General features: G+C 55.8%; 1 protein-coding gene across 1 annotated transcript; it reads left to right on the top strand.

Moving 5' to 3' along the window:
* The first annotated feature begins 81,272 nt into the window (after positions 1 to 81,272).
* On the top strand, positions 81,273 to 139,590 carry LOC115316895 (sodium/iodide cotransporter). Its single transcript, XM_042291452.1, has 11 exons — positions 81,273 to 81,298; positions 81,465 to 81,789; positions 92,184 to 92,249; positions 92,340 to 92,391; positions 120,828 to 120,895; positions 122,793 to 122,950; positions 126,530 to 126,670; positions 129,305 to 129,434; positions 134,869 to 134,957; positions 135,169 to 135,278; positions 139,526 to 139,590. Exons 1-11 carry the CDS (start codon positions 81,273 to 81,275, stop codon positions 139,588 to 139,590), a joined length of 1,230 nt encoding a protein of 409 aa, XP_042147386.1.
* The last annotated feature ends 4,589 nt before the right edge of the window (positions 139,591 to 144,179 follow it).

The following is a 144,179-nucleotide window of genomic DNA, read 5'->3' as shown; positions in this document are numbered from 1 at the left end:
GCATCGACAACCGGGCGCCCAGCTCACACCGTTCGCAGTGTTGAGACTCCCGGCGTGTCTGCTCGTGTATCGACAACCGGGCGGCCAGCTCACAACACTTTCCGTCATGAGACTCCCGGCGTGTCCGCGTTCGCATCGACAACCGGGCGCCCAGCTCACACCGTTCGGGGTCTTGAGACTCCCGGCGTGTCTGCTCGTGCATCGACAACCGGGCGGCCAGCTCACAACACTTTCCGTCATGAGACTCCCGGCGTGTCCGCGTTCGCATCGACAACCGGGCGCCCAGCTCTAACCGTTCGCGGTCTTGAGACTCCCAGCGTGTCTGCTCGTGCATCGACAACCGGGCGGCCAGCTCACAACACTTTCCGTCATGAGACTCCCGGCGTGTCCGCGTTCGCACTGACAACCGGGCGCCCAGTTCACACCGTTCGCGGTCTTGAGACTCCCGGCGTGTCTGCTCGTGCATCGACAACCGGGCGCCCAGCTCACAACACTTTCCGTCATGAGACTCCCGGCGTGTCCGCGTTCGCATCGACAACCGGGCGCCCAGCTCACACCGTTCGCAGTGTTGAGACTCCCGGCGTGTCTGCTCGTGTATCGACAACCGGGCGGCCAGCTCACAACACTTTCCGTCATGAGACTCCCGGCGTGTCCGCGTTCGCATCGACAACCGGGCGCCCAGCTCACACCGTTCGGGGTCTTGAGACTCCCGGCGTGTCTGCTCGTGCATCGACAACCGGGCGCCCAGCTCACAACACTTTCCGTCATGAGACTCCCGGCGTGTCCGCGTTCGCATCGACAACCGGGCGCCCAGCTCACAACACTTTCCGTCATGAGACTCCCGGCGTGTCCGCGTTCGCATCGACAACCGGGCGCCCAGCTCACACCGTTCGCGGTCTTGAGACTCCCAGCGTGTCTGCTCGTGCATCGACAACCGGGCGCCCAGCTCACAACACTTTCCGTCATGAGACTCCCGGCGTGTACGCGTTCGCATCGACAACCGGGCGCCCAGCTCACACCGTTCGCGGTCTTGAGACTCCCGGCGTGTCTGCTCGTGGATCGACAACCGGGCGCCCAGCTCACAACACTTTCCGTCATGAGACTCCCGGCGTGTCCGCGTTCGCATCGACAACCGGGCGCCCAGCTCACACCGTTTGCGGTCTTGAGACTCCCGGCGTGTCTGCTCGTGGATCGACAACCGGGCGCCCAGCTCACAACACTTTCCGTCATGAGACTCCCGGCGTGTCCGCGTTCGCATCGACAACCGGGCGCCCAGCTCACAACACTTTCCGTCATGAGACTCCCGGCGTGTCCGCGTTCGCATCGACAACCGGGCGCCCAGCTCACAACACTTTCCGTCATGAGACTCCCGGCGTGTCCGCGTTCGCATCGACAACCGGGCGCCCAGCTCACACCGTTCGCGGTCTTGAGACTCCCGGCGTGTCTGCTCGTGCATCGACAACCGGGCGGTCAGCTCACAACACTTTCCGTCATGAGACTCCCGGCGTGTCCGCGTTCGCATCGACAACCGGGTGGCCAGCTCACAACACTTTCCGTCATGAGACTCCCGGCGTGTCCGCGTTCGCATCGACAACCGGGCGCCCAGCTCACACCGTTCGCGGTCTTGAGACTCCCGGCGTGTCTGCTCGTGCATCGACAACCGGGCGCCCAGCTCACAACACTTTGCGTCATGAGACTCCCGGCGTGTCCGCGTTCGCATCGACAACCGGGCGCCCAGCTCACACCGGTCGCGGTCTTGAGACTCCCGGCGTGTCTGCTCGTGGATCGACAACCGGGCGCCCAACTCACAACACTTTCCGTCATGAGACTCCCGGCGTGTCCGCATTCGCATCGACAACCGGGCGCCCAGCTCACACCGTTCGCGGTCTTGAGACTCCCGGCGTGTCTGCTCGTGCATCGACAACCGGGCGGTCAGCTCACAACACTTTCCGTCATGAGACTCCCGGCGTGTCCGCGTTCGCATCGACAACCGGGTGGCCAGCTCACAACACTTTCCGTCATGAGACTCCCGGCGTGTCCGCGTTCGCATCGACAACCGGGCGCCCAGCTCACACCGTTCGCGGTCTTGAGACTCCCGGCGTGTCTGCTCGTGCATCGACAACCGGGCGCCCAGCTCACAACACTTTCCGTCATGAGACTCCCGGCGTGTCCGCGTTCGCATCGACAACCGGGCGCCCAGCTCACACCGGTCGCGGTCTTGAGACTCCCGGCGTGTCTGCTCGTGGATCGACAACCGGGCGGTCAGCTCACAACACTTTCCGTCATGAGACTCCCGGCGTGTCCGCGTTCGCATCGACAACCGGGCGCCCAACTCACAACACTTTCCGTCATGAGACTCCCGGCGTGTCCGCGTTCGCATCGACAACCGGGCGCCCAGCTCACACCGTTCGCGGTCTTGAGACTCCCGGCGTGTCTGCTCGTGCATCGACAACCGGGCGGTCATCTCACAACACTTTCCGTCATGAGACTCCCGGCGTGTCCGCGTTCGCATCGACAACCGGGTGGCCAGCTCACAACACTTTCCGTCATGAGACTCCCGGCGTGTCCGCGTTCGCATCGACAACCGGGCGCCCAGCTCACACCGTTCGCGGTCTTGAGACTCCCGGCGTGTCTGCTCGTGCATCGACAACCGGGCGCCCAGCTCACAACACTTTCCGTCATGAGACTCCCGGCGTGTCCGCGTTCGCATCGACAACCGGGCGCCCAGCTCACACCGGTCGCGGTCTTGAGACTCCCGGCGTGTCTGCTCGTGGATCGACAACCGGGCGCCCAACTCACAACACTTTCCGTCATGAGACTCCCGGCGTGTCCGCGTTCGCATCGACAACCGGGCGCCCAGCTCACACCGTTCGCGGTCTTGAGACTCCCGGCGTGTCTGCTCGTGCATCGACAACCGGGCGGTCAGCTCACAACACTTTCCGTCATGAGACTCCCGGCGTGTCCGCGTTCGCATCGACAACCGGGTGGCCAGCTCACAACACTTTCCGTCATGAGACTCCCGGCGTGTCCGCGTTCGCATCGACAACCGGGCGCCCAGCTCACACCGTTCGCGGTCTTGAGACTCCCGGCGTGTCTGCTCGTGCATCGACAACCGGGCGCCCAGCTCACAACACTTTCCGTCATGAGACTCCCGGCGTGTCCGCGTTCGCATCGACAACCGGGCGCCCAGCTCACACCGGTCGCGGTCTTGAGACTCCCGGCGTGTCTGCTCGTGGATCGACAACCGGGCGCCCAACTCACAACACTTTCCGTCATGAGACTCCCGGCGTGTCGGCGTTCGCATCGACAACCGGGCGCCCAGCTCACACCGTTCGCGGTCTTGAGACTCCCGGCGTGTCTGCTCGTGGATCGACAACCGGGCGCCCAGCTCACAACACTTTCCTTCATGAGACTCCCGGCGTGTCCGCGTTCGGATTGACAACCGGGCGCCCAGCTCACACCGTTCGCGGTCTTGAGACTCCCGGCGTGTCTGCTCGTGCATCGACAACCGGGCGCCCAGCTCACAACACTTTCCGTCATGAGACTCCCGGCGTGTCCGCGTTCGCATCGACAACCGGGCGCCCAGCTCACACCGTTCGCGGTCTTGAGACTCCCGGCGTGTCTGCTCGTGCATCGACAACCGGGCGCCCAGCTCACAACACTTTCCGTCATGAGACTCCCGGCGTGTCCGCGTTCGCATCGACAACCGGGCGCCCAGCTCACACCGTTCGCGGTCTTGAGACTCCCGGCGTGTCTGCTCGTGCATCGACAACCGGGCGCCCAGCTCACAACACTTTCCGTCATGAGACTCCCGGCGTGTCCGCGTTCGCATCGACAACCGGGCGGGCAGCTCACACCGGTCGCGGTCTTGAGACTCCCGGCGTGTCTGCTCGTGCATCGACAACCGGGCGCCCAGCTCACAACACTTTCCGTCATGAGACTCCCGGCGTGTCCGCGTTCGCATCGACAACCGGGCGCCCAGCTCACACCGTTCGCGGTCTTGAGACTCCCGGCGTGTCTGCTCGTGCATCGACAACCGGGTGCCCAACTCACAACACTTTCCGTCATGAGACTCCCGGCGTGTCCGCGTTCGCATCGACAACCGGGCGCCCAGCTCACACCGGTCGCGGTCTTGAGACTCCCGGCGTGTCCGCTCGTGGATAGACAACCGGGCGCCCAGCTCACAACACTTTCCGTCATGAGACTCCCGGCGTGTCCGCGTTCGCATCGACAACCGGGCGCCCAGCTCACACCGTTCGCGGTCTTGAGACTCCCGGCGTGTCTGCTCGTGGATCGACAACCGGGCGCCCAGCTCACAACACTTTCCGTCATGAGACTCCCGGCGTGTCCGCGTTCGGATTGACAACCGGGCGCCCAGCTCACACCGTTCGCGGTCTTGAGACTCCCGGCGTGTCTGCTCGTGCATCGACAACCGGGCGGCCAGCTCACAACACTTTCCGTCATGAGACTCCCGGCGTGTCCGCGTTCGCATCGACAACCGGGCGCCCAGCTCACACCGTTCGCGGTCTTGAGACTCCCGGCGTGTCTGCTCGTGCATCGACAACCGGGCGCCCAGCTCACAACACTTTCCGTCATGAGACTCCCGGCGTGTCCGCGTTCGCATCGACAACCGGGCGCCCAGCTCACACCGTTCGCGGTCTTGAGACTCCCGGCGTGTCTGCTCGTGCATCGACAACCGGGCGCCCAGCTCACAACACTTTCCGTCATGAGACTCCCGGCGTGTCCGCGTTCGCATCGACAACCGGGCGCCCAGCTCACACCGTTCGCGGTCTTGAGACTCCCGGCGTGTCTGCTCGTGCATCGACAACCGGGCGCCCAGCTCACAACACTTTCCGTCATGAGGCTCTTGGCGTGTCCGCGTTCGCATCGACAACCGGGCGCCCAGCTCACACCGTTCGCGATCTTGAGACTACCGGCGTGTCTGCTCGTGGATCGACAACCGGGCGCCCAGCTCACAACACTTTCCGTCATGAGACTCCCGGCGTGTCCGCGTTCGCATCGACAACCGGGCGGGCAGCTCACAACACTTTCCGTCATGAGACTCCCGGCGTGTCCGCGTTCGCATCGACAACCGGGCGCCCAGCTCACAACACTTTCCGTCATGAGACTCCCGGCGTGTCCGCGTTCGCATCGACAACCGGGCGCCCAGCTCACACCGTTCGCGGTCTTGAGACTCCCGGCGTGTCTGCTCGTGCATCGACAACCGGGCGGTCAGCTCACAACACTTTCCGTCATGAGACTGCCGGCGTGTCCGCGTTCGCATCGACAACCGGGCGGCCAGCTCACAACACTTTCCGTCATGAGACTCCCGGCGTGTCCGCGTTCGCATCGACAACCGGGCGCCCAGCTCACACCGTTCGCGGTCTTGAGACTCCCGGCGTGTCTGCTCGTGCATCGACAACCGGGCGCCCAGCTCACAACACTTTCCGTCATGAGACTCCCGGCGTGTCCGCGTTCGGATCGACAACCGGGCGCCCAGCTCACAACACTTTCCGTCATGAGACTCCCGGCGTGTCCGCGTTCGCATCGACAACCGGGCGCCCAGCTCACACCGTTCGCGGTCTTGAGACTCCCGGCGTGTCTGCTCGTGCATCGACAACCGGGCGCCCAACTCACAACACTTTCCGTCATGAGACTCCCGGCGTGTCCGCGTTCGCATCGACAACCGGGCGCCCAGCTCACACCGGTCGCGGTCTTGAGACTCCCGGCGTGTCCGCTCGTGGATCGACAACCGGGCGCCCAGCTCACAACACTTTCCGTCATGAGACTCCCGGCGTGTCCGCGTTCGCATCGACAACCGGGCGCCCAGCTCACACCGTTCGCGGTCTTGAGACTCCCGGCGTGTCTGCTCGTGGATCGACAACCGGGCGCCCAGCTCACAACACTTTCCGTCATGAGACTCCCGGCGTGTCCGCGTTCGGATTGACAACCGGGCGCCCAGCTCACACCGTTCGCGGTCTTGAGACTCCCGGCGTGTCTGCTCGTGCATCGACAACCGGGCGGCCAGCTCACAACACTTTCCGTCATGAGACTCCCGGCGTGTCCGCGTTCGCATCGACAACCGGGCGCCCAGCTCACACCGTTCGCGGTCTTGAGACTCCCGGCGTGTCTGCTCGTGCATCGACAACCGGGCGCCCAGCTCACAACACTTTCCGTCATGAGACTCCCGGCGTGTCCGCGTTCGCATCGACAACCGGGCGCCCAGCTCACACCGTTCGCGGTCTTGAGACTCCCGGCGTGTCTGCTCGTGCATCGACAACCGGGCGCCCAGCTCACAACACTTTCCGTCATGAGACTCCCGGCGTGTCCGCGTTCGCATCGACAACCGGGCGCCCAGCTCACACCGTTCGCGGTCTTGAGACTCCCGGCGTGTCTGCTCGTGCATCGACAACCGGGCGCCCAGCTCACAACACTTTCCGTCATGAGGCTCTTGGCGTGTCCGCGTTCGCATCGACAACCGGGCGCCCAGCTCACACCGTTCGCGATCTTGAGACTACCGGCGTGTCTGCTCGTGGATCGACAACCGGGCGCCCAGCTCACAACACTTTCCGTCATGAGACTCCCGGCGTGTCCGCGTTCGCATCGACAACCGGGCGGGCAGCTCACAACACTTTCCGTCATGAGACTCCCGGCGTGTCCGCGTTCGCATCGACAACCGGGCGCCCAGCTCACAACACTTTCCGTCATGAGACTCCCGGCGTGTCCGCGTTCGCATCGACAACCGGGCGCCCAGCTCACACCGTTCGCGGTCTTGAGACTCCCGGCGTGTCTGCTCGTGCATCGACAACCGGGCGGTCAGCTCACAACACTTTCCGTCATGAGACTGCCGGCGTGTCCGCGTTCGCATCGACAACCGGGCGGCCAGCTCACAACACTTTCCGTCATGAGACTCCCGGCGTGTCCGCGTTCGCATCGACAACCGGGCGCCCAGCTCACACCGTTCGCGGTCTTGAGACTCCCGGCGTGTCTGCTCGTGCATCGACAACCGGGCGCCCAGCTCACAACACTTTCCGTCATGAGACTCCCGGCGTGTCCGCGTTCGGATCGACAACCGGGCGCCCAGCTCACAACACTTTCCGTCATGAGACTCCCGGCGTGTCCGCGTTCGCATCGACAACCGGGCGCCCAGCTCACACCGTTCGCGGTCTTGAGACTCCCGGCGTGTCTGCTCGTGCATCGACAACCGGGCGGCCAGCTCACAACACTTTCCGTCATGAGACTCCCGGCGTGTCCGCGTTCGCATCGACAACCGGGTGCCCAGCTCACACCGTTCGCGGTCTTGAGACTCCCGGCGTGTCTGCTCGTTCATCGACAACCGGGCGGCCAGCTCACAACACTTTCCGTCATGAGACTCCCGGCGTGTCCGCGTTCGCATCGACAACCGGGTGCCCAGATCACAACACTTTCCGTCATGAGACTCCCGGCGTGTCCGCGTTCGCATCGACAACCGGTCGCCCAGCTCACACCGTTCGCGGTCTTGAGACTCCCGGCGTGTCTGCTCGTGCATCGACAACCGGGCGGCCAGCTCACAACACTTTCCGTCATGAGACTCCCGGCGTGTCCGCGTTCGCATCGACAACCGGGCGCCCAGCTCACACCGTTCGCGGTCTTGAGACTCCCGGCGTGTCTGGTCATGCATCGACAACCGGGCGGCCAGCTCACAACACTTTCCGTCATGAGACTCCCGGCGTGTCCGCGTTCGCATCGACAACCGGGCGCCCAGCTCACACCGTTCCCGGTCTTGAGACTCCCGGCGTGTCTGCTCATGCATCGACAACCGGGCGCCCAGCTCACAACACTTTCCGTCATGAGACTCCCGGCGTGTCCGCGTTCGCATCGACAACCGGGCGCCCAGCTCTAACCGTTCGCGGTCTTGAGACTCCCGGCTTGTCTGCTCGTGCATCGACAACCGGGCGGCCAGCTCACAACACTTTCCGTCATGAGACTCCCGGCGTGTCCGCGTTCGCATCGACAACCGGGCGCCCAGCTCACACCGTTCGCGGTCTTGAGACTCCCGGCGTGTCTGCTCGTGCATCGACAACCGGGCGGACAGCTCACAACACTTTCCGTCATGAGACTCCCGGCGTGTCCGCGTTCGCTTCGACAACCGGGCGGCCAGCTCACAACACTTTCCGTCATGAGAGTCCCGGCGTGTCCGCGTTCGCATCGACAACCGGGCGCCCAGCTCACACCGTTCGCGGTCTTGAGACTCCCGGCGTGTCTGCTCGTGCATCGACAACCGGGCGGTCAGCTCACAACACTTTCCGTCATGAGACTCCCGGCGTGTCCGCGTTCGCATCGACAACCGGGCGGCCAGCTCACAACACTTTCCGTCATGAGAGTCCCGGCGTGTCCGCGTTCGCATCGACAACCGGGCGCCCAGCTCACACCGTTCGCGGTCTTGAGACTCCCGGCGTGTCTGCTCGTGCATCGACAACCGGGCGCCCAGCTCACAACACTTTCCGTCATGAGACTCCCGGCGTGTCCGCGTTCGCATCGACAACCGGGCGCCCAGCTCACACCGTTCGCGGTCTTGAGACTCCCGGCGTGTCTGCTCGTGGATCGACAACCGGGCGGCCAGCTCACAACACTTTCCGTCATGAGACTCCCGGCGTGTCCGCGTTCGGATCGACAACCGGGCGCCCAGCTCACAACACTTTCCGTCATGAGACTCCCGGCGTGTCCGCGTTCGCATCGACAACCGGGCGCCCAGCTCACACCGTTCGCGGTCTTGAGACTCCCGGCGTGTCTGCTCGTGGATCGACAACCGGGCGGCCAGCTCACAACACTTTCCGTCATGAGACTCCCGGCGTGTCCGCGTTCGCATCGACAACCGGGTGCCCAGATCACAACACTTTCCGTCATGAGACTCCCGGCGTGTCCGCGTTCGCATCGACAACCGGTCGCCCAGCTCACACCGTTCGCGGTCTTGAGACTCCCGGCGTGTCTGCTCGTGCATCGACAACCGGGCGGCCAGCTCACAACACTTTCCGTCATGAGACTCCCGGCGTGTCCGCGTTCGCATCGACAACCGGGCGCCCAGCTCACACCGTTCGCGGTCTTGAGACTCCCGGCGTGTCTGGTCATGCATCGACAACCGGGCGGCCAGCTCACAACACTTTCCGTCATGAGACTCCCGGCGTGTCCGCGTTCGCATCGACAACCGGGCGCCCAGCTCACACCGTTCCCGGTCTTGAGACTCCCGGCGTGTCTGCTCGTGCATCGACAACCGGGCGCCCAGCTCACAACACTTTCCGTCATGAGACTCCCGGCGTGTCCGCGTTCGCATCGACAACCGGGCGCCCAGCTCTAACCGTTCGCGGTCTTGAGACTCCCGGCTTGTCTGCTCGTGCATCGACAACCGGGCGGCCAGCTCACAACACTTTCCGTCATGAGACTCCCGGCGTGTCCACGTTCGCATCGACAACCGGGCGCCCAGCTCACACCGTTCGCGGTCTTGAGACTCCCGGCGTGTCTGCTCGTGCATCGACAACCGGGCGCCCACCTCACAACACTTTCCGTCATGAGACTCCCGGCGTGTCCACGTTCGCATCGACAACCGGGCGCCCAGCTCACACCGTTCGCGGTCTTGAGACTCCCGGCGTGTCTGCTCGTGCATCGACAACCGGGCGCCCAGCTCACAACACTTTCCGTCATGAGACTCCCGGCGTGTCCGCGTTCGCATCGACAACCGGTCGCCCAGCTCACAACACTTTCCGTCATGAGACTCCCGGCGTGTCCGCGTTCGCTTCGACAACCGGGCGGCCAGCTCACAACACTTTCCGTCATGAGAGTCCCGGCGTGTCCGCGTTCGCATCGACAACCGGGCGCCCAGCTCACACCGTTCGCGGTCTTGAGACTCCCGGCGTGTCTGCTCGTGCATCGACAACAGGGCGGTCAGCTCACAACACTTTCCGTCATGAGACTCCCGGCGTGTCCGCGTTCGCATCGACAACCGGGCGGCCAGCTCACAACACTTTCCGTCATGAGAGTCCCGGCGTGTCCGCGTTCGCATCGACAACCGGGCGCCCAGCTCACACCGTTCGCGGTCTTGAGACTCCCGGCGTGTCTGCTCGTGCATCGACAACCGGGCGCCCAGCTCACAACACTTTCCGTCATGAGACTCCCGGCGTGTCCGCGTTCGCATCGACAACCGGGCGCCCAGCTCACACCGTTCGCGGTCTTGAGACTCCCGGCGTGTCTGCTCGTGGATCGACAACCGGGCGGCCAGCTCACAACACTTTCCGTCATGAGACTCCCGGCGTGTCCGCGTTCGGATCGACAACCGGGCGCCCAGCTCACAACACTTTCCGTCATGAGACTCCCGGCGTGTCCGCGTTCGCATCGACAACCGGGCGCCCAGCTCACACCGTTCGCGGTCTTGAGACTCCCGGCGTGTCTGCTCGTGGATCGACAACCGGGCGGCCAGCTCACAACACTTTCCGTCATGAGACTCCCGGCGTGTCCGCGTTCGCATCGACAACCGGGTGCCCAGATCACAACACTTTCCGTCATGAGACTCCCGGCGTGTCCGCGTTCGCATCGACAACCGGTCGCCCAGCTCACACCGTTCGCGGTCTTGAGACTCCCGGCGTGTCTGCTCGTGCATCGACAACCGGGCGGCCAGCTCACAACACTTTCCGTCATGAGACTCCCGGCGTGTCCGCGTTCGCATCGACAACCGGGCGCCCAGCTCACACCGTTCGCGGTCTTGAGACTCCCGGCGTGTCTGGTCATGCATCGACAACCGGGCGGCCAGCTCACAACACTTTCCGTCATGAGACTCCCGGCGTGTCCGCGTTCGCATCGACAACCGGGCGCCCAGCTCACACCGTTCCCGGTCTTGAGACTCCCGGCGTGTCTGCTCATGCATCGACAACCGGGCGCCCAGCTCACAACACTTTCCGTCATGAGACTCCCGGCGTGTCCGCGTTCGCATCGACAACCGGGCGCCCAGCTCTAACCGTTCGCGGTCTTGAGACTCCCGGCTTGTCTGCTCGTGCATCGACAACCGGGCGGCCTGCTCACAACACTTTCCGTCATGAGACTCCCGGCGTGTCCGCGTTCGCATCGACAACCGGGCGCCCAGCTCACACCGTTCGCGGTCTTGAGACTCCCGGCGTGTCTGCTCGTGCATCGACAACCGGGCGGACAGCTCACAACACTTTCCGTCATGAGACTCCCGGCGTGTCCGCGTTCGCTTCGACAACCGGGCGGCCAGCTCACAACACTTTCCGTCATGAGAGTCCCGGCGTGTCCGCGTTCGCATCGACAACCGGGCGCCCAGCTCACACCGTTCGCGGTCTTGAGACTCCCGGCGTGTCTGCTCGTGCATCGACAACCGGGCGGTCAGCTCACAACACTTTCCGTCATGAGACTCCCGGCGTGTCCGCGTTCGCATCGACAACCGGGCGGCCAGCTCACAACACTTTCCGTCATGAGAGTCCCGGCGTGTCCGCGTTCGCATCGACAACCGGGCGCCCAGCTCACACCGTTCGCGGTCTTGAGACTCCCGGCGTGTCTGCTCGTGCATCGACAACCGGGCGCCCAGCTCACAACACTTTCCGTCATGAGACTCCCGGCGTGTCCACGTTCGCATCGACAACCGGGCGCCCAGCTCACACCGTTCGCGGTCTTGAGACTCCCGGCGTGTCTGCTCGTGCATCGACAACCGGGCGCCCACCTCAAAACACTTTCCGTCATGAGACTCCCGGCGTGTCCACGTTCGCATCGACAACCGGGCGCCCAGCTCACACCGTTCGCGGTCTTGAGACTCCCGGCGTGTCTGCTCGTGCATCGACAACCGGGCGCCCAGCTCACAACACTTTCCGTCATGAGACTCCCGGCGTGTCCGCGTTCGCATCGACAACCGGTCGCCCAGCTCACAACACTTTCCGTCATGAGACTCCCGGCGTGTCCGCGTTCGCATCGACAACCGGGCGGGCAGCTCACACCGTTCGCGGTCTTGAGACTCCCGGCGTGTCTGCTCGTGCATCGACAACCGGGCGCCCAGCTAACAACACTTTCCGTCATGAGACTCCCGGCGTGTCCACGTTCGCATCGACAACCGGGCGTCCAGCTCACACCGTTCGCGGTCTTGAGACTCCCGGCGTGTCTGCTCGTGCATCGACAACCGGGCGCCCAGCTCACAACACTTTCCGTCATGAGACTCCCGGCGTGTCCGCGTTCGCATCGACAACCGGGCGGGCAGCTCACAACACTTTCCGTCATGAGACTCCCGGCGTGTCCGCGTTCGCATCGACAACCGGGCGCCCAGCTCACAACACTTTCCGTCATGAGACTCCCGGCGTGTCCGCGTTCGCATCGACAACCGGGCGGCCAGCTCACAACACTTTCCGTCAGGAGACTCCCGGCGTGTCTGCATTCGCATCGACAACCGGGCGCCCAGCTCACACCGTTCGCGGTCTTGAGACTCCCGGCGTGTCTGCTCGTGCATCGACAACCGGGCGCCAAGCTCACAACACTTTCCGTCATGAGACTCCCGGCGTGTCCGCGTTCGCATCGACAACCGGGCGCCCAGCTCACACCACTTTCCGTCATGAGACTCCCGGCGTGTCCGCGTTCGCATCGACAACCGGGCGCCCAGCTCACAACACTTTCCGTCATGAGACTCCCGGCGTGTCCGCGTTCGCATCGACAACCGGGCGCCCAGCTCACACCGTTCGCGGTCTTGAGACTCCCGGCGTGTCTGCTCGTGCATCGACAACCGGGCGGCCAGCTCACAACACTTTCCGTCATGAGAGTCCCGGCGTGTCTGCATTCGCATCGACAACCGGGCGCCCAGCTCACACCGTTCGCGGTCTTGAGACTCCCGGCGTGTCTGCTCGTGCATCGACAGCCGGGCGCCCAGCTCACAACACTTTCCGTCATGAGACTCCCGGCGTGTCCGCGTTCGCATCGACAACCGGGCGCCCAGCTCACAACACTTTCCGTCATGAGACTCCCGGCGTGTCCGCGTTCGCATCGACAACCAGGCGCCCAGCTCACACCGTTCGCGGTCTTGAGACTCCCGGCGTGTCTGCTCGTGCATCGACAACCGGGCGGCCAGCTCACAACACTTTCCGTCATGAGACTCGCGGCGTGTCCGCGTTCGCATCGACAACCGGGCGGGCAGCTCACAACACTTTCCGTCATGGGACTCCCGGCGTGTCCGCGTTCGCATCGACAACCGGGCGCCCAGCTCACAACACTTTCCGTCATGAGACTCCCGGCGTGTCCGCGTTCGCATCGACAACCGGGCGCCCAGCTCACAATACTTTCCGTCATGAGACTCCCGGCGTGTCCGCGTTCGCATCGACAACCGGGCGCCCAGCTCACACCGTTCGCGGTCTTGAGACTCCCGGCGTGTCTGCTCGTGCATCGACAACCGGGCGCCCAGCTCACAACACTTTCCGTCATGAGACTCGCGGCGTGTCCGCGTTCGCATCGACAACCGGGCGCCCAGCTCACAACACTTTCCGTCATGGGACTCCCGGCGTGTCCGCGTTCGCATCGACAACCGGGCGCCCAGCTCACAACACTTTCCGTCATGGGACTCCCGGCGTGTCCGCGTTCGCATCGACAACCGGGCGCCCAGCTCACAATACTTTCCGTCATGAGACTCCCGGCGTGTCCGCGTTCGCATCGACAACCGGGCGCCCAGCTCACACCGTTCGCGGTCTTGAGACTCCCGGCGTGTCTGCTCGTGCATCAACAACCGGGCGGCCAGCTCACAACACTTTCCGTCATGAGACTCGCGGCGTGTCCGCGTTCGCATCGACAACCGGGCGGGCAGCTCACAACACTTTCCGTCATGGGACTCCCGGCGTGTCCGCGTTCGCATCGACAACCGGGCGCCCAGCTCACAACACTTTCCGTCATGAGACTCCCGGCGTGTCCGCGTTCGCATCGACAACCGGGCGCCCAGCTCACACCGTTCGCGGTCTTGAGACTCCCGGCGTGTCTGCTCATGCATCGACAACCGGGCGGCCAGCTCACAACACTTTCCGTCATGAGACTCCCGGCGTGTCCGCGTTCGCATCGACAACCGGGCGCCCAGCTCACACCGTTCGCGGTTTTGAGACTCCCGGCGTGTCTGCTCATGCATCGACAACCGGGCGGCCAGCTCACAACACTTTCCGTCATGAGACTCCCGGCGTGTCCGCGTTCGCATCGACAACCGGGCGCCCAGCTCTAACCGTTCGCGGTCTTGAGACTCCCGGCGTGTCTGCTCGTGCATCGACAACCGGGCGGCCAGCTCACAACACTTTCCGTCATGAGACTCCCGGCGTGTCCGCGTTCGCATCGACAACCGGGCGCCCAGCTCTAACCGTTCGCGGTCTTGAGACTCCCGGCGTGTCTGCTCATGCATCGACAACCGGGCGGCCAGCTCACAACACTTTCCGTCATGAGACTCCCGGCGTGTCCGCGTTCGCATCGACAACCGGGCGCCCAGCTCACACCGTTCGCGGTCTTGAGACTCCCGGCGTGTCTGCTCGTGCATCGACAACCGGGCGGCCAGCTCACAACACTTTCCGTCATGAGACTCCCGGCGTGTCCGCGTTCGCATCGACAACCGGGCGCCCAGCTCTAACCGTTCGCGGTCTTGAGACTCCCGGCGTGTCTGCTCATGCATCGACAACCGGGCGGCCAGCTCACAACACTTTCCGTCATGAGACTCCCGGCGTGTCCGCGTTCGCATCGACAACCGGGCGCCCAGCTCTAACCGTTCGCGGTCTTGAGACTCCCGGCGTGTCTGCTCGTGCATCGACAACCGGGCGGCCAGCTCACAACACTTTCCGTCATGAGACTCCCGGCGTGTCCGCGTTCGCATCGACAACCGGGCGCCCAGCTCACACCGTTCGCGGTCTTGAGACTCCCGGCGTGTCTGCTCGTGCATCGACAACCGGGCGCCCAGCTCACAACACTTTCCGTCATGAGACTCCCGGCGTGTCCGCGTTCGCATCGACAACCGGGCGCCCAGCTCACACCGGTCGCGGTCTTGAGACTCCCGGCGTGTCTGCTCGTGGATCGACAACCGGGCGGTCAGCTCACAACACTTTCCGTCATGAGACTCCCGGCGTGTCCGCGTTCGCATCGACAACCGGGCGCCCAACTCACAACACTTTCCGTCATGAGACTCCCGGCGTGTCCGCGTTCGCATCGACAACCGGGCGCCCAGCTCACACCGTTCGCGGTCTTGAGACTCCCGGCGTGTCTGCTCGTGCATCGACAACCGGGCGGTCAGCTCACAACACTTTCCGTCATGAGACTCCCGGCGTGTCCGCGTTCGCATCGACAACCGGGTGGCCAGCTCACAACACTTTCCGTCATGAGACTCCCGGCGTGTCCGCGTTCGCATCGACAACCGGGCGCCCAGCTCACACCGTTCGCGGTCTTGAGACTCCCGGCGTGTCTGCTCGTGCATCGACAACCGGGCGCCCAGCTCACAACACTTTCCGTCATGAGACTCCCGGCGTGTCCGCGTTCGCATCGACAACCGGGCGACCAGCTCACACCGGTCGCGGTCTTGAGACTCCCGGCGTGTCTGCTCGTGGATCGACAACCGGGCGGTCAGCTCACAACACTTTCCGTCATGAGACTCCCGGCGTGTCCGCGTTCGCATCGACAACCGGGCGCCCAACTCACAACACTTTCCGTCATGAGACTCCCGGCGTGTCCGCGTTCGCATCGACAACCGGGCGCCCAGCTCACACCGTTCGCGGTCTTGAGACTCCCGGCGTGTCTGCTCGTGCATCGACAACCGGGCGGTCAGCTCACAACACTTTCCGTCATGAGACTCCCGGCGTGTCCGCGTTCGCATCGACAACCGGGTGGCCAGCTCACAACACTTTCCGTCATGAGACTCCCGGCGTGTCCGCGTTCGCATCGACAACCGGGCGCCCAGCTCACACCGTTCGCGGTCTTGAGACTCCCGGCGTGTCTGCTCGTGCATCGACAACCGGGCGCCCAGCTCACAACACTTTCCGTCATGAGACTCCCGGCGTGTCCGCGTTCGCATCGACAACCGGGCGCCCAGCTCACACCGGTCGCGGTCTTGAGACTCCCGGCGTGTCTGCTCGTGGATCGACAACCGGGCGCCCAACTCACAACACTTTCCGTCATGAGACTCCCGGCGTGTCCGCGTTCGCATCGACAACCGGGCGCCCAGCTCACACCGTTCGCGGTCTTGAGACTCCCGGCGTGTCTGCTCGTGGATCGACAACCGGGCGCCCAGCTCACAACACTTTCCGTCATGAGACTCCCGGCGTGTCCGCGTTCGGATTGACAACCGGGCGCCCAGCTCACACCGTTCGCGGTCTTGAGACTCCCGGCGTGTCTGCTCGTGCATCGACAACCGGGCGCCCAGCTCACAACACTTTCCGTCATGAGACTCCCGGCGTGTCCGCGTTCGCATCGACAACCGGGCGCCCAGCTCACACCGTTCGCGGTCTTGAGACTCCCGGCGTGTCTGCTCGTGCATCGACAACCGGGCGCCCAGCTCACAACACTTTCCGTCATGAGACTCCCGGCGTGTCCGCGTTCGCATCGACAACCGGGCGCCCAGCTCACACCGTTCGCGGTCTTGAGACTCCCGGCGTGTCTGCTCGTGCATCGACAACCGGGCGCCCAGCTCACAACACTTTCCGTCATGAGACTCCCGGCGTGTCCGCGTTCGCATCGACAACCGGGCGGGCAGCTCACACCGGTCGCGGTCTTGAGACTCCCGGCGTGTCTGCTCGTGCATCGACAACCGGGCGCCCAGCTCACAACACTTTCCGTCATGAGACTCCCGGCGTGTCCGCGTTCGCATCGACAACCGGGCGCCCAGCTCACACCGTTCGCGGTCTTGAGACTCCCGGCGTGTCTGCTCGTGCATCGACAACCGGGTGCCCAACTCACAACACTTTCCGTCATGAGACTCCCGGCGTGTCCGCGTTCGCATCGACAACCGGGCGCCCAGCTCACACCGGTCGCGGTCTTGAGACTCCCGGCGTGTCCGCTCGTAGATAGACAACCGGGCGCCCAGCTCACAACACTTTCCGTCATGAGACTCCCGGCGTGTCCGCGTTCGCATCGACAACCGGGCGCCCAGCTCACACCGTTCGCGGTCTTGAGACTCCCGGCGTGTCTGCTCGTGGATCGACAACCGGGCGCCCAGCTCACAACACTTTCCGTCATGAGACTCCCGGCGTGTCCGCGTTCGGATTGACAACCGGGCGCCCAGCTCACACCGTTCGCGGTCTTGAGACTCCCGGCGTGTCTGCTCGTGCATCGACAACCGGGCGGCCAGCTCACAACACTTTCCGTCATGAGACTCCCGGCGTGTCCGCGTTCGCATCGACAACCGGGCGCCCAGCTCACACCGTTCGCGGTCTTGAGACTCCCGGCGTGTCTGCTCGTGCATCGACAACCGGGCGCCCAGCTCACAACACTTTCCGTCATGAGACTCCCGGCGTGTCCGCGTTCGCATCGACAACCGGGCGCCCAGCTCACACCGTTCGCGGTCTTGAGACTCCCGGCGTGTCTGCTCGTGCATCGACAACCGGGCGCCCAGCTCACAACACTTTCCGTCATGAGACTCCCGGCGTGTCCGCGTTCGCATCGACAACCGGGCGCCCAGCTCACACCGTTCGCGGTCTTGAGACCCCCGGCGTGTCTGCTCGTGCATCGACAACCGGGCGCCCAGCTCACAACACTTTCCGTCATGAGGCTCTTGGCGTGTCCGCGTTCGCATCGACAACCGGGCGCCCAGCTCACACCGTTCGCGATCTTGAGACTACCGGCGTGTCTGCTCGTGGATCGACAACCGGGCGCCCAGCTCACAACACTTTCCGTCATGAGACTCCCGGCGTGTCCGCGTTCGCATCGACAACCGGGCGGGCAGCTCACAACACTTTCCGTCATGAGACTCCCGGCGTGTCCGCGTTCGCATCGACAACCGGGCGCCCAGCTCACAACACTTTCCGTCATGAGACTCCCGGCGTGTCCGCGTTCGCATCGACAACCGGGCGCCCAGCTCACACCGTTCGCGGTCTTGAGACTCCCGGCGTGTCTGCTCGTGCATCGACAACCGGGCGGTCAGCTCACAACACTTTCCGTCATGAGACTGCCGGCGTGTCCGCGTTCGCATCGACAACCGGGCGGCCAGCTCACAACACTTTCCGTCATGAGACTCCCGGCGTGTCCGCGTTCGCATCGACAACCGGGCGCCCAGCTCACACCGTTCGCGGTCTTGAGACTCCCGGCGTGTCTGCTCGTGCATCGACAACCGGGCGCCCAGCTCACAACACTTTCCGTCATGAGACTCCCGGCGTGTCCGCGTTCGGATCGACAACCGGGCGCCCAGCTCACAACACTTTCCGTCATGAGACTCCCGGCGTGTCCGCGTTCGCATCGACAACCGGGCGCCCAGCTCACACCGTTCGCGGTCTTGAGACTCCCGGCGTGTCTGCTCGTGCATCGACAACCGGGCGCCCAACTCACAACACTTTCCGTCATGAGACTCCCGGCGTGTCCGCGTTCGCATCGACAACCGGGCGCCCAGCTCACACCGGTCGCGGTCTTGAGACTCCCGGCGTGTCCGCTCGTGGATCGACAACCGGGCGCCCAGCTCACAACACTTTCCGTCATGAGACTCCCGGCGTGTCCGCGTTCGCATCGACAACCGGGCGCCCAGCTCACACCGTTCGCGGTCTTGAGACTCCCGGCGTGTCTGCTCGTGGATCGACAACCGGGCGCCCAGCTCACAACACTTTCCGTCATGAGACTCCCGGCGTGTCCGCGTTCGGATTGACAACCGGGCGCCCAGCTCACACCGTTCGCGGTCTTGAGACTCCCGGCGTGTCTGCTCGTGCATCGACAACCGGGCGGCCAGCTCACAACACTTTCCGTCATGAGACTCCCGGCGTGTCCGCGTTCGCATCGACAACCGGGCGCCCAGCTCACACCGTTCGCGGTCTTGAGACTCCCGGCGTGTCTGCTCGTGCATCGACAACCGGGCGCCCAGCTCACAACACTTTCCGTCATGAGACTCCCGGCGTGTCCGCGTTCGCATCGACAACCGGGCGCCCAGCTCACACCGTTCGCGGTCTTGAGACTCCCGGCGTGTCTGCTCGTGCATCGACAACCGGGCGCCCAGCTCACAACACTTTCCGTCATGAGACTCCCGGCGTGTCCGCGTTCGCATCGACAACCGGGCGCCCAGCTCACACCGTTCGCGGTCTTGAGACTCCCGGCGTGTCTGCTCGTGCATCGACAACCGGGCGCCCAGCTCACAACACTTTCCGTCATGAGGCTCTTGGCGTGTCCGCGTTCGCATCGACAACCGGGCGCCCAGCTCACACCGTTCGCGATCTTGAGACTACCGGCGTGTCTGCTCGTGGATCGACAACCGGGCGCCCAGCTCACAACACTTTCCGTCATGAGACTCCCGGCGTGTCCGCGTTCGCATCGACAACCGGGCGGGCAGCTCACAACACTTTCCGTCATGAGACTCCCGGCGTGTCCGCGTTCGCATCGACAACCGGGCGCCCAGCTCACAACACTTTCCGTCATGAGACTCCCGGCGTGTCCGCGTTCGCATCGACAACCGGGCGCCCAGCTCACACCGTTCGCGGTCTTGAGACTCCCGGCGTGTCTGCTCGTGCATCGACAACCGGGCGGTCAGCTCACAACACTTTCCGTCATGAGACTGCCGGCGTGTCCGCGTTCGCATCGACAACCGGGCGGCCAGCTCACAACACTTTCCGTCATGAGACTCCCGGCGTGTCCGCGTTCGCATCGACAACCGGGCGCCCAGCTCACACCGTTCGCGGTCTTGAGACTCCCGGCGTGTCTGCTCGTGCATCGACAACCGGGCGCCCAGCTCACACCGTTCGCGGTCTTGAGACTCCCGGCGTGTCTGCTCGTGCATCGACAACCGGGTGGCCAGCTCACAACACTTTCCGTCATGAGACTCCCGGCGTCTCTGCATTCGCATCGACAACCGGGCGCCCAGCTGACACCGTTCGCGGTCTTGAGACTCCCGGCGTGTCTGCTCGTGCATCGACAACCGGGCGCCCAGCTCACAACACTTTCCGTCATGAGACTCCCGGCGTGTCCGCGTTCGCATCGACAACCGGGCGCCCAGCTCACAACACTTTCCGTCATGAGACTCCCGGCGTGTCTGCATTCGCATCGAGAACCGGGCGCCCAGCTCACACCGTTCGCGGTCTTGAGACTCCCGGCGTGTCTGCTCGTGCATCGACAACCGGGCGGCCATCTCATAACACTTTCCGTCATGAGACTCCCGGCGTGTCCGCGTTCGCATCGATAACCGGGCGGGCAGCTCACAACACTTTCCGTCATGAGACTCCCGGCGTGTCCGCGTTCGCATCGACAACCGGGCGCCCAGCTCACAACACTTTCCGTCATGAGACTCCCGGCGTGTCCGAGTTCGCATCGACAACCGGGCGCCCAGCTCACACCGTTCGCGGTCTTGAGACTCCCGGCGTGTCTGCTCGTGCATCGACAACCGGGCGGCCAGCTCACAACACTTTCCGTCATGAGACTCCCGGCGTGTCTGCATTCGCATCGACAACCGGGCGCCCAGCTCACACCGTTCGCGGTCTTGAGACTCCCGGCGTGTCTGCTCGTGCATCGACAGCCGGGCGCCCAGCTCACAACACTTTCCGTCATGAGACTCCCGGCGTGTCCGCGTTCGCATCGACAACCGGGCGCCCAGCTCACACCGTTCGCGGTCTTGAGACTCCCGGCGTGTCTGCTCGTGGATCGACAACCGGGCGCCCAGCTCACAACACTTTCCGTCATGAGACTCCCGGCGTGTCCGCGTTCGGATTGACAACCGGGCGCCCAGCTCACACCGTTCGCGGTCTTGAGACTCCCGGCGTGTCTGCTCGTGCATCGACAACCGGGCGGCCAGCTCACAACACTTTCCGTCATGAGACTCCCGGCGTGTCCGCGTTCGCATCGACAACCGGGCGCCCAGCTCACACCGTTCGCGGTCTTGAGACTCCCGGCGTGTCTGCTCGTGCATCGACAACCGGGCGCCCAGCTCACAACACTTTCCGTCATGAGACTCCCGGCGTGTCCGCGTTCGCATCGACAACCGGGCGCCCAGCTCACACCGTTCGCGGTCTTGAGACTCCCGGCGTGTCTGCTCGTGCATCGACAACCGGGCGCCCAGCTCACAACACTTTCCGTCATGAGACTCCCGGCGTGTCCGCGTTCGCATCGACAACCGGGCGCCCAGCTCACACCGTTCGCGGTCTTGAGACCCCCGGCGTGTCTGCTCGTGCATCGACAACCGGGCGCCCAGCTCACAACACTTTCCGTCATGAGGCTCTTGGCGTGTCCGCGTTCGCATCGACAACCGGGCGCCCAGCTCACACCGTTCGCGATCTTGAGACTACCGGCGTGTCTGCTCGTGGATCGACAACCGGGCGCCCAGCTCACAACACTTTCCGTCATGAGACTCCCGGCGTGTCCGCGTTCGCATCGACAACCGGGCGGGCAGCTCACAACACTTTCCGTCATGAGACTCCCGGCGTGTCCGCGTTCGCATCGACAACCGGGCGCCCAGCTCACAACACTTTCCGTCATGAGACTCCCGGCGTGTCCGCGTTCGCATCGACAACCGGGCGCCCAGCTCACACCGTTCGCGGTCTTGAGACTCCCGGCGTGTCTGCTCGTGCATCGACAACCGGGCGGTCAGCTCACAACACTTTCCGTCATGAGACTGCCGGCGTGTCCGCGTTCGCATCGACAACCGGGCGGCCAGCTCACAACACTTTCCGTCATGAGACTCCCGGCGTGTCCGCGTTCGCATCGACAACCGGGCGCCCAGCTCACACCGTTCGCGGTCTTGAGACTCCCGGCGTGTCTGCTCGTGCATCGACAACCGGGCGCCCAGCTCACAACACTTTCCGTCATGAGACTCCCGGCGTGTCCGCGTTCGGATCGACAACCGGGCGCCCAGCTCACAACACTTTCCGTCATGAGACTCCCGGCGTGTCCGCGTTCGCATCGACAACCGGGCGCCCAGCTCACACCGTTCGCGGTCTTGAGACTCCCGGCGTGTCTGCTCGTGCATCGACAACCGGGCGCCCAACTCACAACACTTTCCGTCATGAGACTCCCGGCGTGTCCGCGTTCGCATCGACAACCGGGCGCCCAGCTCACACCGGTCGCGGTCTTGAGACTCCCGGCGTGTCCGCTCGTGGATCGACAACCGGGCGCCCAGCTCACAACACTTTCCGTCATGAGACTCCCGGCGTGTCCGCGTTCGCATCGACAACCGGGCGCCCAGCTCACACCGTTCGCGGTCTTGAGACTCCCGGCGTGTCTGCTCGTGGATCGACAACCGGGCGCCCAGCTCACAACACTTTCCGTCATGAGACTCCCGGCGTGTCCGCGTTCGGATTGACAACCGGGCGCCCAGCTCACACCGTTCGCGGTCTTGAGACTCCCGGCGTGTCTGCTCGTGCATCGACAACCGGGCGGCCAGCTCACAACACTTTCCGTCATGAGACTCCCGGCGTGTCCGCGTTCGCATCGACAACCGGGCGCCCAGCTCACACCGTTCGCGGTCTTGAGACTCCCGGCGTGTCTGCTCGTGCATCGACAACCGGGCGCCCAGCTCACAACACTTTCCGTCATGAGACTCCCGGCGTGTCCGCGTTCGCATCGACAACCGGGCGCCCAGCTCACACCGTTCGCGGTCTTGAGACTCCCGGCGTGTCTGCTCGTGCATCGACAACCGGGCGCCCAGCTCACAACACTTTCCGTCATGAGACTCCCGGCGTGTCCGCGTTCGCATCGACAACCGGGCGCCCAGCTCACACCGTTCGCGGTCTTGAGACTCCCGGCGTGTCTGCTCGTGCATCGACAACCGGGCGCCCAGCTCACAACACTTTCCGTCATGAGGCTCTTGGCGTGTCCGCGTTCGCATCGACAACCGGGCGCCCAGCTCACACCGTTCGCGATCTTGAGACTACCGGCGTGTCTGCTCGTGGATCGACAACCGGGCGCCCAGCTCACAACACTTTCCGTCATGAGACTCCCGGCGTGTCCGCGTTCGCATCGACAACCGGGCGGGCAGCTCACAACACTTTCCGTCATGAGACTCCCGGCGTGTCCGCGTTCGCATCGACAACCGGGCGCCCAGCTCACAACACTTTCCGTCATGAGACTCCCGGCGTGTCCGCGTTCGCATCGACAACCGGGCGCCCAGCTCACACCGTTCGCGGTCTTGAGACTCCCGGCGTGTCTGCTCGTGCATCGACAACCGGGCGGTCAGCTCACAACACTTTCCGTCATGAGACTGCCGGCGTGTCCGCGTTCGCATCGACAACCGGGCGGCCAGCTCACAACACTTTCCGTCATGAGACTCCCGGCGTGTCCGCGTTCGCATCGACAACCGGGCGCCCAGCTCACACCGTTCGCGGTCTTGAGACTCCCGGCGTGTCTGCTCGTGCATCGACAACCGGGCGCCCAGCTCACACCGTTCGCGGTCTTGAGACTCCCGGCGTGTCTGCTCGTGCATCGACAACCGGGTGGCCAGCTCACAACACTTTCCGTCATGAGACTCCCGGCGTCTCTGCATTCGCATCGACAACCGGGCGCCCAGCTGACACCGTTCGCGGTCTTGAGACTCCCGGCGTGTCTGCTCGTGCATCGACAACCGGGCGCCCAGCTCACAACACTTTCCGTCATGAGACTCCCGGCGTGTCCGCGTTCGCATCGACAACCGGGCGCCCAGCTCACAACACTTTCCGTCATGAGACTCCCGGCGTGTCTGCATTCGCATCGAGAACCGGGCGCCCAGCTCACACCGTTCGCGGTCTTGAGACTCCCGGCGTGTCTGCTCGTGCATCGACAACCGGGCGGCCATCTCATAACACTTTCCGTCATGAGACTCCCGGCGTGTCCGCGTTCGCATCGATAACCGGGCGGGCAGCTCACAACACTTTCCGTCATGAGACTCCCGGCGTGTCCGCGTTCGCATCGACAACCGGGCGCCCAGCTCACAACACTTTCCGTCATGAGACTCCCGGCGTGTCCGAGTTCGCATCGACAACCGGGCGCCCAGCTCACACCGTTCGCGGTCTTGAGACTCCCGGCGTGTCTGCTCGTGCATCGACAACCGGGCGGCCAGCTCACAACACTTTCCGTCATGAGACTCCCGGCGTGTCTGCATTCGCATCGACAACCGGGCGCCCAGCTCACACCGTTCGCGGTCTTGAGACTCCCGGCGTGTCTGCTCGTGCATCGACAGCCGGGCGCCCAGCTCACAACACTTTCCGTCATGAGACTCCCGGCGTGTCCGAGTTCGCATCGACAACCGGGCGCCCAGCTCACACCGTTCGCGGTCTTGAGACTCCCGGCGTGTCTGCTCGTGCATCGACAACCGGGCGGCCAGCTCACAACACTTTCCGTCATGAGAGTCCCGGCGTGTCTGCATTCGCATCGACAACCGGGCGCCCAGCTCACACCCTTCGCGGTCTTGAGACTCCCGGCGTGTCTGCTCGTGCATCGACAGCCGGGCGCCCAGCTCACAACACTTTCCGTCATGAGACTCCCGGCGTGTCCGCGTTCGCATCGACAACCGGGCGGGCAGCTCACAACACTTTCCGTCATGAGACTCCCGGCGTGTCCGCATTCGCATCGACAACCGGGCGCCCAGCTCACAACACTTTCCGTCATGAGACTCCCGGCGTGTCCGCGTTCGCATCGACAACCAGGCGCCCAGCTCACACCGTTCGCGGTCTTGAGACTCCCGGCGTGTCTGCTCATGCATCGACAACCGGGCGGCCAGCTCACAACACTTTCCGTCATGAGACTCCCGGCGTGTCCGCGTTCGCATCGACAACCGGGCGCCCAGCTCACACCGCTCGCGGTGTTGAGACTCCCGGCGTGTCTGCTCATGCATCGACAACCGGGCGGCCAGCTCACAACACTTTCCGTCATGAGACTCCCGGCGTGTCCGCGTTCGCATCGACAACCGGGCGCCCAGCTCTAACCGTTCGCGGTCTTGAGACTCCCGACGTGTCTGCTCGTGCATCGACAACCGGGCGGCCAGCTCACAACACTTTCCGTCATGAGACTCCCGGCGTGTCCGCGTTCGCATCGACAACCGGGCGCCCAGCTCTAACCGTTCGCGGTCTTGAGACTCCCGGCGTGTCTGCTCATGCATCGACAACCGGGCGGCTAGCTCACAACACTTTCCGTCATGAGACTCCCGGCGTGTCCGCGTTCGCATCGACAACCGGGCGCCCAGCTCACACCGTTCGGGGTCTTGAGACTCCCGGCGTGTCTGCTCGTGCATCGACAACCGGGCGCCCAGCTCACAACACTTTCCGTCATGAGACTCCCGGCGTGTCCGCGTTCGCATCGACAACCGGGCGCCCAGCTCACAACACTTTCCGTCATGAGACTCCCGGCGTGTCCGCGTTCGCATCGACAACCGGGCGCCCAGCTCACACCGTTCGCGGTCTTGAGACTCCCAGCGTGTCTGCTCGTGCATCGACAACCGGGCGCCCAGCTCACAACACTTTCCGTCATGAGACTCCCGGCGTGTCCGCGTTCGCATCGACAACCGGGCGCCCAGCTCACACCGTTCGCGGTCTTGAGACTCCCGGCGTGTCTGCTCGTGGATCGACAACCGGGCGCCCAGCTCACAACACTTTCCGTCATGAGACTCCCGGCGTGTCCGCGTTCGCATCGACAACCGGGCGCCCAGCTCACACCGTTTGCGGTCTTGAGACTCCCGGCGTGTCTGCTCGTGGATCGACAACCGGGCGCCCAGCTCACAACACTTTCCGTCATGAGACTCCCGGCGTGTCCGCGTTCGCATCGACAACCGGGCGCCCAGCTCACAACACTTTCCGTCATGAGACTCCCGGCGTGTCCGCGTTCGCATCGACAACCGGGCGCCCAGCTCACACTTTCCGTCATGAGACTCCCGGCGTGTCCGCGTTCGCATCGACAACCGGGCGCCCAGCTCACACCGTTCGCGGTCTTGAGACTCCCGGCGTGTCTGCTCGTGCATCGACAACCGGGCGGTCAGCTCACAACACTTTCCGTCATGAGACTCCCGGCGTGTCCGCGTTCGCATCGACAACCGGGTGGCCAGCTCACAACACTTTCCGTCATGAGACTCCCGGCGTGTCCGCGTTCGCATCGACAACCGGGCGCCCAGCTCACACCGTTCGCGGTCTTGAGACTCCCGGCGTGTCTGCTCGTGCATCGACAACCGGGCGCCCAGCTCACAACACTTTCCGTCATGAGACTCCCGGCGTGTCCGCGTTCGCATCGACAACCGGGCGCCCAGCTCACACCGGTCGCGGTCTTGAGACTCCCGGCGTGTCTGCTCGTGGATCGACAACCGGGCGGTCAGCTCACAACACTTTCCGTCATGAGACTCCCGGCGTGTCCGCGTTCGCATCGACAACCGGGCGCCCAACTCACAACACTTTCCGTCATGAGACTCCCGGCGTGTCCGCGTTCGCATCGACAACCGGGCGCCCAGCTCACACCGTTCGCGGTCTTGAGACTCCCGGCGTGTCTGCTCGTGCATCGACAACCGGGCGGTCATCTCACAACACTTTCCGTCATGAGACTCCCGGCGTGTCCGCGTTCGCATCGACAACCGGGTGGCCAGCTCACAACACTTTCCGTCATGAGACTCCCGGCGTGTCCGCGTTCGCATCGACAACCGGGCGCCCAGCTCACACCGTTCGCGGTCTTGAGACTCCCGGCGTGTCTGCTCGTGCATCGACAACCGGGCGCCCAGCTCACAACACTTTCCGTCATGAGACTCCCGGCGTGTCCGCGTTCGCATCGACAACCGGGCGCCCAGCTCACACCGGTCGCGGTCTTGAGACTCCCGGCGTGTCTGCTCGTGGATCGACAACCGGGCGGTCAGCTCACAACACTTTCCGTCATGAGACTCCCGGCGTGTCCGCGTTCGCATCGACAACCGGGCGCCCAACTCACAACACTTTCCGTCATGAGACTCCCGGCGTGTCCGCGTTCGCATCGACAACCGGGCGCCCAGCTCACACCGTTCGCGGTCTTGAGACTCCCGGCGTGTCTGCTCGTGCATCGACAACCGGGCGGTCAGCTCACAACACTTTCCGTCATGAGACTCCCGGCGTGTCCGCGTTCGCATCGACAACCGGGTGGCCAGCTCACAACACTTTCCGTCATGAGACTCCCGGCGTGTCCGCGTTCGCATCGACAACCGGGCGCCCAGCTCACACCGTTCGCGGTCTTGAGACTCCCGGCGTGTCTGCTCGTGCATCGACAACCGGGCGCCCAGCTCACAACACTTTCCGTCATGAGACTCCCGGCGTGTCCGCGTTCGCATCGACAACCGGGCGACCAGCTCACACCGGTCGCGGTCTTGAGACTCCCGGCGTGTCTGCTCGTGGATCGACAACCGGGCGGTCAGCTCACAACACTTTCCGTCATGAGACTCCCGGCGTGTCCGCGTTCGCATCGACAACCGGGCGCCCAACTCACAACACTTTCCGTCATGAGACTCCCGGCGTGTCCGCGTTCGCATCGACAACCGGGCGCCCAGCTCACACCGTTCGCGGTCTTGAGACTCCCGGCGTGTCTGCTCGTGCATCGACAACCGGGCGGTCAGCTCACAACACTTTCCGTCATGAGACTCCCGGCGTGTCCGCGTTCGCATCGACAACCGGGTGGCCAGCTCACAACACTTTCCGTCATGAGACTCCCGGCGTGTCCGCGTTCGCATCGACAACCGGGCGCCCAGCTCACACCGTTCGCGGTCTTGAGACTCCCGGCGTGTCTGCTCGTGCATCGACAACCGGGCGCCCAGCTCACAACACTTTCCGTCATGAGACTCCCGGCGTGTCCGCGTTCGCATCGACAACCGGGCGCCCAGCTCACACCGGTCGCGGTCTTGAGACTCCCGGCGTGTCTGCTCGTGGATCGACAACCGGGCGCCCAACTCACAACACTTTCCGTCATGAGACTCCCGGCGTGTCCGCGTTCGCATCGACAACCGGGCGCCCAGCTCACACCGTTCGCGGTCTTGAGACTCCCGGCGTGTCTGCTCGTGCATCGACAACCGGGCGGTCAGCTCACAACACTTTCCGTCATGAGACTCCCGGCGTGTCCGCGTTCGCATCGACAACCGGGTGGCCAGCTCACAACACTTTCCGTCATGAGACTCCCGGCGTGTCCGCGTTCGCATCGACAACCGGGCGCCCAGCTCACACCGTTCGCGGTCTTGAGACTCCCGGCGTGTCTGCTCGTGCATCGACAACCGGGCGCCCAGCTCACAACACTTTCCGTCATGAGACTCCCGGCGTGTCCGCGTTCGCATCGACAACCGGGCGCCCAGCTCACACCGGTCGCGGTCTTGAGACTCCCGGCGTGTCTGCTCGTGGATCGACAACCGGGCGCCCAACTCACAACACTTTCCGTCATGAGACTCCCGGCGTGTCCGCGTTCGCATCGACAACCGGGCGCCCAGCTCACACCGTTCGCGGTCTTGAGACTCCCGGCGTGTCTGCTCGTGGATCGACAACCTGGCGCCCAGCTCACAACACTTTCCGTCATGAGACTCCCGGCGTGTCCGCGTTCGGATTGACAACCGGGCGCCCAGCTCACACCGTTCGCGGTCTTGAGACTCCCGGCGTGTCTGCTCGTGCATCGACAACCGGGCGCCCAGCTCACAACACTTTCCGTCATGAGACTCCCGGCGTGTCCGCGTTCGCATCGACAACCGGGCGCCCAGCTCACACCGTTCGCGGTCTTGAGACTCCCGGCGTGTCTGCTCGTGCATCGACAACCGGGCGCCCAGCTCACAACACTTTCCGTCATGAGACTCCCGGCGTGTCCGCGTTCGCATCGACAACCGGGCGCCCAGCTCACACCGTTCGCGGTCTTGAGACTCCCGGCGTGTCTGCTCGTGCATCGACAACCGGGCGCCCAGCTCACAACACTTTCCGTCATGAGACTCCCGGCGTGTCCGCGTTCGCATCGACAACCGGGCGGGCAGCTCACACCGGTCGCGGTCTTGAGACTCCCGGCGTGTCTGCTCGTGCATCGACAACCGGGCGCCCAGCTCACAACACTTTCCGTCATGAGACTCCCGGCGTGTCCGCGTTCGCATCGACAACCGGGCGCCCAGCTCACACCGTTCGCGGTCTTGAGACTCCCGGCGTGTCTGCTCGTGCATCGACAACCGGGTGCCCAACTCACAACACTTTCCGTCATGAGACTCCCGGCGTGTCCGCGTTCGCATCGACAACCGGGCGCCCAGCTCACACCGGTCGCGGTCTTGAGACTCCCGGCGTGTCCGCTCGTAGATAGACAACCGGGCGCCCAGCTCACAACACTTTCCGTCATGAGACTCCCGGCGTGTCCGCGTTCGCATCGACAACCGGGCGCCCAGCTCACACCGTTCGCGGTCTTGAGACTCCCGGCGTGTCTGCTCGTGGATCGACAACCGGGCGCCCAGCTCACAACACTTTCCGTCATGAGACTCCCGGCGTGTCCGCGTTCGGATTGACAACCGGGCGCCCAGCTCACACCGTTCGCGGTCTTGAGACTCCCGGCGTGTCTGCTCGTGCATCGACAACCGGGCGGCCAGCTCACAACACTCTCCGTCATGAGACTCCCGGCGTGTCCGCGTTCGCATCGACAACCGGGCGCCCAGCTCACACCGTTCGCGGTCTTGAGACTCCCGGCGTGTCTGCTCGTGCATCGACAACCGGGCGCCCAGCTCACAACACTTTCCGTCATGAGACTCCCGGCGTGTCCGCGTTCGCATCGACAACCGGGCGCCCAGCTCACACCGTTCGCGGTCTTGAGACTCCCGGCGTGTCTGCTCGTGCATCGACAACCGGGCGCCCAGCTCACAACACTTTCCGTCATGAGACTCCCGGCGTGTCCGCGTTCGCATCGACAACCGGGCGCCCAGCTCACACCGTTCGCGGTCTTGAGACTCCCGGCGTGTCTGCTCGTGCATCGACAACCGGGCGCCCAGCTCACAACACTTTCCGTCATGAGGCTCTTGGCGTGTCCGCGTTCGCATCGACAACCGGGCGCCCAGCTCACACCGTTCGCGATCTTGAGACTACCGGCGTGTCTGCTCGTGGATCGACAACCGGGCGCCCAGCTCACAACACTTTCCGTCATGAGACTCCCGGCGTGTCCGCGTTCGCATCGACAACCGGGCGGGCAGCTCACAACACTTTCCGTCATGAGACTCCCGGCGTGTCCGCGTTCGCATCGACAACCGGGCGCCCAGCTCACAACACTTTCCGTCATGAGACTCCCGGCGTGTCCGCGTTCGCATCGACAACCGGGCGCCCAGCTCACACCGTTCGCGGTCTTGAGACTCCCGGCGTGTCTGCTCGTGCATCGACAACCGGGCGGTCAGCTCACAACACTTTCCGTCATGAGACTGCCGGCGTGTCCGCGTTCGCATCGACAACCGGGCGGCCAGCTCACAACACTTTCCGTCATGAGACTCCCGGCGTGTCCGCGTTCGCATCGACAACCGGGCGCCCAGCTCACACCGTTCGCGGTCTTGAGACTCCCGGCGTGTCTGCTCGTGCATCGACAACCGGGCGCCCAGCTCACAACACTTTCCGTCATGAGACTCCCGGCGTGTCCGCGTTCGGATCGACAACCGGGCGCCCAGCTCACAACACTTTCCGTCATGAGACTCCCGGCGTGTCCGCGTTCGCATCGACAACCGGGCGCCCAGCTCACACCGTTCGCGGTCTTGAGACTCCCGGCGTGTCTGCTCGTGCATCGACAACCGGGCGCCCAACTCACAACACTTTCCGTCATGAGACTCCCGGCGTGTCCGCGTTCGCATCGACAACCGGGCGCCCAGCTCACACCGGTCGCGGTCTTGAGACTCCCGGCGTGTCCGCTCGTGGATCGACAACCGGGCGCCCAGCTCACAACACTTTCCGTCATGAGACTCCCGGCGTGTCCGCGTTCGCATCGACAACCGGGCGCCCAGCTCACACCGTTCGCGGTCTTGAGACTCCCGGCGTGTCTGCTCGTGCATCGACAACCGGGCGGCCAGCTCACAACACTTTCCGTCATGAGACTCCCGGCGTGTCCGCGTTCGCATCGACAACCGGGCGCCCAGCTCACACCGTTCGCGGTCTTGAGACTCCCGGCGTGTCTGCTCGTGCATCGACAACCGGGCGCCCAGCTCACAACACTTTCCGTCATGAGACTCCCGGCGTGTCCGCGTTCGCATCGACAACCGGGCGCCCAGCTCACACCGTTCGCGGTCTTGAGACTCCCGGCGTGTCTGCTCGTGCATCGACAACCGGGCGCCCAGCTCACAACACTTTCCGTCATGAGACTCCCGGCGTGTCCGCGTTCGCATCGACAACCGGGCGCCCAGCTCACACCGTTCGCGGTCTTGAGACTCCCGGCGTGTCTGCTCGTGCATCGACAACCGGGCGCCCAGCTCACAACACTTTCCGTCATGAGGCTCTTGGCGTGTCCGCGTTCGCATCGACAACCGGGCGCCCAGCTCACACCGTTCGCGATCTTGAGACTACCGGCGTGTCTGCTCGTGGATCGACAACCGGGCGCCCAGCTCACAACACTTTCCGTCATGAGACTCCCGGCGTGTCCGCGTTCGCATCGACAACCGGGCGGGCAGCTCACAACACTTTCCGTCATGAGACTCCCGGCGTGTCCGCGTTCGCATCGACAACCGGGCGCCCAGCTCACAACACTTTCCGTCATGAGACTCCCGGCGTGTCCGCGTTCGCATCGACAACCGGGCGCCCAGCTCACACCGTTCGCGGTCTTGAGACTCCCGGCGTGTCTGCTCGTGCATCGACAACCGGGCGGTCAGCTCACAACACTTTCCGTCATGAGACTGCCGGCGTGTCCGCGTTCGCATCGACAACCGGGCGGCCAGCTCACAACACTTTCCGTCATGAGACTCCCGGCGTGTCCGCGTTCGCATCGACAACCGGGCGCCCAGCTCACACCGTTCGCGGTCTTGAGACTCCCGGCGTGTCTGCTCGTGCATCGACAACCGGGCGCCCAGCTCACAACACTTTCCGTCATGAGACTCCCGGCGTGTCCGCGTTCGGATCGACAACCGGGCGCCCAGCTCACAACACTTTCCGTCATGAGACTCCCGGCGTGTCCGCGTTCGCATCGACAACCGGGCGCCCAGCTCACACCGTTCGCGGTCTTGAGACTCCCGGCGTGTCTGCACGTGCATCGACAACCGGGCGGCCAGCTCACAACACTTTCCGTCATGAGACTCCCGGCGTGTCCGCGTTCGCATCGACAACCGGGTGCCCAGCTCACACCGTTCGCGGTCTTGAGACTCCCGGCGTGTCTGCTCGTTCATCGACAACCGGGCGGCCAGCTCACAACACTTTCCGTCATGAGACTCCCGGCGTGTCCGCGTTCGCATCGACAACCGGGTGCCCAGATCACAACACTTTCCGTCATGAGACTCCCGGCGTGTCCGCGTTCGCATCGACAACCGGTCGCCCAGCTCACACCGTTCGCGGTCTTGAGACTCCCGGCGTGTCTGCTCGTGCATCGACAACCGGGCGGCCAGCTCACAACACTTTCCGTCATGAGACTCCCGGCGTGTCCGCGTTCGCATCGACAACCGGGCGCCCAGCTCACACCGTTCGCGGTCTTGAGACTCCCGGCGTGTCTGGTCATGCATCGACAACCGGGCGGCCAGCTCACAACACTTTCCGTCATGAGACTCCCGGCGTGTCCGCGTTCGCATCGACAACCGGGCGCCCAGCTCACACCGTTCCCGGTCTTGAGACTCCCGGCGTGTCTGCTCATGCATCGACAACCGCCACCCAGCTCACAACACTTTCCGTCATGAGACTCCCGGCGTGTCCGCGTTCGCATCGACAACCGGGCGCCCAGCTCTAACCGTTCGCGGTCTTGAGACTCCCGGCTTGTCTGCTCGTGCATCGACAACCGGGCGGCCAGCTCACAACACTTTCCGTCATGAGACTCCCGGCGTGTCCGCGTTCGCATCGACAACCGGGCGCCCAGCTCACACCGTTCGCGGTCTTGAGACTCCCGGCGTGTCTGCTCGTGCATCGACAACCGGGCGGACAGCTCACAACACTTTCCGTCATGAGACTCCCGGCGTGTCCGCGTTCGCTTCGACAACCGGGCGGCCAGCTCACAACACTTTCCGTCATGAGAGTCCCGGCGTGTCCGCGTTCGCATCGACAACCGGGCGCCCAGCTCACACCGTTCGCGGTCTTGAGACTCCCGGCGTGTCTGCTCGTGCATCGACAACCGGGCGGTCAGCTCACAACACTTTCCGTCATGAGACTCCCGGCGTGTCCGCGTTCGCATCGACAACCGGGCGGCCAGCTCACAACACTTTCCGTCATGAGAGTCCCGGCGTGTCCGCGTTCGCATCGACAACCGGGCGCCCAGCTCACACCGTTCGCGGTCTTGAGACTCCCGGCGTGTCTGCTCGTGCATCGACAACCGGGCGCCCAGCTCACAACACTTTCCGTCATGAGACTCCCGGCGTGTCCGCGTTCGCATCGACAACCGGGCGCCCAGCTCACACCGTTCGCGGTCTTGAGACTCCCGGCGTGTCTGCTCGTGGATCGACAACCGGGCGGCCAGCTCACAACACTTTCCGTCATGAGACTCCCGGCGTGTCCGCGTTCGGATCGACAACCGGGCGCCCAGCTCACAACACTTTCCGTCATGAGACTCCCGGCGTGTCCGCGTTCGCATCGACAACCGGGCGCCCAGCTCACACCGTTCGCGGTCTTGAGACTCCCGGCGTGTCTGCTCGTGCATCGACAACCGGGCGGCCAGCTCACAACACTTTCCGTCATGAGACTCCCGGCGTGTCCGCGTTCGCATCGACAACCGGGCGGCCAGCTCACAACACTTTCCGTCATGAGACTCCCGGCGTGTCCGCGTTCGCATCGACAACCGGGCGCCCAGCTCACACCGTTCGCGGTCTTGAGACTCCCGGCGTGTCTGCTCGTGCATCGACAACCGGGCGGCCAGCTCACAACACTTTCCGTCATGAGACTCCCGGCGTGTCCGCGTTCGGATCGACAACCGGGCGCCCAGCTCACAACACTTTCCGTCATGAGACTCCCGGCGTGTCCGCGTTCGCATCGACAACCGGGCGCCCAGCTCACAACACTTTCCGTCATGAGACTCCCGGCGTGTCCGCGTTCGCATCGACAACCGGGCGCCCAGCTCACACCGTTCGCGGTCTTGAGACTCCCGGCGTGTCTGCTCATGGATCGACAACCGGGCGGCCAGCTCACAACACTTTCCGTCATGAGACTCCCGGCGTGTCCGCGTTCGCATCGACAACCGGGCGCCCAGCTCACAACACTTTCCGTCATGAGACACCCGGCGTGTCCGCGTTCGCATCGACAACCGGGCGCCCAGCTCACACCGTTCGCGGTCTTGAGACTCTCGGCGTGTCTGCTCGTGCATCGACAACCGGGCGGCCAGCTCACAACACTTTCCGTCATGAGACTCCCGGCGTGTCCGCGTTCGCATCGACAACCGGGCGCCCAGCTCACACCGTTCGCGGTCTTGAGACTCCCGGCGTGTCTGGTCATGCATCGACAACCGGGCGGCCAGCTCACAACACTTTCCGTCATGAGACTCCCGGCGTGTCCGCGTTCGCATCGACAATCGGGCGCCCAGCTAACACCGTTCCCGGTCTTGAGACTCCCGGCGTGTCTGCTCATGCATCGACAACCGGGCGCCCAGCTCACAACACTTTCCGTCATGAGACTCCCGGCGTGTCCGCGTTCGCATCGACAACCGGGCGCCCAGCTCACACCGTTCGCGGTCTTGAGACTCCCGGCGTGTCTGCTCATGCATCGACAACCGGGCGCCCAGCTCACAACACTTTCCGTCATGAGACTCCCGGCGTGTCCGCGTTCGCATCGACAACCGGGCGGCCAGCTCACACCGTTCGCGGTCTTGAGACTCCCGGCGTGTCTGCTCGTGCATCGACAACCGGTCGGCCAGCTCACAACACTTTCCGTCATGAGACTCCCGGCGTGTCCGCGTTCGCATCGACAACCGGGCGCCCAGGTCACACCGTTCGCGGTCTTGAGACTCCCGGCGTGTCTCCTCATGCATCGACAACCGGGCGGCCAGCTCACAACACTTTCCGTCATGAGACTCCCGGCGTGTCCGCGTTCGCATCGACAACCGGGCGCCCAGCTCACAACACTTTCCGTCATGAGACTCCCGTCGTGTCCGCGTTCGCATCGACAACCGGGCGCCCAGCTCACACCGGTCGCGGCCTTGAGACTCCCGGCGTGTCTGCTCGTGCATCGACAACCGGGCGGCCAGCTCACAACACTTTCCGTCATGAGACTCCCGGCGTGTCCGCGTTCGCATCGACAACCGCGCGCCCAGCTCACACCGTTCGCGGCCTTGAGACTCCCGGCGTGTCTGCTCGTGCATCGACAACCGGGCGGCCAGCTCACAACACTTTCCGTCATGAGGCTCCCGGCGTGTCCACGTTCGCATCGACAACCGGGCGCCCAGCTCACACCGTTCGCGGTCTTGAGACTCCCGGTGTGTCTGGTCATGCATCGACAACCGGGCGGCCAGCTCACAACACTTTCCGTCATGAGACTCCCGGCGTGTCCGCGTTCGCATCGACAACCGGGCGCCCAGCTCACACCGTTCGCGGTCTTGAGACTCCCGGCGTGTCTGCTCATGCATCGACAACCGGGCGCCCAGCTCACAACACTTTCCGTCATGAGACTCCCGGCGTGTCCGCGTTCGCATCGACAACCGGGCGCCCAGCTCACACCGTTCGCGGTCTTGAGACTCCCGGCGTGTCTGCTCGTGCATCGACAACCGGGCGGCCAGCTCACAACACTTTCCGTCATGAGACTCCCGGCGTGTCCGCGTTCGCATCGACAACCGGGCGCCCAGCTCACAACACTTTCCGTCATGAGACTCCCGGCGTGTCCGCGTTCGCATCGACAACCGGGCGCCCAGCTCACAACACTTTCCGTCATAAGACTCCCGGCGTGTCCGCGTTCGCATCGACAACCGGGCGCCCAGCTCACACCGTTCGCGGTCTTGAGACTCCCGGCGTGTCTGCTCGTGCATCGACAACCGGGCGCCCAGCTCACAACACTTTCCGTCATGAGACTCCCGGCGTGTCCGCGTTCGCATCGACAACCGGGCGGGCAGCTCACAACACTTTCTGTCATGAGACTCCCGGCGTTTCCGCGTTCGCATCGACAACCGGGCGCCCAGCTCACAACACTTTCCGTCATGAGACTCCCGGCCTGTCCGCGTTCGCATCGACAACCGGGCGCCCAACTGACAACACTTTCCGTCATGAGACTCCCGGCGTGTCCGCGTTCGCATCGACAACCGGGCGCCCAGCTCACACCGTTCGCGGTCTTGAGACTCCCGGCGTGTCTGCTCGTGCATCGACAACCGGGCGGCCAGCTCACAACACTTTCCGTCATGAGACTCCCGGCGTGTCCGCGTTCGCATCGACAACCGGGCGGGCAGCTCACAACACTTTCCGTCATGAGACTCCCGGCGTGTCCGCGTTCGCATCGACAACCGGGCGCCCAGCTCACAACACTTTCCGTCATGAGACTCCCGGCGTGTCCGCGTTCGCATCGACAACCGGGCGCCCAGCTCACACCGTTCGCGGTCTTGAGACTCCCGGCGTGTCTGCTCGTGCATCGACAACCGGGCGGCCAGCTCACAACACTTTCCGTCATGAGACTACCGGCGTGTCCGCGTTCGCATCGACAACCGGGCGGCCAGCTCACAACACTTTCCGTCATGAGACTCCCGGCGTGTCCGCGTTCGCATCGACAACCGGGCGCCCAGCTCACACCGTTCGCGGTCTTGAGACTCCCGGCGTGTCTGCTCGTGCATCGACAACCGGGCGCCCAGCTCACAACACTTTCCGTCATGAGACTCCCGGCGTGTCCGCGTTCGCATCGACAACCGGGCGCCCAGCTCACACCGTTCGCGGTCTTGAGACTCTCGGCGTGTCTGCTCGTGCATCGACAACCGGGCGGCCAGCTCACAACACTTTCCGTCATGAGACTTCGGCGTGTCCGCGTTCGCATCGACAACCGGGCGGGCAGCTCACAACACTTTCTGTCATGAGACTCCCGGCGTGTCCGCGTTCGCATCGACAACCGGGCGCCCAGCTCACAACACTTTCCGTCATAAGACTCCCGGCGTGTCCGCGTTCGCATCGACAACCGGGCGCCCAGCTCACACCGTTCGCGGTCTTGAGACTCCCGGCGTGTCTGCTCGTGCATCGACAACCGGGCGCCCAGCTCACAACACTTTCCGTCATGAGACTCCCGGCGTGTCCGCGTTCGCATCGACAACCGGGCGGGCAGCTCACAACACTTTCTGTCATGAGACTCCCGGCGTGTCCGCGTTCGCATCGACAACCGGGCGCCCAGCTCACAACACTTTCCGTCATGAGACTCCCGGCCTGTCCGCGTTCGCATCGACAACCGGGCGCCCAACTGACAACACTTTCCGTCATGAGACTCCCGGCGTGTCCGCGTTCGCATCGACAACCGGGCGCCCAGCTCACACCGTTCGCGGTCTTGAGACTCCCGGCGTGTCTGCTCGTGCATCGACAACCGGGCGGCCAGCTCACAACACTTTCCGTCATGAGACTCCCGGCGTGTCCGCGTTCGCATCGACAACCGGGCGGGCAGCTCACAACACTTTCCGTCATGAGACTCCCGGCGTGTCCGCGTTCGCATCGACAACCGGGCGCCCAGCTCACAACACTTTCCGTCATGAGACTCCCGGCGTGTCCGCGTTCGCATCGACAACCGGGCGCCCAGCTCACACCGTTCGCGGTCTTGAGACTCCCGGCGTGTCTGCTCGTGGATCGACAACCGGGCGCCCAGCTCACAACACTTTCCGTCATGAGACTCCCGGCGTGTCCTCGTTCGGATTGACAACCGGGCGCCCAGCTCACACCGTTCGCGGTCTTGAGACTCCCGGCGTGTCTGCTCGTGCATCGACAACCGGGCGGCCAGCTCACAACACTTTCCGTCATGAGACTCCCGGCGTGTCCGCGTTCGCATCGACAACCGGGCGCCCAGCTCACACCGTTCGCGGTCTTGAGACTCCCGGCGTGTCTGCTCGTGCATCGACAACCGGGCGCCCAGCTCACAACACTTTCCGTCATGAGACTCCCGGCGTGTCCGCGTTCGCATCGACAACCGGGCGCCCAGCTCACACCGTTCGCGGTCTTGAGACTCCCGGCGTGTCTGCTCGTGCATCGACAACCGGGCGCCCAGCTCACAACACTTTCCGTCATGAGACTCCCGGCGTGTCCGCGTTCGCATCGACAACCGGGCGCCCAGCTCACACCGTTCGCGGTCTTGAGACTCCCGGCGTGTCTGCTCGTGCATCGACAACCGGGCGCCCAGCTCACAACACTTTCCGTCATGAGGCTCTTGGCGTGTCCGCGTTCGCATCGACAACCGGGCGCCCAGCTCACACCGTTCGCGATCTTGAGACTACCGGCGTGTCTGCTCGTGGATCGACAACCGGGCGCCCAGCTCACAACACTTTCCGTCATGAGACTCCCGGCGTGTCCGCGTTCGCATCGACAACCGGGCGGGCAGCTCACAACACTTTCCGTCATGAGACTCCCGGCGTGTCCGCGTTCGCATCGACAACCGGGCGCCCAGCTCACAACACTTTCCGTCATGAGACTCCCGGCGTGTCCGCGTTCGCATCGACAACCGGGCGCCCAGCTCACACCGTTCGCGGTCTTGAGACTCCCGGCGTGTCTGCTCGTGCATCGACAACCGGGCGGTCAGCTCACAACACTTTCCGTCATGAGACTGCCGGCGTGTCCGCGTTCGCATCGACAACCGGGCGGCCAGCTCACAACACTTTCCGTCATGAGACTCCCGGCGTGTCCGCGTTCGCATCGACAACCGGGCGCCCAGCTCACACCGTTCGCGGTCTTGAGACTCCCGGCGTGTCTGCTCGTGCATCGACAACCGGGCGCCCAGCTCACAACACTTTCCGTCATGAGACTCCCGGCGTGTCCGCGTTCGGATCGACAACCGGGCGCCCAGCTCACAACACTTTCCGTCATGAGACTCCCGGCGTGTCCGCGTTCGCATCGACAACCGGGCGCCCAGCTCACACCGTTCGCGGTCTTGAGACTCCCGGCGTGTCTGCACGTGCATCGACAACCGGGCGGCCAGCTCACAACACTTTCCGTCATGAGACTCCCGGCGTGTCCGCGTTCGCATCGACAACCGGGTGCCCAGCTCACACCGTTCGCGGTCTTGAGACTCCCGGCGTGTCTGCTCGTTCATCGACAACCGGGCGGCCAGCTCACAACACTTTCCGTCATGAGACTCCCGGCGTGTCCGCGTTCGCATCGACAACCGGGTGCCCAGATCACAACACTTTCCGTCATGAGACTCCCGGCGTGTCCGCGTTCGCATCGACAACCGGTCGCCCAGCTCACACCGTTCGCGGTCTTGAGACTCCCGGCGTGTCTGCTCGTGCATCGACAACCGGGCGGCCAGCTCACAACACTTTCCGTCATGAGACTCCCGGCGTGTCCGCGTTCGCATCGACAACCGGGCGCCCAGCTCACACCGTTCGCGGTCTTGAGACTCCCGGCGTGTCTGGTCATGCAACGACAACCGGGCGGCCAGCTCACAACACTTTCCGTCATGAGACTCCCGGCGTGTCCGCGTTCGCATCGACAACCGGGCGCCCAGCTCACACCGTTCCCGGTCTTGAGACTCCCGGCGTGTCTGCTCATGCATCGACAACCGGGCACCCAGCTCACAACACTTTCCGTCATGAGACTCCCGGCGTGTCCGCGTTCGCATCGACAACCGGGCGCCCAGCTCTAACCGTTCGCGGTCTTGAGACTCCCGGCTTGTCTGCTCGTGCATCGACAACCGGGCGGCCAGCTCACAACACTTTCCGTCATGAGACTCCCGGCGTGTCCGCGTTCGCATCGACAACCGGGCGCCCAGCTCACACCGTTCGCGGTCTTGAGACTCCCGGCGTGTCTGCTCGTGCATCGACAACCGGGCGGACAGCTCACAACACTTTCCGTCATGAGACTCCCGGCGTGTCCGCGTTCGCTTCGACAACCGGGCGGCCAGCTCACAACACTTTCCGTCATGAGAGTCCCGGCGTGTCCGCGTTCGCATCGACAACCGGGCGCCCAGCTCACACCGTTCGCGGTCTTGAGACTCCCGGCGTGTCTGCTCGTGCATCGACAACCGGGCGGTCAGCTCACAACACTTTCCGTCATGAGACTCCCGGCGTGTCCGCGTTCGCATCGACAACCGGGCGGCCAGCTCACAACACTTTCCGTCATGAGAGTCCCGGCGTGTCCGCGTTCGCATCGACAACCGGGCGCCCAGCTCACACCGTTCGCGGTCTTGAGACTCCCGGCGTGTCTGCTCGTGCATCGACAACCGGGCGCCCAGCTCACAACACTTTCCGTCATGAGACTCCCGGCGTGTCCGCGTTCGCATCGACAACCGGGCGCCCAGCTCACACCGTTCGCGGTCTTGAGACTCCCGGCGTGTCTGCTCGTGGATCGACAACCGGGCGGCCATCTCACAACACTTTCCGTCATGAGACTCCCGGCGTGTCCGCGTTCGGATCGACAACCGGGCGCCCAGCTCACAACACTTTCCGTCATGAGACTCCCGGCGTGTCCGCGTTCGCATCGACAACCGGGCGCCCAGCTCACACCGTTCGCGGTCTTGAGACTCCCGGCGTGTCTGCTCGTGGATCGACAACCGGGCGGCCAGCTCACAACACTTTCCGTCATGAGACTCCCGGCGTGTCCGCGTTCGCATCGACAACCGGGTGCCCAGATCACAACACTTTCCGTCATGAGACTCCCGGCGTGTCCGCGTTCGCATCGACAACCGGTCGCCCAGCTCACACCGTTCGCGGTCTTGAGACTCCCGGCGTGTCTGCTCGTGCATCGACAACCGGGCGGCCAGCTCACAACACTTTCCGTCATGAGACTCCCGGCGTGTCCGCGTTCGCATCGACAACCGGGCGCCCAGCTCACACCGTTCGCGGTCTTGAGACTCCCGGCGTGTCTGGTCATGCATCGACAACCGGGCGGCCAGCTCACAACACTTTCCGTCATGAGACTCCCGGCGTGTCCGCGTTCGCATCGACAACCGGGCGCCCAGCTCACACCGTTCCCGGTCTTGAGACTCCCGGCGTGTCTGCTCATGCATCGACAACCGGGCGCCCAGCTCACAACACTTTCCGTCATGAGACTCCCGGCGTGTCCGCGTTCGCATCGACAACCGGGCGCCCAGCTCTAACCGTTCGCGGTCTTGAGACTCCCGGCTTGTCTGCTCGTGCATCGACAACCGGGCGGCCAGCTCACAACACTTTCCGTCATGAGACTCCCGGCGTGTCCGCGTTCGCATCGACAACCGGGCGCCCAGCTCACACCGTTCGCGGTCTTGAGACTCCCGGCGTGTCTGCTCGTGCATCGACAACCGGGCGGACAGCTCACAACACTTTCCGTCATGAGACTCCCGGCGTGTCCGCGTTCGCTTCGACAACCGGGCGGCCAGCTCACAACACTTTCCGTCATGAGAGTCCCGGCGTGTCCGCGTTCGCATCGACAACCGGGCGCCCAGCTCACACCGTTCGCGGTCTTGAGACTCCCGGCGTGTCTGCTCGTGCATCGACAACCGGGCGGTCAGCTCACAACACTTTCCGTCATGAGACTCCCGGCGTGTCCGCGTTCGCATCGACAACCGGGCGGCCAGCTCACAACACTTTCCGTCATGAGAGTCCCGGCGTGTCCGCGTTCGCATCGACAACCGGGCGCCCAGCTCACACCGTTCGCGGTCTTGAGACTCCCGGCGTGTCTGCTCGTGCATCGACAACCGGGCGCCCAGCTCACAACACTTTCCGTCATGAGACTCCCGGCGTGTCCGCGTTCGCATCGACAACCGGGCGCCCAGCTCACACCGTTCGCGGTCTTGAGACTCCCGGCGTGTCTGCTCGTGGATCGACAACCGGGCGGCCAGCTCACAACACTTTCCGTCATGAGACTCCCGGCGTGTCCGCGTTCGGATCGACAACCGGGCGCCCAGCTCACAACACTTTCCGTCATGAGACTCCCGGCGTGTCCGCGTTCGCATCGACAACCGGGCGCCCAGCTCACACCGTTCGCGGTCTTGAGACTCCCGGCGTGTCTGCTCGTGCATCGACAACCGGGCGGCCAGCTCACAACACTTTCCGTCATGAGACTCCCGGCGTGTCCGCGTTCGCATCGACAACCGGGCGGCCAGCTCACAACACTTTCCGTCATGAGACTCCCGGCGTGTCCGCGTTCGCATCGACAACCGGGCGCCCAGCTCACACCGTTCGCGGTCTTGAGACTCCCGGCGTGTCTGCTCGTGCATCGACAACCGGGCGGCCAGCTCACAACACTTTCCGTCATGAGACTCCCGGCGTGTCCGCGTTCGGATCGACAACCGGGCGCCCAGCTCACAACACTTTCCGTCATGAGACTCCCGGCGTGTCCGCGTTCGCATCGACAACCGGGCGCCCAGCTCACAACACTTTCCGTCATGAGACTCCCGGCGTGTCCGCGTTCGCATCGACAACCGGGCGCCCAGCTCACACCGTTCGCGGTCTTGAGACTCCCGGCGTGTCTGCTCATGCATCGACAACCGGGCGGCCAGCTCACAACACTTTCCGTCATGAGACTCCCGGCGTGTCCGCGTTCGCATCGACAACCGGGCGCCCAGCTCACAACACTTTCCGTCATGAGACACCCGGCGTGTCCGCGTTCGCATCGACAACCGGGCGCCCAGCTCACACCGTTCGCGGTCTTGAGACTCTCGGCGTGTCTGCTCGTGCATCGACAACCGGGCGGCCAGCTCACAACACTTTCCGTCATGAGACTCCCGGCGTGTCCGCGTTCGCATCGACAACCGGGCGCCCAGCTCACACCGTTCGCGGTCTTGAGACTCCCGGCGTGTCTGGTCATGCATCGACAACCGGGCGGCCAGCTCACAACACTTTCCGTCATGAGACTCCCGGCGTGTCCGCGTTCGCATCGACAATCGGGCGCCCAGCTAACACCGTTCCCGGTCTTGAGACTCCCGGCGTGTCTGCTCATGCATCGACAACCGGGCGCCCAGCTCACAACACTTTCCGTCATGAGACTCCCGGCGTGTCCGCGTTCGCATCGACAACCGGGCGCCCAGCTCACACCGTTCGCGGTCTTGAGACTCCCGGCGTGTCTGCTCATGCATCGACAACCGGGCGCCCAGCTCACAACACTTTCCGTCATGAGACTCCCGGCGTGTCCGCGTTCGCATCGACAACCGGGCGGCCAGCTCACACCGTTCGCGGTCTTGAGACTCCCGGCGTGTCTGCTCGTGCATCGACAACCGGGCGGCCAGCTCACAACACTTTCCGTCATGAGACTCCCGGCGTGTCCGCGTTCGCATCGACAACCGGGCGCCCAGGTCACACCGTTCGCGGTCTTGAGACTCCCGGCGTGTCTCCTCATGCATCGACAACCGGGCGGCCAGCTCACAACACTTTCCGTCATGAGACTCCCGGCGTGTCCGCGTTCGCATCGACAACCGGGCGCCCAGCTCACAACACTTTCCGTCATGAGACTCCCGTCGTGTCCGCGTTCGCATCGACAACCGGGCGCCCAGCTCACACCGGTCGCGGCCTTGAGACTCCCGGCGTGTCTGCTCGTGCATCGACAACCGGGCGGCCAGCTCACAACACTTTCCGTCATGAGACTCCCGGCGTGTCCGCGTTCGCATCGACAACCGCGCGCCCAGCTCACACCGTTCGCGGCCTTGAGACTCCCGGCGTGTCTGCTCGTGCATCGACAACCGGGCGGCCAGCTCACAACACTTTCCGTCATGAGGCTCCCGGCGTGTCCACGTTCGCATCGACAACCGGGCGCCCAGCTCACACCGTTCGCGGTCTTGAGACTCCCGGTGTGTCTGGTCATGCATCGACAACCGGGCGGCCAGCTCACAACACTTTCCGTCATGAGACTCCCGGCGTGTCCGCGTTCGCATCGACAACCGGGCGCCCAGCTCACACCGTTCGCGGTCTTGAGACTCCCGGCGTGTCTGCTCATGCATCGACAACCGGGCGCCCAGCTCACAACACTTTCCGTCATGAGACTCCCGGCGTGTCCGCGTTCGCATCGACAACCGGGCGCCCAGCTCACACCGTTCGCGGTCTTGAGACTCCCGGCGTGTCTGCTCGTGCATCGACAACCGGGCGGCCAGCTCACAACACTTTCCGTCATGAGACTCCCGGCGTGTCCGCGTTCGCATCGACAACCGGGCGCCCAGCTCACAACACTTTCCGTCATGAGACTCCCGGCGTGTCCGCGTTCGCATCGACAACCGGGCGCCCAGCTCACAACACTTTCCGTCATAAGACTCCCGGCGTGTCCGCGTTCGCATCGACAACCGGGCGCCCAGCTCACACCGTTCGCGGTCTTGAGACTCCCGGCGTGTCTGCTCGTGCATCGACAACCGGGCGCCCAGCTCACAACACTTTCCGTCATGAGACTCCCGGCGTGTCCGCGTTCGCATCGACAACCGGGCGGGCAGCTCACAACACTTTCTGTCATGAGACTCCCGGCGTGTCCGCGTTCACATCGACAACCGGGCGCCCAGCTCACAACACTTTCCGTCATGAGACTCCCGGCCTGTCCGCGTTCGCATCGACAACCGGGCGCCCAACTGACAACACTTTCCGTCATGAGACTCCCGGCGTGTCCGCGTTCGCATCGACAACCGGGCTCCCAGCTCACACCGTTCGCGGTCTTGAGACTCCCGGCGTGTCTGCTCGTGCATCGACAACCGGGCGGCCAGCTCACAACACTTTCCGTCATGAGACTCCCGGCGTGTCCGCGTTCGCATCGACAACCGGGCGGGCAGCTCACAACACTTTCCGTCATGAGACTCCCGGCGTGTCCGCGTTCGCATCGACAACCGGGCGCCCAGCTCACAACACTTTCCGTCATGAGACTCCCGGCGTGTCCGCGTTCGTATCGACAACCGGGCGCCCAGCTCACACCGTTCGCGGTCTTGAGACTCCCGGCGTGTCTGCTCGTGCATCGACAACCGGGCGGCCAGCTCACAACACTTTCCGTCATGAGACTACCGGCGTGTCCGCGTTCGCATCGACAACCGGGCGGCCAGCTCACAACACTTTCCGTCATGAGACTCCCGGCGTGTCCGCGTTCGCATCGACAACCGGGCGCCCAGCTCACACCGTTCGCGGTCTTGAGACTCCCGGCGTGTCTGCTCGTGCATCGACAACCGGGCGCCCAGCTCACAACACTTTCCGTCATGAGACTCCCGGCGTGTCCGCGTTCGCATCGACAACCGGGCGCCCAGCTCACACCGTTCGCGGTCTTGAGACTCTCGGCGTGTCTGCTCGTGCATCGACAACCGGGCGGCCAGCTCACAACACTTTCCGTCATGAGACTTCGGCGTGTCCGCGTTCGCATCGACAACCGGGCGGGCAGCTCACAACACTTTCTGTCATGAGACTCCCGGCGTGTCCGCGTTCGCATCGACAACCGGGCGCCCAGCTCACAACACTTTCCGTCATAAGACTCCCGGCGTGTCCGCGTTCGCATCGACAACCGGGCGCCCAGCTCACACCGTTCGCGGTCTTGAGACTCCCGGCGTGTCTGCTCGTGCATCGACAACCGGGCGCCCAGCTCACAACACTTTCCGTCATGAGACTCCCGGCGTGTCCGCGTTCGCATCGACAACCGGGCGGGCAGCTCACAACACTTTCTGTCATGAGACTCCCGGCGTGTCCGCGTTCGCATCGACAACCGGGCGCCCAGCTCACAACACTTTCCGTCATGAGACTCCCGGCCTGTCCGCGTTCGCATCGACAACCGGGCGCCCAACTGACAACACTTTCCGTCATGAGACTCCCGGCGTGTCCGCGTTCGCATCGACAACCGGGCGCCCAGCTCACACCGTTCGCGGTCTTGAGACTCCCGGCGTGTCTGCTCGTGCATCGACAACCGGGCGGCCAGCTCACAACACTTTCCGTCATGAGACTCCCGGCGTGTCCGCGTTCGCATCGACAGCCGGGCGGGCAGCTCACAACACTTTCCGTCATGAGACTCCCTGCGTGTCCGCGTTCGCATCGACAACCGGGCGCCCAGCTCACAACACTTTCCGTCATGAGACTCCCGGCGTGTCCGCGTTCGCATCGACAACCGGGCGCCCAGCTCACACCGTTCGCGGTCTTGAGACTCCCGGCGTGTCTGCTCGTGCATCGACAACCGGGCGGCCAGCTCACAACACTTTCCGTCATGAGACTACCGGCGTGTCCGCGTTCGCATCGACAACCGGGCGGCCAGCTCACAACACTTTCCGTCATGAGACTCCCGGCGTGTCCGCGTTCGCATCGACAACCGGGCGCCCAGCTCACACCGTTCGCGGTCTTGAGACTCCCGGCGTGTCTGCTCGTGCATCGACAACCGGGCGCCCAGCTCACAACACTTTCCGTCATGAGACTCCCGGCGTGTCCGCGTTCGCATCGACAACCGGGCGCCCAGCTCACACCGTTCGCGGTCTTGAGACTCTCGGCGTGTCTGCTCGTGCATCGACAACCGGGCGGCCAGCTCACAACACTTTCCGTCATGAGACTTCGGCGTGTCCGCGTTCGCATCGACAACCGGGCGGCCAGCTCACAACACTTTCCGTCATGAGACTCCCGGCGTGTCCGCGTTCGCATCGACAACCGGGCGCCCAGCTCACACCGTTCGCGGTCTTGAGACTCCCGGCGTGTCTGCTCGTGCATCGACAACCGGGCGCCCAGCTCACAACACTTTCCGTCATGAGACTCCCGGCGTGTCCGCGTTCGCATCGACAACCGGGCGCAAAGCTCACAACACTTTCCGTCATGAGACTCCCGGCGTGTCCGCGTTCGCATCGACAACCGGGCGCCCAGCTCTAACCGTTCGCGATCTTGAGACTCCCGGCTTGTCTGCTCGTGCATCGACAACCGGGCGGCCAGCTCACAACACTTTCCGTCATGAGACTCCCGGCGTGTCCGCGTTCGCATCGACAACCGGGCGCCCAGCTCTAACCGTTCGCGGTCTTGAGACTCCCGGCTTGTCTGCTCGTGCACCGACAACCCGTTGGCCAGCTCACAACACTTTCCGTCATGAGACTCCCGGCGTGTCCGCGCTCGCATCGACAACCGGGCGCCCAGCTCACACCGTTCGCGGTCTTGAGACTCCCGGCGTGTCTGCTCGTGCATCGACAACCGGGCGGCCAGCTCACAACACTTTCCGTCATGAGACTCCCGGCGTGTCCGCGTTCGGATCGACAACCGGGCGCCCAGCTCACAACACTTTCCGTCATGAGACTCCCGGCGTGTCCGCGTTCGCATCGACAACCGGGGGCCCAGCTCACACCGTTCGCGGTCTTGAGACTCCCGGCGTGTCTGCTCGTGCATCGACAACCGGGCGGCCAGCTCACAACACTTTCCGTCATGAGACTCCCGGCGTGTCCGCGTTCGCATCGACAACCGGGCGGCCAGCTCACAACACTCTCCGTCATGAGACTCCCGGCGTGTCCGCGTTCGCATCGACAATTGGCGCCCAGCTCACACCGTTCGCGGTCTTGAGACTCCCGGTGTGTCTGCTCGTGCATCGACAACCGGGCGGCCAGCTCACAACACTTTCCGTCATGAGACTCCCGGCGTGTCCGCGTTCGCATCGACAACCGGGCGCCCAGCTCACACCGTTCGCGGTCTTGAGACTCCCGGCGTGTCTGCTCGTTCATCGACAACCGGGCGGCCAGCTCACAACACTTTCCGTCATGAGACTCCCGGCGTGTGCGCGTTCGCATCGACAACCGGGCGCCCAGCTCACACCGTTCGCGGTCTTGAGACTCCCGGCGTGTCTGCTCGTGCATCGACAACCGGGCGGCCAGCTCACAACACTTTCCGTCATGAGACCCCCGGCGTGTCCGCGTTCGCATCGACAACCGGGCGCCCAGCTCTCACCGTTCGCGGTCTTGAGACTCCCGTCGTGTCTGCTCGTGCATCGACAACCGGGCGCCCAGCTCACAACACTTTCCGTCATGAGACTCCCGGCGTGTCCGCGTTCGCATCGACAACCGGGCGCCCAGCTCACACCGTTCGCGGTCTTGAGACTCCCGGCGTGTCTGCTCATGCATCGACAACCGGGCGCCCAGCTCACAACACTTTCCGTCATGAGACTCCCGGCGTGTCCGCGTTCGCATCGACAACCGGGCGCCCAGCTCACACCGTTCGCGGTCTTGAGACTCCCGGCGTGTCTGCTCGTGCATCGACAACCGGGCGGCCAGCTCACAACACTTTCCGTCATGAGACTCCCGGCATGTCCGCGTTCGCATCGACAACCGGGCGCCCAGCTCACACCGTTCGCGGTCTTGAGACTCCCGGCGTGTCTGCTCGTTCATCGACAACCGGGCGCCCAGCTCACAACACTTTCCGTCATGAGACTCCCGGCGTGTCCGCGTTCGCATCGACAACCGGGCGCCCAGCTCACACCGTTCGCGGTCTTGAGACTCCCGGCGTGTCTGCTCGTGCATCGACAACCGGGCGGCCAGCTCACAACACTTTCCGTCATGAGACTCCCGGCGTGTCCGCGTTCGCATCGACAACCGGGCGCCCAGCTCTAACCGTTCGCGGTCTTGAGACTCCCGGCGTGTCTGCTCGTGCATCGACAACCGGGCGGCCAGCTCACAACACTTTCCGTCATGAGACTCCCGGCGTGTCCGCGTTCGCATCGACAACCGGGCGCCCAGCTCCCAACACTTTCCGTCATGAGACTCCCGGATTGTCCGCGTTCGCATCGACAACCGGGCGCCCAGCTCACACCGTTCGCGGTCTTGAGACTCCCGGCGTGTCTGCTCGTGCATCGACAACCGGGCGGCCAGCTCACAACACTTTCCGTCATGAGACTCCCGGCGTGTCTGCTCGTGCATCGACAACCGGGCGGCCAGCTCACAACACTTTCCGTCATGAGACTCCCGGCGTGTCTGCTCGTGCATCGACAACCGGGCGGCCAGCTCACAACACTTTCCGTCATGAGACTCCCGGCGTGTCTGCTCGTGCATCGACAACCGGGCGCCCAGCTCACACCGTTCACGGTCTTGAGACTCCCGGCGTGTCTGCTCGTGCATCGACAACCGGGCGGCCAGCTCACAACACTTTCCGTCATGAGACTCCCGCCGTGTCCGTGTTCGCATCGACAACCGGGCGCCCAGCTCACACCGTTCGGGGTCTTGAGACTCCCGGCGTGTCTGCTCGTGCATCGACAACCGGGCGGCCAGCTCACAACACTTTCCGTCATGAGACTCCCGGCGTGTCCGCGTTCGCATCGACAACCGGGCGCCCAGCTCACACCGTTCGCGGTCTTGAGACTCCCGGCGTGTCTGCTCGTGCATCGACAACCGGGCGGCCAGCTCACAACACTTTCCGTCATGAAACTCCCGGCGTGTCCGCGTTCGCATCGACAACCGGGCGCCCGGCTCACACCGTTCGCGGTCTTGAGACTCCCGGCGTGTCTGCTCGTGCATCGACAACCGGGCGGCCAGCTCACAACACTTTCCGTCATGAGACTCCCGGCGTGTCCGCGTTCGCATCGACAACCGGGCGCCCAGCTCTAACCGTTCGCGGTCTTGAGACTCCCGGCGTGTCTGCTCGTGCATCGACAACCGGGCGGCCAGCTCACAACACTTTCCGTCATGAGACTCCCGGCGTGTCGGCTTTCACACCGACACCCGGGCGCCCAGCTCACACCGTTCACGGTCTCGAGACTCCCGGCGTGTCTGCTGTTGCAGTGACACCCGAGCGGCCAGCTCACAACACTCTCCGTCATGAGACTTCCGGCGTGTCGGCTTTCACACCGACACCCGGGCGCCCAGCTCACACCGTTCGCGGTCTTGAGACTCCCGGCGTGTCTGCTCGTGCATCGACAACCGGGCGGCCAGCTCACAACACTTTCCGTCATGAGACTCCCGGCGTGTCCACGTTCGCATCGACAACCGGGCGCCCAGCTCACACCGTTCGCGGTCTTGAGACTCCCGGCGTGTCTGCTCGTGCATCGACAACCGGGCGGCCAGCTCACAACACTTTCCGTCATGAGACTCCCGGCGTGTCCGCGTTCGCATCGACAATTGGCGCCCAGCTCACACCGTTCGCGGTCTTGAGACTCCCGGTGTGTCTGCTCGTGCATCGACAACCGGGCGGCCAGCTCACAACACTTTCCGTCATGAGACTCCCGGCGTGTCCGCGTTCGCATCGACAACCGGGCGCCCAGCTCACACCGTTCGCGGTCTTGAGACTCCCGGCGTGTCTGCTCGTTCATCGACAACCGGGCGGCCAGCTCACAACACTTTCCGTCATGAGACTCCCGGCGTGTGCGCGTTCGCATCGACAACCGGGCGCCCAGCTCACACCGTTCGCGGTCTTGAGACTCCCGGCGTGTCTGCTCGTGCATCGACAACCGGGCGGCCAGCTCACAACACTTTCCGTCATGAGACCCCCGGCGTGTCCGCGTTCGCATCGACAACCGGGCGCCCAGCTCTCACCGTTCGCGGTCTTGAGACTCCCGTCGTGTCTGCTCGTGCATCGACAACCGGGCGGCCAGCTCACAACACTTTCCGTCATGAGACTCCCGGCGTGTCCGAGTTCGCATCGACAACCGGGCGCCCAGCTCACACCGTTCGCGGTCTTGAGACTCCCGGCGTGTCTGCTCGTTCATCGTCAACCGGGCGCCCAGCTCACAACACTTTCCGTCATGAGACTCCCGGCGTGTCGGCGTTCGCATCGACAACCGGGCGCCCAGCTCACACCGTTCGCGGTCTTGAGACTCCCGGCGTGTCTGCTCATGCATCGACAACCGGGCGCCCAGCTCACAACACTTTCCGTCATGAGACTCCCGGCGTGTCCGCGTTCGCATCGACAACCGGGCGCCCAGCTCACACCGTTCGCGGTCTTGAGACTCCCGGCGTGTCTGCTCGTGCATCGACAACCGGGCGCCCAGCTCACAACACTTTCCGTCATGAGACTCCCGGCATGTCCGCGTTCGCATCGACAACCGGGTGCCCAGCTCACACCGTTCGCGGTCTTGAGACTCCCGGCGTGTCTGCTCGTTCATCGACAACCGGGCGCCCAGCTCACAACACTTTTCGTCATGAGACTCCCGGCGTGTCCGCGTTCGCATCGACAACCGGGCGCCCAGCTCACACCGTTCGCGGTCTTGAGACTCCCGGCGTGTCTGCTCGTGCATCGACAACCGGGCGGCCAGCTCACAACACTTTCCGTCATGAGACTCCCGGCGTGTCCGCGTTCGCATCGACAACCGGGCGCCCAGCTCTAACCGTTCGCGGTCTTGAGACTCTCGGCGTGTCTGCTCGTGCATCGACAACCGGGCGGCCAGCTCACAACACTTTCCGTCATGAGACTCCCGGCGTGTCCGCGTTCGCATCGACAACCGGGCGGCCAGCTCACAACACTTTCCGTCATGAGACTCCCGGCGTGTCCGCGTTCGCATCGACAACCGGGCGCCCAGCTCACACCGTTCGCGGTCTTGAGACTCCCGGCGTGTCTGCTCGTGCTTCGACAACCGGGCGGCCAGCTCACAACACTTTCCGTCATGAGACTCCCGGCGTGTCCGCGTTCGCACTGACAACCGGGCGCCCAGCTCACACCGTTCGCGGTCTTGAGACTCCCGGCGTGTCTGCTCGTGCATCGACAACCGGGCGCCCAGCTCACAACACTTTCCGTCATGAGACTCCCGGCGTGTCCGCGTTCGCATCGACAACCGGGCGCCCAGCTCACACCGTTCGCAGTGTTGAGACTCCCGGCGTGTCTGCTCGTGTATCGACAACCGGGCGGCCAGCTCACAACACTTTCCGTCATGAGACTCCCGGCGTGTCCGCGTTCGCATCGACAACCGGGCGCCCAGCTCACACCGTTCGGGGTCTTGAGACTCCCGGCGTGTCTGCTCGTGCATCGACAACCGGGCGGCCAGCTCACAACACTTTCCGTCATGAGACTCCCGGCGTGTCCGCGTTCGCATCGACAACCGGGCGCCCAGCTCTAACCGTTCGCGGTCTTGAGACTCCCGGCGTGTCTGCTCGTGCATCGACAACCGGGCGGCCAGCTCACAACACTTTCCGTCATGAGACTCCCGGCGTGTCCGCGTTCGCACTGACAACCGGGCGCCCAGCTCACACCGTTCGCGGTCTTGAGACTCCCGGCGTGTCTGCTCGTGCATCGACAACCGGGCGCCCAGCTCACAACACTTTCCGTCATGAGACTCCCGGCGTGTCCGCGTTCGCATCGACAACCGGGCGCCCAGCTCACACCGTTCGCAGTGTTGAGACTCCCGGCGTGTCTGCTCGTGTATCGACAACCGGGCGGCCAGCTCACAACACTTTCCGTCATGAGACTCCCGGCGTGTCCGCGTTCGCATCGACAACCGGGCGCCCAGCTCACACCGTTCGGGGTCTTGAGACTCCCGGCGTGTCTGCTCGTGCATCGACAACCGGGCGCCCAGCTCACAACACTTTCCGTCATGAGACTCCCGGCGTGTCCGCGTTCGCATCGACAACCGGGCGCCCAGCTCACAACACTTTCCGTCATGAGACTCCCGGCGTGTCCGCGTTCGCATCGACAACCGGGCGCCCAGCTCACACCGTTCGCGGTCTTGAGACTCCCAGCGTGTCTGCTCGTGCATCGACAACCGGGCGCCCAGCTCACAACACTTTCCGTCATGAGACTCCCGGCGTGTCCGCGTTCGCATCGACAACCGGGCGCCCAGCTCACACCGTTCGCGGTCTTGAGACTCCCGGCGTGTCTGCTCGTGGATCGACAACCGGGCGCCCAGCTCACAACACTTTCCGTCATGAGACTCCCGGCGTGTCCGCGTTCGCATCGACAACCGGGCGCCCAGCTCACACCGTTCGCGGTCTTGAGACTCCCGGCGTGTCTGCTCGTGGATCGACAACCGGGCGCCCAGCTCACAACACTTTCCGTCATGAGACTCCCGGCGTGTCCGCGTTCGCATCGACAACCGGGCGCCCAGCTCACAACACTTTCCGTCATGAGACTCCCGGCGTGTCCGCGTTCGCATCGACAACCGGGCGCCCAGCTCACAACACTTTCCGTCATGAGACTCCCGGCGTGTCCGCGTTCGCATCGACAACCGGGCGCCCAGCTCACACCGTTCGCGGTCTTGAGACTCCCGGCGTGTCTGCTCGTGCATCGACAACCGGGCGGTCAGCTCACAACACTTTCCGTCATGAGACTCCCGGCGTGTCCGCGTTCGCATCGACAACCGGGTGGCCAGCTCACAACACTTTCCGTCATGAGACTCCCGGCGTGACCGCGTTCGCATCGACAACCGGGCGCCCAGCTCACACCGTTCGCGGTCTTGAGACTCCCGGCGTGTCTGCTCGTGCATCGACAACCGGGCGCCCAGCTCACAACACTTTCCGTCATGAGACTCCCGGCGTGTCCGCGTTCGCATCGACAACCGGGCGCCCAGCTCACACCGGTCGCGGTCTTGAGACTCCCGGCGTGTCTGCTCGTGGATCGACAACCGGGCGCCCAACTCACAACACTTTCCGTCATGAGACTCCCGGCGTGTCCGCGTTCGCATCGACAACCGGGCGCCCAGCTCACACCGTTCGCGGTCTTGAGACTCCCGGCGTGTCTGCTCGTGGATCGACAACCGGGCGCCCAGCTCACAACACTTTCCGTCATGAGACTCCCGGCGTGTCCGCGTTCGGATTGACAACCGGGCGCCCAGCTCACACCGTTCGCGGTCTTGAGACTCCCGGCGTGTCTGCTCGTGCATCGACAACCGGGCGCCCAGCTCACAACACTTTCCGTCATGAGACTCCCGGCGTGTCCGCGTTCGCATCGACAACCGGGCGCCCAGCTCACACCGTTCGCGGTCTTGAGACTCCCGGCGTGTCTGCTCGTGCATCGACAACCGGGCGCCCAGCTCACAACACTTTCCGTCATGAGACTCCCGGCGTGTCCGCGTTCGCATCGACAACCGGGCGCCCAGCTCACACCGTTCGCGGTCTTGAGACTCCCGGCGTGTCTGCTCGTGCATCGACAACCGGGCGCCCAGCTCACAACACTTTCCGTCATGAGACTCCCGGCGTGTCCGCGTTCGCATCGACAACCGGGCGGGCAGCTCACACCGGTCGCGGTCTTGAGACTCCCGGCGTGTCTGCTCGTGCATCGACAACCGGGCGCCCAGCTCACAACACTTTCCGTCATGAGACTCCCGGCGTGTCCGCGTTCGCATCGACAACCGGGCGCCCAGCTCACACCGTTCGCGGTCTTGAGACTCCCGGCGTGTCTGCTCGTGCATCGACAACCGGGTGCCCAACTCACAACACTTTCCGTCATGAGACTCCCGGCGTGTCCGCGTTCGCATCGACAACCGGGCGCCCAGCTCACACCGGTCGCGGTCTTGAGACTCCCGGCGTGTCCGCTCGTGGATCGACAACCGGGCGCCCAGCTCACAACACTTTCCGTCATGAGACTCCCGGCGTGTCCGCGTTCGCATCGACAACCGGGCGCCCAGCTCACACCGTTCGCGGTCTTGAGACTCCCGGCGTGTCTGCTCGTGGATCGACAACCGGGCGCCCAGCTCACAACACTTTCCGTCATGAGACTCCCGGCGTGTCCGCGTTCGGATTGACAACCGGGCGCCCAGCTCACACCGTTCGCGGTCTTGAGACTCCCGGCGTGTCTGCTCGTGCATCGACAACCGGGCGGCCAGCTCACAACACTTTCCGTCATGAGACTCCCGGCGTGTCCGCGTTCGCATCGACAACCGGGCGCCCAGCTCACACCGTTCGCGGTCTTGAGACTCCCGGCGTGTCTGCTCGTGCATCGACAACCGGGCGCCCAGCTCACAACACTTTCCGTCATGAGACTCCCGGCGTGTCCGCGTTCGCATCGACAACCGGGCGCCCAGCTCACACCGTTCGCGGTCTTGAGACTCCCGGCGTGTCTGCTCGTGCATCGACAACCGGGCGCCCAGCTCACAACACTTTCCGTCATGAGACTCCCGGCGTGTCCGCGTTCGCATCGACAACCGGGCGCCCAGCTCACACCGTTCGCGGTCTTGAGACTCCCGGCGTGTCTGCTCGTGCATCGACAACCGGGCGCCCAGCTCACAACACTTTCCGTCATGAGGCTCTTGGCGTGTCCGCGTTCGCATCGACAACCGGGCGCCCAGCTCACACCGTTCGCGATCTTGAGACTACCGGCGTGTCTGCTCGTGGATCGACAACCGGGCGCCCAGCTCACAACACTTTCCGTCATGAGACTCCCGGCGTGTCCGCGTTCGCATCGACAACCGGGCGGGCAGCTCACAACACTTTCCGTCATGAGACTCCCGGCGTGTCCGCGTTCGCATCGACAACAGGGCGCCCAGCTCACAACACTTTCCGTCATGAGACTCCCGGCGTGTCCGCGTTCGCATCGACAACCGGGCGCCCAGCTCACACCGTTCGCGGTCTTGAGACTCCCGGCGTGTCTGCTCGTGCATCGACAACCGGGCGGTCAGCTCACAACACTTTCCGTCACGAGACTGCCGGCGTGTCCGCGTTCGCATCGACAACCGGGCGGCCAGCTCACAACACTTTCCGTCATGAGACTCCCGGCGTGTCCGCGTTCGCATCGACAACCGGGCGCCCAGCTCACACCGTTCGCGGTCTTGAGACTCCCGGCGTGTCTGCTCGTGCATCGACAACCGGGCGCCCAGCTCACAACACTTTCCGTCATGAGACTCCCGGCGTGTCCGCGTTCGGATCGACAACCGGGCGCCCAGCTCACAACACTTTCCGTCATGAGACTCCCGGCGTGTCCGCGTTCGCATCGACAACCGGGCGCCCAGCTCACACCGTTCGCGGTCTTGAGACTCCCGGCGTGTCTGCTCGTGCATCGACAACCGGGCGCCCAACTCACAACACTTTCCGTCATGAGACTCCCGGCGTGTCCGCGTTCGCATCGACAACCGGGCGCCCAGCTCACACCGGTCGCGGTCTTGAGACTCCCGGCGTGTCCGCTCGTGGATCGACAACCGGGCGCCCAGCTCACAACACTTTCCGTCATGAGACTCCCGGCGTGTCCGCGTTCGCATCGACAACCGGGCGCCCAGCTCACACCGTTCGCGGTCTTGAGACTCCCGGCGTGTCTGCTCGTGGATCGACAACCGGGCGCCCAGCTCACAACACTTTCCGTCATGAGACTCCCGGCGTGTCCGCGTTCGGATTGACAACCGGGCGCCCAGCTCACACCGTTCGCGGTCTTGAGACTCCCGGCGTGTCTGCTCGTGCATCGACAACCGGGCGGCCAGCTCACAACACTTTCCGTCATGAGACTCCCGGCGTGTCCGCGTTCGCATCGACAACCGGGCGCCCAGCTCACACCGTTCGCGGTCTTGAGACTCCCGGCGTGTCTGCTCGTGCATCGACAACCGGGCGCCCAGCTCACAACACTTTCCGTCATGAGACTCCCGGCGTGTCCGCGTTCGCATCGACAACCGGGCGCCCAGCTCACACCGTTTGCGGTCTTGAGACTCCCGGCGTGTCTGCTCGTGCATCGACAACCGGGCGCCCAGCTCACAACACTTTCCGTCATGAGACTCCCGGCGTGTCCGCGTTCGCATCGACAACCGGGCGCCCAGCTCACACCGTTCGCGGTCTTGAGACTCCCGGCGTGTCTGCTCGTGCATCGACAACCGGGCGCCCAGCTCACAACACTTTCCGTCATGAGGCTCTTGGCGTGTCCGCGTTCGCATCGACAACCGGGCGCCCAGCTCACACCGTTCGCGATCTTGAGACTACCGGCGTGTCTGCTCGTGGATCGACAACCGGGCGCCCAGCTCACAACACTTTCCGTCATGAGACTCCCGGCGTGTCCGCGTTCGCATCGACAACCGGGCGGACAGCTCACAACACTTTCCGTCATGAGACTCCCGGCGTGTCCGCGTTCGCATCGACAACCGGGCGCCCAGCTCACAACACTTTCCGTCATGAGACTCCCGGCGTGTCCGCGTTCGCATCGACAACCGGGCGCCCAGCTCACACCGTTCGCGGTCTTGAGACTCCCGGCGTGTCTGCTCGTGCATCGACAACCGGGCGGTCAGCTCACAACACTTTCCGTCATGAGACTGCCGGCGTGTCCGCGTTCGCATCGACAACCGGGCGGCCAGCTCACAACACTTTCCGTCATGAGACTCCCGGCGTGTCCGCGTTCGCATCGACAACCGGGCGCCCAGCTCACACCGTTCGCGGTCTTGAGACTCCCGGCGTGTCTGCTCGTGCATCGACAACCGGGCGCCCAGCTCACAACACTTTCCGTCATGAGACTCCCGGCGTGTCCGCGTTCGGATCGACAACCGGCCGCCCAGCTCACAACACTTTCCGTCATGAGACTCCCGGCGTGTCCGCGTTCGCATCGACAACCGGGCGCCCAGCTCACACCGTTCGCGGTCTTGAGACTCCCGGCGTGTCTGCTCGTGCATCGACAACCGGGCGGCCAGCTCACAACACTTTCCGTCATGAGACTCCCGGCGTGTCCGCGTTCGCATCGACAACCGGGTGCCCAGCTCACACCGTTCGCGGTCTTGAGACTCCCGGCGTGTCTGCTCGTTCATCGACAACCGGGCGGCCAGCTCACAACACTTTCCGTCATGAGACTCCCGGCGTGTCCGCGTTCGCATCGACAACCGGGTGCCCAGATCACAACACTTTCCGTCATGAGACTCCCGGCGTGTCCGCGTTCGCATCGACAACCGGTCGCCCAGCTCACACCGTTCGCGGTCTTGAGACTCCCGGCGTGTCTGCTCGTGCATCGACAACCGGGCGGCCAGCTCACAACACTTTCCGTCATGAGACTCCCGGCGTGTCCGCGTTCGCATCGACAACCGGGCGCCCAGCTCACACCGTTCGCGGTCTTGAGACTCCCGGCGTGTCTGGTCATGCATCGACAACCGGGCGGCCAGCTCACAACACTTTCCGTCATGAGACTCCCGGCGTGTCCGCGTTCGCATCGACAACCGGGCGCCCAGCTCACACCGTTCCCGGTCTTGAGACTCCCGGCGTGTCTGCTCATGCATCGACAACCGGGCGCCCAGCTCACAACACTTTCCGTCATGAGACTCCCGGCGTGTCCGCGTTCGCATCGACAACCGGGCGCCCAGCTCTAACCGTTCGCGGTCTTGAGACTCCCGGCTTGTCTGCTCGTGCATCGACAACCGGGCGGCCAGCTCACAACACTTTCCGTCATGAGACTCCCGGCGTGTCCGCGTTCGCATCGACAACCGGGCGCCCAGCTCACACCGTTCGCGGTCTTGAGACTCCCGGCGTGTCTGCTCGTGCATCGACAACCGGGCGGACAGCTCACAACACTTTCCGTCATGAGACTCCCGGCGTGTCCGCGTTCGCTTCGACAACCGGGCGGCCAGCTCACAACACTTTCCGTCATGAGAGTCCCGGCGTGTCCGCGTTCGCATCGACAACCGGGCGCCCAGCTCACACCGTTCGCGGTCTTGAGACTCCCGGCGTGTCTGCTCGTGCATCGACAACCGGGCGGTCAGCTCACAACACTTTCCGTCATGAGACTCCCGGCGTGTCCGCGTTCGCATCGACAACCGGGCGGCCAGCTCACAACACTTTCCGTCATGAGAGTCCCGGCGTGTCCGCGTTCGCATCGACAACCGGGCGCCCAGCTCACACCGTTCGCGGTCTTGAGACTCCCGGCGTGTCTGCTCGTGCATCGACAACCGGGCGCCCAGCTCACAACACTTTCCGTCATGAGACTCCCGGCGTGTCCGCGTTCGCATCGACAACCGGGCGCCCAGCTCACACCGTTCGCGGTCTTGAGACTCCCGGCGTGTCTGCTCGTGGATCGACAACCGGGCGGCCAGCTCACAACACTTTCCGTCATGAGACTCCCGGCGTGTCCGCGTTCGGATCGACAACCGGGCGCCCAGCTCACAACACTTTCCGTCATGAGACTCCCGGCGTGTCCGCGTTCGCATCGACAACCGGGCGCCCAGCTCACACCGTTCGCGGTCTTGAGACTCCCGGCGTGTCTGCTCGTGGATCGACAACCGGGCGGCCAGCTCACAACACTTTCCGTCATGAGACTCCCGGCGTGTCCGCGTTCGCATCGACAACCGGGTGCCCAGATCACAACACTTTCCGTCATGAGACTCCCGGCGTGTCCGCGTTCGCATCGACAACCGGTCGCCCAGCTCACACCGTTCGCGGTCTTGAGACTCCCGGCGTGTCTGCTCGTGCATCGACAACCGGGCGGCCAGCTCACAACACTTTCCGTCATGAGACTCCCGGCGTGTCCGCGTTCGCATCGACAACCGGGCGCCCAGCTCACACCGTTCGCGGTCTTGAGACTCCCGGCGTGTCTGGTCATGCATCGACAACCGGGCGGCCAGCTCACAACACTTTCCGTCATGAGACTCCCGGCGTGTCCGCGTTCGCATCGACAACCGGGCGCCCAGCTCACACCGTTCCCGGTCTTGAGACTCCCGGCGTGTCTGCTCATGCATCGACAACCGGGCGCCCAGCTCACAACACTTTCCGTCATGAGACTCCCGGCGTGTCCGCGTTCGCATCGACAACCGGGCGCCCAGCTCTAACCGTTCGCGGTCTTGAGACTCCCGGCTTGTCTGCTCGTGCATCGACAACCGGGCGGCCAGCTCACAACACTTTCCGTCATGAGACTCCCGGCGTGTCCGCGTTCGCATCGACAACCGGGCGCCCAGCTCACACCGTTCGCGGTCTTGAGACTCCCGGCGTGTCTGCTCGTGCATCGACAACCGGGCGGACAGCTCACAACACTTTCCGTCATGAGACTCCCGGCGTGTCCGCGTTCGCTTCGACAACCGGGCGGCCAGCTCACAACACTTTCCGTCATGAGAGTCCCGGCGTGTCCGCGTTCGCATCGACAACCGGGCGCCCAGCTCACACCGTTCGCGGTCTTGAGACTCCCGGCGTGTCTGCTCGTGCATCGACAACCGGGCGGTCAGCTCACAACACTTTCCGTCATGAGACTCCCGGCGTGTCCGCGTTCGCATCGACAACCGGGCGGCCAGCTCACAACACTTTCCGTCATGAGAGTCCCGGCGTGTCCGCGTTCGCATCGACAACCGGGCGCCCAGCTCACACCGTTCGCGGTCTTGAGACTCCCGGCGTGTCTGCTCGTGCATCGACAACCGGGCGCCCAGCTCACAACACTTTCCGTCATGAGACTCCCGGCGTGTCCGCGTTCGCATCGACAACCGGGCGCCCAGCTCACACCGTTCGCGGTCTTGAGACTCCCGGCGTGTCTGCTCGTGGATCGACAACCGGGCGGCCAGCTCACAACACTTTCCGTCATGAGACTCCCGGCGTGTCCGCGTTCGGATCGACAACCGGGCGCCCAGCTCACAACACTTTCCGTCATGAGACTCCCGGCGTGTCCGCGTTCGCATCGACAACCGGGCGCCCAGCTCACACCGTTCGCGGTCTTGAGACTCCCGGCGTGTCTGCTCGTGCATCGACAACCGGGCGGCCAGCTCACAACACTTTCCGTCATGAGACTCCCGGCGTGTCCGCGTTCGCATCGACAACCGGGCGGCCAGCTCACAACACTTTCCGTCATGAGACTCCCGGCGTGTCCGCGTTCGCATCGACAACCGGGCGCCCAGCTCACACCGTTCGCGGTCTTGAGACTCCCGGCGTGTCTGCTCGTGCATCGACAACCGGGCGGCCAGCTCACAACACTTTCCGTCATGAGACTCCCGGCGTGTCCGCGTTCGGATCGACAACCGGGCGCCCAGCTCACAACACTTTCCGTCATGAGACTCCCGGCGTGTCCGCGTTCGCATCGACAACCGGGCGCCCAGCTCACAACACTTTCCGTCATGAGACTCCCGGCGTGTCCGCGTTCGCATCGACAACCGGGCGCCCAGCTCACACCGTTCGCGGTCTTGAGACTCCCGGCGTGTCTGCTCATGCATCGACAACCGGGCGGCCAGCTCACAACACTTTCCGTCATGAGACTCCCGGCGTGTCCGCGTTCGCATCGACAACCGGGCGCCCAGCTCACAACACTTTCCGTCATGAGACACCCGGCGTGTCCGCGTTCGCATCGACAACCGGGCGCCCAGCTCACACCGTTCGCGGTCTTGAGACTCTCGGCGTGTCTGCTCGTGCATCGACAACCGGGCGGCCAGCTCACAACACTTTCCGTCATGAGACTCCCGGCGTGTCCGCGTTCGCATCGACAACCGGGCGCCCAGCTCACACCGTTCGCGGTCTTGAGACTCCCGGCGTGTCTGGTCATGCATCGACAACCGGGCGGCCAGCTCACAACACTTTCCGTCATGAGACTCCCGGCGTGCCCGCGTTCGCATCGACAATCGGGCGCCCAGCTAACACCGTTCCCGGTCTTGAGACTCCCGGCGTGTCTGCTCATGCATCGACAACCGGGCGCCCAGCTCACAACACTTTCCGTCATGAGACTCCCGGCGTGTCCGCGTTCGCATCGACAACCGGGCGCCCAGCTCACACCGTTCGCGGTCTTGAGACTCCCGGCGTGTCTGCTCATGCATCGACAACCGGGCGCCCAGCTCACAACAATTTCCGTCATGAGACTCCCGGCGTGTCCGCGTTCGCATCGACAACCGGGCGGCCAGCTCACACCGTTCGCGGTCTTGAGACTCCCGGCGTGTCTGCTCGTGCATCGACAACCGGGCGGCCAGCTCACAACACTTTCCGTCATGAGACTCCCGGCGTGTCCGCGTTCGCATCGACAACCGGGCGCCCAGGTCACACCGTTCGCGGTCTTGAGACTCCCGGCGTGTCTCCTCATGCATCGACAACCGGGCGGCCAGCTCACAACACTTTCCGTCATGAGACTCCCGGCGTGTCCGCGTTCGCATCGACAACCGGGCGCCCAGCTCACAACACTTTCCGTCATGAGACTCCCGTCGTGTCCGCGTTCGCATCGACAACCGGGCGCCCAGCTCACACCGGTCGCGGCCTTGAGACTCCCGGCGTGTCTGCTCGTGCATCGACAACCGGGCGGCCAGCTCACAACACTTTCCGTCATGAGACTCCCGGCGTGTCCGCGTTCGCATCGACAACCGGGCGCCCAGCTCACACCGTTCGCGGTCTTGAGACTCCCGGCGTGTCTGGTCATGCATCGACAAACCGGGCGGCGAGCTCACAACACTTTCCGTCATGAGACTCCCGGCGTGTCCGCGTTCGCATCGACAACCGGGCGCCCAGCTCACACCGTTCCCGGTCTTGAGACTCCCTGCGTGTCTGCTCATGCATCGACAACCGGGCGCCCAGCTCACAACACTTTCCGTCATGAGACTCCCGGCGTGTCCGCGTTCGCATCGACAACCGGGCGCCCAGCTCACACCGTTCGCGGTCTTGAGACTCCCGGCGTGTCTGCTCATGCATCGACAACCGGGCGCCCAGCTCACAACACTTTCCGTCATGAGACTCACGGCGTGTCCGCCTTCGCATCGACAACCGGGCGCCCAGCTCACAACACTTTCCGTCATGAGACTCCCGGCGTGTCCGCGTTCGCATCGACAACCGGGCGCCCAGCTCACAACACTTTCCGTCATGAGACTCCCGGCGTGTCCGCGTTCGCATCGACAACCGGGCGCCCAGCTCACACCGTTCGCGGTCTTGAGACTCCCGGCGTGTCTGCTCGTGCATCGACAACCGGGCGCCCAGTTCACAACACTTTCCGTCATGAGACTCCCGGCGTGTCCGCGTTCGCATCGACAACCGGGCGCCCAGCTCAGAACACTTTCCGTCATGAGACTCCCGGCGTGTCCGCGTTCGCATCGACAACCGGGCGCCCAGCTCACACCGTTCGCGGCCTTGAGACTCCCGGCGTGTCTGCTCGTGCATCGACAACCGGGCGGCCAGCTCACAACACTTTCCGTCATGAGGCTCCCGGCGTGTCCACGTTCGCATCGACAACCGGGCGCCCAGCTCACACCGTTCGCGGTCTTGAGACTCCCGGTGTGTCTGGTCATGCATCGACAACCGGGCGGCCAGCTCACAACACTTTCCGTCATGAGACTCCCGGCGTGTCCGCGTTCGCATCGACAACCGGGCGCCCAGCTCACACCGTTCGCGGTCTTGAGACTCCCGGCGTGTCTGCTCATGCATCGACAACCGGGCGCCCAGCTCACAACACTTTCCGTCATGAGACTCCCGGCGTGTCCGCGTTCGCATCGACAACCGGGCGCCCAGCTCACACCGTTCGCGGTCTTGAGACTCCCGGCGTGTCTGCTCGTGCATCGACAACCGGGCGGCCAGCTCACAACACTTTCCGTCATGAGACTCCCGGCGTGTCCGCGTTCGCATCGACAACCGGGCGCCCAGCTCACAACACTTTCCGTCATGAGACTCCCGGCGTATCCGCGTTCGCATCGACAACCGGGCGCCCAGCTCACAACACTTTCCGTCATAAGACTCCCGGCGTGTCCGCGTTCGCATCGACAACCGGGCGCCCAGCTCACACCGTTCGCGGTCTTGAGACTCCCGGCGTGTCTGCTCGTGCATCGACAACCGGGCGCCCAGCTCACAACACTTTCCGTCATGAGACTCCCGGCGTGTCCGCGTTCGCATCGACAACCGGGCGGGCAGCTCACAACACTTTCTGTCATGAGACTCCCGGCGTGTCCGCGTTCGCATCGACAACCGGGCGCCCAGCTCACAACACTTTCCGTCATGAGACTCCCGGCCTGTCCGCGTTCGCATCGACAACCGGGCGCCCAACTGACAACACTTTCCGTCATGAGACTCCCGGCGTGTCCGCGTTCGCATCGACAACCGGGCGCCCAGCTCACACCGTTCGCGGTCTTGAGACTCCCGGCGTGTCTGCTCGTGCATCGACAACCGGGCGGCCAGCTCACAACACTTTCCGTCATGAGACTCCCGGCGTGTCCGCGTTCGCATCGACAACCGGGCGGGCAGCTCACAACACTTTCCGTCATGAGACTCGCGGCGTGTCCGCGTTCGCATCGACAACCGGGCGCCCAGCTCACAACACTTTCCGTCATGAGACTCCCGGCGTGTCCGCGTTCGCATCGACAACCGGGCGCCCAGCTCACACCGTTCGCGGTCTTGAGACTCCCGGCGTGTCTGCTCGTGCATCGACAACCGGGCGGCCAGCTCACAACACTTTCCGTCATGAGACTACCGGCGTGTCCGCGTTCGCATCGACAACCGGGCGGCCAGCTCACAACACTTTCCGTCATGAGACTCCCGGCGTGTCCGCGTTCGCATCGACAACCGGGCGCCCAGCTCACACCGTTCGCGGTCTTGAGACTCCCGGCGTGTCTGCTCGTGCATCGACAACCGGGCGCCCAGCTCACAACACTTTCCGTCATGAGACTCCCGGCGTGTCCGCGTTCGCATCGACAACCGGGCGCCCAGCTCACACCGTTCGCGGTCTTGAGACTCTCGGCGTGTCTGCTCGTGCATCGACAACCGGGCGGCCAGCTCACAACACTTTCCGTCATGAGACTTCGGCGTGTCCGCGTTCGCATCGACAACCGGGCGGCCAGCTCACAACACTTTCCGTCATGAGACTCCCGGCGTGTCCGCGTTCGCATCGACAACCGGGCGCCCAGCTCACACCGTTCGCGGTCTTGAGACTCCCGGCGTGTCTGCTCGTGCATCGACAACCGGGCGCCCAGCTCACAACACTTTCCGTCATGAGACTCCCGGCGTGTCCGCGTTCGCATCGACAACCGGGCGCCCAGCTCACAACACTTTCCGTCATGAGACTCCCGGCGTGTCCGCGTTCGCATCGACAACCGGGCGCCCAGCTCTAACCGTTCGCGATCTTGAGACTCCCGGCTTGTCTGCTCGTGCATCGACAACCGGGCGGCCAGCTCACAACACTTTCCGTCATGAGACTCCCGGCGTGTCCGCGTTCGCATCGACAACCGGGCGCCCAGCTCTAACCGTTCGCGGTCTTGAGACTCCCGGCTTGTCTGCTCGTGCACCGACAACCCGTTGGCCAGCTCACAACACTTTCCGTCATGAGACTCCCGGCGTGTCCGCGCTCGCATCGACAACCGGGCGCCCAGCTCACACCGTTCGCGGTCTTGAGACTCCCGGCGTGTCTGCTCGTGCATCGACAACCGGGCGGCCAGCTCACAACACTTTCCGTCATGAGACTCCCGGCGTGTCCGCGTTCGGATCGACAACCGGGCGCCCAGCTCACAACACTTTCCGTCATGAGACTCCCGGCGTGTCCGCGTTCGCATCGACAACCGGGGGCCCAGCTCACACCGTTCGCGGTCTTGAGACTCCCGGCGTGTCTGCTCGTGCATCGACAACCGGGCGGCCAGCTCACAACACTTTCCGTCATGAGACTCCCGGCGTGTCCACGTTCGCATCGACAACCGGGCGGCCAGCTCACAACACTTTCCGTCATGAGACTCCCGGCGTGTCCGCGTTCGCATCGACAATTGGCGCCCAGCTCACACCGTTCGCGGTCTTGAGACTCCCGGTGTGTCTGCTCGTGCATCGACAACCGGGCGGCCAGCTCACAACACTTTCCGTCATGAGACTCCCGGCGTGTCCGCGTTCGCATCGACAACCGGGCGCCCAGCTCACACCGTTCGCGGTCTTGAGACTCCCGGCGTGTCTGCTCGTTCATCGACAACCGGGCGGCCAGCTCACAACACTTTCCGTCATGAGACTCCCGGCGTGTGCGCGTTCGCATCGACAACCGGGCGCCCAGCTCACACCGTTCGCGGTCTTGAGACTCCCGGCGTGTCTGCTCGTGCATCGACAACCGGGCGGCCAGCTCACAACACTTTCCGTCATGAGACCCCCGGCGTGTCCGCGTTCGCATCGACAACCGGGCGCCCAGCTCTCACCGTTCGCGGTCTTGAGACTCCCGTCGTGTCTGCTCGTGCATCGACAACCGGGCGCCCAGCTCACAACACTTTCCGTCATGAGACTCCCGGCGTGTCCGCGTTCGCATCGACAACCGGGCGCCCAGCTCACACCGTTCGCGGTCTTGAGACTCCCGGCGTGTCTGCTCATGCATCGACAACCGGGCGCCCAGCTCACAACACTTTCCGTCATGAGACTCCCGGCGTGTCCGCGTTCGCATCGACAACCGGGCGCCCAGCTCACACCGTTCGCGGTCTTGAGACTCCCGGCGTGTCTGCTCGTGCATCGACAACCGGGCGGCCAGCTCACAACACTTTCCGTCATGAGACTCCCGGCATGTCCGCGTTCGCATCGACAACCGGGCGCCCAGCTCACACCGTTCGCGGTCTTGAGACTCCCGGCGTGTCTGCTCGTTCATCGACAACCGGGCGCCCAGCTCACAACACTTTCCGTCATGAGACTCCCGGCGTGTCCGCGTTCGCATCGACAACCGGGCGCCCAGCTCACACCGTTCGCGGTCTTGAGACTCCCGGCGTGTCTGCTCGTGCATCGACAACCGGGCGGCCAGCTCACAACACTTTCCGTCATGAGACTCCCGGCGTGTCCGCGTTCGCATCGACAACCGGGCGCCCAGCTCTAACCGTTCGCGGTCTTGAGACTCCCGGCGTGTCTGCTCGTGCATCGACAACCGGGCGGCCAGCTCACAACACTTTCCGTCATGAGACTCCCGGCGTGTCCGCGTTCGCATCGACAACCGGGCGCCCAGCTCCCAACACTTTCCGTCATGAGACTCCCGGATTGTCCGCGTTCGCATCGACAACCGGGCGCCCAGCTCACACCGTTCGCGGTCTTGAGACTCCCGGCGTGTCTGCTCGTGCATCGACAACCGGGCGGCCAGCTCACAACACTTTCCGTCATGAGACTCCCGGCGTGTCTGCTCGTGCATCGACAACCGGGCGGCCAGCTCACAACACTTTCCGTCATGAGACTCCCGGCGTGTCTGCTCGTGCATCGACAACCGGGCGGCCAGCTCACAACACTTTCCGTCATGAGACTCCCGGCGTGTCTGCTCGTGCATCGACAACCGGGCGCCCAGCTCACACCGTTCACGGTCTTGAGACTCCCGGCGTGTCTGCTCGTGCATCGACAACCGGGCGGCCAGCTCACAACACTTTCCGTCATGAGACTCCCGCCGTGTCCGTGTTCGCATCGACAACCGGGCGCCCAGCTCACACCGTTCGGGGTCTTGAGACTCCCGGCGTGTCTGCTCGTGCATCGACAACCGGGCGGCCAGCTCACAACACTTTCCGTCATGAGACTCCCGGCGTGTCCGCGTTCGCATCGACAACCGGGCGCCCAGCTCACACCGTTCGCGGTCTTGAGACTCCCGGCGTGTCTGCTCGTGCATCGACAACCGGGCGGCCAGCTCACAACACTTTCCGTCATGAAACTCCCGGCGTGTCCGCGTTCGCATCGACAACCGGGCGCCCGGCTCACACCGTTCGCGGTCTTGAGACTCCCGGCGTGTCTGCTCGTGCATCGACAACCGGGCGGCCAGCTCACAACACTTTCCGTCATGAGACTCCCGGCGTGTCCGCGTTCGCATCGACAACCGGGCGCCCAGCTCTAACCGTTCGCGGTCTTGAGACTCCCGGCGTGTCTGCTCGTGCATCGACAACCGGGCGGCCAGCTCACAACACTTTCCGTCATGAGACTCCCGGCGTGTCGGCTTTCACACCGACACCCGGGCGCCCAGCTCACACCGTTCACGGTCTCGAGACTCCCGGCGTGTCTGCTGTTGCAGTGACACCCGAGCGGCCAGCTCACAACACTCTCCGTCATGAGACTTCCGGCGTGTCGGCTTTCACACCGACACCCGGGCGCCCAGCTCACACCGTTCGCGGTCTTGAGACTCCCGGCGTGTCTGCTCGTGCATCGACAACCGGGCGGCCAGCTCACAACACTTTCCGTCATGAGACTCCCGGCGTGTCCACGTTCGCATCGACAACCGGGCGCCCAGCTCACACCGTTCGCGGTCTTGAGACTCCCGGCGTGTCTGCTCGTGCATCGACAACCGGGCCGCCAGCTCACAACACTTTCCGTCATGAGACTCCCGGCGTGTCCGCGTTCGCATCGACAATTGGCGCCCAGCTCACACCGTTCGCGGTCTTGAGACTCCCGGTGTGTCTGCTCGTGCATCGACAACCGGGCGGCCAGCTCACAACACTTTCCGTCATGAGACTCCCGGCGTGTCCGCGTTCGCATCGACAACCGGGCGCCCAGCTCACACCGTTCGCGGTCTTGAGACTCGCGGCGTGTCTGCTCGTTCATCGACAACCGGGCGGCCAGCTCACAACACTTTCCGTCATGAGACTCCCGGCGTGTGCGCGTTCGCATCGACAACCGGGCGCCCAGCTCACACCGTTCGCGGTCTTGAGACTCCCGGCGTGTCTGCTCGTGCATCGACAACCGGGCGGCCAGCTCACAACACTTTCCGTCATGAGACCCCCGGCGTGTCCGCGTTCGCATCGACAACCGGGCGCCCAGCTCTCACCGTTCGCGGTCTTGAGACTCCCGTCGTGTCTGCTCGTGCATCGACAACCGGGCGGCCAGCTCACAACACTTTCCGTCATGAGACTCCCGGCGTGTCCGAGTTCGCATCGACAACCGGGCGCCCAGCTCACACCGTTCGCGGTCTTGAGACTCCCGGCGTGTCTGCTCGTTCATCGACAACCGGGCGCCCAGCTCACAACACTTTCCGTCATGAGACTCCCGGCGTGTCGGCGTTCGCATCGACAACCGGGCGCCCAGCTCACACCGTTCGCGGTCTTGAGACTCCCGGCGTGTCTGCTCATGCATCGACAACCGGGCGCCCAGCTCACAACACTTTCCGTCATGAGACTCCCGGCGTGTCCGCGTTCGCATCGACAACCGGGCGCCCAGCTCACACCGTTCGCGGTCTTGAGACTCCCGGCGTGTCTGCTCGTGCATCGACAACCGGGCGCCCAGCTCACAACACTTTCCGTCATGAGACTCCCGGCGTGTCCGCGTTCGCATCGACAACCGGGCGCCCAGCTCACACCGTTCGCGGTCTTGAGACTCCCGGCGTGTCTGCTCATGCATCGACAACCGGGCGCCCAGCTCACAACACTTTCCGTCATGAGACTCCCGGCGTGTCCGAGTTCGCATCGACAACCGGGCGCCCAGCTCACACCGTTCGCGGTCTTGAGACTCCCGGCGTGTCTGCTCGTGCATCGACAACCGGGCGGCCAGCTCACAACACTTTCCGTCATGAGACTCCCGGCATGTCCGCGTTCGCATCGACAACCGGGCGCCCAGCTCACACCGTTCGCGGTCTTGAGACTCCCGGCGTGTCTGCTCGTTCATCGACAACCGGGCGCCCAGCTCACAACACTTTTCGTCATGAGACTCCCGGCGTGTCCGCGTTCGCATCGACAACCGGGCGCCCAGCTCACACCGTTCGCGGTCTTGAGACTCCCGGCGTGTCTGCTCGTGCATCGACAACCGGGCGGCCAGCTCACAACACTTTCCGTCATGAGACTCCCGGCGTGTCCGCGTTCGCATCGACAACCGGGCGCCCAGCTCTAACCGTTCGCGGTCTTGAGACTCTCGGCGTGTCTGCTCGTGCATCGACAACCGGGCGGCCAGCTCACAACACTTTCCGTCATGAGACTCCCGGCGTGTCCGCGTTCGCATCGACAACCGGGCGCCCAGCTCCCAACACTTTCCGTCATGAGACTCCCGGATTGTCCGCGTTCGCATCGACAACCGGGCGCCCAGCTCACACCGTTCGCGGTCTTGAGACTCCCGGCGTGGCTGCTCATGCATCGACAACCGGGCGGCCAGCTCACAACACTTTCCGTCATGAGACTCCCGGCGTGTCTGCTCGTGCATCGACAACCGGGCGGCCAGCTCACAACACTTTCCGTCATGAGACTCCCGGCGTGTCTGCTCGTGCATCGACAACCGGGCGGCCAGCTCACAACACTTTCCGTCATGAGACTCCCGGCGTGTCTGCTCGTGCATCGACAACCGGGCGCCCAGCTCACACCGTTCACGGTCTTGAGACTCCCGGCGTGTCTGCTCGTGCATCGACAACCGGGCGGCCAGCTCACAACACTTTTCGTCATGAGACTCCCGCCGTGTCCGTGTTCGCATCGACAACCGGGCGCCCAGCTCACACCGTTCGGGGTCTTGAGACTCCCGGCGTGTCTGCTCGTGCATCGACAACCGGGCGGCCAGCTCACAACACTTTCCGTCATGAGACTCCCGGCGTGTCCGCGTTCGCATCGACAACCGGGCGCCCAGCTCACACCGTTCGCGGTCTTGAGACTCCCGGCGTGTCTGCTCGTGCATCGACAACCGGGCGGCCAGCTCACAACACTTTCCGTCATGAAACTCCCGGCGTGTCCGCGTTCGCATCGACAACCGGGCGCCCAGCTCACACCGTTCGCGGTCTTGAGACTCCCGGCGTGTCTGCTCGTGCATCGACAACCGGGCGGCCAGCTCACAACACTTTCCGTCATGAGACTCCCGGCGTGTCCGCGTTCGCATCGACGACCGGGCGCCCAGCTCACACCGTTCGCGGTCTTGAGACTCCCGGCGTGTCTGCTGTTGCAGTGACACCCGGGCGGCCAGCTCACAATACTCCCCGTCATGAGACTCCCGGCGTGTCGGCTTTCACACCGACACCCGGGCGCCCAGCTCACACCGTTCACGGTCTCGAGACTCCCGGCGTGTCTGCTGTTGCAGTGACACCCGAGCGGCCAGCTCACAACACTCTCCGTCATGAGACTTCCGGCGTGTCGGCTTTCACACCGACACCCGGGCGCCCAGCTCACACCGTTCGCGGTCTTGAGACTCCCGGCGTGTCTGCTCGTGCATCGACAACCGGGCGGCCAGCTCACAACACTTTCCGTCATGACACTCCCGGCGTGTCCACGTTCGCATCGACAACCGGGCGCCCAGCTCACACCGTTCGCGGTCTTGAGACTCCCGGCGTGTCTGCTCGTGCATCGACAACCGGGCGGCCAGCTCACAACACTTTCCGTCATGAGACTCCCGGCGTGTCCACGTTCGCATCGACAACCGGGCGCCCAGCTCACACCGTTCCCGGTCTTGAGACTCCCGGCGTGCCTGCTGTTGCAGTGACACCCGGGCGGCCAGCTCACAATACTCCCCGTCATGAGAGTCCCGGCGTGTCGGCTTTCACACCGACACCCGGGCGCCCAGCTCACACCGTTCGCGGTCTTGAGACTCCCGGCGTGCCTGCTGTTGCAGTGACACCAGGGCGGCCAGCTAACAACATTCTCGGTCATGAGACCCCCGGCGCGTCTGCCTTTGCACTGATCCCCGGGCGAACAGCTTCCACTGTTCCCGGTCCTACGCTACCCGAAGCAACTGCGTTTGAGTTGGACCCTAATGCGATTCCCTTTCAGCCAAAGGCCGGCCCGATCCCCAGCGTCAGAGCCGCTTTGAAGTTCTCAACACCAAGGATGGTCGCTCTGGATGGCCGGCCGCTAATGGACTCGCACCAGTCGACGGGGGTAGGAACAACCTCACTAAACGAGGAACCGACAGTGCTCATCCCAGCTGTGTGTAGAATCGAATCTACACCCAAGTCTCTTGAACCTCGTATGACTGTGAATGTACTAGGTATACCAGTAGCCGCTCTTTTAAATACTGGAGCAAACATATCGCTTATTGGGGATGCTGTATTTGCGGAATGTAACAAGAGAAAGATACATCTTCGGTCAGCAAACGTGAAATTGCAAGTAGCATCGGGGTCCGTACTGCCTGCTGCCGGCGCAGTCAGGTTACGAATTTCCTTTCATGGTAGAAAACGAAGACAACGGTTCGTACACCTCCCAGAACTGCCGGTGCCCATGATCCTGGGTAGAGATTTTATTGCAGCGGAGCGGGTTTTGCTCGACTTTGCCCAAGCTGGATATTGGTTGGGTGGCGAAATGAAATTAACGCCGTTTACCAGACGGCAGGATTGTATTCGCGGCCAAGCGTTCCCGTTAAACTTTGCCGGGCAGATGCCTTTACTTCCAGACAGCGTGCTCAAAGCCGCGCAAAAGTGTTCCGGTGAAGACAAACAGAAGCAGCTCCAGCAACTGCTGGAACCCTTCTCGCCGATGTTCACGGAAAGACCTGGGAAAACCGATCTCCTACAGTACCGCATCGAAACCAAGGATGCACCTCCCCGGAGGTGCAATCCGAGACCCATAAGTGCTCACAAGCGCGAACTTCTTGATGCGGCGCTATTGGAAATGATCGACACAGGCGCAGTACGTCAGTCAAAAAGCCCGTCGGCTTTCCCGGGTAGTCCTTGCTCCAAAGAAGGACGTCACAGCAAGGCTTTGTGTTGATTACAGGCGGCTGAATGAAGTGTCAGTCAGAGACAGTTACCCGTTTCCTAGTATTTCCTCAGTAATGTATGCCCTTGGAAACGCGACTGTTTTCACAACCCTCGATTGCAGCCGCGGATTTCTTCAAATCGAAGTTCATCCGGCTGATGTAAAGAAGACCGCATTCATTTGCCACAGGGGGTTGTTCGAATTCACTCGCCTTCCCTTTGGCTTGTCCAACTCTCCCGCCAGCTTTCAACGCCTAATGGACGTTGTCCTCGGTGACGCGAAGTACGAGTTTGCGATGGCGTACATGGATGACGTAGTGGTCTTTTCACGAACATTCGGGGAGCATCTCGTGCACCTTCAGATCATACTCGAACGAATGCGTCAAGCCGGCCTTACGATTCATCCAGTTAAGGTCCAGTTGGCATCGCCTGTAATCAACCTTCTCGGATTTGTTGTGGATAACGGAACGCTGCGGCCGAATGAAGATAAGCTGCGCGCAATAACGGAGTACCCACCCCCTTATGACGTCAAAAGCCTACAGAGATATCTAGGGATGATTGCGTTTTATAGAGATTTTATTCCGCAATGCGCTGAGATAACTGAACCTCTGAACCGATTGCTCCGCAAAAAAACAAAATGGTGCTGGAGGCAAGAGCAGCAAACCGCATTCGCGTGTCTTTCAAGGGCTGTGACTGAAAACGCGTGTTTAAACCTGCCCGACTTGAATCGTCCGTTCGTCTTGCAGACCGACGCAAGCGATTACAGATTAGGAGCAGTCCTTCTGCAGGAACATGACAGCGTTCTTCGTCCCGTAGCTTTCTCCAGTCATACGTTAACCGGAGCGGAGCGAAACTACTCAACAACCGAAAAAGAGTGCCTGGCAATTATTTTTGCGCTTAAGAAGTTTGACATGTACCTTGACGGCGCTTCGTTTAGCATTCAAACTGACCACATGGCTCTCTCGTGGCTCAAAGGGCTTCAAAACCCTGCAGGACGATTCGCTCGATGGGCCCTTTCGCTCCAGCGCTACTAATACACAATCGAGTACAAGCGTGGAGTGGCTAACCACGTTGCAGATGCGTTGTCCCGTGCTCCACTTCTCGGGCAGGAAATGCAGGTGGATCCCGACTTGGTGGCACTGGCCAATGCGGCGCCCATCACACCAGAGTCGCGGTGGGGAACCCTGGTGAGCAGAGAGGAGCTCCGAGCGGCCCAGCTGTCCGATGGACTTTGTCAGAAGGTGATGCACCAGCTGGCAGAAGAAAACTCAGCCGACGCTGGGAATCCCAGAGACTTGGACTCATACCTGCTCAGCAGCGACGGCATCCTGCTGCGATACATCCCCCAGGTGGACGATGGGTCCAGCGGCCCGCCATTCCGGTCTGTAATACCACGTAAACTGCGTCAGTCATTTATAAGATATATGCATGATCCCGCCTTGGCAGGCCACAGCAGTGGGAGCAAAACTTACGAAAAGTTGTCCCAAATTGCAACGTGGCCAGGTATGAGGCAGGATGTGATGAGGTACGCTCGTAGCTGCCCGGTTTGTCAGAAGGCAAAACCCCGAGGTGGCCAACCACCAGGTTTAATGCAGTCGGTCGAAAGCAAGTATCCCTGGGAGTGTGTTGGCTGCGACGTTGTCGGTCCCTTTCCCCGTAGTCCATGCGGCAATCAGTATTTGCTAGTAGTGACTGACCATTTCACAAAATGGGTCGAAATGTTTCCTTTGCGCAAACTAGACTCTAAGAAAATCTGGGACTGTCTTCTCGAGACGTTCGCGCGCTTTGGCTTTGCCGCAACGCTTATTACAGACAACGCTTCTTATTTTGTTAGCAAGGTGTTCGTGGATGCATGTAAGGCGCTAGGCATACGGCACAAACGGACTTCGCCATACCATCCACAGGCGAATATCACGGAAAGAGTGAACCGTAACCTGAAGCAGATGCTTGTATCGCATACAGAACGACACAAAGACTGGGACGCGAAATTAGCAGAAATGGCATTCGCTACCCGCACAACAATCAACCGGTCCACGGGTTTTACTCCGGCCCAACTTAACGTTGGAAAAGAGCTCGTGTTTCTCCTGGGAAACGGCCTCCTTTGCACAGATCCTGCAAGCATGCAGCGCACAACCACGCAGTTCGCAGAAGATCTCCGGAAGCGTTTCACGGAGAACCTGCGTGAAGCTCGAGAGAGCCTCGACGTCTCGAGACTGCAGCAGGCAAACCAGTACAACAAGCGGAGGCGAAATCTGCAGTTCAAGGTAGGAGATCTGGTACTGAGGCGAACTCATCCGCTGTGTGATGCTGCTAAAGGCTTCACGGCCTCTTTAGCAAAGAGGTGGGATGGCCCGTACCGTGTTACTAGCAAGCTCTCCAACCTGTCTTATGAGCTGGTGCATTGTGAATCTGGTGAAGTGTGTGGGTCTATTCATGTCGCCGACCTAAAAGCTTTCTATGAACCCGAGGAGGTAGATGTGTCGCAGGTTCCAGATGACGACTATCCGGACCACCTCTCGGAAGATTCCACACCGTCTCTACCGCGGTACAACTTGAGACGGCGGTGAAGACGACCGGGAGTAGCACGAGTTCTAAGTGTATTATCTTCATGCCCTCTTCGGTGTTTTGGGGGGGAGAAGAGAAATGGTCCGCGCTCCCGCATGCACAGTGGGACAGGCATCTTTCGTGTGCGCGGCTACTTTTTCCTACCGCGCCATGGCCTCATGTTGTTTTTAATTTCTAGTTCCTCGTGTCAGACAGCAGCGACGCAGCTCCCATCGTCAGACCACCCCCCATGGCTGCATCGGTACTGTCCGGAAGTACTGACGTCGGACCCGTGCTCGCTCATCTGAGAAGACCCTTGCTGACCTAGAAGGAAGGCCCCCCCCCCGAGGACCATCAAAGACGTCCTCTGTTTTCGTTTTTGGAAGGGGGGAGATGTGTGGGCAACCTGGCGATCCCAAGCGGTTGGCCCAGGCTGCCCCTCCGACAATCATAAGTGGTCATCTTGACCACGAAGGCCGTCGCAGCGGACGCGCGGGGGCTGTTGGGATCGCGGCGCAGGCGATAGCGGTCATTAAATGTTTACGTGTTGTTGAACCGGTGTGCTGTGTCATTCTCCGAGACGGGTAGCAGCAAGGGAAATCCCACAAACCTCGGAACATAATTGACCGCAGGCGTTACCGAGATGTGGTGTTTTTCCAGAAACCCATACAAGGTCGTTTCGATGAACCTGATCTTTTGAGTAGTACAATCTTACGTGTTACAGCTAAACACACGCGACTTTGCGATACGTTTTATCCTGACAAGCAGGTTAAAGAGTCACCAATGCATAGAATTCAACATTTTTGTAATGACCTTGTGCAGCATGATTTCTTTTCCATGCATTATTTTACTTTGAATACCGTGTTGTGTCAGTGATTTGTTTTATTATGACTGATGTGTCACTCCTGTATTTCACGTCTTTGCATGTTGAACTCATTTGTGACTTTAATGTGCACCAATATTAAAGCCTTCACGGTGTTCTGGGCACGGAATAAATACCAATACCAATACCAATGTTCCCGCCAAATTGAGCGGGAAATTTTCCTGTTAAATTGGCCGAAAATATTTCCGCTAAATTTAGTGGGGAAACTTTCCTGCTTTATTCAGCGGGGAAAAAATGGCGGACCAAAGTCCCCGCTAAATTTAGCGGAAAATATTTCCCGCCATGTATAGCGGAAAATCGTTCTTGCTAAATTCGACGAAAACTTTTTCCGCTAATTATAGAGGGAAATTTTTCCGCTAAATTTAGTGCGGAAACTTTCTCGATAACTTTAGTGGAAAAATTTCCCCGCTAAGTCCAGTGGAAAATTCAGCGAGAAAGCTCCCTGCCAAAGTTAGCGGAAAGATTATCTGCCAAATTTAGGCGCCATGTGACGTCACGAGGGTGACGTAATTGTGGAAAACGCCCCATAATGCAACGCGCGGTAACAGTGACGGTGGCGCCCCTTAAGCCAAAAACGCGCACCTAAAATCTGCGCTCTAAAAAAAAGGCATACTTAGCTGTTTATGAAACATTGCGTGTTGATGAAACGATCTGTCGATGAAACGTCGTTCGATGAACTGATTGCACCGCCAATGAGTGGCGACTGCAGGCAGAATTTCGGGAAAACAATGTAGACGGCTGTCGGCAGATTGGACACCACCCAAGAATTACTCCGGTTCTTGTTTGCTTCGCGATTTCTAAGTTGTATAACAGCTGAGTAGTACCTCTTCACATAAAACAGATTGCTTAGTTTGTACAGCGCGCTGCAATATGAAAGACCCACTCGGAGCGCGTGGCTGAGCGCTTCGAGTGGGTCTTTCATATTGCAGCGCACTGTGCTTGTATACGGAACAGGCTGTGTGTAACAATCTTCTAGGTGATTCGGAAACAATTCATTGTGTCGATTTACCTGCCTTTCTTCAAATACCTGGGCGAGGGCATCTTTTTCATTGAAGGGTTCGCACGGTGATTTCGATGGGTTTATCAAATTCGAAACTTCGTAAGCAAGTTTGAGAAGTTTAACCTTCTTTTATATATAAATGCAAGGTCGGAGATTGGTTTTATTAAAATGCACAGTGACAACAAATAGTTTGTTGTACATTTTATACAATTGCGTTGAAAAGAAAAAAAACTGTAGGCAGCTATAGCACGATAGTAAAGGGAACCATTGGACGAGCCATAGAATAGGCTATCGAAAACCATACCGAGGGCTATAGGCGGAAAAAGAAACAACACTATAAGCTATAGGCAGGAATAGCACAATGGATAAAGAGAACTATAGGACGAAACATAGAATGAGCTTTAGCGGATCATACAGAAAGCAAGAGGCGTCTAAAGAGATCATAGGAAAAACCATAAGCTGCTATAGCACGTTGTTTAAAAAGATCGATAGAGTAAGCCATAGAGATTTCTATAACAAAACATACAAGAAGCTATAGACGGCTGAAGGAACCAAAACAAAAGCCATAGGCGGCGATAGCATCTTTTTTAAAGAGACCCATAGACTCTATGGGTTTTTCTAGAAAGAAGGTATAGGCAGCCATAGAAGGGACCATATGAAAAGCTATAGATCGCCATAGAAGTGGCTATAGCTAATTGGGTCATTTTCTATATCCGGCCATCAATGAATTTTTTTATAGTCGAATATCGACCATTCGTGTATGGGATTTAGGGCCTACACAGGAAACGTTATCTCCGGAAACCAGCAGCCCAACGGATCGGCACCGAGTAGATGCTGTGCACTGGGACCATCCTGTTTCCAGTCGCACCCTTCGCACCTCCTTTTTTGACTGGTACCTGTCTCTTTCGCAGCTGCGGTGGCCGGCCGACCCAAGAAACTGACGCTGGAGCCTGTGTCGAGCAGTGCCTTTAACATCGATGACGCTATTGTAACTTCCAGGAGAGGCTCTTTTTCTCGGCAGTAGTAGCCACTTGCAGCGTTCTGACGAAGATGTTCAGGGGGGGCAGCATCTACCAGTGTCCGTTTCCCGGACACTGTGCCGCAAAATTGCCAGGCGGTTGGCAGCCGAAGCAGAGATCTGGACCCAATGCCGGAGTGAGCGGAGTGACTGAGTCCTCCACATTTCCGGTATTGTGGCCGACTCGTTGTTGGCGCCGATGCCACTGAGACATCGGTAGAACTGAATCTACAACTCCCCCTTACGTTGCGGGTCCTGGAAGCCGGTCCCTGTAGTAGGCTGGTTCAATTGCCGCAGGGTTGAGTGGCCAGTGGTGCGTCGACGGCATAGCGACCCTTGCAGCTGTCACAACGGCTGCTAAAGCCGGTGCGACAGTAGAGGGCATCGCAGCCGCCGTCCTGGGGAAGTCGTTGTTACCTCGTGCCCGAAAATCTAAATCACGGGCCATCTGACCGCCTCTTCTTGGGGCGTCTTGTACTGACAATGCCGGCAGTCACGCTCCATGAGGCCATCCGCTACCTCGAAAATCTTGCTCACGTTTGCGTACTGCATCCGCGCCGCCAAATTCAGGAGCTGCGGATGCATTTGGAGTAGCGTGGGGTCGACCTTTTTCGAAATCGGGCCCCTCTTGCTGGATTCACTAGTAAAATTCTGTTATGCTGCAAATGATTTCCTTAAGGTTCTCCTCGGGGTGTTCAGTGCGGTGTGTCAGCTTGTCTTCCAGACGTCGCTTGTCGTCGATTCAGGCAAACTAAACACGAAACGCACCCGTGAAATCATCTTAACAGCCGTCATAATTTGGCGCTCCCTTCAAGTGCAGATGGAACGACATGACTGAAATGGTTTTCAGTTGCGATTCCTGTGATGAAGGAATAGTTTTAGAGCCTTTCGATGAATTCTTCGGGCGACTGTCGATCACTTAAGCCTGCCTGTTAGAATGCCGCCAGGCGAGTGGACTGCAGCCGCGGTCACCTCGGGTCCGTTGGCGGCGGGCACTGGTACCAGTTGGCGCACTTGAGCAGAAACTTGCTCACACTGCATGGCGGAACCGTTGGATCGTGTTAAGAAGTGGGCTATCAATTCATCCGCTATCTGCAGCTTGTCAATCTTCAATTCCGGATAAGCTCCCCACCCCCTTGTTAGGATGGAACCTTTACTCCCCGGTCGCAATCCAAAACCTGACTACCCGTATTCGTTCTTCTTCTTCCCTATCCCCTTTGTGTTCACGTGGCAATCTTGTCCCCCTACGGGGCACGTGCACCTGGCATGGACCTCCACCAGACATTTCTCACAGTATATTTTTGATTATCCCATAGATATAAGTATACACGCTGTTCAGTATTTTTGACATTTAAATGAAGCATCTAATCAAAGTAATTCATAAGTGATGGCTTATTCATTCAGTGCTAATCATTCCTTAAGTGATGCTAAAAGGTACGAAGTTCTATATTAACTCGCCGGATAAAATTTGCATAGTTATACTGAAGCGCCTTTCGATAAGTTAACAAGAGTTTGAAGGGTTACATCTGGTGAAGAGTTTTTACCTTCACAGAATTTAATAATAATTCAGCTGTCTGTAAATAGTATACAAACAAAATTGCCTGTACCGTCCTTTGCTCTAAAAGATGGAGTTTATTTTTTTTATTATATTGGAAGAAATTAATGAATTGTAACTGGTTAAGTTGACATCACTAGGTAATGTAGATTTAACTTTTGTTATGGGATTTCCAGACATGAGACACCCAGATAATTTTGCTGGCAAATAAACAATGTGAGCCTTGCACCTCATATTATGCAATAAAAATGCCCCATGTTTTTGTTTCTAGGGCTTATAAATTTGAAGTGTTTATTATTCTTAGAAAAATGAAGTAGAACATCTATTTTCTCATTGTGAGTTCTAAATCTAATATTATTTGCTTTACTTTGACTTCATTCTTAACTGTCACAAGTTCACTTTGAACGCGCATTGAATTAGTATAAGCATTGCTACAGATAAATTATTTGATGCGAAGAGTTTGGAAAGTTTCTGGAGGGCCTAATGAGCAGCAAAAATTGTCCTACTTAATATTTCGTAATAATTCGACCACAGTGTACTTCTTTTTCTAATTGTGAATCTGAATTATACTTGAAATTGGCTCTAACTATGCTTGGGTTGTTTTTCAATATTGCTACATGCTCAGGGCAAGCTATGGGTCTAGCAAGCAATGAAAAAAAATATCTACGGGTCTAGGGCAGTGGCTAGCATGCCCAGATTTCACGCGGCCGTGTCGGGTTCGAACCCCAGCGGCAAACCTTTGTTTTATTATTTCGTTAGTCTCTTTAAGGATACAGAGGCAACTCACAGGTTCGCTTTATTTTCCACTTGCGTATAGAGTTAATGTAGTATTTCCTGGGTGGTACACCATGTAGCTCCCCTTTCCATCAAAGAAGCCTACCCGTGGCTGCAGAGGGGCAGTCTCGTCCCAGCGCTCGATCCGGCTTTTACGCCGCCGTCGACGCCTACGGCGCTATCGCTTCTCCCTTTTTTTTTTTTTTTTTTTTTGTTCCGGCACACGCTCGCCTCATTAAACGTGTAGTTTCTGTCTGCTCATTCGTTGCCTTATGAATTGCCATTCGTGACAATACTCCATCTATATGTGTAATTATGCAGTTAATTTTTACAGCGAAGCTGTTATGTGCTAGGATCTGGCAAGAAATTCGTCCATGGATGTTAACAAAAAAACTCTCGTTTAGATGGCCCTCCTTTGTTTCGATTGGTCGTGCCAAGTATAAATAAAAATTGGGGGCAATGCGCGTAAGTCTGCCTTCCTTGGCATTATTAGATAGTGAAGTAATGATTCCTTGTTATCGTCTACGGTCACCGACTTATCTCAGCTAGGAGTGCGCTGTGATGAGGCTGAGGGCAGGACGCGCCGACCTAACCTTCTTTTCTTACGCTTCAGCGTTGCTGATAAAGAGACTTGGGTTGAATGGGAAAAGGCTGTCCTCGAGGTGTGCCTCGAAAAATTGGATTTAGAGCTTACCTATAAGTGACCATAAGACATGATCACTTTAGTCACTAAGAATTAAATAAAGACAATTAAACAACAACGTCATGTACGTGTCTTCATTGCGATCATATGTAAATCGTATAGATGTCGTATAGTTGTCGTTAAATTGTAAAGTTTTAAAGAGAACAGCTTCGCTCATCCTCCATCTTCACGTGAAGTGGATGGGCTCTACAATTTTTCATTTCTTCTTGACATATTTTTGCAACATGTTTCTTATTTTCTCTGCTGCACTTGCAGGATCGATTTAGTGGTGGAGGTCACACATGTGGCAAAATAACACCGGCGTCTAAAATGGAGCAGTGCAAAATTGATGCCAGGTGGCTGGTTTTAAACGTTAGCTTCCCGCTGAAACATGTACGTAAAGACCATCTTTTCTTTTTTTTTTGCCTTGGAAAACCTCTGTCAATATCACGCACACACAGAAACCATATTTGAGTAAAAATAAACTCCCATAAAATCTCACATTTCACTTTCTGAATTGAGCATGCTGCCCGAATATATCATATTTGGTCTTCTCGTGATATCTAACCTGGGCCTAGGCCTTTACTTTGCTTTCTCAAAACGCCGCGGGAAGACCTCGTTGGATGAAATATTCCTAGCCAACAGGCAAATTAGGACGGCGCCTCTAGCACTGTCCGTGCTCGCGTCCACCATGTCGGCATCGGGGATTGTCGGCTCGACGGCTCACTACTATGCCTATGGATTCCACTTCATTTGGTCCGTCGGGGCGAAGCTGCTCGTGCTCCCGATTGCGATGTACGTCGTAGTGCCGCTACTGTATGGCCTCAAGATGACGTCCATCTTCGAGGTGAGCAATCAAGGCGTGTTTATCGCCGAGCCGTTCACAATTTACCTTGTCATCTGTGTTTTTGTTGTTGTTTTTTTCTCAAATTTCGTACAGTTAGTTAAGATTTCAAAATGTGTCTATGGAAGCGTAATTTAGAAATCACGGATCTAGCTGGTCTTTCTTGAAGTACCTTGCTAAGTGCTATATAGACCGACACGCGGAGCGGCATGTTTACCAACACGGCCGGAAGGCCGCGCATGCGCGGTAGCTATGTGGGCAAGAGCAGCCCGGCTCTCCGTGTTTTCGCCATTGCGTTCTATGGCGTGCGCTCGTTGTTGACGTTGTAGGGACATTTGTATCTTTATTTGTGCGTCGTATTCTCTCAGAACGTATGTCATATGCTATGCCCGACTATTTGAGCTCGTTGTCCGAGCCTGAACGGCAGCGGCATCAAAACAAACTGCGCGTGGACGGCGTTGCCTATGAGGATCCGTACGCCGTAAACAAGGCCTGCTGGACTTTCGACGTAAAGTTGCTGCCACGGAAGTCGACGGCTCACGTCGTCGTTTATTTAGTTTTTTTCGCCAAGCCAGTTCACGGCCGACACGGTGCAGGCGTACAAGTCTCTCGAGGTCTACGATTAGTTCGAGTGGGTTTCCGCACTGCCGGCGGGATCAGCAGACTGTGGGTCTGCGGAAGTGTGTGTATTCATTATTTGATTAAATACACACAGCGTCTTTAAGTCAAGGTATGATATTTTTCCTGCCCTCATGACTACAAGGCATGACAAGCAGTAACGCTTTGTTCGTTCTGCAGTCTTGGCGGCAACAGGTTACAAGTAACGGCGTTGTTGGTAACGCGTTACTTTTTTCAGTAACGTAGTAACCCACCCGTTACGTTTTCGACACAGTGACGGGTAACGTATTAACGTTACTATTTCAAGTAACGTAGTTACGTTACTCGTTACTACTTCCCAAGTCTTAAAGAAATTACACTTCAATTTTTTGCGTGTTTTAGGCGTCAAGCCATGTTTTACTTTGCGTTTTTTCTCGTAAGTATTTAGGAGAAACCGTAAAAAGAAATAAAGTAATTATGTTCAGTTTCTGTATGAACATAATGTTCCTTGATATATGACCTGTATCGTCAAAACCGTAAAATGTGTTAAATCATAATTTAAAAAAGTAACGCAGAAGCAACGTGCGTTACTTTTTTATCGGTAGCGGTAACGCGTTCCTTTTATTTTGAGGTAACGTAGCTCAGTAACGCGTACCTTTGATTTGCAAGTAACGAGTAACGTATTTCGGTACTTTTTTTTCGGTAACGCCTACAACACTGCCGTTCTGTCGCCGATCCTCTTCTGCTGGGTAGCACGTGCGTAGCGAGCCTCCGACGAGCGCTTGGCCGGTGCTTTGTGCGCGAACTCCATGGGAACAAAATTCGGGTGGTCTCGATCAGACAACGGTTGCCCTGCACATAAGCAAGCCTCGGGACGGAGACTGAAATGGAAGCCGCACTTGCCTTCAAGAAAGTGTTTGCCGCACAAACGGTCGTTCGCGCGAGGCGACCATTCTTTTCGATCCACGGATATTATCCGCCTTCTATGCCTTCCAGAGTCTGCCGGGAACTTGTGGAAACTCACTCCGCTGCTTTGCTTGTACATTTCGGTGCAATGAACGGCAACACAGCTTCGCGGCATGCAGAAATGCTATGTCGCCCATGCGAAACGTGCGCGCTTTTGCCCACACCCCCCGGCTCCGGCGCGATCGCAGCGCCGCCGCAGCTCCGTGACGTCAAGCCCGCGTGTCGGTGTATAAAATTTCAACAAGAATTATTTAAGATTCGAAATGTGTCATCGGAAGGGCGTGATTTACAAATCACGACGTTAGTATAAAGCTCACGACAGCAATTCTTTTAGATTGTACAATATATAAATTAGTATTTCGATAGGTCTAGCGCCGAGCCCTCCAAGCATGGCGTATTTAAGACTACCTACAACGACCCTCAATATTTGGAAAAATAATATAATAGAATTTCAGCAGAACTAAAACGGATCAAAACGATGTGCTAGTTTTTTTTTCTAAAATGTACAATGTTCTGTTATACGAAGTACTTTTACGATTTATAGAATGGTGTTTTTCACGATGACACAAAAACATTGTAAGACCTTGTTATCCCATTAAAAAATGTCTCTTTATGCTTGTTATTGTTGGCAGGGGGTAATCAAAATGAAGGTACGAATTTAGAATTTAATATCAGTATGGGGCAGGTTTAACAGCACTCAGAGGCTTCTCACAAATAAAATATTTTAGCCTCCTGTTTTACTCTAATTTTGTTCTGTTTGATTTTTAGTTTGGATTTGTTCTTAGAAAGCCATTTATTCACAGCGTTTGGGCTCTAATGTCAATTTTTCAATCATACTGCGTCTGCTATTTTCTGGAAAAATGTAAGTAAATCTTATAGCAACGTATATATATATATATATAACGGGCATGGTGGCGGGAGGCCGAAGGCGTGGGTATAAAACTGAGAAGAAAAAAACCCTTAGTGAAAAACAGCAACAACGGACGATTTAATCTTCGACGTTTCGGCCGGAGTCCGGCCTTCGTCAGGAAGCTGACGAAGGCCGGACTCCGGCCGAAACGTCGAAGATTAAATCGTCCGTTGTTGCTGTTTTTCACTAAGGGATTTTTCTTCTCAGTTTTATATATATATATATATATATATATATATATATATATATATATATATATATATATATATATATATATATATACAACTCTGAAACTGTTAACTAAGCAGAAGACAAGGAAGAAGATGGAACTTTCTTTTTTTAACCTTATCGTTCTTTCCTTCTGAATTCCTTCTTTTGTTTCGTCTTTAGGTCTTTGTTTGTTGCGCTGTTTTTGTTCACCTTGTTGTGGGAACAACGTGTTTCCCGCATCCCCATTTAGGCTTAGCTCAGGCAGGCCGTGGGGCGTTGCCATGTCGGTGCGCGTCTCGGATGCGAGGCGAGGCCGTATTCCCTCACGGACGGATCTTCCTCGCCCTTCTCGGGTGATTTGCCCAATGGGCACCTTTCGGCATCTTAGTACTCGGACGCGTCCGCTCCTCCGAGGAGCCAACACATATCTGACTAGGCCGGGCGCGTCCATTCCCGCAGGCTATATAACTCGGCCCAAATCCAAAGGGGAGACTCTCGCTGGTGGAGGCTTTGCTCGACGGTGCCTTCCCTTCTTTTACTGATACTCTCCCTTCCGGGATACTGTAAATAGCGGCAGCGCGGACTTCGACTGGGGATACTGTCCAAAAAGACATCGCCGTTACCTTGGGCATTGTTGAACCTCGGGCGTCGTCAAATAAACACGTCTTTATCTGGACCCAAGGAACCTTCTGTGTTTCTACGTGGTACCCCCAAAAGGGAAACCCACATCGGGCGCCCGAACATGTGGCCTGTCCGGCGACCGCAAACAAAGCTGCACTTTCGCAATGACCGCGAACTTGGCAAATGGCCAAGAACTTCACGGTCAGAGGGAGAGGTGAATGCCCAAAACCCTACGCCACTCAACGGCTTTGTGGCCACGTCAGCCACGCGCGGACATAATGAGCAAGTGTTCTATCAGCCGAGCTTCGCCAACGAGGTTGACTCACAGTGCCCAGAATGCAACCGAGGCACTCCACCTCGGAGCGCGCCAGCCTCCATCGCTGAGCCAAGCCACCCGTGACTTTCGAAGTCAACACGTATCCGAGGGGACAAGAGACAATGACGCAACAGCAGACAAATGCAGCCTCTTACAGCGTGGATCTCTTAACCTCAGACTGGCCGTCAGCTTCTCCGCACAGAGATAACACTGACGCCGTCCACGAGTTGCAGCACAGCACAGCTGATACAGGGGTAGCAACCACTCTGCGGGCCCACACAGAGAAAACAGCCCGCCTGTTGCACATGCGGAGAGTGATTCTCACCGCAGAGAAAACAAGCTCGGCGCATACCGACCCCTGCTACGAAACGCAGCTCGGGCGATCGAAAGTCAGACGGGCGCACTGCAAACAGCAGTTATGACCCCGCCGTCGAACAACCACCGGTCAGAATCCCTATCCCCACATACCTAGGGTACGGAGACCGAGTGAGTGCGACAGACATCCTTGAGTACCTGAAGAAGCACCGACAGGCTACGGGAATGTCGGACAACGAGATACTGGAACGGATATTGCCGAGCTCGTTGCTGGACCAAGCGGCTCGGTGGCTCTGTCCTACCGGAAACCAGCTGTTGTCGATCGAGAAGTTCCGCAAGGCATTTCGCCAGACAATTCTGCCTGCGTGCTACGAACGCAGGATGAGGCGAGAGATCAAACAACGAACCCAACACACAGACGAGTCACTGTTGGAGTTCGTGAGGGCGATGCAAGAGCTCTTTGAGCTGCAGCTGCAGAACCCTCAGCGCTCAACGCAGAGAGGGTAGAGCGAGTCCTTCGACAATCGCACCCGACATTTGCGGCCCATCTCCGAGGCAGTCGTTTTCGCGACTTGAACGAACTGGCCTCTCAGGCTCGGCAGACTGAGGAGACATTCTTGCCGCTCCTGCGTATCGTCCCCCACCGCCAGCGTCAGTGGCGCTCGAGCCGCGCTGCGCGTGGAACGGGGACGCGGCATCCCGGAGCAGGAGACACGAAGTCGCCCACTACGCAGACGAGTGAAGTCGAACCACATACGACATCTAAGATCGGGCGCTCGAACCGTACACCTAAGAACGACAGGCAGCAGAGATTCCGCCGTAGTTCAACAGGCAAGGTTGGAACAGATAGTTACCGAAGCTACAAAAGAAAACGCGGCAAAAAGCGTCCATACAGACAGGACGAAAGGCGCGGCGCGCATCCAAAAGCGCGATAGGACTTGAGAGGGGCATCGTAACAACGTTGCTTTCACTGTAACAGCACTAACCATCTGGTTCGACAATGCAAAGAATAGCAGAACACCGGTTCCGAGCAGTCGGGAAACGAGCGAAACCGCCAAAAACCTACCCGGTGGCTCGAAACGGCACAGAACAAGACACTCTTTTGCCGTCAGCCTATAATAGTAGCCTTTCCGACCGGCACTCTAGCGCCATACATAGCCCTGACGATTTTCGGTCGGACGTTTAGGGCACTGCTGGACTCTGGAGCCAGCGCCTCGCTTTTCGGCGACAAAGTGTTGACCTGCCTCCGGCACAACTCGGTGCGTCTGTTAGAGGGCGACACGGCCTTCCGACTCGCGTGCCGTACCCCCAATTCAAGCGGTACTGTGCGGTTGGTTGCGAGATGCGAGAATCGATTAAGATCGCAACGCTTGGTTCATTTCCCCCGTCGTTTCGTTCCGATCATCGTGGGCAGAGATTTCCTCACCAAAAGAGGGATCGTGATCGACGTGAGTAGCGGTCGCCTTCGAGAGGACACTTTTGCCCCTCCGAAACCCTTCTGCGAATCCCCAACGCCACAAAAAGCACTGGTTAATGGGGCAGGCAGCAGCCGCCAAGACGAGGCAAAAGAATCACAAAAACCGGGTATCAACTACTCGACACGTACCCCGACGCGGTTGCAAACAAGCGCCATAGCGTCTGAGGTAACCCACCCTCATCTGACTGAGTCATGCAGCGCGTCAGGGCAAGAAAATGTCCGTTTGTCGACATTGTTGCGACGCTATCACGCAATGTTCACGGAGCGTCCCGAGTGCACAACCGAGGTGCGACACGAAACCAATACGGGCGATGCTCTTCCATGGAGGCAAAACGCACGACCCGTCACTCTGGCTAAACGAAATGCCATCGACGTCGCGTTGGACGAATGATCGACACCGGAGTTGTCCGGCGCTCAAACAAACACGCGGGATTTCCCGTTTTGTTGTTCCCAAAAAAGGACGGCACCTCACGTCTCTGCGTAGACAATTGTCGTCTTAATGGCGTAACGCGGAAAGACACGTATCCGCTACCGAGCATTGACTCGATCCTTTCCAACCTCGGCAGCGCCAACACCTCCTAGACAACAAAGCCCGCGCATTACGTCACATGACGTCACGTCCGGGGGTCCGGTACGGGCACTCGCATCCAATCAGCGCCCGTGCAGGACCCCCGGACGTGACGTCATGTGACGTAACGCGCAGGCTTTAAAGCTGTCTAGGAGGTGTTGGCAGCGCACGGTATATCACTACCCTGGACGCAAGCCGAGGCTACCTTAAAGTTGAAATGAAGGCGGGTGACGAGGCGAAAACAGCAATTGTGTGTCACCTTGGGCTTTTCGAATTCACGAGAATGTCATTTGGCCTGTGCAGAGCGCCAATGACGTTCCAGCGCTTGATTGACCGAGTACTGTGAGAAGCCAAATAGAAACATGCAGTGAGGCCTACCTCGACGACAGCGTCGTCTACTCCATCACCTTCCAAAATCATCTACGAGATCTGAAGGATGTGTGCGAAAGGTAAAAGGCCGAGAGGATCACTTTGAATCCAGAAAAGGCCAAAATAGCCGAAAGCCGCGTCAACTTGCTTGGGTTCACGCTCTACTGCGGGCGCATTGCGCCGAATTCCGAGAAGCTGAACACTATCCGGGAGTTTCCTGCGCCGACGGACGTAAACTCGCTCCGTCGCTCTATGATAATGGTGAATTTTACCGCCAATTCATCCCAAACTGCGCATCACTCCAAGCGCCACTAACCTGGCTATTGAGGAAGTCCGGGAGAGAGTTCGGGACCCGAATAGGAGGCGGCATTCCGATGGACTGCTAAAGCACTCGCGGACACAGCTCAACTAAAGCTTCCCGACTTGAACAAGCCTTTCGTGATCCAAACAGACGCGAGCAAACTGGGCCTGGGAGCAGTCCTGCTCCAAGACCACAAGGGGGTGGTTCTTGGTCCACTAGCTATTGCTAGCCGCTCGCGGACACCAGCCGATGTAAACTACAGCACATGTGAACAAGAGTGCTCGGCCGTTGTAATTCCCTGAAGCGCTTCGACATTTATGAAGACGGGAACGCGTTCACGATCGAAACAGATCACCAGAGCCTAATATGACTGTTCAGACTCCGCAAACCTGCAGGAGGGTTAGCGAGACGAGCCTTGCTACTGCAGAAATACGACTAAGTCGTGGGGTACAGAAAAGACAGCACAAACATGGTGGCCGACGCAGTGTCGCGAACCCCCTAGACTGCAAAAGTCTTTCCACGAGTGCCGAGGCCGAGCAAACGGCAAACCCCGGGCCATGCAAAGCCGAAAATCTGTCCAAAGTGGAGGAAGCACCACTGACCTAATCGGACGAAAACGTGAACCACGTAGACGCAGTGAGCGCGGTGGGGATTGAGTTCAGCAAAGAAGAGCTACTGAAAGCTCGGAAGAATGATCCGTTTTGTCGAAAGGTGATCGACGGACCCTCGAGTGAGTCGGACTCCGTCGAGTTGGGCGGTGCGTCCGCCGTGTGTACGAGTGCTCGTATTGCAGTAAACGTCGAGTGTCGGGATGTATCTGGTACTGATACTGACAAGCTGGGTCGACTTCTGCTGACCGCCGACGGGCTCCTGCTGAAGTACATCCCATCTGAGAAGGATAGAGATCATGTTTTCGAGGTGGTAGTGCCAAAACGTCTGAGATGCGCCCTAGAGGGTTACTATCACGACTTGCACTTCGCCAGACATGCGAGCGGCTGTAGGACTTACAAAAAGTTATGCCACATTGCAACCTGGTCGGGCATGAAAAGGGACGGATTCCGCCACGCCCGCACCTGACACACTTGTCAAAGCTTTAAACCAGGTGGCGCGAACCTCCGGACCCAATGCAGCCCACCCACAGCCAAGAACCATGGTCTTTGGCGGCTTACGACGTGGTCGGCCCTTTACCAAGGCGCCCCATAGGACACCAGTATCTGTTCGATGTCACTGACCACTTGAACAAATAGTAGAACCTTTCCCACTTTGAAGCTCATGGAGGTCTTGACGCGATTTTGAATCGCTGAGCTTCTTCTTACAGATAGAGCAAGCTACTTCGTCGGGAAAATATTAGTGGACGCTTGCAAAGTGTTGGGCATCAAGCACAAAGCAACTGCACCCTACCACCCACAGGCATACATCACGGAGCGATGTAACAGAAATATCAAGCCCATGCTGGCAGCATGTGTCGAAAAGCACCACGATTAGGATGGATATACATTCCTGAGATTAGGTTCTCTCTCCATTTCACTGTCAATCGTTCGACAGGATTCATCCCCGCCTTCCTCACATTCGGAACACAATTGCCGAATCCAATGAACCACGTCCTCAAGGCAAACGGCGGGGTGAGCGACACACAGTCGAAACAGATTAAACATGCGCTCCCGCTACAAACCCGGAGGAAGAAACCTTTCTCGGAGGGCAGTCACAATCTCGCGGAAGCGCGAGCTAAACAAAAGGCTCGCTCTCTCCGAGATCTCCGCTAGAAAATAGGCGATCTTGTTGTCAGACGAAACCATGTTCTAAGCTATGCCAGCGGAGACTTTTCTGCTTCACTGGTACCAAAGTGGTTGGTCCCGTTCCGAGTCCACAAAGCTTTTTCACCACTCTTGTACGAGCTGAATGAGAAGGACTGGAGAAAAGTCGGCGGGCCTGTGCATGTCTGTGATCTCAAACTCTACAATGAAAGGGAATAAGAGGGGGACGAACAAACGCAGCCCCTGCGGTAATATGCACGCAAAACGCGAGACAACGCCGGCGATAAACTATAGGCATCGCTCAGCAGTCTGTGAACTCGGAAAAGCTAATATACGCACTTTTCGTAGAGGCAGCCCCAGTAAGTGGCGAAATGCCGCATTAAGGGAAGTGGTGCCTTTGGTGCCTTCGGTGCCTTCGCGAGCGCGTCAGACACCATTGCTTGCTGGCAAGTAGCGAGCTAAATAGAAGGCCACCTCAGCGTTCGCTCCCGGCTCAACCCGTAGGGGAATTCCTCATACTACAACATCCGAGGGAAAGGGTAGGCATAACGACCATTGGTCAGTTATTGCTACCTTCACTCACGTGTGTAACCAGTCACCGCAGGAGCACGGAGCGCGGTGCGAGCCGTCATTCACTCAGCAGTACGGCCCCCGGGAGCACCGACGAAGAGGATCTACAGCTAGAACTTTGCTTCGCGCCGTTGGGGAGCCGCTATCTCCGGGCTCCGGCAGTTCAACGGCGTTCATGGACCACGGCTGCGAGTGACTTGTCAAGCAGCCCGCGACCCCGGCCGGCCGCGGACCGAGTGAGTGATCCGTCGTCTTCGTGCGCCGTCGGGATCGACATCATGTCAGGGGACTTCCCGCTCTTCATCCATGGGACCCGCGCGACAGTCGGACAGCTCGCCGACGAGGGACCAGCTGTTTCCGTCCTCCCCATGACAAGTCCCAAAGGCCCCCACGAACGACTTCCACCAAGAACAATACGCCATGATGAGCGAGCTGCTGCGAGGTCTGGAACGCCAACGAAGACGTCGAAATATTTGTTGCCCCATGCATATGGGTCTGGAACCGCAGTGTTCTTTTTCGTTTTGGTTTTCGAGAGACTGTAGGTTAATTTTTTTGTTTTTATTAAACCTACCTCAGCCTTGAGGAGGCGCGAGTATGGGAACCACATGCTCCCCGTATCCCTATCTAAGCCTTACTCAGGCACCCCGTAAGGCGTCACCATGTCGCGGCGCGTCCCGGATGCGAAGCGAGGCCGTATTCCCTCGCGGACGGCTTTCCCTCGCCCTTTTCGGTGCTTTGCCAAAGGCACACCCGTTGGGGTTTTCGTACTTGGACGCATCCGTCCCTCCGGGGAACCAACCTACACCCGACCACTCCGGGCGCGTTCATTCCCGCAGGCTATATAAGACGGCCCACATTTAACGGGGAGGGGGAGGGCGAGTGGGCTAACGCGTCTCACCTCGGAGCGTGGAGCAAAAGCTTCCCCTGGGAACCTCCTGGGTTCGATCCCCGCCGCCCCCGCCCGTTTCGATCTGGATGAGTTTCGTACCGGCACGTGTTTGTGTGATCACTACTGCGTGATGCACGTTAAAAAAACCCAGGTTAGCGGCTGTACTGCACCGGCTAAATTTCTCATCTACAGCTAAGAGACCGATTACCCGTTGTGGCGCATCTCCATCAAGTCTGTATAAACATAAAGAGCAAACCAATTTTTTTTTTTTTTTTAACGGGGGGACTCTTGCTGGGGAGGATTTACTTGACTGAGCCTTCGTTTCTTTTACTGATCCTCCCTCTTCCGTGATACTCTCCTTGGCGGAAGCGCGAAGTTCGACTGATGACACTGTCAAAAGAGACAGCGTCGTTACCTATCATTAATGGTTTCTGCAGAACTATATATTAATCAGGGACTGCGCATTGCACACAAAGCAGCAAAAACGTGAGCGTTCTGTCATTTATTCATAATTAAAACTCTTCTTCCAAATAGTATCTGCGAATGCGGTACGGAAACAAGACTGGTCTCGGTGTCTGTTGTCTGTATATGTTCCTAAGCGTAAGTCAATTTTTTTTTCTTCCATTGCGTTCGGATGCGTGTGAATATTAGGAAACTCATCAATCAACTTTATTGTATATTGCTTTCTAGCAATCTTTAGGTGCTGCGGCCTTGTACTCAGCATCTGTGGCAGTATCCACAGGTGGGATATTTTCATTCATTGCCCTTCGATATGCAGTAATAGTGGGTCCCCTATTGACTTATGTGGAACATTGTATTAATAACTTGCATCTTGGATTGATGCTTTGGAACTTTGTCATGAAACGTTTGAAACAAAAAAGTGAAAGCCGCTTACAACTCCCTGTAACGCCGAATTAAAGCGCAGCTCTTTTATTTATTTATTTATTTTTTTAAGTACCCTCAAGGCCCTGGGGCATTACAGACGGGAGTGGTACAAGACAAATTTGGAACACAAACAATATACAAACACTAAAAGCCAAGCACGAAAAATGTAAAAAGAAAATGTGCAAGCAAATTAAGAAATGTATAAAACAAGGCAAACAAACGAAGAGAAATATTAAAATAGGTAAGTAGTCAACGCACTTTTAAAAAAGTCAAAGGATGGTATGTTTACTAATTGCGCGGGAAGGCGATTCCACTCTGAAGATGTCCTTGGAATAAAAGAGTTATAATAGGCTGAGGTAATGCAATGAGGAATTCCGACTTTAAATTGATTATCTACGCGCGGCGAGATGAAAACAGGATTTAACATTAGTTTGTTTTTTTAGCGAAGTATTGGAATGAAAAATTTTATAAAAAAGACACAAACGAGATATTTTTCGGCGTAATCAAAGAGCAGGAAGTGATAAATTAGTTTTCATAGTTGAGACACTAGATGTGCGATGATAGTAAATATAAAACGGGCACCGCGATTCTGTAGGGCTTCAAGATCAGTCACGAGAGTTGAGAGACCAGGATCCCAGATTGCTGCTGCATAGTCTAGTTTGGAACGGACAAGGGTTTTATACATTAGTAGTTTTAGGGACACTGGGGCTAACCTAAAGTTTCTCTTTAGGTAACCAAGCATGGAGTTAGCGTTGGCGATAATATGGTCAGTATGAGTTTTCCATGACATGTTAAAAGTAATGTGCACCCCAAGGTACTTATAGCATGGAACAGTTTCGAGAGGAATTTCAACGATTGAGTAAGTAGAAGATATTGCCGCGCGCGCAGCTGGACAAGTAGGCAGCGCGCGCGTGGCCTAACGGTTATCGCGCTTGCCTCCCACGCAGAAGGCCAGGGTTCGATTCCTGGCCGCGACTACACATTTTTGTTGACAGTGTAATTTGATGTTCTAGTGAATTCGAGAACCGTCTTGCTGATTCGAGGTTAGAATGTTCTACGCACCGAACCTTCTACGCCGAACGATCCAGAAACCCACGAGGGTACATAAGGAATTCCGCCAGGCGAGCGAATTCAGTTTTTCGCCCCTCCGTTCGACTGTGCTGCTCCGCCGACTTCGACGCCCGCGACGCTCTGTCATTATCGTTGTACCCCTTTTATTTTTTTGGCACAAGTTCGCCACATTAAACGTTTATTTCTTCCTGTTTATTTCCTATTTTTTTTTGGTCACCACCCGTGACATTTTGGAGGAGGTGCTGGGTAGCGCATGCCCGTGCAGCGTTCCCCTCCCAGGGCCCGCAGTGCAAGCCCCATTCCGAGCCCGGTGAGAAGACCACCCGACGCGGAACCTGAAACTCGGACCAGTCGCCGCGCCCAAGGTCTACACCCGGAATACGGACTTCTGCCACCCAGGACCAAGCAGCCAACGAAGCCGACGATGGACGGCCAGCAGTCACAGACCCCGGCCGCTCCTGCCTTCATCTACCTACCAGTCGCACCCCGGACTCCGACGCCATTCCACGGGGACGCCCACGAAGACGTCGAGGACTGGCTTCAACAATACGAGCGGGTGGCCCAGCACAACCGATGGACGGAGGACCAGCGCCTGCAGAACCTTTACTTCGCGCTCGAAGGAACGGCCAGGCACTGGTTCGAGAATCGGGAGACACCATTGATCTCGTGGACCGCCTGCAAGAATGAGTTGAGGCGAACTTTCACTAACCAGTATCGACGGGAGAGGGCCGAGGACCTTCTTCGAATGAGAACCCAGGGCGCAAACGAGACCATCACCAGTTTCGTCGAGGATGTCCTGCGCCTGGTCACTCGCGCCGACCCTGAAGCCACCGACGAAAAGAAGTTGCGGATCCTGATGCGAGGCGTACGAGATGACATCTTCGGAGGCCTCGTCCGCAACCCGCCGACCACCGTCGAGACGTTTGTAACAGAGGCGACCAACATTGAACGGGCCCTGCAAGCACGAGCCGCTCACTTTCATCGAGCCCCTGCCGTCGCTGCACCCACGCCGTCAAGCTGCGCCCTCAGCCCCAATATTCCAGGGATCCGAGAAATAGCCCGGGACATCGTCCGTGAAGAACTGAAGAAGCTGATACCTGCCACCGAACGTCCAGCTTCACTCTCGATCGCCAAGATTGTTCGAGAAGAGGTCCAGCAAGCGCTCCAGCCAGACGTTCTCGCCGACGCCGCACCGGAACCACCAGCTGTGACCTATGCTGCCGTTGTTCATCGTCCGCAGCCTCCTATTGCTCGGCAGTACCCATCTGCACCCCAACGAGAAGTCTCTTCGCCGCAGTACGCGCCGCGCCAAGAGCAGCGTGGACTTCGAAAGACCGACGTGTGGCGCACGGATGACGGACGCCCGGTGTGCTTCCACTGCGGGGAGGCTGACCACGTTTACCGGAGGTGCCCCTACCGCCAGCTCGGCCTGCGAGGATTCGCTCCAAACGACCGTCGACCTCGTTTTGGGCGCTGATGACGGAGGGCGACGGAGGTATTCCTCGATGTCCCTTGGTCGTTCTCCAAAGGACATCGAGGAATACCTCCGTCGCCCTCCGTCACCAGCGCCCACCGCACCACGAGGTTCCCGTTCTCCATCCCCCCGACGTTCCGCGTCGCCTTTCCGTCGGTCGCGCCGTCACAGCCTGTCCCCCCTATCTCGTCGGGAAAACTAAGTGCGGCAACGCCTGGAGGTGCCGTTGCCGAAGACGACCCGAGTAAAGAGCCTCCAAGAACGCCGGAGCGCTCCCACTCTCCCGACGCCACGCATCGCTACGACGCCCTGCAACGGTGTCCAACAACCTAAACGTCGTCATCGACGGCCACGACGCATCGGCACTCGTGGACACCGGAGCAGACTACTCAGTCTTGAGTGGGAGGCTCTCCCGCCGCCTTCGAAAAGTCATGACGCCGTGGGAAGGACCCCAAATACGAACCGCCGGAGGACATCTCATCACACCAGTCGGGAGATGCACTGCTCGCGTCGAGATCCACGGTGAAACGTGCCCTGTCAAGTTCGTCGTTCTGCAAGACTGTTCGAGGGACGTTATCCACGGAATGGACTTCCTCTGCGAGTATGGCGCCGTCATCGACCTCGGAACAAACCGGCTGACGCTACGAAAACCTGCTCCACCAGCGGAGGAACCCCAAGCGACGTCACCCATGGTCCGAGTCCTCGCAAACCACGTAAACCTACCACCGCGGTGGAGTGTTTTGGTACTTGTCGGGATCGATGAAGCTTCCTGTGGCGAAGTTCTTCTCGAGGGAAGCCTCTAATCTCTCCTGGGAAGAGGCATAGGCGTCGCAAGGGGAGTAGCTGAACTTCAGGATGGGCGGACTGTGGCCCTCGTGACGAACTTCCGAAACGAAACGCAACACCTCACGAAAGGTGCAGCCGTGGGCCACGTCGAGAAACTCCGAAACCCCGCCGAAATCACCGCGATTACTGACGAATCCTCGCCGCCCCAGCAAGACCGTACGTCGCCAGCGCAGCTCGACGTTGACCCTAAGCTTCCGGACCCTAAACGGCGTCAGCTGGTTAACCTCCTCGCCGAACACCGCGACTGCTTTGCGACGTCGTCGAAGGTGCGCCAGACCGCGGTTGCCAAGCACCGCATCGTTACCGAGGACGACGCGCGCCCTGTGCATCGATCGCCGTACAGAGTCTCCGCTAAGGAAAGGGAGGTGATCCATCAGCAAGTTCAAGAGATGCTGAATGACGACATAATCCAACCTTCAAGCAGTCCATGGGCCTCTCCAGTCGTGCTGGTTAAGAAGAAGGACGGAACTCTTCGGTTCTGCGTGGACTACCGGCAGCTCAACACGGTTACGAAGAAAGACGTCTACCCACTCCCCCGCATCGACGACACTCTAGACCTGCTGCGCCACTCTCGATACTTTTCATCGATGGACCTGAAGAGCGGCTACTGGCAAATCGAGGTCGACGAACGGGACCGAGAGAAGACAGCCTTCGTCACGCCGGATGGACTGTACGAGTTCAAGGTGATGCCCTTCGGACTATGCACGGCGCCAGCAACTTTCCAGCGTGTCATTGACACCGTACTGGCAGGGCTGAAGTGGCAGAGTTGTCTCGTCTACCTTGACGACGTCGTAGTATTTTCAGCTGACTTCGACGAGCACTTGAGACGACTCCGAGCTGTTCTTCAAGCCATTGGCACCGCCGGACTCACACTCAAGCCGTCCAAGTGCCGGTTCGCCTATGACGAACTGAAGTTCCTTGGCCACGTGGTTAGTAACGAAGGCGTCCGCCCAGACCCCGAGAAGACTCGCGCCGTCCTGGCATTTCCAGCGCCGACAGATAAGAAGGCCGTGCGAAGATTCCTTGGACTTTGTGCCTATTACCGACGCTTCGTTCGGGATTTCGCAAGGATTTCCGCACCACTTACGAATCTTACGAAGGACGCCGAGAAGTTCGAATGGGCCGAGGAGCAACAGCAGGCATTCGGCGAACTGAAACGACGATTCCAGACTCCTCCTGTGCTTGGACATTTTGACCAGGATACGGAAACAGAAATTCACACGGACGCAAGTAACGCGGGACTGGGCGCAGTACTAGTCCAAGTGCAAGAAGGCATCGAGCGAGTCATCGCCTACGCAAGTCGGACATTGTCCAAGGCGGAGAAAAATTACTCCACAACTGAGAAAGAATGCCTTGTGGTTGTCTGGGCAATAACGAAGTTTCGTCCGTACTTGTACGGGAGCCCGTTCCGCGTAGTTACGGACCACCACTCGCTCTGCTGGCTTGCGAAGCTGAACGACCCGTCAGGACGCCTCGCTCGATGGAGTTTTCGACTACAAGAGTTCAACATGACAGTGGTCTATAAGTCAGGCCGCAAGCACAGCGACGCCGACTGCCTGTCCAGAGCCCCCGTCGAAACCCCTTCCGGCTGCAGCGACGACAATGACGACGAGTGCTTCCTAGGAGCAGTGAACACCGACGATATGGCACGACGTCAACGGGACGATCCTGAGCTGCGCGCATTAATCGAGCACCTGGAAGGGGGCAGGAGTACCGTGCCACGTGTCTTCTCACGAGTACTGCCTACCTTCGCCATCCGGCAAGGTGTACTCTACAAAGAGAACTTCGGCAACAACAACACACCGTGGTTGCTGGTAATCCCGAGTGACCTTCGAGAGGAGATCTTCCAAGCCTGCCACGACGACCCGACATCCGGACACTTTGGTTACAGCCGGACACTGGCCCGTATTCGTGAAAAGAATTACTGGCCGAAGCTCCCCAAGACCGTCCACCTATACACACGATCATGCCACGAGTGCCAGCGACGCAAGAAACCGCCGACGAGGCCGGCCGGACTTCTGCAGCCCATTTCTCCTCCAACTACACCCTTCCAGCAGATCGGAATGGATCTACTTGGTCCTTTTCCGCCTTCGACGTCGGGGAACCGCTGGATCATCGTCGCCACAGATTATCTCACGCGGTACGCCGAAACGAAAGCTCTTCCTTCAGGGACTGCTGTGGAAGTAGCCAAGTCTTTCACCGAGTCCATCGTCCTCCGGCACGGCGCTCCCGAAGTTCTGATTACAGATCGCGGATCTTCGTTCATGGCCCAGCTGACGCAAGAGATCCTTCGTCTCAGTGGCACCGGCCATCGTCGAACCACTGCATACCACCCGCAGACCAACGGGCTGACCGAGCGACTCAACAAGACAATCGCCGATATGATCTCTATGTACGTCGATGTAGAGCACAAGACGTGGGACGAGGTGTTGCCCTACGTCACGTTCGCCTACAATACGGCGGTTCAGGAGACCACTGGATTCACCCCTTTCCAGCTGGTACATGGTCGGAAGGTAACGACCATGGTGGACGCAATGATGCCCCATGAGCCATCTGACAATGAGAGCGACGACGCCCAGGCGGTTGCTCAACGCGCCGAAGGAGTCCGCCAGCTCGCCCGACTCATGATTCAAGACCAGCAACGCGTCGACGCGGACCGCTACAACCTTCGTCGCAGGGACGTTCACTTCCAGCCCGGAGACAGGGTGTGGGTCTGGACGCCCATCCGTCGCCGCGGCCTCAGTGAGAAACTGCTGAAACGGTACTTTGGACCATACAAGGTACTTCGTCGCCTCGGCGAGCTGAACTACGAGGTGATGCCCGACGGAACAAGAACATCATCACGCCGCCCACCACGACCTGAAGTCGTCCACGTTGTGCGCCTGAAGCCGTACTACGCTCGATAGGACTGTGGATCTTATGTGTTTCAAGTGACTCTTTAGTTTGCCGTTCTTTTTATGTGCTTTGTTTTGTTTTGGGTTGCATCGGGACGATGCACTTTTTAAAGGGGGGTGTACTGCCGCGCGCGCAGCTGCAGAAGTAGGCAGCGCGCGCGTGGCCTAACGGTTATCGCGCTTGCCTCCCACGCAGAAGGCCAGGGTTCGATTCCTGGCCGCGACTACACATTTTTGTTGACAGTGTAATTTGATGTTCTAGTGAATTCGAGAACCGTCCTGCTGATTCGAGGTTAGAATGTTCTACACACCGAACCTTCTACGCCGAACGATCCAGAAACCCACGAGGGTACATAAGGGATTCCGCCTGGCGAGCGAATTCAGTTTTTCGCCCCTCCGTTCGACTGTGCTGCTCCGCCGACTTCGACGCCCGCGACGCTCTGTCATTATCGTTGTACCCCTTTTATTCTTTTGGCACAAGTTCGCCACATTAAACGCTTATTTCTTCCTGTTTATTTGCTATTTTTTTGGTCACCACCCGTGACAATATAGTAATTCGACGGGAGATAGTCATCGCTTTACATTTGTTAGTATTAAGGGACATTTGCCACAAATCACACCAATCAGCCACAGCTTGTAAGTCATTTTGAAGAAGTTCGATGTCAGTAGTATTAGTGACTTCTCGATAAATTACACAATCATCAGCAAAAAGGCTAATCGATGATGATACACACAGTGGTAAGTCATTTACGTAAATTAAAAACAACAGGGGCCCCAAAACCGAAACTTGCGGTACACCAGAAGTGACAGGTTTGATAGAAGAATTTACATTGTTAGCATGTACGAACTGAGAACGATTAGCTAAAAAACATGTAATCCAAGACAGCACGTTAGGATCGACATTGAGTTGACTGAGTTTAAAAAGTAAACGTTTATGAGGAACTTTGTCGAAAGCTTTGCAGAAATCTAAAAAAACACAGTCAATCTGGGATCCACGGTCAAGTATGGAAAGTACATCATTAGTGAAGGTCAGTAGTTGGGTCTCACATGAAAGGGATTTACGAAAACCATGTTGGGATGGAGAAAAGAAGGAATTAGAGTCCAAGTAGTTAACCAAATGAGTGAAAATTATGTGCTCTAAAATTTTACAAGGGGTGCTGATTAAGGAAATGGGGCGATAGTTAAGAGGACTCTGTTTATCGCCCTGTTCATGGAGTGGAATCACCTTCCCTATTTTCCACTCTTCAGGCAATACACCAGATGCAAGAGATTGCTCAAAAATCTTAAAAAGGTAAATTGCGACATAATTTTTAGTATTCTTAAGGAGTGTGGAGGTGACATTGTCTACTCCAAAAGACGAAGATGTTTTTAAGTTATCAATCAAATTTAAAATTCTGTCATAGTCAATCACAAGAGGATCCATGGGCAAAAAGTTATAATTAGGGTACACAGGGTGGGAGCAATCATCATCTACACAAAACGCTTTTAAAAAATGTAATTTAAAATGGAGGCACACTGGTCATTAAGGCACACTGGTCATTTGGAATAACAACACCATTATTAGTGAGCGATATATCGTTCGTTTTGTTTCTATTCATAATACGCCAAAACTGTTTAGGACTGGTCAGTAACATGGAGGGTAAGGTCACACTAAAAAAATGTTAGTTTAGCGTCCTTGATAGCTAGTTTATACGCATCCTCAGCTGCATGATAGATTTCCCAACGTGCGTCACTACAAGAAAGCTTTGGAGAACGAAACAAACATTTATTTTTGTTGTTAAGGCGCTTAAGTGTTACATTAAACCATGGGGACAAAGAATTTGTTTTAATGGACCTATATGGAATGAATAAGTTAATTAGAGATACTAATTTATTTTTAAATATTGACCAATTGCTTTCAACTGAGCGTTCAGAAAAATTAGGAAGGAATTCGTCAAGGTAGCCAGCTAATTCGTTATTTATAGCCCCAAAATTCGCTTTACTATAGTCGAAGAAATGTTTTGTTGACTTACTAGCATCAGACACCGGTGTAAGTAACGAGAAATGTAAAATTGAGTGATCGCTGATACCCGGTAAGTAGGATATCGAAGAGGCAAGGTTAGGGTCAGAGGATAAAATGAGATCTAGTACAGTGGCCGAAGACACAGTGACTCGAGTAGCTTCAGCAACAAGTTGTGTTAACGAAACATCGAAGCAAAGATTGAGGAATTCAGAGTAAATTGCAGAATTACAAGTGGTAGTTGGGAATGCTCCTGATCAGTCGATTAGGGGCAAATTGAAATCGCCATGTAAAAATAAAGGTGTAAAAGGAAACCTAGATGTACTTGTGCATAACGCATCATGCAAGGCAGAACAAAATTTGTGGACGCATTAGGCGGACGATAACAGGCACACAAAATAACATTTCTATGGGCAGAGATTAAACGCACGCACACCAGTTCAATCTGGGTGTTAACGCTTACTTGGTAACATTCAAGATTTATATCTACTGCGATTAGGACCCCACCCCCCCGCCTATCAGTTCGGTCACAACGATAAAACCTACAACTCTGAACACAATAAAAAATTTCGTTATCGCGAATAACACTCGAAAGCCAAGTTTCTGTAAGAATAACAACGTCACCCGACGCCGCGTCAATGACGGAGGACAAGTCATCGCGGTTGCGGACAATACTTCTTATGTTTGTAAACAAAACTGAAATATTTTTTGAAAAAGATTGGGAACGAAATGGTTTCTTTATCGCGACATTTTTTTAACTTCAAGGTGGCAGAATTGTTGACGCAGTGTTCGATTCGTTTGGGCTGCCCTCACAAATTTGGTTAGTCTCGCAATTGAAAATAAATAGTTTATTCCCCAAATGTAATCTGTCAACGCGAAGTTTGTAGAGGCCTCCCTGGGCTCGGGCGAACTGTAGAAGCATTTTTCTGGCGAATTGAACATTCTTTGGGTAATCTTCGCTAACCGACACGTTGGTGTCTTTTAGCTTGGAGCATGATCTCAGTACAGTTTCTTTGTGTTTAAAAAAAGAAAATTTTACGATAATAGGTCGGTTTTTATTGGGATGAAACCTGCCGGTTCGATGGGCCCTTTCAATCGTATCAGGGGTAATCTGTATGCCTAGTTTATCACTGCATACGTCGAGAACTAGTTTTTCAGATTCCTCCCACGATTTCCTAGCAGTGTCTTGAAGCCCGAAAAAAAGTAAGTTCGATCGTCGGGAACGACTCTCGGCATCATCGGAGCGCCGTTTCAAAAGCGCTATCTCGGAAAGAAGGCATTCAACCTTCGTTTCGATTTCAGTCGCCGCGTTTGCTTCGGATTTACAGATTGCAAGATCAGTTTCAATAGTCGTCACACGCGTTGTTAAAGCAGATAATGAGTCACTTGTGCGTTTTTGCTCGTCAGTAATTTCTTTTAGTTGTACCACGACACCTGCCTGACCTTCATGTAATTGGGTAACAAAGGTTTCAATCCTAGCTAGAGGCTCAGCCTGTGCTACGGTCATGGGACCAGGGTTACGTTCAACGTCTCCGCTTAGAAGCAATATCAGGTCTAAAAAACGCTTTATGCACATCCGTGGGCACGGCAGGACAATAAGACAAGGATTGCTGCACCTAATTGAACAGGGCAGGTCATTTCTACTCACCTGCACAATGAACAGAAGTGGGATGTTAGGCGTCATGTTGGTAGCCTGGATGCCGTGCCCACTGATTGACGACAGGCGCTCCGCTGCATTTGTAGAAATCGCGATTGATGTCGATGCTGCCGAAGCTGCCGTCCGTGGCCTTATCAGCAGGGGGGGGATTCGGAAAGTTCCACCGTCACAATTGTTTTCACAAAACGTGAAGCCGGAGAAGATCAGCGGGGTTACTTGCATCGCCTCGACTGATGCGCTGGTAGTTTCCGTGGGGGTAGAAGTGATGCCACCGTCGTACGTCAGGAGCAGGAGCTGCACAATGAACAGAAGTGGGATGTTAGGCGTCATGTTGGTAGCCTGGATGCCGTGCCCACTGATTGACGACAGGCGCTCCGCTGCATTTGTAGAAATCGCGATTGATGTCGATGCTGCCGAAGCTGCCGTCCGTGGCCTTATCAGCAGGGGGGGATTCGGAAAGTTCCACCGTCACAATTGTTTTCACAAAACGTGAAGCCGGAGAAGATCAGCGGGGTTACTTGCATCGCCTCGACTGATGCGCTGGTAGTTTCCGTGGGGGTAGAAGTGATGCCAGCGTCGTACGTCAGGAGCAGGAGCTGCACAATGAACAGAAGTGGGATGTTAGGCGTCATGTTGGTAGCCTGGATGCCGTGCCCACTGATTGACGACAGGCGCTCCGCTGCCTTTGTAGAAATCGCGATTGATGTCGATGCTGCCGAAGCTGCCGTCCGTGGCCTTATCAGCAGGGGAGGCATTCGGAAAGTTCCACCGTCACAATTGTTTTCACAAAACGTGAAGCCGGAGAAGATCAGCGGGGTTACTTGCATCGCCTCGACTGGTGCGCTGGTAGTTTCCGTGGGGGTGGAAGTGATGCCACCGTCGTACGTCAGGAGCAGGATCTGCACAATGAACAGAAGTGGGATGTTAGGCGTCATGTTGGTAGCCTGGATGCCGTGCCCACACGGCATCCAGGCCTTCCCTCCTCCTCCTCTTGAGGAGGAGGAGGGAAGGGCACTGGGGGGGAGGTTAAACTAACCAGGGGGGGTCACGTGGCCTTGGGGGGTCACGTGACCTTGGGGGTTCCGTGACTCCCCAATGCCGATGACGTCATTAGTGACGTCACTGATGACTTCACCAGTGATGATGACGATGACGATGCGAATGTCGGTGACGTCATCAGTGACGTCGCTGATGACGTCAGCAGTGATGGTGACGATGACGATGCGGATGCCGGTGACGACATCAGTGACGTCACTGATGACGCCATCAGTGATGATGGCGATGACGATGCGGATGTCGGTAACGTCATCAGTGATGATGACGATGACGATGCGGATGCCGGTGACGTCATCAGTGATGATGACGATGACGATGTGGATGCCGGTGACGTCATCAGTGATGATGACGATGACGATGTGGATGCCGGTGACGTCATCAGTGATGATGACGTCATCTGTGATGATGACGATGACTATGTGGGTGCCGGTGACGTCATCAGTGACAATGACGTAATCGGGCGGTCACGCGACATCGGCGGGGGTCACGTGACCTCGGGGGGTCACGTGACCCCGGTGGGGGGCTCGCGCGGTGCATTATAGGACATTTCCCATGATGCACCGCGCGCTTACGCCGACGGCGACGGCGACGCCGACGCCGCTCAAGCCGGAAACGGGCCCCTAAGAGCTGCGCTCTAAAAAATGCAGTTACGATTGCCCCTTTTTTTGTGAACCACGTGCTTTTGTTTTTATATTTCTTCAGAAAAAGTTTGGAAAGAAAGGGGTCGCCTCTTACACACTCAGAAGTCCAAAATTGCATATATCAATACTACATTCCACAGCAATACATCCGCGAGACTGATATTGTCTTGTCTCCGTCTACTTGTTCTATGCTGCTGCCCTTGTACGCGCTAGTTTCTACATATACGAGTGAAAAACATTTTAGTTATGCTTATATTTTCCTATTCGCGACTCCAGCAAAACGGACGGCACCAAGCGAGAAAACCGTGAACCAGCCGGAGCAGGTCGCTCTGCGTCTCTCCGCGTCTCTGGAGGTTTTCGCGGACACGTGTTATCGGCGTGGTGGCGAGCAATGTGATTTGACGAAGGTCCGAATATTTCTTAAGGTTGCCTGAGTGTTCATTAGTGTAGGGAAGCCTCAGTAGATTGTTTCCTTTCATCATGTGCTTGAAAGCCCCATTACTCCACAACACACGGTCGCGTGCTTTGGATTGCTTGGATGGGATCGAATCACGGAAAAACGTTTTGATTTTTTGTCTATCTCAAATCACATTGAAAGTGACGACTACTTGGTAACTGATAAGTGGTTTTTTTCTAAGGATGTTAAACAGTGGACTCAGGACGAGAGATGAAGTGTTTCACTGGAGGGAACACCAATGTTGAAGTCAAGTCAATGGGAAGTTCCGATAGCTGCATTTCTTGAGTTTCGTTGTGTTCAATTAACTTCAAGATTAAGCCACCCAAGCCAGTCGGTGTGTTGGCTATTCATCATGGCTGCTTTACGCCGAAAAATCCTCTGGACCACACGGAAGGAGTTGGGCTGATTTTGCAATTAATTTATGCCGGAAAACCTGCTCGCATACGATTATAGAGGGAAATTGTCTGCTTTCAAAAAAAAAGGGGGGGGGGGGGGGGGACGCGTCTGTCAAAGTTAGAGGCTGTCTCGACATTATGATTCATCGCGCTTCCAATATTTATATTATATCCCCGTCGAAGCCAGCAGTAACATACATCTAGATTGCTCAGGTTGTCCGGCAACAAAAGAATACTAGATTTCTCCGTTCAGAATTCGAAATCAAGTTCAGTGCACCGGAATTTTGCGGAAATCTCCAGTGAAGACACTCTTCAGTTTGTCGGCATTCGTCTCCGTGCTGCCGGCTAGAATCATTTGGCTGAGTTTAAGTAATATCTCTCTGTCTGTCAAATATACTTTTATTCAGCAGTTCACCTAATATCTAGTCAACTAAGCTCATATTTCAACCCTAAGAATATACTAATATCGCTTTAGTGGGACACAGTACCTAATATAATACATAACCCACATATTCGTCGAATTGCCTTTTGATTGATACTAAAACCTGAATTGAAATAAGAGTATCAGCTGCCTAGTGGGGCACCATCGTATTAACATGCTCCTTTTCTCAAAAACCGCTCGCTTAATTTTCGTAATTTGCCTGCAGTCTGTGCTGCTGACCGAGGAGATGACTGGAGCTGCTTCTTAAAATACGGATATGCGCAAAAGTCAATTTCACGGAATGATAAGTCGCATGGTCGAGGCATGCGAGTAATCTGAGAATTACTCTCGGTGGAACAGTTCTGTAGGAATTGTCGTTTTCCTTGGCTGATCAAAACTGATTAGATTCTATTACCCTCTCTCGGGAGCCCATAGTTTCGGTCCTGAACAAATTCTCCAAAACAAAAGTTTGACATTAAATGAGCAAAAAGCACCGGGAAAACAAAACTATGCTCTGCAAGTTTATACGCACCGACTAAATTTAACGGTCGCAGTTGAAATGCATATAAATTAGGGCATTAAACAAAAGAAAATCTGTTAAATCGAATGCGCCTCCTGTTCAGGTGGCCTGTTCGAGCCGACGACGCCATGGACGACGCGACCTGTTCCCAGCCGCCTTATAAGTTATTTGTTTGGTGGTGGCGCCCCCTATAGGTCGCTGGAGTCGCGAAAACCTCGTGTCAGTTTAAGTCCTCACACAGCCGACAGTATGAGATAAAGGCACCAACTAAACAGCGTCAAAATCGCAAGTAATAGAGAATGTTTTGCTTATGATTGGTTCAGCGATGATAGAATACGTACAGAAACATGAAGAATACCATAATAGTGCGCTTTTGAAGCTGTGTTATTCGTCCTATCAGCTCGTAGCGTCGGCTGCGTCTTTGCATAAAGAAAAGCTGAAGCCGTCTTGCATTTGAAAAAAAAAAACAATTAATCGTCTTCATTTGGCCTTCAGTATCACAAAATATCCAGATTATTCTTCAATGTGGTGCAGAGAGGTTGCAGTATATCATTTTCAAAATACCGCCGAAGCCACTCTTTTCCGTGGCGCTACGTCATAAAAGGAGTTTTTGAAATTTCCGCTAACGCGCATCTTCAGCGCCTGCTTATCAAATCCTTGCACGCGCACTCTTGCTTTTAGAGCGCAGCACTTAGGCGCCCGTTTCCGGCTTGAGCTGCGTCACCGTCGCTGTCGCCGTCGGCGTAACCGCGCGGTGCATTATGGGTAAATTTCTCCTCTAAATATAGCGGAAAATTTCCCTGCTAAATCTAGCGGAAAAATTTCATCGCCAAATCTAGCGGAAAAATTTCCCCGCTAAAGCTAGCGGAAAATTTCCCCACTAAATCTAGCGGAAAAGTTTGCCCGCTAAATCTAGTGGAAAACCTTCCCCGCTAAAATCAGCAGAAAAATTTTTCCGCTAAATCTAGGGAAAAAATTGCCCCGCTAAGTCTAGCGCAAATTTTTCCCGCTAAATCTAGCGGAAAAGATTCCCTGCTAAATCAAGCGGAAAAGTTTCCCCGCTAAATCTAGTGGAAAACCTTCCCCGCTAAAATCAGCAGAAAAATTTCCCCGCTAAATCTAGGGAAAATATTGCCCCGCTAAGTCTAGCGCAAATTTTTCCCGCTAAATCTAGCGGAAAAGCTTTCCTGCTAAATCTAGCAGTAAACTTTCCCCGCTAGATTTAGCGGGTAAATTTTTCCGCTAAATCTAGCGGGAGTTTTTTCGCTAGATTTAGCGGGGAAGCTTTTCCGCTAAATATAGCGGGAAAATTTTTCTCTAGATTTAGCGGGGAAATTTTTCCGCTAGATGTAGTGGGGAAATGTTTCCGCTAGATTTAGCGGGGAAACTTTCCCGCTGGATTTAGCGGGGAAATTTTCCCCTAGATTTAGCTGGGAAATTTTTCCGCTAAATTTCTCTTCAGAAAAATTTCTCTCGGGGGTCACGTGACCTGGGAGGTCACGTGACACCCCAGAGAAATTCCCTCCCTCCTCTTCCTCAAGAGCTCCACTCTAATTCGGCATTACAGGGAGTTGTAAGCGGCTTTCATTTTTTTTTTTTTCAAAAAGGTCAGGAAGAGGTTACGACAGCACAAAAAGACGAAGGACCAGTAAAAGGAAACACACAGACAGAGCGCTGACTTACAACTGCGAAGTTTACTTCTGCGCCATTCAGCAAGTAAGCTTGAAACGAGATAAACATACAAGCAATCGACCCGATAACACGTCATCTTCCTATCAAGCGGACACGCCGCTAGAAGTATTTACCGCCTTTCTGATGAAAATCATCTTGTGCACATGCCCGCGTCGTGGATGGCAATAGAAAAAAACTTAGTCAGTCTCCCGAGCATACTTAGTTTTATGTCGGGTTCAAATCTTGATTTCAATAAATATTGGAGTGCATGCACATCTGTCACAGTGGACCGCTACGTTGCGAGACGGGGAGGAGCGTAAGGACAGAGAATGTTCCCTCGCCGGGTAATTAACACATCTCCCCGTCTGCCCAATGTACGTATTTTTTTCCACATGACAGTGGAATTAGGTACACCACCCCACATGCGCAGGCGATGAACCGATTGCGGTGCTCAACTTGACATTGTGTACCCACGCGACCACCTCGACCCACGGCTGCACACAGCCGCCCCCACTTAGCTGGAGCAGAAAACACAACTGGCACGTTGTACCTACTTGCAACCTTCTTGCACACCGTGGGACACCTTGTGCATATATGGCAAGGCCACAGGTCTTACCGTTGGTTTTGTCTTGCCTCAGTACTAGCAGGCCCTCTAAACACCTTAACCAATAATTCCACGACGCCCATGATAACTCCCAAATGAAAACCAGCATTTGACAACCTTTTGACTTGCAACACAAACCTGTCACTACACCTACGGTGGCACAACTTAAGCAAGGCGGTGCGGAGACTGGACAGTGCAATGGATCTTTTCACTGCCTTAGAGTGTGCGGATTCATACACTAAAAGCCCATTCTTAAACCTAGGCTCACAGGCCCAACACAAATGCGAGGGCTCACATCGAAGATTGAGACCTAAAAATTGTAGGGCACCCTCATAAGTGGTCTCAGGCTTAAACTTTAGTCCCGGAGAACAATCCGTAAACACATGTAACATCGAGCCAATCACACTTTCAATGTCTGTGTTATCGTTGCCTTTCAGCACAATCAGGTAGTCACCAACGTGCCTCAACTCTTTATTCAGGCATTGATCAATCAGCTAGTCATCAACATTTGTTGATGACTACCTGATTGTGCTGAAAGGCAAAAATAACACAGACATTGAAAGTGTGGTTGCCTCGAAGTCACATGTGTTTACGTATTGTTCTCCGGGACTAAAGTTTAAGGCTGAGACCACTTCTGAGGGTGCCCTACAATTTTTAGATTTCAATATTCGATGTGAATCCTGGCATTTGTGTTGGGCCTATGAGCCTATAGTCTAAGAGTGGGCTCTTAGTGTATGAACCTGCACAGTCTAAGACAGTGAAAAGTGTCATTGCATTGTCCAGTCTCCGCACCGCCTTGTTTAAGTCGTGCCATCATAGGTGCTGTGACTGGTTTTTGTTGCGAGTCAAAAGGTTGTCAAATGCTGGTTTCCCTTTGGGAGTTGTCATGGGCGTCGTGGAATCCTTGGTTAAGGTGTTTAGAGGGCCTGCTAGTACTGAGGCAAGACGAAAACCAACGGTAATACCTGTGGCCTTGCCGTAAATGCACAAGATGTCCCACGGTGTCAAGAAGGTTCCAAGTAGGTCCAACGTGCAAGTGGTGTTTTCGGCTCCAGCTAAGTTGGGGCGGCTGTGTGCAGGGTCGGAGTATATTTTGCATGAATTAAATAAATATTTCAAGAAATATATGTGAAAGGTATTTTGTGCCTATTAATTTAGTATTTACATATTTCAAAACGCATGAAGGGAACTTCAAATGTAGTTTAAGTAAAGGTATTTTAAAATGATTTTTAGAAGTATATTTTAGTACTAAGTAAAAAAAAAGAAGTTTATATTTTCGGTCTATTTTTCGTGTGCTTACAATTATGAACTGTATTTCAAATACACTCAAATTAGAATGTGGTATATTTTAAACGTATTAGTTTTCGCTAAGGGCTGGTTAGTGAGGAGATGAATTTTATCAGAAAGGCGGGTAAATCTGCGTAGCCACGTGTCCGCTTGATGGGAACATGACGTGTTATCGGATCGATTGCTTGTATGTTTATCTCGTTTCAAGTTTACTTGCTGAATGGCGCAGAAGTAAAAATTTCAGTTGTAAGTCAATGTTGTGTCTGTGTTTCCTTTTACTGGTCCTTCGTCTATTTGCGGTGCTTTATCCCATCCAATATGACCATCAACCAATTCACTCAACTTTAATTCTTGGTGTCAGGAAGAGGCATCACGGCTGGTGTCAGTTTGGGGGAATATTGCCGCGAGCGGGGCCGAGCAAACAACGCTCGGTCACAGAATTCTTACAGTACAGAGGTTTTTTGCGCGACACAGGGGACAATTACAAGCGAGTAGACACGGACAAGCGCAAACCACATCTCGATTACCCGGGCAGCCAGGCGTTTACATGAGCGCAGCTTGATCTCCGCCAGCCATGGTGGATCAAGAACGTGACACAGAACTCGAAGATAGTCATAAAAAAGTCTGACCTGCCGCCACAACTCACTTCTCAGCACCCTACAAATGCGTTTTGCGTGTCCCAGGGACGGTCTTACTTGTCCAAACAGTGCCGTAATCTCTGGGGGTATAAGACCTTTTCTCAGGTAAAAGGTGATGACTCTCGCCCGGCAGGTAGAAGAAACAATGTAGCTCACCAAGGAATTCACTTGAGACGTAGAATAAGGAACATTGAGGAAAGGGCCCGTTGTAGAAGAAATGTAGTCAATTAAAACTTGTTGTTGGCCTAGTTGGTTCATGATGCAGTACAGAGGTTTTTTGCGCGACACAGGGGACAATTACAAGCGAGTAGACACGGACAAGCGCAAACCACATCTCGATTACCCGGGCAGCCAGGCGTTTACATGAGCGCAGCTTGATCTCTGAGAAGTGAGTTGTGGCGGCAGGTCAGACTTTTTTATGACTATCTTCGAGTTCTGTGTCACGTTCTTGATCCACCATGGCTGGCGGAGATCAAGCTGCGCTCATGTAAACGCCTGGCTGCCCGGGTAATCGAGATGTGGTTTGCGCTTGTCCGTGTCTACTCGCTTGTAATTGTCCCCTGTGTCGCGCAAAAAACCTCTGTACTGCATCATGAACCAACTAGGCCAACAACAAGTTTTAATTGACAGAATTCTTACTTGGGAGGAAACTTTTATCATTTCGTCCTACTCTTGTTCTTGAAAGTACCTGTCCATTCTCACCCTGAACGCTCGACGCTCGAACCTACTGGGCCGAATTATCGAGATGCCAACTCACACTAGATAAGGAGCTGCGTTGATCTTTGTCGAGTCAGTCTCGCTTTCGCTTGCTGTTACGCCGCCAAATCGCCGCCCACTTTTCTGCTGTCTCGACGCTCGGTCTTTGTCAGGGTTGTAAAGTACCTAGGTACAAGTAACTGTAAATCGGTATCTAGGTACTTTTGTTGTACCTGAGGTACAAACCTAGGTACCTTCATTTCTCAGTATCTGTATCTGTATCTTAGGTACATTTTCCAGTAACTTGTAACTAAGTGAAGTTACTTTTTACAGGTACTTTTCTATTCACTTCGTCAAAATCGCAGAAAATACAATATAACCTATAACTGAAAATAAATTATAATTAGTCGTAAAGCAATTTAACATCACGTAGTGTTTCCACGCAATAAATTCAACTCCAAGCGTGCACTTTACAAAACTGAAAATGTTTGTGAAGAAAAAAAAAACTGGGAGGACGATTAACCTTCGCCTTTAAGAGTTGAACTCGATAGGGTTATCGGGTCCCATTCGCATAGCCTTCTCAATCGCTTCTCATGCTCTTGAGTCACACAACGACCTAGTTCTTATGATACAACACTCCCGGCGCGATTGAGAAGCTTTTGCCAGTGCTTCGATGGCATTTTACCCTGCAAGGTTTATTTATGTGTTTTCTCGGCACGCGCCAACAACACTCGATGCGATAATGCCTTTACGCCGACACAGATATCGAGGCACTTTAATGATGGCAGGATCGCAGTGCCATTCCCAAGCTCTCCGTTGCCTAGTCGGTAGCGTGTCTGGCTCGCAACCGTAGGGTCGTGCGTGCGATCCTGCGTAAATTCTTCAAATTTTTCTTTAAGGCGAATGAATTAGTTTGTCAAGTGGAAGTTTGAAGGAAGTTTGCGAGAATTTTAAAATTCCGGGATTCACGAAGTCAGACATTGACTTTATTGATGAGTATGTTCAGGTGTTTACACCTCTCGCACAAGCTATAACTCTTCTCCAGAGCGAAAACAGCATGTTCATGGCATATCTCCTGCCTACAGCGGCTTCACTTCGCAAAAAAAATGTTCGCGTTGCTGACGGAGAACTTGAGGTACCGCCGCCCGGTGGTCGAGAGCTTAATCGCTGCGATCAATAAGAGGTTTGCAGGTATGGACGAAGAAAAACATTTGATAATATCTTCCGTATGCCATCCAAAATTTAAGGTTGCATGGATAGACAACGAAGTGGAATGGAAGCGGGCCTGGGATTATCTAAAGAACGAACTTATGCGAACATCAACTATAGTAAAACGTCGTCAGGCGAACAAAGTGGTGAGGATGAAGAAGACTGTGAGCACTTCTTTAACTGCGAAACATCGTCCTCATCTGCTCCATGGGAGAAGGAGTTTGTACAGTACACCGAACTTGCTCCGACAAGAAGTCTGGTCTGTTTCGAGCACATGCCGCTGCTGAAAAGCGTGTTCTTAAAATTCAACAGAGGGCTTCCAAGCAGTGCGGTGGTGGAGCGCGTTTTTAGCATAGGAGGAACAATTGCTAGCGAACTGCGATCGTAGATGTCTGATGAACATTTCGAAGAAGTCCTGATTCTGAGGTCAAATTGAGCACTCAAGTGAAAAAGACAGTCTTCGAATGCTCTGGTGAGAGCGTTTTGCCTTATTTCTCAAACTGACACCAATAAAGCACGTTTATCAAACTTGTTTTTGTGTAGATCCCCGCACACAAAAGATTTAAAAATACTTGACGTGAAAATAAAAAGTACCTTTGAAGAAACTGTACCTGTACCTAGGTACATTTTTGAGCGAGTAGCAAGATACGCACCTAGGTACATTTTCGTATGAGTAACTGTAACTGTATCTTAGGTACATTTTTGAAGTAACTTTTACAACCCTGGTTTTTGTTAATGCGAAAGCATTAATTGTCTCATGGAGCGAAGGCGGCGTTGTCTGTAACCGTCTGTTCCCGAAAAACGGCACCCACAAGCGGAATTCGCTTTGGCTGCGACGCGTCACATCAGATCCTTGGTCAAGGAAGCCGGCGAGGCGCAAAAGGTCAAAGCGGACGAGCTTCAGAAATAAAACAGAAAAAATAAATAATGAGATCTTCTCCTTTTTGAAGGGGATGACCAGCGAAGCTGTTTAGCACAGGACACAGACGTGGCACAGAATTTTTAACAAAGGTACGAACTCATTTATCATCTTGCTCTGTGGTCAGCGTGACGAAATGTACGCACATAAATGTCGAGGACTATCGCCGCTCCGAGGAGCCGAATGAAACTATACACGCGCGACGGGACCACCACCCGGCAGAAAGGAAGGAAGTTATTCACGCAAGCGCTTGGAATGATGACAAAGAGAGGGCGATGCTAGCCTTCACCAAGTTTTTGTTGATGCACACGAAAAATCCCCGGGACCCTAGCCATAAACAGCTTCGCTGTGAAAAAGTACAGCAACGCAGATGAATCGTCACGGAAGCCGTGGAACCGGCGGGTGCGCCGCGCCTGCGCATCAGGGGAGCGTGATGTCACCGCCGGCGCGCCGTGTGAAAAACAAAGACGTGGCATGCAGCTTGTAGGAATGCGCTGCGCTTAGGATTACCTTTGCAATCCTACATGTAAGCAGTCTTAAACGTCTCTTTCGATTATTTTTGTTTTGTACAAGTTCCTTCACTGAACTTTCAGTATGACACGGGATTTTCGCTGGGTCTGCTTCCGTTATTCGTGGCAATCTACCTAGCAAGCTTGCAATTTCACGCGCTGTTCACACGAGCGACACGCGCTTGGTGAGCGGATTGATCATTTTATGCCGTAACAACTGGTCAGAGGTTTTTGGTATTTTTTTCGCGTTTAGTTATCTTTGGGGAAAACGAACGTGATTAGACCCCTTTGGAAAGTCAGGTGGCGAATATTAAAAGATCAGAACCACTTCACAATGGCGGAGCTACTGACATCGTTGAACGTGAAAGTTATTTCATAAGGTATCTAACACTGATCTCTGTTTTAGTCGGCTGGATCGCGGATCGGGAGCCCGTCAGTGTCGCCACCGGCGGCCATTGCTTGGCACCAGGCAATACACGCAAGTCTATGGTAGAAACGCACAAAAGTAAGAATATTGAAGCATGTACGCTGTGCTCGGTTGCAAGTATTTTATGGTGTGCTGCGATCCTTATGTCGGCTGTTTGGAGATCGCATAGGTATTTGTCAAACGTTCGAACGCCGATTAAAGAAGTCAGACATACGGGAGCACCTACGGCTGAGCTGTCAAGGTTGCTCTCGTAGTGGAGTAAACGGAGGAACTTGCCGTCACTTAGACCATTCTCGGCGAAGCCCGTAAGTTTATGAATATCGTCACGGGCGGTGACCAAAGGAACAATAAATAAACAGAAAGAAATAAACGTTTAATGTGGCGAACTTGTGCCAAAACTAAAAGGGTACAAAGAGAATAACAGAGCGTCGCGGGCGTCGAAGTCGGCGTAGCAGCACAGTGGAACGCTGGGGCGAAACTGAATCCTGCTTGCCAGGCGGAGCCGCTTTTGTACACGCGTTGGCTTCTGGAGCATTCGATGTAGAAGGTTCGACGCGTAGAACATTCTAACCTCGAATCAGCTAGACGGTTCTCGAATTCACCAGAACATCACATTACAGTGTAAACCAAAATGCGTAGCCGCAGCCAGGAATCAAACCCTGGCCTTCCGCGTGGGAGGCAAGCGCGATAACCGTTAGGCTACGGCCGCGCTGCCTACTTGGCGCGCGGCAATATGACAAAGAAGTTCCATCTTGACAGCGACTTTCCGGGAGTGAGCGTATTCTGCGTTGAAAATGATTCGAGCTTGTCGTCTGCTAAACTCAACAAAACAAATCCACCACCGACTCCGCGGTAACTCTATGTAATTGTCGCCTCATTGAGCTGCACTACATTTTTCGCCCAGCGAAGTCGCTCTCGACCACAAGATATTTATTGATAAGAACTGCGAGGGCTGTCAGTTTTAATGCTTGTACGCAAGCTATTTGACGGGCTTAACGAAAAGCAGCCAAAAGTTTCAGTGGCGACAACAGGTTACAAACGGGGGAAACGGCACTTTTCCTCGTTTTCCCCATAGAGTACCATGCATTTGGTGGTGCCAATCAATGGCCGCCAGTGGCGACACTTGGCCCCACTTGCCGAGGCCGCTGTCCGCGATCCAGCCTATACTACAATAGAGTTCAGTGGTAGCTAACGTCGGAGTGCGGCCAACTCTAGAAGCCGACAAGCCATTCAAACTGCGTCGAAAGTGCAACGTCACTGCGCTCGTTATCGTGTCTGAGGGTGTGTTTTTGCCTTCTAATCCAACCAAACACAAACTTTGCCGTGACGTTCACGAATTCCACAGCTGCCAACAGGGGGCAGTCTTTTAAAAGTAGTCTATTCAGATTCACGGGATAAAAATACTCTAGAATTCACCCCTAAATCATTTTTAAGAACCTCTTCTGCTTGCCTTTAAGATAAAATGAAGTATAGCCTGACGTATTTGCTGGCTGGGAATTTTCACGCACGAAAAGAAAAGAAACCACTAAAGCACAGAACGTTTGAAAAAAAAACGTTTTCGGAAAAAAAACTACCAGTCACGGTGGACATCAGGAATCGCCAAATACGTACTAGTTATCCGGTTAATTAACTAAAATTTGTTAATTAGCTTTTAGTTAATTAATTAGTTAGGGCAAGGTGACAGCAGAAGCGACATGTCTTACAGATGGCTCTTTTCTTGCGTGCAGTACTGGCTGCTGCTGCTGTCGCATCACGGGATACCGGCATGCGAAGGCGCGTAGGGACATCGACACGGAACCACCATTCTTCAAAAATACGTGCTCGAAAAGCTGCCAGTCATCCATATACCGGCGACACTTCATCAAAATCTGCACAAAGACGTGGTCTTCGACCACGTGCGTGATCGTCCAATCATCTACCGCGGAGGCACATCCACGCCAGCCTTCGAGACTATAAAGGAACAGCCCAACGGACTGATGGCCAGTGGGCAAGGTGACAGGAGAAGCGACATGTCTTACAGATGGCTCTTTTCTTGCGTGCAGTACTGGCTGCTGCTGCTGTCGCATCACGGAATACCGGCATGCGAAGGCGCGTACGGACATCGACACGGAACCACCATTCTTCAAAACTACGTGCTCGAAACGCTGCCAGTCATCCATATACCGACGACACCTCATCAAAATCTGCACAAAGACGTGGTCTTCGACCACGTGCTTGATCGTCCAATCATCTACCGCGGAGGCACATCCACGTCATCCTTCGAGACTATAAAGGAACAGCCCAACGGACTGATGGCCAGTGGGCAAGGTGACAGCAGAAGCGACATGTCTTACAGATAGAACACGTCATTTCAAAGCATATAAAAACGTTTTTAGATGCTTATCAAGTACTTGATAGCAAGCAGCACGGGTTTAGAAAAGGTTTATCTACCATTACTCAATTAACGGAACTGATTCATGATTTTTCTTCGACTCTTGACAATAGAGGCCAGGTCGACATAATATTTTTAGATTTCCAGAAGGCCTTCGACAAGGTGAATCATAATAAGCTGCTTGTTAAAGGGGCGGTGCATCGATATTCAATTGGAATGTTTTTCACTTTACACGAGCTTACTGGCACTAGTGCGACTCAAGGATACTCGCACGCAACGCCATTGATCAAGGAACCCCTTTGTTGCGCTGTATTTTCGAGGACAAAACCGAGCGTTTTCATTCAATCTCTCCTTCGCAAAACCTGATGACGTAGCTCGGCGGTAGCAGTACCGCCCAGTGACGATATTTGAATGCCGCTCATAGATTGGACCCGAGCACTGCGTGGGCACTCGATTTGGGCTCGTGATAATCTATAGCTCGAGAAGCATTCGGACAGTGTCCTGTGTCCAATCGCTGCAAGGACAACAGCCGAACCATAGCAATGTTCAGAACGCAGCGCGTGTCCTGTGCGTTGCCAACCCCAGGGCATGGCTATGATCAACATTGGCGGCATATAATCGGCTCCAGGTCACGTGGCCGCTTGTTCTGGCTGCAAGTTGAGGGGGTGAACTCTGCTCGTTTTTCTTTATTTTTTTCGGCGACTTCGATTGCGTGTGGTGAAAAACGAACGGGTATTTCACAGGTCATTAACGTCAGGGATCCGTTCTAAGCGGTATTTGCGCAAAATACAAAAATCGTTGCATCGCCCCTTTAAGCTAGAGCCTTTGCTAAAGAATCCCACACTCCTGCGGTGGATTGAAGCGTTATTGACTCTTAGAAAGCAGTTTGTTAGTATTGATGGGCATGATTCGATGCTACGAGAAGTGCACTCGGGAGTCCCACAGGGATCTGTACTCGGACCCTTGTTATTTTTAATTTTTATAAATGACGTCCTTCGTGACATTACTGTAAAAGCAAGGCTCTTCACCGATGATTGCATTTTATATAATTATATAAACGATGACAGTGATTCCATCGAGTTGAACGGTTGTTTACAAAAAATTAGCAAGTGGTGTGAAAGCTGGCAGATGTCTTTAAACCTGGAAAAGACCGTTTGCATGTCAATGACACGTAAGAAAACTCCCGCGGTGTATAACTACCACTTAAACGGAAAGACTTTGTCTAGAGTAAACGAACTGAGATGCTTGGGGATAACTATAACTAGCGATCTTCGATGGGACAATCACATTAATAATATAATTAAGAAAGCTACAGGTAAACTTTGGTCATTAAGAAGGTCGTTAAAGGTGGCCACTCCGGAAACTAAACTGTTAGCTTTTAAAATGATGATAAGGCCAAATTTAGAATATGCTAGTGAAGTGTGAGACCCGTGCACAAAGAAGTTAGTATTAAAATTAGAGAGGATTCAGAAATTGGCGTTGCGCTTTATTTTTTCAAAGTGTAGGAGGCTAGATTCTCCAACGGAACTGTAATCCAGGGCAGGAATCAGTCTACTGGAAGAAAGGCGGAGGAATAAACGCTTGAAAATGCTTTACTTAATTCTAAACGGGACATTTCTGCTAGACAAAGATAGACTGATAAGACACCATACCTCTAGAATTACTCGAAACAAACATACTAGAACACTTGAAGAATATCGTTACGCCAAAAACTGCTTTAAAAATTCATATTTCCCTCGAACGATAAAGGAGTGGAATGCGCTACCAGAAAGCACTGCTGCAGCCAACACCTTTTCTGAATTTATGAGAGGTCTGCAGAAGTTATTGTAAAAATTATGTATCTAAATCTGTCACTCACAGTCCTTTGTGTATTTCTTTTTTGAGTGTGTTTCCGTTGTGTCTGATAATATAACCATAAAGTACGCTGGTAATGTTATGTTGTACACCATGTTTTGCGTAACTATTTTATGTTCACTTTTGTTGCTCACCCCTATTACGGTCCCCATTGTACGGAATAATAGTATTGCCAAATAAATAAAATAAATAATTAGTGGAAATAGACATATGGTTTTTATTAAAAAGTTGCTGAGCGTTATCGAAAATCACTAAATCAGTCATTTTGAGAAACACTGAGCTCGTGAGAAGAGTAGTAGCGCACTAAAGTTACCACTCGTGGACCAGGTACAAAGCTAGCGGTTGCGGTAAGGCGCCCGCGCGATTTTTCGGCCTCTTATCTAGCCCCTGCCTTGTACCTGCTCCACGAGTGGCAACTTTAGTGCGCTACTACTCTTCTCACGCGCTCCAAGTCTTTCTGAAAATGACTGATTTATTGGTTTTCGATAACGCTCAGCAACTTTCTAATTGAAACCAAATGTCTATTTTGAGTAATTAAAAAGTTAACTAACAAATTTTAATTAATTAGCTGGCTAATTAGTATGTTGTTTTTTTTAATTCCTGACGTCCGCCGTGGCTGGTGGTTTGTTCCCGAAGACAGCTTCTGTTTTTTGTGGCACGTGTTTTTTGATAATTTTTTCCCGCCTTTTCACGTACCTAGAAGGTACGTGAAAAGGCGGGAGGTACGTGAAAAGGCGGAAAAAATTATGAAAAAACACGTGCCACAAAAAAACATGTGCGGCCTTTTGTTCCCTGTTCATCGGGCGTTGTACATAGCATTCCTCTTTCATGTGGAAGATGCTAAGTTGGACAGACGGGACGGTGTCTGAATGACCGGCTACGAGAGCACAAACTTTCTTTAACATTCACTGTAGGAGGTCACCTTTCGGTGCACTGTAACACCTGTACGTGCACACCATTTTTAGAAAAACACATCAATCATTGGCCGCTTTAAAGAAAAACAAACGCGCGAGGTGCTCGAGGCGTTCACCATCTTGAGCCTGGCCGATCGCTACGTTAGTCAGCCGTCCGTAGCTTTGAGCGAAAAAGAAGTGGCGTTCTTGCGATCATTTGACTGCGACTGATCTGTTTACCCCCTGGTGCCGTTGTCCCCTCTAAAAATTGTGCTTCATCTTTTTTTTTCTTCACTTAATATACCAGAGTTGTGAGTGCGCGCCTGTCTGTGTTCTGTGTTCCTTCCTCGTTTGTCCTCGTCTCTTTGTGCGCAATCTTTACCATGATCCAGGATACAGTATTATTATTCACGTTCAGATGAAAGAGTTTGGATATTACTCTATTATGAGGAACGCGGTCAAAAGCTATTGAGAAGTTTATGAATATTGCGTCAGTTTGTTTTAAAGAGTGAATGTTACAATAAAGAACGTAGGTGAGTTCGAATAGTTGGCTAATACAAGATAGATTTTTGCGTAATCCATGCTGAATAGAGAACAGCAGGTTGTTACTATCAAAATGTGGCATTAAGTTGCTGAAAACGATGTGCTCTATAATTTTGCATGATACGCTAGTCAGTAAAATAGGTCAGACTTTTACTTAGTTCATTCGGATTCCTTGATTTGAAGATGGGTACTGCTTTCGCATTTAGAGAATCAGGCGGCAGTTGGGAAAGAGATACCGATTGTTCAAAAATAAAGAGCAGCAATTGGGCCGATGCAGCTTTTGTCATTTTTAAAAGTCTGGACTTAATTCCGTCACAACCAGGTGCAAAGTTTAGAGGAAGTCGCCCAATGATATCCAAAATTCCGTTTATGGAGAGGTAAATATCGTGCATGCCCATCGGGCTTTCTAAACTACGTAGGAGGGGGGCTCAAAACGTTTCACCCGTAAAGATCTGAGCGAAATACGCGTTAAAGGTCGAATGAATAACTTCAGGTGATATTAGGTGATCTAGCGGGTCTACGGCAGGACGCTTGGCACCACTAAAAGTAGGATTGAGTAGGGAGAAATATGTTTTTGGTTTTTCAGTTACTAGCTCTCTCAGGTCATCATTGAAAAAAACAATTGCGTTTCGCTAACTAGAATTCATGTCTCCACTCTTTAGAAAACGCTTTACAGTGAAGCCATGTGTCATCAATGTTTGAGTTCACAGCTTTTCGGTATAAACCTTTTTTTTTTCTTATGTAAATGCGCTTTATCTTCACTGAGAACCAAGGCGCGGATAAGTCGGTGGTAAGTATTTTTTTAGGAATAAACTTATTCGCAGAGCTAAGCAGCATGTTCCTGAAGATAAACCAATTCGACTGTATCGACCGATCATAGAAAGGGGTGCTTCAAACCTGCTCCACGAGTGGTAATTTTAGCGCACTATTGCGCTTGTCACGCGCTCAAAATCTTTATAAAAATGACTGATTTAGGGGTTTTAGACGACGCTCTGAAAGTTTCTAATTTAAACCATACGACTGTTTTCAGTACTTAAAAAAGTTAATTCACAAATTTTACTTAATTGGCTGACTGATCGTTATGATTAGCCCAATATACAATGTCCCCCTGGCCATACAACTCACCTACACAAACCGCATAATTGTAGCTTTCACAGCCTTTTTAAGACAAACCTGTCAAGCTAAGAAAATACACCTGTATATATATCTATATATATATTCTCATGTACATGTGTTTCTAGCCTTTTCAGTTCCGATTATCTGGGTTACTCTGACGATGGGCTTTGTTGGAACTTTATACACGGCATTGGTGAGTAAAAGCAAGTAGAACATATACATTCGATAGAGAATTTGTATGCTAAAAGTTACACCCTTGAAAATGCATTCACTATAAACATGACAAAAAGGAAAGCTAAAGTACAAGGTTCATTTAGAAAGCTTGAGTGACCATTCCAATATTTTAACCCAGAAGCAAGAACTAATGACAAGAGAACAGCGATAAGTACAGTGAACTGATTCCCTTTGAAGCGCGCAGCGAAAACGTCCGCGTCCTGAGAGCAAAAATGTGAAGCGTAGAAGCAAAAATTAAATCCAGGCCGCTGTAGTTGCAAAATATTTTGTTCTACGTAAATAATTTTTTCTCACGTCATAGGAATGATCTAACCGAGCCGTATATTTTTTTTACTTGCTTCTTGAATTAATTACTGAGTTATTGGTATAACACAGAACTTAAACCGTAATAAACAACGCAATAAATACAAAAATGACAGAGAAAAGTAACGGGAAAAGAAACGTGTAATACCCGTCTGGCAGCGCCATATAAACTACGACATACAAACAAGAATATGTCAAGCACAACAAAAAATAGTCGCCGCGAAATAAACATTAGCTGGTGTCACTGACAAGGTGAGAACGGCACGGAGTAGCTTCAGTTGTCCCACCTCAAGTGCAAACCAATGCGCCGAGAAACAAAGAGATGAGGGTGAGAATGTCCCCGCGGTAGCTGGCTTTGCCACCAATACACTCGTCGAAGAGGTTACATCGCGAAATGTCGGCGTCCGGTCTCTGGCTGCAGGGTGGCCAGTTCCACTTATTATAAGCGGATTTGGGCCTCTTTTTCACGGAGTCGCTTGCGGATTTTTCCAGTCGCTTGTCGCGTTTTTTTGGGCTTATTCGCGTTTTTCCCGCAAATATTGTTATTTTATTGATCGTCATGCACAATGACAGCACGTTTGTACTCAAAAACGTGGTAACAGCATGAGCGTTTGGCGCCGCGGTTCGTTGGCGCAAGCTACCGTCAGTCATTGTATTTTGCGCAAAGTGGCTTCGAAGTTGTCGAAGTATGGCAAAACATATTGTAAAGAGTGGGAAACGGAAATATAGCTTAAGGACTGGCTGCGACCAGTCACCGGAGACGATAACAAAGCAGCGTGCAAGTGCGAGATCCGCGCTCATCATGCCACCCTAGTTGAGCACATCGCAAAAAAAAAAAAAAAACACGTGAGGAACTCTCGGCCACATTCCAGTGCACGTTTGACTACCATGGGCTTCACCAAGTCGTCGCCTCCAAGAACGGTACCAGAAATGGAGCTCAAGCTGGCATGTTATAGGGAGGCTCAATAGCATGTTACTCAGCGTGCCATGCCACTATACGGCGGATGGTGGCATATCACGCTGACTTCGTATTTTAGTGAGTTCACCTTCGTATTTGAGCCAGTTCTCTTTCTCATTTTATTATTAATAAACTATTTTCAAGAATGTGTGCATTTATTTAACTTCCGCTTGTTTTGGGCTTCTTCACGAAGGCCACGCCGCGTTTTTAGACTTGGTTGGGGACGACTCTTTGCTTATTCGCTCGGCCGCATCTGGCCACCCTGTCTGGCTGTCTCGTTCTAACGGGTTCGATGAGTGCACTCGAGACAAATGCAGCAAGCTTTAGGTCTACCCACTAATCATTCGAATCAGAGCTCGATGCTCTGACGTTGCCGAAAAATGGCGAAAGATATCCATCGCGTTTGGAGGCTGGACGTTTGGGGTGCACGCCCCGTTGTTCTAATTTGCCTGTGATTGGAATAGCACACCAAGACACGAATAGATATCGGAGTTTCTGAAACACGTTTGCCTAAAGCAGCAATTTCGACGGAAGACCTGTCTGAAGGCTAAGCTCTTGCTACCTTGGTTGATATCATTCTACTATTTCTACGCAGGGTGGTCTCCGTGCGGTCGTATGGACCGATTGCGTGCAGGCTCTGGCTATGCTGCTGTGTCCTCTGACGGTGATCAGCAAAGTCATCTACGACGCCCACCAGCCAAGATTCAGACTTCGTCCTTTCAATGAACTGAATTTGAAGGACTATATACTCAGGTAAGATTTAATGCTAATTATTTTGTGCAGCGATTGTATTTTAACGTCATCAAGATATATAATGATAAACGCTGTAACGGACGCTCTAACTGACGCTCTAAAAATTCCCCATGCACAAAGGAGAATGCTGGGAACACACATAAACGCGTTGCACGTGCTCGCCTTAGCTCGATCAAAAATTGAAAGAAAATGACCAACAAGGTGCCGTTCGGTTTAGCCTTTTGCTGACAGTTTTAAGTTTTGAGCTGTAAGCTCAAAGCTGTAAGTTAAAATCGGCATCAGTCCTTTTTTTATCCCTGAAGATGAGGATTTGCTTATTGGTGCCGGACTTTATTTTTCCGAAAAAACAAAAACAAAACAGCTGTGCGTGCTTCAAGTAGAGTTGAAGGGTCTCGTTTGTGCAGTTATTGTGAAGGTCCAGACAAAAAACGACCTGTGGAATATTAAATGGGATAATTTGGCTTCTTAACAATGTGTGATTGATCTTAAAACATATATGTCTAGATGGCGCACATCTCAAGTAAATAAAAATATAGGTATTTGTTGATTTGTGTAGGAATTACTCGATTTTTTTATGGTATAAGTCTATGCACGCTTGAAAGTAACAGTTGCCATGGTGGGTTTCTGCAGACAGCAGACCTTATGTTTGCGCAATATTGAAAATAAAATTTTCGATAATATATTTTTATTCCACCCTTTTGTCGGTTAGAATACACTCTACAATTATCAAAATTTTTTTATCTATATAAAAGATGCTAAAGTTGATGTTCGTTGATAGACAATAAAGATTCTCTATTTTTTGGCTTAAATCAGATTATATTTTTATGATTTAAAATATTAAATTCATTGCCTACGGGAACCTTAAGCAATTAATTCGAATTGTCAACGATCCATCGGGTATAGACTGTATAGCTTGAACCAAATGACGCATTCGCCTATTGATGAGATCGCATGAATTGGTATTTTAACTGATTACGATGAAATTTAACACATTACCTCAATTTTATGTTGAATTTGTAGTATAAATAAGAAGCGACTAGTTCATTGACATGAAAAATGACAGGATAAGGTAGTTTTGCATCTGAAATGAGACTATCTCGGCGTGAAACCATAAAATGACATAATTAACTACAGTGGTATTCATTTTATCCAAATGAAGGGCGTGATATAAGCACCAACTTTACTACGTTCCTTTTTCACCCTTTCTGCTGTTGTAATAAAATACACATTCAACCGCGATACCATTTGATGATTTTTTTAAAAATACAATGCTTAACTGGGCGTGTGCCCGCATGAAAAACATGTTTCTGACTTTTTTTTTCAGACTCATGCCAACTGATGTTTTATATTTTTATCTAATGAATGCACCACCTTAAGGGACATTTCTAGTGAATGATTGCACTATCCGTTAAGAGTCCGGAATATCTTGTGTCGGGGTCCAACGTGGCACGTGCTAAATGCTGTAGATTATATTCGGCAAGTTTTTCGAAACTTTAGTTCCGTGCAGTCTAAATAAACATGTCAAAATTATCACATGATTTATCCCCGCGTGTACTGGCTAGGATACAAAATCTGCGCATTACATTATCTTCAGTGTATCGCTGACCCGGCAATGCAACAAACACACTGATGCTCAGCGAGACTACACGGCAGTGCGGCACTCACGAGTATATCGGCGTCGCCGAAAGCCGGCATTATACGTTACGAACTCTGAAACAACACTCATACATCGATATCGCAAACGGATGGCCGTACTTTTGGAAAAGAAGGGCGCGATCAAGCGAGGTTCGTGACGTCATTGTCCTCCGGGAGTATTTGAGAATGAAGGAAAGAGACCTCGCTTCTCTCCTGCTCGCTTTGGTCCACCAACTCGACCAGACAAAGCGAGGAGGAAAGGGAATGAGAATCGTGGCGTGACCTGTCTGGTCGCCCTCGTCGGCCGTGTTCAATCGCGACCTTCTTAAAAAAAAAATATATATATATATATATATACTTCGACCCGTTAGAGATATCGTTGTTTGAGTGATGCTTTTGGGTTTTGCCGGCGTCCCGCCTATCCTTTCCGGCTTGTTTTGTGAGCTCTAAATATTGGTTAAGTATCCCTTTAAGGCCCCTGAAACACACTCGCGGTGACCCAGACGCTTCCAAGGGGATACTGCAAGGATCTACAAGTTATAGTCCCTCAAAGTTGCTTGCTGGCTTGCGGCTAAAGTGGCGACATCCTTCGGGACAGCAAGTGCTGCTTATTCCCTGCCGTGGCCATCATTTTGCCTTGTGCCTTCGGGCGGGAAAACAAACGCACACTTAAAGTAAAGGGCGGCGTTGCGTGCTCTTGAAGTTACTCCGCTTTATTTCGCAAGTAGTATTGCTCAGAAACTGCGTAAACAGCTAATGAACTCCGGCGTAGCTACGGAGGCAAGATGCTAGCAGACAGCAAGGTTGTCCACTCTAGGAGCGTCGCCAGCACAGCACCACTGATGGACTCTATGCGGAGAACAAGTCGCCTGTATTTTGCGCAGGAGTTGCGGTGACGTCAAAAAGACTGCGAACTTTGATTGGCTTTGACTGAAAGATAGTGTGTAGACCTCAAAGCAAGCTGCCTTGAGGACTACCCAGTATCCTTCATTCAGAGCCAATCAAAGCACAGCGTCGTTTTGACGCCCCCCTCAATCTCAGCAAAAGAAGCAGACGAACTTGCGCTCCGCATAGGCAATGACAACTAAATAAACGCAGGGTGTGACGAGTTTCGAAATTCGTACGGTCGCTCTGCACCCAATGAGATTGTAACAATGCGAGATAAGAACCTCAGATAATAACTTATAAAGCAAAAATCTGGGAGGTAATAAGCCAGACATCTCTTGCATTAAATTGTCAATGAGTTTACTACAAGTGGTGGCGTCAGATGGGGAAAGTCGCAGTCCTTGTCTTCTATGGGGTATATGGCGCGCAATTTCTCCTCTTTGCGCAGGGGTTGCGTTGATGTCAGAACGCCGAGTTTTTAATGGCTGATTAAAAAAAATAGGGGGTAGACCTCAGGCGTCTAGTGTTTAGGTCCACCTATTATCCTTTCAATCAAAGCTAATCAGGTTTCGTCGTCGTTCTGACGTCACCGCAATTCTTGCGCAACGAGTAGACGAGTTGCTCTCCGCATTGTCTTAGTCAATGAAAAGGTGTGAGGCCAGGCAAAATCAGATGCGGTCCAACGGAAACCCCTTCAACTGACTTTCTGCTTCTGTCAATTCAAACGCCACCCTCTTTGCTTGCTACGGTTCCTCTCTCAACCTTCTTTTTTGGAAACAAAACTGTTCGTAGATAACATTTTTGCTTTGGTGTAATGGTGACGAACATTGGAGGCGGAGGGTGGTGGCCTGTGTCTCGTTGGAAGATTGCCAACAGGGTTATTTACGTAACACTGATAATAGCCTTCCAACCAATGCCGCACGTGATATGGCTGCGGTACTGGTAAACCTACATCTTATATTCATCTTGAACAAGAAAACCGGAGCACTTCTGCAGACAAATTTTCGCAGTTTGGTTGGATGTTGCTTGAAGTCCGCAATATTACGCTGATCTTCCTAGAACCAATTTAAGCCTTACGGAAGATGAGAATGTTTGGGCCTGTTTGATTGGGCTGATGGCGAGTGGCTTGAACCGTGAGGGGCTGGATCAGATGATGGTACAGCGGTACATGGCTGCAAGGACGCCCATCGAGGCACGAAGGTGGGTACACTCTGTGGCTAAACTTGACCCGCACTATGACGCGATAATACTTTCTCTGAAAGAAATCTCCTGTCGCAATAAAACGTGAGATGCTTAATCACAAATTCTCAGAATATCCAGCATCCGCAATATTCCTGAATACACTCATAGTAATAGGCATTCATGTTAATTTCTTCGACTAAACTAATTAGGTCATCAAGTGTCGTGACGCGAAAATGACAAGGAAGCATCTTCCCTTCAGACTACTGAAATTATGCTGCCCTTATAGCAGGGCTCGTATCATCTTTTACTCATGTTGTTCACAGAAAGTACACTCTCAAAAGGCCCGGCTACATTACCACAGAGTGATCGAAGAACCAATAACTGCGATGTACAAAGGCAGCTTAGCGAGGAAGGCAGAAGGTTCAAGACTAAAAATGGGGTCTACGATATATCACTCTGCATGGTGCGAGCATGCAGAGCGTAATGCGCAGTGCCATATCGTAGACACTTTTAGGGCTAAGCATATTTCTGTACTTGTCACTCTTCGATTTCTTTATGTACTACGAGGTCCCGGAGCCTGCTGAAGCATTTAAAGTGCCCGCATAAATCAGCTTCGTAACGTATCGCGCTACGATTTTCCACAGAGGTGCACGAAGGGGGAGGAAGCATCGCATAAAATTTTCAAATAAAAATATACCTAAGAAGAAAGTAAAGAAAAACCCTAACCGGTTTTCTCTACCTACGGCGTCTGTCTGCTAACCGGGCACCCTGTGACAGGCCAAACTACCGACAGATGGCGGCAGCGGTCCCGGTGGCTCAGAGGCTCTGCGGGAGCATGGCAGGGCCGCTGCCGCCATTCGTTGGTTGCAACATTACTAGAACTCCTCAGTTGCGAAACTGCCATAGAGCCTGCTTTAAAAAAGTGGCTCCGATCGGTACTCGAGAACCGAGCTAATGGAGATCGCAACTCCGCCATTGCTCCCATAGCGTCCACTCCGGGAACTGCACGGCTGCACGTCGAGTCGGGCAAGAGCCGGTGGCTCCATCTCGTAGGGCCATTTCTCAGCAGTTATGTAAAGCAACTTTCATGTTTCAACTCGTTGCTAAAGGGTGGCGCTGTTCTCGTATTTAGCTCAGTTTCGGTGGACGCCAGCGGCCCAGGTTTCAAGGGTGAGTTTCCCAACTGAGGGTAACGTTGTTCGGTTGTAAGACCATTGAAAGGGTGCGCTGTCATCAGACGGACGCCGCATGTCAATAAAAACGAGTTAATTTTTTTTTTTACTTTTTTTACTCAGGTGTGTTTGTTCATTGATTTTCGATGCGGTGCGTTTACCGCCTCCGGCACTTTGTGATAATTCGCAGCACGATACGTTACCAATCCTATTTATGCGGCCACTTTGAAATCTTTACCCGGCTTCGGGACCTCCCTGTACAATGCAGTGATTCGCTTTACGAGTGTGTTGCTGGAAAGTGGAAATTATAATTTTTTAAGTGCACGGAAAAGCTGCGTGAGAGTGATATTTGAACGACACAATATGTTCGAAATTACATTGAAAAATATGCCGGCATTTATTTTGTATGAAAGTCGACTCTTCACATGTGAATTTTTCTCCTTCTGCTTTCAAGTATTTATGGGAATTTCCTTAAAAGTAATAATATATTCGCATATCAACTATAGTTGAGCCTGCTTATATCGACCCTTGGTATTTCAAAAAACTGTTAATTGTGGATCGACCAACATTTTCTAAAAGAAAAACGTATAAAATCACAGGCTCCTTGTGCGTTTTTACCGAACCTCGCCCCCGGTGCATTAAGCCTATCGAACTGCGCGCCGGACCCCTGGTAGGGTGGCTTTACTCGAGCACAATCGTCGCTGCCTTGAGGATCTGGTCACAGTCACCTAAAGGCACACGCAGGCAGGGGAGAAATAAAAACACCTCCTCGACTTTAGCCTATTATAGGTAGCTAGACGTCAGAATAAATCCAATAATTACCTAGAATTTGTTCATTACTTATTAATTAGTTAGAATAAAGATATGATTTCAATAATAAACTTGCTGAACGTCATCAATAACTACTAAATAAGCACATGATAAAAATATTTGTGTCCCATGAAAATCGCAGTTGCCCACTAATATTACCAACCATGCAACGGGCCCAGGCAAAGCGTGTGAAACCGCACCATCGCGGTTTTTCCGTCACACATCATTTGTATTTTTCCGCCCGTTACACGAATCATAACTAGCGCACTCTACTTTTTTTCTTTCTTGCTAAATGAAGGGTTTCTGATGACGCCTAGCGAAACTTCTTAATTGAAACCATACGTTTATTTTTACAAATACAATAGTTGATTAAGAAAGCTTAGTTATTAATTTGACTTAGCGTGCCGATGATTTCAAATTATATTGTTCTCATGGGCGTACAGATTACCTGTACAGATTGCATTATTGCACCTTGCAACGTTTCTTTTAAAATAACACTGTGCTTAAAACGCACCTTGTGTATTTTCTAAGCCAATTCATTTACAACTTTAGCCAATTAGTTTTAAATGAAACTGTGAGATTTTTGCAATATGTTGAATTTCGGATTCTTTTGGTATTTTGAGAATTTATCTATTACCGCCCAAATTTATAGTATATATACTTTATGCAGGACAGCGCTTTTCGGAACAGCGTTGACTTTGATCTACATGGTGCTTATGAGTCTGATGGCACTGGCACTTCTTTACTGGTACCACGACTGCGATCCCTTGATGACAGGGCATATTTCCAAGTTAGATCAGGTAAATGGAGTTTCTACTCGTGGGGAGTATTCAATCTAGCTTAACGCGTTCCAGATAATTGACCGTGTGACCTATTTTTCGGAATATTATCATGAAGGAAGAAGAAGTTCGGTGGCTCCGGACAGATCAGGAAGTGAGGAGGCAGAAGTGAAGACATCCTGACAACTGCCACTTTTCAAATGCTTCCCATCCCTCTTGTATATTAAATCATTTCATTTATCACCGTGACATTTTGGTGGAGGTGCGAAGCCATCCCCCTGACCTCTTCTACACCACACTGGAACTCCGGAACCGACAGCTACCGACTTCAGTCCAGATGTCTACGTCGAACACCCCACCCGAGGAAACTCCTCCTTCGCCATCACCGGCCCTTGTACTCTCAAAACCGCGTGACCCAGGAAACTTCAGCGGATCCGGTGAGCAAGATGTCGAGGAATGGCTACTACTTTATGAGCGCATCAGCAGGCACAACCGGTGGGACCCAACCATCATGCTCGCCAACGTGATTTTTTACCTCAAAGATACAGCCCGAACCTGGTGTTTAACGCATGAAGAAGGCATCACCTCGTGGGACACGTGCAAAGAACAACTCCAACACCTTTTTGGCGACCCGATCGGACGAAAGCTCTCGGCTAAGCGGAAGCTTGCTTCGCGCGTGCAGACACCCACAGAATCATACATAGCGTACATCCAAGACATCCTTTCGCTCTGCCAAAAAGCTGACCCCATCATGCCTGACTCTGAAAGAGTGCCTCCCATCTTGAAAGGCATTGCAGATGATGCTTTTCAACTTTTAGTTTTCAAGGATTGCGCAACAGCAGATGCAGTTATCAAGGAGTGCCGTCGATTCGAAGAGGCGAAAAAACGTCGCATCACAGCGAATTTCATCCGCCTCCCGAACACAGCACCAACATCATCATGCGAGGACCCAACTTCTCAGAGTCATCATATAGCAAAAATTGTCCGACGTGAACTTGAAGCAATGGCGCCTTCCAGTTCTCTACATGCACCTGCTGAACCGGAACCCGCCGTGCCCATATCAACTGTGCAAGCTATTGTAAGAGAAGAAATGAATAAGTTTCACGCACCGACATACACAACCGGGCGCCGCTTTCCTCTTGTCCACCAGACTCCTAACTCCCCTCCCCCTGGCAACTTCTCGTACCGACGTGACCCCGCAGCGTGGAGGACCCCTGATAATCGACCTATATGCTTCCACTGCAGCGGCGTGGGTCATATCCAACGCTACTGTCGAAACCGGTCGAGCAACGGCCTCCGATCATCCGAGTCGAATGGTTATCGTCCCTCCTTTGACGGCCGATTCCGTGACCGTCCAGCTACAACACGTTCAGACGACAACCAGTACACTATGGCCTCCCGCAACTGCCGTTCTCCGTCCCCACTCCGCCGCCAGTCATTGTCCCCCGCGCACCGCCGCTACATGTCGCCGACCCGTGACCACGCAGCATCGGAAAACTAACCAATGCAGCTTTTCGAGGTAAGACTGCATCGAGGTCATTGACCCGAAACCCTCTCAACAAACACTCCTTAACAGTTCATAATCAGCTTCGTGTATCTATCGACGGAATTGCCATATATGCTCTCATCGACACCGGTGCTGCTATTTCTATAATGAGAGAGGATCTACGACAAAGACTTCATAAAGTCTTAACGCCGCCAGACTCTACATCTCTACGAGGCGCAGATGGTCATCTGATATCTTCTCTTGGCATGTGCGGTGCACGTATTGCCCTAGAAGACAAGAAAACGTTCGTCCTTTTCACCGTCATTCAAACTTGTCCCCACGCTTTGATTCTCGGATGGGATTTTCTCTCCGCCCACGCCGCTCTCATTGACTGCGCCACAGAAAATATTGAACTCGACGTATCATCCCCAGACGAGCCCCAGCCGGTAGTTTTAAAGCTATGTTCAGTCGAAACATGCCGAATTCCACCTCTTCTAGCGGTTCCCGTTAAGGTGTCATCAAATAGCCTTCTTGTGGACGGAGATTATATAGTGTCTCCAAGTATGGACGTATTATTCACCAAGCAACTCAGTGTGGCCCACTCCATCGTTTCCGTCCTCAATGGTTCCACTTCCCTCTGGGTCGTTAACATTTCCCAGAACCCACAACTTCTTGCAAGTGGAACTTCTCTTGCCATCACATCGCCGTTGTCCTCCGGAACACTATCTGTTAATGCAGTGGATCAGCAACATGATCGCCCAGGCTCGCCACCAATCTCCGACCTTAACAAAATAACGGCTATGATTGACTCTGCACTGGATACCACACGGAAACATCAGATACAAAACCTTTTGCTCAAATACCGCGACGTTTTCGATTTGGGAAGTCGCCCTCTAGGACGAACGACGGCGATTAAACACCAGATTAACACCGGAACACATCCACCTCTACATCGGACGCCTTACCGCGTTTCCCGCAGTGAACGGCGAATAATCCAAACAGAGGTCGATAAAATGATTGCACAAGACATTATACAACCATCCTCAAGTCCTTGGTCATCCCCAGTCGTTTTAGTTAAAAAGAAAGACGGGTCCTGGCGTTTCTGTGTAGACTATCGTCAGCTAAACAAGATCACAAAAAGAGATGTGTATCCATTACCTCGAATTGATGATACCTTGGACTCCCTACATGGTGCAAACTACTTCTCCACTATCGACCTTCGGTCCGGATACTGGCAAATCAGCGTGGACGACTCAGACAGAGAAAAAACGGCTTTCATCACGCCAGACGGGCTTTACTAGTTTAAAGTCATGCCCTTTGGGTTGTGCAACGCCCCGGCCACTTTTGAAAGAATGATAGACCGACTTCTAAAACCCCTAAGGTGGACAACTTGTCTATGTTACTTGGACGATGTGATCATTTTTTCTACCTCCTTCTCATCTCACCTCGAGCGCCTAGATCACGTCTTGAACATTTTCAAGCAAGCAAATCTTCAGCTAAATTCGTCAAAATGTCATTTCGCTGCCTCCGAACTCAAAATTTTGGGTCACCTAGTCAACATGCACGGCATCCAACCAGATCCAGATAAGACAAAGGCAGTCCAGGAATTTCCCACACCACAGTCTCCAAAGGATGTCCGAAGCTTCCTTGGACTGTGCTCATACTTTCGACGCTTCATCTACCAATTCGCCCACATTGCTCAGCCTTTGACGCAAGTCCTCAAGAAGAACCAGCCCTTCCTATGGAAAACAGAACAGGACGTCGCTTTTACTCGTTTAAAGGACGCTTTAACCACCAGTCCCATTTTGGGGCACTTCGATGACTCTGCTCCAACTGAACTGCGCACGGATGCCAGTGGTCATGGCATCGGAGCTATACTAGCCCAGCATCAGTCGGGACAGGAGTGCATAATAGCTTACGCCAGCCGTACTCTTTCCCCAGCAGAGCAAAATTACACAATAACCGAGCGTGAGTGCCTTGCGGTCGTATGGTCGATCGCAAAATTTCGTCCATACTTATTTGGCAGGCAGTTCTCTGTGATCACTGATCATCATGCCCTCTGCTGGCTCTCCTCCTTGAGAGATCCCATCGGCCGCCTTGGACGCTGGGCCTTACGTCTCCAGGAATATGATTTCAAAGTCATCTACAAGTCCGGAAAACTTCATCCCGATGCTGACTGCCTATCTTGTCATCCCGTAGGCCCTGTTGACCAAACCGCTGACAACTCGGATATTCCTATTCTTCACGTCTGTCATTGGCCTAACATCGCGGACGAACAACGCCGTGACCTCTTTCTGAAAAAAAATCATAGAAGCAGTGACCACCGATGCCAACTCGCCATCCTCCAGATATTACACGATCCAGAACCATATACTTTATAGACACAACTTTCGACAAGAAGGTCCATCTTTACTTTTGGTAATTCCAAAACACCTACAAAGTACGGTTCTCGGTGAACTCCACGACGCACCATCCGCCGGTCATATGGGTGTCCTTCGAACTTACGCGCGCGTAAAGCAGCGATTTTACTGGCCCGACATGTACAGGACCGTCAAACGTTACATCTCATCCTGTGACTCCTGCCAGCGCCGCAAAACTCCACCGTTACGACCCGCTGGCCTTCTACACCCACTCACTCCCCCAGCTTCCCCTTTGACCGAGTAGGAATTGACCTTCTTGGTCCGTTCCCAACTTCCTCGCTGGACAATCGCTGGATAGCGGTTGCCATTGACTACGCTACCCGCTATGCAATCACCAAGCCATTGTACAGCAGTACAGCCGTGGATGTAGCGCAATTTATTTTAGAGGAAGTAATTCTGAAATACGGTGCCCCTCGACAACTTCTATCTGACCGTGGCCGCCCCTTTGTGTCCCGAATTGTTGCCGAAATATTGAACCTCTGTTCTGTCGTTCACAAGAAAACTACCGCATACCATCCACAAACAAACGGACTTGTCGAACGCATTAATAGGACATTGGCAGATATGCTCGCTATGTATAATTCCGCAGAGCATCGTAACTGGGATTCCGTTCTTCCTTTCATCACATTCGCCTATAATTCGTCCCGCCATGACACAACAGGATTTTCACCATATTATCTACTCTTCTCTCGGGAACCAAATTTGATCATTGACACTCTTCTTCCAGTTCCAACTACTGCCGAACTCACCGACCACACCACACAAGCCATATGTCGAGCCGAAGAAGCGCGTCAACTTGCACGCCTTCGAACTCTGGACTCACAACAACACCAATCTGTTCGATACAACAAATTCCACAGGTCTGCGTACTATTCCCCGGGCGACCTTGTCCTGGTATGGACACCTAAGAGACATGTGGGCCAGGCACAAAAATTACTTCCACGCTACTCCGGGCCATACCGCGTCCTCGCCCGAAGAAGTGACCTCACCTACCTTGTTCAGCCCGTACAACCACCACAAAACTCACGCCAATCTTCAGCCGACACCGTCCATATAACAAGACTAAAACCATACCTACTACCACCAAACGGCGAGACGCCGCTTTCACCCGGAGGGGGGTAATGTCATGAAGGAAGAAGAAGTTCGGTGGCTCCGGACAGATCAGGAAGTGAGGAGGCAGAAGTGAAGACATCCTGACAACTGCCACTTTTCAAATGCTTCCCATCCCTCTTGTATATTAAATCATTTCATTTATCACCGTGACAATATTTTATATCAACACGCAATAAAATATACATTTAAGTCCATTCTGAGACACTGATGTGTTGATAACGTTTACGTAATGCCTCTAAGTCGATAGTTATTTTCTGAGCGGCAGATGCAGGGTGTTTTAAACAGAAAGGTGATATTTATATTAATTCATGAAAACATCAGCTCTCTTTGCAAGTGCAGTACTAATTTTATATTGAAAGAAACGTATGATATAGTTTGAAGTCAAGGACCACAACGCTTTTGGCATATTCACAAAAAAATGCTTTTTTATTTTCAGATACTACCGTATTATGTCCACAAAGAACTAAAGATTTTCCCAAGCTTTACGGCTCTTTTTCTAGCGGGCGTGGTGAGCTCGACACTGAGGTAATTCACTATGCTATTCAGCCGCAAAGAGACGATACAAATTTGTTCGTAAACTCAAATTTGCATGACATTTTTAGTAATGACGTTTTATTACGTTATTTGAAAAAAAAACAATAATGACTTAAATGGATAAGAATAAAACAATCAAATGCTATGATGTCAAAGTCAAAGACGATAATGCACGCACATTGTCTGTAACTGTTATTTTCAGCACAATTTCATCCGCAATCAACACCCAGGTTGCAGTTTGCTTTGTTGACGGAGTGATGCCATTCTTCAACGTAAAAGACGTTCTGGCAGTAAAACTCACAAAATGCATCGGTAAGTATTGTGCAAACCACGTGCTTCCCGTCTCCCTATCCACAGGCAGGCCCCAAGGTGCCGCCATGTCGGGGCCCGTCCCGGAACCGAGGCGGGGCCGTATTTCCTTGTGGACGGCTCTTCCTTGCCCTCTCGGGTGAATTGCTTCAGTCACGCCCTTCGGGACCTTGATACGTAAACGTGTCCTAACCTGCGGGGAGCGAACCTACTAGTGACAACCCGTGAGCGTCCATTCCCGCAGCTTATATAAGCCGGCCCTAACGAACGGCCGGAAGATGGCGTCGGGGGAGGGTTTTGCTCCGCGCAGCTCTGTTTCAAGCTCTTCCCCTTTCCGTGGTTCTGTCGATTACGACCGCTCGAAGTCCGACCGGAGATCCTGACACATTGAGACAGTGCCGATTCGTCGAATGTTACCGAGGCCAAAGCATGTTGGCACTTGAGTCAATAAACACGTCGTTCTTCGAACCAACAGACGAACTGCGTTGTCTAAGTGGTATCCCCCCTTCCCAAAGGGGAAAGAAACCCACATTTACGGCCCCAACGCAAAACCTGTCCAACGAAAGCAAAAAAAAAAAAGGTATGTGTTCGTTTATAGAGCCGGAAGTTAGTCTGGCTTTACTGAGCGTCTCCTGTCTCAGCTGTAGATGAGCAATTTAGCCAGTGCGGTACAACCGCTACCGTGGGGTCTTGAATGTCTTGGTTTAGAACAGCGCGACATCACAAGGACAAAGTAGAGACGAGACACACTACAGTGCTGACACTTAACTGAAAGTTTATTTCCACCGTTCCCTGAAGATGTACACATGGGCAACATCCAAATATACAGAGTGCGAAAGACACGAAAATATAGAGTGTCCCAAGACACCAAGCTCGAACTTAAATGGAGCGTAAAAATCGTCGCCTGCACATAGAAATCTAACCTTTTCGTCAAAGGTGTATTTCACAGGTCATTGTTTTCTTGTAAAATTACAAAGCGTACTTCTCTTTCTGTAAAAAATAGGGCCAAGAAACTTGCCAGGGTCTACGGCGGGCGGCGACGCAGACGACAAAGTCGAATAGCTGGGCGGATTTGGCGCTCGTACTGACAGATGGCGCTACCTCCTTAACGGGACTGCTCGCGATCACCATGGTTCATTCAAATGAACATACTCTTTTTGTGATGTACCGTTCGTTAAAAATTATTGCGCACAACAAGAGCAAAACGTAAAGTAAAAAAAACGCGTTTGGATAACGATGACGCTTTTCGTGCCAACGAATTTCGTCTGCTTGTCGTCTGCTTCCTTTCGCTAGTCGCCTACATCATCGGACGCTGCTTTAGACGCCATCTATCAATACGCGCGCCAAACGTACACCTTAACTCAAATTGGTCGTATGCGTCGTCGCCCGCCGTTGAGCCTGGCAGATTTCTTGGCCCTTATTTTACAGAAAGAGAGCTACGCTTTGTAATTTTACACGAAAATACTGACCTGTGAAATGCACCTTTGACGAAAAGTTACGGATTGCCACGAGCAGGCGTTGATTTTTACGATCCATTTTCGATCGAGCCTGGTGACTTGGGACACCCTATACATGCAGTCTCAGCACAATATTATTTAGATTATATATTGCTGTGTAATAGTCGGTCCTTAACCTGCACCAGTCAGGGAACAAATATCTTAATCGGAAAGACCAATGGAGGCCGTGCTGACACATTTTCCTTTTAGCTTGTTTAAATCGTTAGCTTACATCATCTCTCGAGTTCGATTGTCATCGTTTCTTTTGAGTATTTAGAATTTTTGGTAGCCAAGGGTGCATCCAACAGTCACGGCAGTTAATTCCCAAATGACCGGAGGTTTATTGTGTTGCATTATTCTGATGTTACCTAAATCGGTCATTAATGCATGCATTCTTTGCGTATTTTGCTCTTTCTATATTTGGTTGCTGCTCGCGTGCACATTTACTGGGAGCGGTGGAAATAAACATTTAGTTGATAGTCAGTTGTGCCGTCTGTCTCGTATTTACTTTTTCCTTGTCTTGTCGCGCTGTTTTAAACCAAGATGATCATCGACCAACTAGCCCAAACAGTCCTTTGATCAGTATTTCATGTGCACCACGCAGTAGTTATACACGACCGCGCGGCGGAACGATGCTCATCCAGATCGAAACTGGCAGGGGTGTGGATTGAACCCAGGATCCCAGGGTTCTGCAGCGCGAGCTTTTGCTCCACGTGCTCCGAGCTGGTGTGCGCTAGCCCACTCGGCCACCGATCCCCCTGCAGCAAGCCAAGCAGCATTTATCCTTTCGCAATAACAGCAAACAAGGACAATTTCCGGCCTTGAATTTCGTAAACGGAGGAAGAGGCACATGCACAAAACATGGCGCCACTTAACGGCTACGCACGGACACAATGAACAAGTGTCTTTCGATCTGATATCCGTCAAATGGAGGAGACTACTGCACAAAGAAGCAGCACCTGTTCGGTTTTCGAACACAGAGTAGGCGGACTGATTGAGTGGCTAAGTGCCCAGCACCCGATGTCAAATAACGACTTCTTGGCGTTGTTTTCCGAGCGTCCTTCCCAACGAAGGTGATTCAAAATGCTCGGAATACACCGGGGCACTCTCGACAGGACCGCCAAGGCGTGAACGAAAGAATAACGCTCGTCTGGAGTCGAAACGTGCACGACACCGCATATCGTGCACTTTATCAGCCGTGCTTGCGCCAGAGTTATTGCGTACCCCTCTACGCCGCAGCAACGGACCAACGGTCAACATGTTGACGTCGCTACCTTCCCGGATTCAAAACCGAGATCGAGCTCCATAGAGAACTGAGTGAGTCATTCCAGTATTCTACTACGCATTTCCGTCCCGCCATGGAGGAACAACAGGATTTTCGCGGCATGGTTTTCGGTGATCGAAATTTTAAGATTTCTCAATTACCCGCGACTGACTCGGGCGAAAGCCAAGAGCGTCGCATGTAATGATGACATAAGGAACCTTTGTGTGCCACCCAACGAGTTGGGACTCCGTAAAAACGAGGTAAATCTCTAGAACTCTGCGGAGTGAGGCAGCAGTTTAACCTGCACTACCGGACAAGCGACAGATGTTTGAACAGGGTCCAGAGCATGTGGTAGAGACCGCGCCATAATTGCGTACTCATTAAAGTGATCGCCATGTGGTCACTGAACAAGATGGTGAACCATGGCACTTGAAGGGTTTCTTGGGGAATCCACCGCAGCGCCGAAGAATTTTGATGCTCAGCAGAACAATCCGGGTTGTAAATACGCGAATAGCTGTAAATACTTTCGCGGACTCTGCGGAGTCGGGTGGTGCGTCCGCCGTGCGGTACGCTTGCCAGTTGCCACTAACGTCGCGAAGAAACTGGAATTGTTGCAAACGGGCTTCGGCAGCCGGGCACTGTACCTGACGTGGCGAGCAACTCGTGTTGTTGCCCACGGGTGTCGTAAGCAGTCTCCTATTGCTGTTGGCACGGGGTGTTTCTTTGGAATCGGTTTTTGTTCTTGCTGATGCGAATGAACTCTACAAATATTGCAGTTCATGGTGGCTGTTCCGCGCGGCCGAGTGGTGCATTCGGTGCTCTCTTTAGTGCTTGAGTAGGCCAGGGCAGCTCGCGGCTCCAAGATGTCTCGAGGTTATGTCGCTATGCTAACATAGCCACCGGCATTTGAGGAATACTGAATATATGAACCTCCGTCAGGCACTGAATCAACGAGAGCGTTCTAGCTAAGGTAAAAACTAACTTGTTTGAAAAATAAGTATGTTGGCGAGCCGGATCGATTGCAGCCCCGCATCGCTTCAGTACTACAAAGAAGTACAGGGTGGCGCATTTGACATTTTATTGCGCCGCAAATCGAAGCGACAAGGTATCGTTAGCAAATGCGGGTACAAAAACTTCGCCTCGACGAGTCGTCACCCAAAAATCTATTGTCTCGGGTGATGCGAGTCTGCTTGGTACATGGGCATCCGTGTCCCCATTAAGAGGAGTCGTGGAACACTTTTCACGATAACCTCGAAAGCAAGCCAGTGCAATGCACGTGATTCGCAGCAGAAAAGACAGCTCTCTATTCTATCCCTGGGGCTTTTTGGACCCGGAGATTGGATCGGAAAGTTTATCGATTGTCCTCGATTGCACGGCACGACGTTTCGAATTTTCCGAATGTTTCCTACCCCTTCCTGAAACAAAGGGAAGAGGGTGGAGCGCGCGAGGTGCACTCTATAGTGGCCGGCGGTTCATGAATCATCCCGCAGCCCACGAGGAGGACAACAAAAGGCGCAAAGTCATCCTCGCCGGGGCTGCGGTCCTGCAAAGCTAGCCAATACTTTTCTGCAGACCAAGATTGCAGCAACTGTCCTACGGGGCGCACATTGTTAACGCGCAGGCGATACACACCCCCTAGTAAATACGCTCACGCCGGATTGGTTGTTTTGTGGATAGAGACGCTGCCGCCGTCATCATAAGCTGCGAATTACAACCCGTTAACGAAGCGGTATTGTAGCTTTGTGGTAAGATGTCTGCCTCGCCAGTGGACCCTGGTTCGATCCGCAGTGTGGGCTTAACCTTTTTTTTTTTTCCCTTTTTTATCGAACATTTTGTTTTGTCGAGGCATTTGGCGAAATTTACGACGTTTCTTTTTTTACGATGAACACTAAGAAAAAGAAACACCAAAAACACGAATGTTGTTGATGAAATTTCGCTGAACTCAAGGGGAATGGGACTCTATTTCCGGAGGAGCGGTGGGCAAAGCGGGGCTTGGGTTGCCGGCTGGACGAATACGCGGGGTGGGTTAAGTCGGTTAATAGTTTGGTAACTTAGAGCCGCATACGGTCACCACAAAGCGACGTGAACGCAGGCGGGGGTGAGTTAACGCACTCCCGAGTTATACCCTCGCCGTCCGAATTCGAAATTTAAGTTCCCGCGCGTAGTCGAGCAGCCAAACCGGCGTGAGGGTCGCTGCTACGGGGTCTATCACCTGAGCGCTAGAAAAACGCCTCCGGGGCCGGGAAAAGATGAATATTTAGAGCTTTGGATCACGAAGCGGGAAACGTGAAACGTCACGTGACCATTGACGTGACTTGTCTCCCATCAGATTTCTCTGGGACCCGTTGTCTTCATTTTTGCGGCTTGGTTTAGACCGCGCTTTACGGCGTGACTTTGGGACAAGGATGCTGCATGCGCCCGTCTGCATGCACCGTGCCAGGTTTTTTTTTTTTTTTCGTTTTTTTTTCTTGCATGGCGCTGTGCTTTTTTTTTTTTTTTGTCGTTTATTTTTTTTTTGAGCGTCGGTGGTTTTTTTACTGGTTTTTAATTTGCACCGAACCTGAGCGCACTGAACGTAGTAACTCAGTGAAACTTTTCTCGAAATTCGCTTTATGTTAAAAGTTATAGGCAAATTAAACTTTAAAAAACGAGCAAAAAATAACCTCCCTCATGAGGTCTTTGGTTGCTTGTGTGGCCGCGAACTAGAGGAGCAGTAGTGAGACCAGCGGGCGTTCACGGCTGCCGCAATTCGTGTCGACGGCGCGAGAGGGCGCCACTAAAGCATGCTCTAGATAGGCTGTATGCAGCGGGCAGCCAGAGCGGCTTTTATTGCATTTGCTGCGCAATTAAAAACTAATTCGGCATGGCACTTCATTGGCCACAAACGACAGCAAACACGGGGTAAAGATCTGTTGAGAATGGGAGCCACATCGCGCTGCCATACCGCGAAACGCTCAAACCGCAAGACAAAGCCTCTCGCCGAAGGCCTTCGGAACGCTCGCAGCCGGTCGGATCCTAATGTCCATACGACCGCAGCGCCGCCGCCTACATCCGGGACCTTTCCATGTCGGCGCGTGATCCCACTACTCCTTTTTAGTATGCGCCGCCTCTTCCACCGCTTGGTGGCAGGTATGTCGACGGGTCACTTTTTGTTTCCGTACTTTATATACTGCATTCGTTTCTTTTGTGATCTAAAATACTGAACAACAACTATTTTTCTAAATAATTTAATCGGTTCGCGCCACTTATATTTTGTATTTCGACTAAAAAGAAGGTTTTAGCGGCTCTGACCAGTAGTAAGCCCAGGAACAAAGACGTCACATTTTGCGTGCTTTCGGTACTGCGGGTCGCCCTCGTCGGTGGAGGAGGTTTCCGCGTCGTCCGGTAAAAATACGACGCACTGATATTTAGTTGCTCTCTCCGTGCCCGCTGGCTTGCCCGAACCCAAGAGACGTGGAAACCGCAAAAATGGTAGGCGCTTAAATATGATTGCAGGGCCCCTCTAAGGACAGGGGAGTGTGCGAACCACGTGTTCCACGGTTCCCTCTATATGCCCAGTTCAGGGCGGCCGTGGGGCGTCGCCATTTGGGGGCCCGTCCCGGAAGCGAGGCGGGGTTGTATTTCCCAGTGGACGGCTCTCCCTCACCCTCCCGGGTGATTTGATTCAGGCACACCTTTCTAGACCTTGATTCTTGGAGGCTTCCGCCCCCCAGGGGGGGAGGGGAACTGCTACCGACAACCAGGACGCGTCCATTTCCGCAGGCTATAGACCGTTCCATTAGGGTCATAGCAGAGAGGGTAATAGAGAAAAAAATGCCCTCCCCCTCTCAACCGTATGTTGTCTGCTCCGCCGAGTGGGCTGTACCTAGCATCCGGCTGGCGTAAAAACTTTGTTTAAAATCGCGTCATTTTGGAAATTTCAAGCGCAGATGCGAAGATTTTGGTATGCCAGTTATCGTGTAATACTATGCTAGATAAAACGACTAACAGGGTTCATTTGCGCTGTTACCTGCGTGCAAATAAAAAAAAAATAGGGAAAACTGTGTCAGATTGGCCGGTCTCTCCGGCGAAAAGTAAATCCTGGTGCTGGTACCTTTTTTACTATACAAAGTTCGTACTGGTGTAGGCCTTTAGCGACCATGAGTGGAAGTCTGAAATAATAAATAAAAACGTGCTCTCCTGCCGCAATCGACGCAGTAGTTGAGGGTAGTACTGCCGGCTGACTCAACTGCTATTTAAGTAACGGAAAAAAGATAAGCTAGTTGATCATTTACCGAAATAGAACAACAGAAAGCTGTAGGCTGATTTTGGAGTAGCCATAACTATTCTAAGGACGCGGACAACTTCACAACGGCAGCCACGAGCGAGGGTTCGATGTTCCGTACAGCCCGCCGGTACAGCCCAAAGCTGGAGAATGGCAACCTCCCGGTTTGTCGTCTACTAGCGGAGTCGGGCGCGTGCCCTCTTTCTCGTTTTACCCCGCCGAACTCGCTGAATTTCCCGGATGTATGGAGAGGGCGCTGCTGTCGAACAAAATGGTGCCGCCCAGAGAGCGCTAAATGGAATGATCTATACAAGCCGGCCCTAAAGAACGGCCGGTGCTCTCGTCGCGTGGGAGGCCTTGCTCTACGGAGCTCTATTTGAAGCTCTTCCCCTTTCCGTGATTCTGTCTATCGCGAGAGCGCGGAGTCCGACAGCGGCGATTCTGTCACATTTTAACAGCGACGATACTTCGGTCCTATTGAGGGCAAAGCGTGTTGCACATGAGCCATTAAACACGTCGCTCTCCTGGCCGACAGAGCAACTGTGTTCCCACGTGGTAACCCCCAAAAAAAGGGAAACCCATAGTGCTCAGGATGTCCTTCCTATATATATATACTCCAAAATATGCGAGAGGGCCGTAAATAATTGAGTTTCTCTCAAGAGACAGAGCGCGCTTTACATTTTCTTTTCCGGGCGTATACTATAAACTGAATATCAATATAAAATCTAACTTCGGGTTTTTACAACTAATTATAACCTTTGAGTAACTGAAAAGTAATAAATATCTAGTAAATTTTAGACCAGTCGAGTGCAGTTTTCTCAAAAACAAAATACATTTTATCAGAAACTTAGACTATGACGGCAATCGTATACGCAATTTTTTACGAAGTCAGCCATGATCTACAGAAGGCAAGCGTGTGATAATGTAGGTAGGAAGAGCGTACAAAAATTATTCAATAAGAACGTCTCAAGCGGACCTCTTCTGTACACCATAAAGTTCAGCATTACCCATCTCGTTCAGTTCCAGTTTGCTCGAATAGCGTTTTTTTTTAGGAAGAGTTTAATTTTAAAACCGAAGAATACATCTAATATATATGACTTATACTTGCAGCCTTTTTCATAGGCATCATAATGACATGCTACGGCATTGCAGTGCCGTACTTGGGCTCAATTACGAGGGTAAGACTGTCACCTTTTTCTTTCTCGCACATTTCATCAAAATGTATTCGTCAAATCGTATTTGAGAGAATCGAAAATATTTAAATTTCATCCCGGACCACAAGGGGCCGTCCCTTTTTATTTGCATAGCATAACCAGTTTCACTTGAACAGCAGGTAATGTGGTCTAGATTGAAAAACATTAGCATTTATTGCATTTCTTTCGTAACAGCTGCTTTTACTGTCAAGTGGAGCTGTTTCTGGGCCTTTTGTAGGCGTAGCGCTCTTAGCGTTCGCATTCCCCTGGACAAACAGTAAGGTAAGTCGTACTCATCCTAATATCTCTTGGATTTGGAAAAAAAAATGCGATTTTCATTTCACCTAATAATACAAATTTAGAACATAATGCAATAATTTAGTTTGCACATTGAACCAACTGTGACTGCAGATGTTTAATGTATCTGCGATTTTGTTTTTAGCAGGTAATATATTGATCAAATTGAAGAATGCGTAAGTGTACGAATTTCACACAGACTTACTGAGCTGAAAGTGACAGTGGGGTGAAATATATTTTCTTCTTTAATCAGTAATACGTCTAGCTTTCGCCATATGATAATCATAATAATAGTATTACTTTATAGTGATTTATTGAGTTTCGGCCGGAGGAGCAAAAGGCAAGCTAATTCGTCTGACCGGCCGTGGGGACAATAACATCAGCATGAAA

This window comes from Ixodes scapularis, unplaced genomic scaffold (assembly GCF_016920785.2).
Source record: "Ixodes scapularis isolate PalLabHiFi unplaced genomic scaffold, ASM1692078v2 PGA_scaffold0__279_contigs__length_252992795, whole genome shotgun sequence".
NCBI lineage: Eukaryota > Metazoa > Arthropoda > Arachnida > Ixodida > Ixodidae > Ixodes > Ixodes scapularis.
Note: the sequence above shows the minus strand (reverse complement) of the source record. Positions and strands in the feature narration are given on the sequence as shown.

Coding starts and splice junctions, on each gene's coding strand:
- LOC115316895 (XM_042291452.1), top strand. CDS start 81,273: ATGGAGCAGTGCAAAATTGATGCCAG. Junction 134,958..135,168: donor GTGGTGAGCTCGACACTGAG/GTAATTCACTAT, acceptor TGTTATTTTCAG/CACAATTTCATCCGCAATCA. Junction 135,279..139,525: donor AAAACTCACAAAATGCATCG/GTAAGTATTGTG, acceptor ATCATCCCGCAG/CCCACGAGGAGGACAACAAA.